Consider the following 144,179-nt stretch of genomic DNA (forward strand, 5'->3'; position numbering starts at 1 on the left):
CTTCCCTTCTTACACCAGTTCAGCATTACAAAGTAACATTTCCCTTATTGATTTTGGGGCGCTTTTTTCATCTTCTGCTTTTAGAAGACTGTAAAAGCAAAAGGTAAAAGGTAGAATGTGGTGTAGATTCAGAGCTAAGGTCAGGCTAATGCCAAGGTACTATGATTATTAAAAGCTTACAGCCATAAACTTTGCACCGTCTTCCCATTATTCTCTGTGTATAAATGTCTGTGTATAAACCATAGCATCGCTGACGTATTTATGCATAAATGACCAGATTAAATCAGCCTTGCAGCATACAGTGAAAACAGCTCGGTTTAACAACATGATTTCCACAACACGTACCGAGCCGGAATAGTGCTTACCACGGCCATGCTTGATGAAATGTTGATGATGTCTACATGGAGGTAACCCCCTCCTCCTCTTCTGCATGTTTAGCGGAAATGAACACTTTTGGATCTCGGGGTTAAACTCAAATGAGTAACGCGAGCAGAATCTTGTCTGTGGGTTGGGTGTGAACACAGCATTAGAAGCTTACCAGACCTCTGAAGCTCACTCCCAGCTCTGCTTGAGACTACTTCAGCTGCTACTATATGAAAAACCTGAAATCTAAGGTCATACCAACATTTTCTCAGCTCTTCAAAGGCAGAAACGAATATCGAGAATAATAATAGCAGTATTATAATAAGCTATCTAATATCCCACAGGATGCAAAGTGTCTTCTCCAAGTCTCTGCCTCCTGAGAACTGAGAAATGGAGACACAAACTGTCACAGTCTGAATGTTTAAAGGATAATTGTGTAAGAGGTTGGAGCTTCCAGAGTCTGTTCCCATCCTCATGGAGAAAAAGTTCAATTTCAATCCCTTTCAGTCGCTATGTTGTAGAGAAAAGATGATTAGTGTAATGTACGTTGAATCCAACCTCCCTTTTAGTGGGGTTTGGTATTTATCTGAGGTTGTACAGTAATAATCTTAACCTTTTATGGATTAGGTCCCTATTTATTGTCATATAACACCCAATAACTAAGAAATGAATAAATGAATAAACCTAAATCTATCAATTCAATGAGCTTAATGGTGTTTTTTTTCAGAGGTGGAATCACTCACATCCTTTACTTAAAGGTGCTAATGTCAAAATACAGAGCATGTTATTGAGGGATTACATCCATACAGCTCTCAACATGGCCACCGCCGAGGCTTCTTTATAAACAGTTAGGTAGTCACATGGTCAAACGTACCACAAGACTAATTAGAGGGGTCATGACATGATAAATAAGTGGGAAAAAGAGAAGGAAAAACAACACTGAGTAGTTTTTTGTTCTTTGTTTCTAATTTTCATTATTATGTTAAATATTGATTACTTTCACTTCTTTAGGCCTCAATGAATTATTAAAATATAATGTGAGAAGTTTAGATGGGAAATATTGCTTCTTTGGTGGAACTGGTTTAATCTTTAAAAGTTGTTTTGTATTTTTTAAGCGCATCATATGTTTTATGTATAATCCTGATATGAAAAATCACCTGTGGTGCAGTAAAAACTAGAATATTTCTCTCTGAATCATTACAGTATTTGAGTAAATGTGGGCTACTTATTGTGTCACTGCATTTCAACCATTAAAAACACTTATTTAAACAACTTTACCCCAAAATATGTTATATTTTCAGTCTCACTTTTTGTGACATAAACAAGGCATACATGTTGAGGATGACGTAGGGAGTTTTATAGAGCTTTAAAAGATGAAGGAAGCACTAGGTTTGTCCCATCGTGATTTATTATTGTCATTGCTCACCTCCAATGTTCTTTCACTTAACAGAACACAACAGAACAACACTGAAGTCCTCTGGGATTGCTCTGCATTAGAATTCATTAATGACGTCACTGGCTTCTTTTGTTTTCTTGTTTATTGTTGATTTACACTAGATGGCAGCTTTACACTATCCAAGAACCTTGATATCTGTTCATTAGCCATGTGTGTTTACACCTCTTTGGTCCTATTCCCAACAGACTGCACGTTGAGCGGACCAGACGGACCCTGATGAGCCTAATGGACACGCTGGCTGTTGGATGAAAGCCAGGCCTGTAGGCCTCCAGCCCGGTTTGTTCTGTAGCATAAATCCCACTTTATGAACCGGAACATTGAAAGTGTATGTGGTCAAACTACAATTGTATTGTTAAAAATAAGGCTTGCTACATCAGAGATGCTGAATGTTGAAACTCGTGCACTGTTTCCAATGAAGCAGAGTGCCACATCGATCTCTGCTGCAGAGGATTATCCAGTCGTCCAGGTGATGGAGAGCCAAAAGCCCCATTCAGGGTTCATCATCCTCCCGTCATCGCCGCTCGTTGACTCCACTGTGTCTGATGCCTCTGCCGCTTTAGGGACACAGCTGCTGACTTTAGAAACAAGGACACACTCACTCCTGTCCTCGGCCCACAAAGAGACTTTTTGTTTCTCCACTTCGGAGGGGAGCGTCTCAGCGGGACAGCCGGCGGCGGCATCGGTATCATTCTGAGCAGACGTGGATCTTGTCATCTTCTTGTCATGGGCAGCAATGTCTCGGGTCTACCGACGCTACAAACAGGACACCAGCAGGGTTTTCACAGACTCCGGAACTCTCAGAAAGGTCAGTGAACGCCACAAACACAGCAAACAGCTCAACCACTGACACCTTAACGCACCGCGTGGAGCCTAATTATGAACGTATGTAGTTAAAAACGAGTAGTTATGTGTGATATAGAATACCGAAGTTAAATACGGCATGCAGAGGACTAAGCTTCATGTGGAACGGAGCTGAAGTCCTGTGTTGTCCACTTTGTGCTGCTGCTGGCGCTCCGGTATCAGATGTGTGGGGGTGCTGATGAACAGCTCCCGGCTCCGGCTGCAGGATGCAGGAGGATGCAGGAGGCTACAGGCTGCAGGAGGCTGCAGGAGGCTACAGGCTGCAGGAGGCTGCAGGCTGAAGGTGGCTGCAGGAGGCTACAGGCTGCAGGCTGTAGGAGGCTGCAGGAGGCTGCAGGCTGCAGGAGGCTGCAGGCGGCTGCAGGCTGCAGGCGGCTGCAGGAGGCGGGCCTGTTGCTGATGAGTGAGGTGTGAAAGATATTCTCAGATTCGAGCTTCCTAGATCCATAACTCGTATAAACTGCTACAACAGGAGCAGTGCCTCTGTGCAGCCGTAATAAATAGACAACAGGCTACAACCTCATTTTGATCCAAACCAGCCCTCTTCATGGGTCAAACAAACACAGGACTTTGGTCCAGGAGACCACTGTTCCTGTCTTTTTCTAATCATATTGCGAAGTTGACATTTTGTCATCTTAGTTGAGTCATTAGTTTTGTTAGTGTTGTTAGTCAGACACGTGAGTCGCTTCTTGGCTAGTAAGTCAAGTTAACGTCAACTACGCTCCTGTCCTTTACCCAACTAATGGTATTGTTGCCTAAACCTCACTTCCTGTGAATACAGAAGTTTAGGGGGTACCTAGTGCTTCGGTCTCTCTATTTGACGAGTGAGAATGTGTTTTTTTTTTTATGCACTGATCAATTTGAAGATTTTACTTTTTGCCTCCAAACCGGTCAGAGTGGTGGAAAAATGAGGTAAATATTTTACTACCTTGTCTTTGTGGTGTCTGTAGATTCCTCGTTAATTCATCAAAAGTTAACATTAGATAAAGCCTCATTTGTATACTCAAACATAATATTTTCAGAAAACCAAGTACAAATAAATAATAAAGGAGGAAATGATCCAGAGCTCCACTGCACAATACGGTTACAATGCAGTATTCATTGAAGTTGATAAGCTATCGTCAAATGTGTGAATAATAAAGTGAACGATGGCTGAATTCCATTTAGGTGCTTCAGTTCCAGGGTGCTGGTATTGTGCACACTGGTTCATTGTCACTCTTTTACTGGGACAATTGTATAGACAATCAAATAACCAAAAACGTCATGGTGAACTTGGGGCCCCTTGGGATCTGTGGCCTTGGGTAGCTCCAGCCTTACCCCATACTATCCAAACCCTGGTTAGGTTTAGGCCAAAAAAGTACTTGGTGAGGTGTAGGGAAAGATGGTGGTTGGGGATAAAATAAGGATGTTTGTTATGTTGCTGCTGTGAGTAAAATATATACTGAACAAAACTATGGTGAAGTAGATCAACAATGACTTGGTTTGACATGGGACACAAACCTTGTCTCCTGGGTGAAAGTCTTGTGTTTGTTTGACCAGTTTTGTTCATGTGACCAGGATATGGGAGGGGGGGTTTCCAGCACTTCTTGGTTGCTGTGGAATCGAGCAAGATTTTAAGTATTAAAAAATGGAAGCATTGTCAAGCCAATGTGTTTTTCATTTGCAGGTTGTAAGATGATGTCTTCATTGCCTTTAGCCATGGTATGTGAATGTAACTTCAAATGCATTTGTTAGCTGGGATTCATACATACTAAAAATGCATCTGTTCAAAGAGAAGAAAAAATAAAGTTAATAATAATAATATTGGATTGTCCTTGTATAGAGCGTTTCTAGTCTTCCGACCACTCAAAGCGCTTTGACATTACTAATCATTCACCCATTCACACCCATTCATACCCATTCATACCCATTCATACACTGATGACAGGGGCTACCATGCAAGGTGCCACCTGCCCATCGGGGTCTCTCTAATCATTCACACCATTCATCACACACCGATGGCACAGCCTTCGGGAGCAACTCTGGGTTAAGTGTCTTGCCCAAGGACACATCGACATGGACTGCCGGAGCCAGGGATCGAACCGCCGATCCTCTGATTGGAGGACGATCCTGCTCTCCACTGAGCCACAGCCGCCCATGTTATGCAGGTGTTTATAAGCACAAAGCCAAGCTAAAGTAACTAAATCCATCTGAGTACTTTAATCAAAAGTTTATCAATAAAATGTGCTTCGTACAGCCAAACATATTCTCACATACCTACTCTAAAGCTCTTTCCAGGACCTTCTGGGCTTAGTCTCAAGTGTAATACAATCCTGTGAAGTATAAAAAAGTTCACCTCCACATCCACCCATGCTGGACCTGCTGTTACATCTGGATTACATGGGGCGAAATGAGCTGAGGGGAAGAGTTTAAGAAGGAGCTGTCATTGGGATAATCACCACAAGCACACAGTTTGACCTCTCACATCCTCTTCCTCTATCTCCAGCACACTCTCTGAGAGCAGGAACACAGCGCAGAACAAGTGAGTCAGGCAAAGAGAGGCAAGGCGGTGCATGAGAGAAGAGGGGCCATTATTCAGCAAGGTTCCCTTGACAACCACCCATAACATGTGCAACAGTTCCCATGGTGATGGTTTCCAGAGTGCGTTATCAGCGGGAGATGATGGCTGATTGGGATGAGCACCAAACGACGTCACTGGCAGCCGTTCAGTAATGAAAGGACGGGATGTGTTTGTGCTGCTCTGCATCCTGTTTACGAGGCTGGACGGTGGGCCGTGATTGGCTGGTTGTGGAACAGAGATCTGTTGATCAATGCTCAGCCGAGGAGATGATGAATGCACTCAGTCACATATGCAGTTTATGAGAGCCAAACAGGCACACACATCCCTCCGACTCAGGTCTCAAAAGCACACTCAGTTCTTTGTGCAGACATTCATTTGTTTACAGCTGGATAAACGACCTACTCTTTATTCTGCTGACTCAGCTTTGTGGTGATGACTTCACATCATTCCCGTCATGCAAGGACACACTGACTGTCTGGTCTAGCTCGCATTGGGATTCGATCAGCCAGATCTCATAACGAGGTGGCCTGGCTCGCATTATGGTCAGATCTCAGCGAGACAATTTATCAGCCGTAGATCTCCATCATCTTCCTCCCACACAGGAGTTAACCTCTCTAGAGGAGAGCAAAGAGAAGAGAGGAGGAGAACCAGGCTGGCCTGTAATTAACATAATGACGGGGGTCTTTTTTTGTGAAGTATTTATAGGAACACGTGTTTATCAGCGGAGATGTTTTAGCGGCCATTCTTTAGTTAAACGAGTCTACCAATAATAAGCAGCATAAATAACAGAGGAATTTTATTTTGAAGCATTTGTAGGAAATTATTTGTTTGTAAACCGTTTAACAGCAGCACCTTCGCCCATGAAATATATCCGATCACTTTCTGATCAGGCAGGTCGCATGTGTTAATGCTGGACACACAGCTGTGTAACCGAGGCCTAATATGCTTCAAATAACCCTAAGTCCAGCAGGTCATGTGACTGAGAGATGGTGGGACAGCATTTACACAAGAGTGATCCTTTAGGGGTTCTGCAGCACCAAATGCTCTGGAACATGGTGTTCAGTCAAAGACGCTGACACATCATCATGTCTGACAGCAAGACACGCAGGAAGTTCACAGTAGGTGATACAGACAGACAAGAAACACTGAGACCAAACATATGTAGCTGAAGAAGACATGTAGTGTGTGTGTGTGTGTGTGTGTGTGTGTGTGTGTGTGTGTGTGTGTGTGTGTGTGTGTGTGTGTGTGTGTGTGTGTGTGTGTGTGTGTGTGTGTGTGTGTCTCCCTGGAATAACAGAGTGATTGCTAGACAAAGAGAGACATGGGGAATGCAAATGTCGCCTAACAGCAGACAAGTTGTAGAGAAATGCCTCATGGGTAACAACAGTTTAGTTCCAGACCATTTCTCCATCTTTGTTGAGATGCACACCACCTGAATGAGAAAGCCCTGCCTGACTTACGTAATACATGTGTAATACCTGCAAACTGAGTAAGCTGATTCAATTATCACTGTTAAATAGTTTTTTATGAATAGAATATAGTTCATTTTTTGAACATTATCCAACCAGGAAGATGAGCCTTGACCGTGAGAGAAAGAAAGAGAGACGGAGAGAGAAAGAGAGAGAGTTCTTCACTTTTAATGCTTTGGAATGACATGGTAACACCAGGAGGTCAAAGTTGTGCGGTTTCTTTTCAACCTGATCATCTCACAGCACCTATGACGGGACAGGGAATGCGTTTGTGGAAAGTGTTTTATAGGTTGGCAGGGTTTGCTTCCATTGAGTTGTGACACAGTCCATTTAGACGGAGACAGGAGTGCAGCGTGAAAAAGCTCGTCTGAGCTGTACATCATCGCCTTTTCATTAGAGCACACTGACCCTGCAGCATGGTTCATTCTTAAATGATACTACTGCGAGGGCACCACAAGGGCATGCTGTTACCTCACACACACACACACACACACACACACACACACACACACACACACACACACATATACGTATCCAAACAGATGAGCTGACTAGTTCGGATACTGTACAGTAACATAGTAGAGACCACTGGAGGATAATCCTTCAAACCAAAGATTTGTCCTTTTATTTATAGAGCCCAAAATCACAAATGAAAACAGTTGACAGTCTGTACAGTAAACCTCACCCTCTATTCTACTTCTACGACCCAACGTCCCGTCTGCCAAACGTCTGTGACAAACGCTCACATGCACTGTCTTCAACCTATTTTGGCTCATCACGACTCCCAGTTTCCACATTGTCCTCAATTATTAGTGACAGGGCAGATGGGGACTATTTTGTCTAATACAATAAATCAGATGTAAGCCTTACATCCAGCTTAAAGCTACAATAAACAATATTTCCATTCGAGGTGACCCAATAATCCACTTTGTGGCGATTCAATCTAAGGAGCCCCATTTTACTTCCAATCTCGGAATTAAATTGTTGCATTGTCAAAAATAAATGTTGCTATGAAAAAAGGTCATTCCATTCTAGCTTTATGGAGGGGTGAATGTCTGATTTCCAATAGAATTGTTTGGATTCTCCCAATAAATCATGATATAAAGCACTTCTATGGGAAACTGCTCAGAAACCCCCATGTTGTCAACATACCTAGAGGGCCATAAATCTTCTGAACGCCCTCAGTCTGTAGGTCATCCTAGAGGTCCCAACAGGTCATTAATAATGAGGTCAATGGTCTCACTATGTAAAGATGCTACTATGAGGACTAACATCATCACACATGAATACAGTTCATCAGATCCACAATAATAATAATAATAATAATAACTTTATTTATATAGCACCTTTTAAAAACAAGGTTTACAAAGTGCTTCGACAGACAAGCCAGCAAAACAGTGCATAAGAAACAAAATGAAATAACAAGTGACAATCAAATAAACAAACAAATAAAATAAATAAAATAAATAAAATAAATAAAATAAATAAAATAAATAAAATAAATAAAATAAATAAAATAAATAAAATAAATAAAATAAATAAAAAAATAAATAAAATAAAATAAATAAAATAATGAAATAAATAAAATCAAGTGATAATGGTAAAATATAGTAAACAAATATTAGATAAAATACCAAGACCAAATGAAAATGAACCGATAAAACGACGACATCACATAAAAGCCAATCTGTAAAAATGTGTTTTAAGAAGAGATTTAAAAGAGATTACTGATTCTGAAGCCTTATCTCCTCCGGCAGGTCGTTCCAAAGCCGAGGGGTCCTTATGGCAAAAGCACGGTCGCCTTTGGTTTTCAGTCTTGACTTTGGAACAGCCAGAAGGGCCCCACCTGAGGATCTAAGGCTGCGAGGGGCTCATACGGGTCAACATTTCTCCTATGTATGTCGGGGCCAGACCCAGACGTGCTTTAAAAGTGATCAGCAAAATCTTAAAATCAATTCTAAAACGAACAGGGAGCCAGTGAAGAGAAGCCAGGATTGGGGTGATGTGATGTCGTCTGTTACAATAGTCTCAGCCCTCCAGTCTAACACAATGAATCTAATTCCAGACTGTTAGGGACCCAGTATGCAGAAATATTCAAATACACAAGTTCAGAATAGGTGATAATAACACATTTATACTGCATGCAAAAACCTGCATGGGATCACCATAAAGTGGGCATGTATATAGAGAGGAGACTTGTTGCTACCCAACGACGGTGGCTCAGTGGTAGAGCAGGGTGGTCCTCCACTCAGAGGATCGGCGGTACGATAGACCATGTCGATGTATGATAAATGATTAGTTAGAGTCCTGATGGGCAGGCAGCATCTTTGAGTGATAGAAAGACTAGAAAAGAGATAAACAAGTACAGTACAGTTAGCATTTTATTCATCAAAATATAGCCTAGCTTTGGAATGTTATTCAAGCCGCTTCCCGCCAAGCTAGCATGGCTAACATGATTTTACATGGCAAACATTGAAGAATTAAATGTTCAGACAAAGGCTGTGATTTATGTAGAAAATAAAATATCATCCATAGCAAGTGTTGTTTTTAAGGTTTTTGGGTGTTATTAACGAAATTGAAATTGCATAGTTTTATGGCAAAAACTTTAAAACATTCTTGGGGGAGGAAACCAGCCCCCCACCCAAAATGTATCCCGGTTCCTTGCCTGGGATGTTTGCAGGTGTTGATTGGAAAGGCTGATTTCTGTGTTTATCTCTCATTGACTGTTTTTCATTCTGTCCGTGGATCGCTACAGGGAAAAGGAATTAAGGCCCAAGGTTCCATTTACTGCCAAAAGCAAGCAGGCTAACCATGTTCTGTCTGTCTGTTGATCTCTGCTCTGTTTCAGTACTCTGGACAGCACCGCACCTACACACACACACACACACACACACACACACACACACACACACACACACACACACACACACACACACACAATAAACAGTGTGTATCGAATGCTAATATGTTGAAATCTGGTCTGCAATACTTATTTCAACGTTTCCTCATACAACGGTTAGTGTGATACCTTTTATATCTTTTATTTAGTTGTTTTCTGAATGTCCAGCATAGTGACTGTATATAGGAAGACAACGCAGTCATCATGACATCATCCATTGGTTTGTGGACCACTGTTGAAACCTCAAGTAGGGCATTATGGTCATGGCCATCTTATTTTCTGCAACGAGAATAACAGAAGTGGGGCCATCTTCTCATTGACTTCTCTACATCTGTCACTCCCTGATGGCCATTGGACAGAATGCCGGTTCAAGGCACTTCTGCATTGTCTTCATTTTTCAGAAGTGGAAGTTCACACCTGGTCCAGCAACACGAGGGAACAGCGCGCCTGTGAAGGCCCTTGCAGTGTTGAGGCAACAAAATCTACGTGGTTAGGTTTATGAGAAGAGGGTGGTGTACTGATTTTACATGACAAATAAGTCAACGGGGACTTCTGGGTTTCACTTTGGACACAAACAGCTGCCTCTTGGGTGAAAATCTGGTGTTTTCAGACCCATTCTCAATTTGTGGACCACTTGAATTCATACTCTAAGTGGTCATTAAATTAAATAACTATGTATTTGTGTTGTAATTGGAGAACTATTAAACATATTTCAAGCACTGTACAACAAAGTGGAGTCATAACTACAAAAGAGACCAATATACCCCAGGAAAAATATTCAGAAAACATCTCTGCTTGACCTGCTTATGCAACGTGGCAGCGACAGTACAGCTGTCTGCCCGGGGTGTTCTCCAACATCCTTAACACCTGCCTAAAGAAGAAACACACATACTGAGAGGTGATACAGGCACACTGTCACTCCTAGGAGGATCCAAGCTCCTCAGGCACTGTAATGCAGCACTGAAATGAGCTCATCAGGTTAGACCATGTGTCATGCTTATATAAGACAATGCAAAGGCAAGGAGATAACACAAGACAGTGTACAGTGTAGTTCATGCATTTTGAGATTGCTTAAGAGTGCTTTGGTGATGAACAACCTGGTATATCCTGGTATATTCATGTCATGTTTTGTCTGATATTTAAGGAAATTGATAAAATTGACAATTGTTATTCCTAGAAGTGTGAAACTGTGGCAAATATATTGATGTCATAGCTTTATAGTCACTTTAGTTTCATGCTTTGATGACAATAGTTGTCTTCCTGCCCTTAGGCTATGGTAACTGGGACAGAATAATGACACTTGGCCAATCACAAGCCATGCAACTGTTATCCATGAGTACAAATTTATTGACTTGCCCCTTTTATAGATGGTAATACTGCCTGTTTGTATGCAACTCAGCCGCTCCGCAGACTTTACGAGGGAAGATGAGGAATAATTCATTTCTGCATGTGCTTTTTATACTCGCAGTGAGTTCTGTAAAAACTGGGTGAATCATGGAACCCTCAGAAGAGATGCATGGTGTTAAATACAGGGTAAGGATTCATAGCAGTCTTTAGAATGGTTTCAAACAACTGCTTGTCATTCTATGAGTGTTTTTAAAATAACACAATGAAGGTTAATTGCATAGTCACAGGGGTTGTGCTTTACATTCAGATGGTTCTATTGTGACATGGTTTTCCAGGGACATATTTTTAGAATTCTGGGCTTCAGGTGCAATGGTGATGTGGGAATGTAGCCATGTGTGTGTATGTGTATGTGTATGTTTATGTATGTATGCATGTCTGTCTGTCTGTCTGTCTGTATGTATGTCTGTCTGTATGTACCAAAAAGATCATCTTCATGAACTAAATATTAATTTTTTGCGTCAAACCACGTTATTGGTTTGTGAAACAGAATTATTTGAAGCATGTTTTTGTTTTCAACAGAGTGTCTCTGGTAATAGCTTAATTCAAATCAAACTGTGTTACTGATCTAGGATGAAATGGATAAAACATAAAGACATCTTGTGGTGAGCGTTGTGATCAGAAAAGGAACTGACTTGAAGAGGCCTGCAGTACCTCGTCCTAATGTGACCTAATACTTAAAATGTCAAAACAAATGTGTTGCTTCTCTTTCCGACCAGACCACCAAACAAATAGCTTTTGTATATTGCACCAGATCAAAAGAAACATATCAAACCACACAAAAGGTTGATTGCACTATTAAAAAAGAAAGGAGTTGGACTGAAAGTAAATGTTGGCAAAATGACGAGTCGGTCAGGAAGTGAAGGACTCCTTTGCGTTTTGTTGCATGCTAGCATTGAGACCACAAGACAGGAAGGTGATTCTTTTTAGATTAAAAAGGATGAATAACAGCTCATTTCACATTCATATTCTATGCATGAATGAATTTGAAATTAATTGTTGCATGATGGAAAACAGTTGAATCTTACTTTAGCGTGATCATTTTGAATAGGAAAATACTTTTGAAACATCTCCATAGCACGGCTACTCAATTTTATTCACAGAGGTCCTGTTACTGGAATCTACTCACAGCACAACTCCAGACCTCCTCATTTCTGTTTTCTAAAATCAAGTACTTGTTGCAAAATTTCTGTGTTTCAAGATCCCAGAAATTACTGGATAGACCCAAATGCAAGAACACATTTCGTCTATAAAATAAAGTATATGGTTATGTGTTCACAACAAAAGCAGTATTGCAACATGGGTTCGGCTGGATTGGCTACTGTAGCTTTAAAGGTGCTGACAGCTGGGCCTGAAGCTAGCAGCTAATGATGCTAAAAGTGCAAACGGCCAAAGCGCTGACAGAGCTAACAGTGTTTACCTGAGGGGGAAGCGGAGGGGTGCGACGCTTTCACAACCTCAGGTATCAGCTGAACCAGCCAATGAGAGCAGAGCAGAGCGGCGGCCGTGAGCTAGCAGTGGGGCACGCTCACATCTCTTCATGTTGCTAGGATAGCAACTTTCTTTAAATGTGCTTATAGTGTGTGTTTTTTAAAGTGTTTAGTTCGCTCAGTTTAAACTACTGGATTTTAGAAAGCCCATGTTCCACGTTTTGCTGCCACAGATGAAACATATTCCTAACAAAGCTTTAAGGCCTTTTCAAGGGAAAACTTGTATGAATCAGTTGCTTATCTTCAAAAAGTCTGCCCAAAAACAATACAATGTTATCGTATTGGGAATGAAGGCCAAAAGCATGAATACAAAACTCAAGTTGTAATAAACTTGAATTATCATAAAATGTCATTGCACTCAGCTAATAATAACAAGATATTTGGGTGGTTGAGGCGACTGTTATTCCTCCTCCATCTCTGCTTGTAAAACTCTGCTGAGACACACTGCTCATATCACAGAATGGTTCCAGGAAAACACATCTGTCACTGTGCATAAAAGCAGGTAATGTTCCCTTTTTATAGGGTAAGTCAGCACATTTGTGCTGGGACAACATTTACAAGGCTTATGATCATAAAAGTGCCTTATTTGTAACCTGGTCGCCATACAGATCCCAGATAGGCATCTAAATCAAGGGGCTAAAGCAGCTATAAATCATTGAAGCAATACAATGCGTAGTGTTGTTGTTGGTGTGTGTTAATCTGTCCTTCATGCTGACAGAAGGGTTTCTTTATTCCACTGATGATGACATAATAAATAAGTACTCATATGATTTTTCTCTCACCACCTCTGTCACTCAAAAAGCACAGTTAGCCAGTTAAAGCCACACAGGCACTGCTTTCACATGATTTCATACAGACACTCGTAGAGGGGTCCACCCTCCGGCCTGCTGCTCTGCAGAGCTCAGCACTGTTTCTGATGGGATAATCTCTGTGCTGTGCTCCGGCCCATGTGAGGAAGGGATTACATATTTATTTGGGGAGTTATCATCCGGCCTTTACCATCTGTCACCAGTAGAGTGGCCATGGGACATTTACAAGGGTATTATGGTGGAGTGGTAGGATGAGAGGGACTGGGTGAGTGAGTGTGAGTAAGAGAGAGAGAGAGAGAGAGAGAGAAAGTGAGGAGCGAGAGCTACTGATGGTAGACACCTGACCTGACAGAAATACATGAAATGACCACGACATCTTAAACAGGCCCTATTATGCTATTTTCTGGGTGCATATTTTTATCTCCAGTTACAGTTACAACATGTTTACATGCGTTAATGCCCATAATCCTCCTTGTTTTTCTCATCCTGGCTGTCCTGCAGCATGTCTTCTCACCATCTCTCTGAAATGCTCCGTTGTAGCTCCTCCCTCCAGAAAGCAAAGTCTGCTCTGATTGGTCAGCTAGCCCGCTCTGTTGTCATTGGTCAATGTTTCACATTTCAAAAAACTCTTCCTCCAGAGCTTCAGCTCCGTCTCTCTTTTGTTGTTTGAGGGCCAAACTAGCCGGAAGGAGTTTTACGTCACTTCTGTAACATTATGACCTCATAAAGTTACATTGTGACCTCATAAAGTTACATTGTGACCTCATAAAGTTACAGAAGTGAAGGAGAGAATTCAATGGAGCCGTTTCAGGAGCTCAGGAGCTTCTGAGGGGGAGGGTAACTCCTTTTAGGGGTGGACTTCAGGTTTTACACTCTACAAACCTTTGACATGTACAAAAATATATATAACACACTAAAGAAGAGGGAAAAAGTGGAAAAGCATAATAGGGCCCCTTTAACATAACATGGTGGTGGCCCGTATTGTGTTAAGGCCTTCACACAGTGGGCACGTCAACATATTTTTGAGAACTGTTGACACAGGACTCCACCAATCACTAATGAGGAGAGGCAGACATGCTCTGTCTTCTGCCTTCCGGTTGGATGTGTGAGTCACGTACGATCTCACATGAAAAAAAGACGTGGAAGAGAAGATTATACAGAATGTCTGAACAATATTCATGTGCTGTATCATCTCTAGGAAATGAAAAGAATCCTCAGCAGGGTTAATGCTGTCATTAAACATTCATCAGCAAAAGATTTGCTGATGTATATGATGATTTTGTGTTTGTTAATAAGTAAGTTTAGGCACCAAACTGGTTCCCTTACAACCCTTAAGCTCGAAACTGGTGGTTTATGTTGTAAATTTAAACAGAACAACAACAACAAAAAACCTTCAAAACTACTTAATTAGGTTTAGGCAACAAAATGACTTGGTTTGATAAAAAAATCATGGCTTGGCCTTAAATTCCTATTAAATTGATTAAAAACAAAAAGAGCAACCAAAGTTCTTTTTTAGGTCAACATAAGAACTCTGTTCACACGGGACATGGACAGCAGTGTCATGGGAGCGTGTGTTCTTTACCCATCAGCCCTCCAACCACCCACATATGTGGACATCCACAAGCCTGGAAATGACTAAAAGCCTCGACCCAAAGCTCATCCATCGCTCAAAGATGCAACTTTGTTTCTTTTGGATAAAGCTGCAGGAAAACAGTAGGAAAGAAGATAATATCATGTGTCTGATGAAATACCACGAGGCTGATAGAACAGCACAAACAGCGCTTGTTATTGCTGTCGGTATTTATTTGATTATGTTGAAATAACCTCATGAAATATGATTGTAAACATCCAATCCTCCTCCTGATTGTCTTTTGCATACTGCTCTTCCCCATCATTAAAAAGTGGCCTTGCCTCAACTAGTGACCTTTTCTGGATGAGAACAGTATGTATGATCAATTATTCTGAGTGAATAGCTTCATGTGTCATTTATTTATTTATTAGCACTTTAACTTGCCAAATGATTGTACTGTTGATTCTGTTTAGCACGCCATCCTGTTTATTACATAAGATCCCTCAGGATGCATCACTCAGAAACACAATGTCTCCTTTCATTGCTACACTGATAATGGTGTAACACAATGACATTATTTCTCTGCAGCCAAAGTGATATTACACGGCGGATGGCTGCGCATTTTTAAGATGAATAAGGCTCATTCGAGTTTCTAAGACGGAGGCCTCAATTTGCAATAGTCTTAAACTACACGCCAAAAATGACAGTTTGATTTTTCAACTCCCCCCTCCACTTTGTGCAGAGTTGTTCACTTGTCCTTGACTCCCCCTGAAGATGTTAAGGTTTTATCATTGTTTCTTGAACTTGAAATGGGTGAGCGCCCTATTTTATATCAGATCTCCTCTGACTGTGTGCCCCATGAAGTTACATTAAAGGCAACTGTTGCTGCATTCAAATCAAATGACAAAATACATTGTTTGTCCATGCCCTCTAGAACAACACATGAAAGTGGTTTCTGATCCATCACCACTATCAGCAGGATGACATTGATTGTCAGTGCCTTCTAGAACTGTGACAAATCACCGCTGGAGAACTGAATCCATTTTACCATGTTACAACGACACGGATAAGGTTCTATTACCATCTCTCTCTTTTGTTGTTTGAGGGAGGGCCAAATTAGCCTCACTTCTGTGACATTATGACCTCATAAAGTTACAGAAGTGAAGGAGAGAATTCAATGGAGCCGTTTCAGGAGCTTCTGAGGGGGAGGGTAACTCCTTTTAGGGGTGGACTTCAGGTTTTACACTCTACGGACCTTTGACATGTACAAAAATATATATAACACACTAAAGAAGAGGGAAAAAGTGGAAAAGCATAATAGGGCCACTTTAAAAGCAGCTCGTCGGTAGAACAGCCTCAGTGCTCCATCTGTGTTGACAAAGGATGCGTTCAGGTCAACGTTGTGAAACGGTCACAGTTTTAAACACGTAGTTCATGTTGTTAATTGAAACAAAAGTACTTGGTTATGGGTTATAAGTGTGTTTGTTGCCTTATTATATTTAAGTTCAGTACATTACTGCGTGTGATGCATTTGAACACATACATCACGTCAGTAAAATATGCTACTTAGCTACATAAGTTAAATAAGGGTGAAAGTCTGTGTCCGTCCGACCCCTCCATCCATCCCAACCTCCTCCATGTGCAGACAGTATTGCTCTTTTATCTATACGTCACCTGACTTCCTCCTTCGCTCCTGTGATTAATACTTCGGCCACTAGAGGTTAGCGCCTCACAATGTTGATCCTCCCTGTGGGGATCCAGCCAACCAATAGATGATAACAGCCTAGAATTGGCTAAACCAAGTGAAGTGTGCACACAGTGACTGGAGACTTGACTTTGGACTCGTCTTCCTTTTGTAATATCTATTGTAATTATTTTTCCTATTCTGGACCATTATTGCATTAAAACTGATAAACAGGTGTACCAATTGTAAAAAAAAAAATTGAAACAGGTTACTATAGTCCCTTTCCATCGATGTTCCCCAAGCCTGTATAAATACATTAGAGGAGAGTTCCTAGAAAACATGTGTTACATTGAGCCCACTGTAGCACATCGAACAACCTGCTCCTCATGACTTCCTTCTTGCACCCTAAGCTACCAGATCTCAGCTGAATCCTGTGACTCCTCTTTCCTTTTCAGTCTTCCGTCTTTCTCTCAGGCTCAGAGCACAGCATGAGATATCTTCATGTGTTTCTCTTGCTGGAAGAGAAACTAATTCTCAGAATGGAGCCGTGGGAACAAGAGGAAACGATGCTCTTAAAACAATCTTCTTATCTCTGTTATGGTCCCAAATGAGACGAGAAACAGATTAGCCCACGGTAATATATTTGGTGGCCTCTCCAGTGTATAATTAAAAAGGCCATTGTTTTAGTGAGTGTATACAGTATATAAAGCAGTGATTGAGGTGATGTTCATTCTGAGGCGTGCCAGCTCTGTGGGGCAATCACAACAGTGTCCTTTCTTTAGATCTAGCTCAGCTCAGCAGCTCCTCGAGGATCTAAACGCAGCCTTAAACCTAGACAGAAGACTAGCCCCTGTTGTAAATGAGAGTAAAGATAAAGAGACAGCCACATTAATGGATAAAAGAAGGGGCTGGTAATCTGTCTCAGCATCTTGAGGTATCCTTTTAGCCAAACGTGACATGAGCCAGTGGGTGTCATGAAAGATACAGCCAGCTGATTCACAGAGGGCACGCTTCAGAAACCACTAAAGCAGCAGGGCCCCTGATTGATGGCGCCAAAAGTCCATGCAAACGCATTCATATGTTTCAGCAAGCAGCAGCTGTCCAATATTAATCTAATGTAATGAGCAATAAAGACTCCATCATGATCGGAATTGCAATTTAAAAGTCTCAGTGATCTGCTCTGAGAGGAATTACAACCAGATGTACTCCTGCCATGAGAGTGAGAGCTACAGGAAACATTGAGTTTCCTTTTTTTGCTTTTGGACTTATTTGGTTTTAGCCCCGGTGCAGCTCAATAGAAGACAATGTCCCCCTTTAACTCCGGAATGAACACATTCCGTCCCAGGCAACCAGCTGAGACTTTACATGTTGGCTTTAGTACAAATTAAAGGGGCCCTATTATGCTTTTCCACTTTCTCCCTCTTCTTTAGTGTGTTATAGATATTTTCACAACAGAGCGGGCTATCCGACCAATCAGAGCAGACTTTGCTTTCTGGAGGGAGGAGCTACAACGGAGCATTTCAGAGAGAGGGTGAGAAGAGGTGCTGCAGGACAGCCAGGATGAGAATTATTATTATATGATTATGAGCATTAACGCATGAAAACATGTTGTAACTGTTACTTGAGATAAAAATATGCACCCAGAAAATAGCATTATAGGGCCTGTTTAAACGAGCGAGAAACAGCGTTGATCAGTGTGCGAGGTACTAATAGGAGGATCTGGGATGGAGCCACGCTAGCCGTTTCCCCTCTTTACAGCTTTATGCTAAGCTAAGCTAACTGACCACTGGCAGCACAGCTTCATATTTACTGTACAGACATGAGAGTAATGTCCTCCTTCTAATCTTACTCTCAGCAACAGAGTGAAAAGTGTGTTTTATTCCTCTGACTTTAAAGCTGGAGTAGGCAACTTTGAAGACACCGGTAAGAGTTCACTAGATTTTGAAAGCATCAAACTGAAAAATGCCCCGCCCCTCCCTTCAGGCCTCCCACTAAAGACTCCCCCCTTAAAGAAAGAGCTCTGCCTGACTCTCTCTCTCTCTCTGCTGGAAGACGAGTCCCACAGAGAGCGTGGTGGAGGGCGGCGTATGGTAGGAGTCCAGACAGAGGGGTAAAAAACATCAGAATGAAAACCGCTTTAAACATAAGTTAATGAAGGCTACGTTAAAGATATCAATGGAATAAAAATATAAAACATAAATAACGACCTCAGACTGACTATGAAAACGGTAGAAGCTACAATTTACCCATGTCCCCTTAACGTCGCGTAATCAGGCTACTGCTGTAACAGTCTTTAGCAACAACAGTCGGCTTCTGTTTCAAACTCAAAGAACACATTTATTCATTTGAGAGCACTCACATAAGAACGTAGCACCATCAAAGTGCTAAATATATGTTGAATTCATTGTGCTTGTGTTGCTATATAATGCTAAACATGTTATATCATGCATTTCAATTATGTAGCATATTAACCCCGGTTCATTGAATGTCATTTGCTGTAGTAAAGACTATTATCTGTTATTGATTGTTACGTCAAAATTCATTAGAACCTGCTATAAACAATCCTCCTCACGATTCTCTGCTCCGCTGCTGATAACATTCACGTGGAAGTGAAAAGTCATTTTGTTTGTTTACCAAAAATCAAGTTGTGCATCTAGGGAGGCCACAAAAATGCAGTCTGCCTGGAGGGGCTGCTGCTATTGATTATTTTAGTAATTATACCCATTATTCCAGGGGGGGTCATAAAGGGAGTCAGAACTAAGAGTCATTGTGTAATACTATTAAAAGCTCCTCTCTCCTCAGCACCACAACTCCATCTTCTTATTGTGTTCACGCAGTTTACCCAGGAGAGCTTCCTGAACCGGGCACAGTTCACGGCCAGATTACTGCTGAAAGAAAGTGCTGTTCCTTCTTTGTTGGGCCGACCTGGCTTCACAACTTGTAAATTTGTTTTGTTATTTTTAGATTTGTTATGTTTTAAGCAAGCAAGCTAGCTACCACCGTGGGTTCAAGTGCAGAGCTCAGTGTTGTAGATAAGCTTTAACTCACACAGTGCTCGGCTAATTACTAAACAGAATATAAAAGTCATCAATATGAGACAATTCTAGAGCTGAATCACAGCGACCTCAGTTACCCCAACAATCTCCACTATAGCCAGGTTCCAGAGTTTAGAATGCCATACGGACCCTCCACAAACCTGAGGTACACTGAAGGATGAACACCTGAGAAGCAAAGGTATGTAAAACACTCATTAAATATGTTTTTTTTTATATTACAAGAACTGCAAACATTGTGTGTGTGACAATTAAAAGTTGGTTTTCCCTTTCATGGGAATGTTGTGCAGGGTATACACTTTATAATGTATTCTGTAACATTGTATAACAAAGTGACTGATAACTGACTAAATGTAACGAAAAAATCAACTTCTATGTCAGTCATTAAATTTTCTTTTTCTATTATTGTAAATTGTACTTAGTGCCTATGTGTAACAATGAAATGACAGCTGTCCACAAGGTTGTGTTGAAAAGTCCAAGAAAGGTGAATGCGTAGCAAAGCCAGTCAAAACAGACACTACATACAGTAAGATGTAAAATATTATATATTGTTATGACAAAGAATGTACAAGGAAGGCTGATTCAGAAAAGTAATTTATGTATCGAATATTCAAATTCAATATTTTTACAGATGATGTGGATGACCTGATGCTGCTGGTCTTTGAGGATGTGTTTGAGGACAGACTTCATATCCATCCATCCAACATACTGAGCAGCTGATCAGATAACTGCTGGCGTCTCCAGAGTCCCTCACATGACAGGATGACAACCCTGACATGTCGTCCTCAGTAGTCCTCATCACCATGGTAACGCCTGCATGGAGAGGATCAGACCTATTACTGTCGCAGAGGAGACCTGTATCCTCTGTTAATCTATGTAGATTCAAAAACTTATTTTCTTTTGTTTACATTTAATAAAAATAAAATCATTTTTGATGAAAAATGAGAAGTCTCCTTTCTTCATTAGTTATTTGGGTCCTGTTGTATAATGAAACCTTGTTGTTCAGATTTAGTTTATAATATCTTTCCGCATTACATAAAATATCGTCTAACACTTTTTCTGTTCTTCTCCTCGGACTTCCATAGTCAGCTCTGAGTGCTGTGGATGTTCTGAAGGGTGAGGGATTCAAACAGGCCTGGACGATGAACTGTGCATGTAGGAGGAGTAGGAGGACTGGAACCTGGTCAATCATCTCACAACCTAATAAGGACAATAAGAAATACTGTTTTGTAATAAAGCAAATAATGAGCCAGGAGGCAACATCACTGCATGGGACAAATATTGATCAAGAAAGCAACGTGTTTCAAGGTCAACTTTGACTTCAAATGAAAATGTTGTTTTCACAGGAGATGATATACACTGGAACCTTTTTACATATTGTGGATTACAAACATAATTGCAGCCTGGAGGTGAGAATAGAATGCAGATACATGTATGCAGAGGTGTTACCGTTAAGATGACATCTAAGATATTAGATAGTACTAGCATTTTTATGACTTCTTTGTTACTGTATACAACAAAGAAATCCGTCATCGCAAAATCTGCTGTACTCTCATTAACATTGCTAAAGTCATGAATCAAAACACATTTAGTTTTAAACAGGGAACATATGTAAGCAGCTATATTTTAATCAGGGAAACGTGTTTGTATTTCCCTACACAGGCAACATGAGTGTAGCTCTTAGCTACTTAGATAAAGAGGGACTTGTGTTTTTACACCACTGCATGAACCCCACCCTAATGTCAGGTGTGTACTACTGTTGGTGTTTCCAGGTAGTTAGCTATGTGGCGCAGTAATTGATTATCTGTTAGATACCTGTCGCCTGTCTTTGCATGTCTGGGCATTCTGACGCAGTTTCTACAATCACCTAAATGAGAAAATAAAAAGATACTTCTCAGTCAGTCAACAGATATATACAGTTGTCACCACGAAGTAGAAAATGACACAGTTATAGTGTTACATCTGAAATATAAGACGGCTACTACATTAGTATGTAGCCGTCTTATATTTTCGAAGGTGGTTCGGCTTGTTCCTGACTTTCAATATCTGACTCGGACTAAATCTGGGAGGCTTTCGGCTGAGCCAGCACCACTGTGACCGTAGCTGCAGCGAGCTGTGTTTTCAGTTGACCAATCACAATAGAGTGGGCTAGCTGACCAATCAAAGCAGACTGGGCTTTTTGGAGGGAGGGTAGATGCACAAACAGGCTGAGTGTGAAAAGAGGTGCAGCACAGCTAGGATGGGGGAAAAAGGTGTTTTTGGAACATTGTAGCATGCACACATGTTCTATTAGTAACCCTAAATACAAGTATGCACCATAAAAGGAGTAAAATAGGTCCTCTTTAATCCACTTCATGTCTCAGTCACATGTAAGAAAACACCAAACATTCCATCATAATGGACGTTAACAAGGAACATGGCCACTGTTAGTTCTCACAGCTGTCTATTTCATCTCTGCTGTCAAGATTTAAAATTATTTTTACTAAAATAACAAAAAGTCTTTTTGGTTGACCTCTCGTTGTGTTGCCGCTATTCGCAGCTAAATTGCAGATGTTAGCATGCTAACACCTAGACTAAGGTGGTTAACATGGGTAACATTATGCATAGGCTTACTGGACAGTGTCATTCTGAGATGTTTGATGATTCAGATGTTAGCATTTAGCTGAACCACTATGTGTATTGCTGCTCTTCTAGTGTGTGATTCTGTAGACTCTTAGTCTTGTTTAGCTAATGATATAAAGAAAATATATTATACACCAGGCAACAGAGCATATCAAAATGTTTAATTCTGCTCCTTTCATATCCATCCGTGTTACCAGGGTCACTGAAGCCCATCACTCCTCACCAGCACATTTTGCGGGAGCATATCAGGCGTTGAAACTTTATTTTCCGTTCCTGAGCAGCCGAGACAATGAGGTATTTCTTTGCAACAATCCAGCCCTGGGCTGAGCTGGTCTGAGAGATATTAAAGCAGAGTGACAGATCTAATTATCACCTCCCCACTTGGTCTGCTCCAACTCTGATGAAAAGTACTACATTACACCAGACATCCTTTGCCCTCAAACTAACTTTCACCTTTGCTAATAACTAAGAGTGTAGTTATTTGGAATACCTGCTGAGGGCATGTCTCAGAATAGACAGAAAGGGATTTGCAATAAGGCTGGATTCATGAAAGGAGGAGACCATCATTATTCCAAAGCTTGCTGCAGTATCTCTCACCTTGCCCCCCCCCTCTTTTTCCATGTTTCTCATTTTCTCGTCTTTGGACAATGATCCAAAGTCACTTTTTCAAAATGTAGAGGGTTTTAGATCCCTGCAGTTTCTTTTCCTCTCCTCCCATCTTGTCCTGTTTCTGGGTAGTATGAAGTTCTCATATACTGTTACTCACATGGCCTTGTGATGGGAGAGAGGCTATGCTGGACGGTGGGTTTAGATGAATACACGCACCAATCAGCACTCTCAGACAATACCAAATGAAGAACACCCACTCTGCTGACCTCCTCAACACCCGTTATCCACTGCCAGATTCCCTTTAACTTCCATACAAATCACTTAGAAAAGGGTGCAGGCCCCGATGTTATGTCGCTCTGTAGATGGGTATAGGCCTAGCCCAGGTGGCTTTTTTCTCATTGCATGGTTATTGTTCAGAGGTGATGAGGGTTGGTTAATCATCAGCCACCATGTCAGATCTGTGGACACTTGATATGTAATGGCTGCACTCAGTTTCAAGACACTGAAACAGTTTCATTTCTATGCAGAGACAGACGAATGTCAAAGATACAGCTTTCTCACAGCTAAGATGGTGACAAACTCATCTTCTGCCCAATATTTACTGTGTATCAACGGAAGACGGATACCTGTGGGTGTGAGAACATCACATGCCACTAACTATTCACATAGACGATGATTTGCATTATTTAAAGATTTAGCAATTCAAGTCAAAGAGTAGAACTGAGTAAACACAACTTGCCATCAGCTGTTGGTACTTGAAACTAAGAAGATGATAATAAACCCATGTTTATGATCCCATACAATGAGAATATTCACCTTTTTGTTGTCCTTGGTCACTCTCTTTTTCCTAAATTTGCTTTCATAGTTATCGTTTTACCTTTAACCCAAAGAAGTAGATTAACGTGAATCAGAGTCAACTTTATTGAATTTGCATACTGCATTTTTGAATGGGTCTCAATGCTCATTCATAATATCTTCTTCTGCTTTTTGCACTGTGTGATAGAATAATATACACACAAAGAAATCATCAAAATCAAAACAAATAATATAAACAACAACAATGCATCTGTGTAAAATAATAGTGTCCATGAGAAATATGGGAAAAGCGCATTATATTGCCAGTATTGTAAAAACGACATCGCCAGACTATATAAACAAAATAAAGATGAAACTAACAGCAGCTATTTTTTATTTTTTATTTCAGAATGAGCGATTGGCAGAGAAAGTTAGGAGGTACAAAAAGTTAGTCAGTCAATTTCAAGTACAGCCACAAAGCATCCGTAACTAAACTTTAATGACTGCAAACGCTAACTTAACAACTATATAAGACAGGAAAAAACAAGACGCCTACGCTTCTGAAATTGTTCCTGTGGACCATGGATGGACTGGCTATTGTGAAGTTTGTCAATTCTCCTGAACGGCCAATCCATTCCAGGTGGAAGCAATCGGTGGTCATAGAGCTTTTTATGCTTTTTGGGCTTATTTTAAAATTTCTGAAAACAGCCGTTACTGTATGTTCCTCTAACGTGGTATGGGCCAGCCTGACCCTTGCAGGCGCCATCACAGAGCGGAAAGCTAACTGTCAGACTGGGCCAATCTAATACCATCAATATTGAGGGGGGATACAACAGGCCCCTACTAATATGGATTGATCCTATTTTGTTGACAACTGATTGACTCCATAGTTTTTTGTTATGAATGTGACAATCTGTGACTAGTTTTCGTCCTCACCTGGTTGTGTCTAGATGGTAACCCCAAAATTTGTAAAGATCTTGCGGGATGCTTAAGGTTTGGCATTAACCTCTAATGGTTGAGTTAAGACATTAACCTCTAATGGTTGAGGTTAGACATTAACCTCTAATGGTTGAGTTAAGACATTAACCTCTAATGGTTGAGTTAGACATTAACCTCTAATGGTTGAGTTAAGACATTAACCTCTAATGGTTGAGTTAAGACATTAACCTCTAATGGTTGAGGTTAGACATTAACCTCTAATGGTTGAGTTAAGACATTAACCTCTAATGGTTGAGTTAAGACATTAACCTCTAATGGTTGAGTTAAGACATTAACCTCTAATGGTTGAGTTAAGACATTAACCTCTAATGGTTGAGTTAAGACATTAACCTCTAATGGTTGAGTTAAGACATTAACCTCTAATGGTTGAGGTTAGACATTAACCTCTAATGGTTGAGTTAAGACATTAACCTCTAATGGTTGAGTTAAGACATTAACCTCTAATGGTTGAGGTTAGACATTAACCTCTAATGGTTGAGGTTAGACATTAACCTCTAATTGTTCACAGAATCTTACATCAAAAATTCATAAAAGTGATTTCTAATATTTCACCTAAGGTTTAGGTTTGATTAGGTTTAGGCAACTAAAACTACCATGTAATGTTGGGGAAGGATGATGTTGGTGATGGTTAACAGAGGTTAAGAGTAAAGGTCCATGTTGGCTTCCATTCACCCTGAACTCTCCAGGTTTGCAGGACTGCAACAATATGACAGCATTTACAGTCTCTGTGTCCAACCACATATCTGCAACCTTTTTCTTTAAAACTCTCACTGAGTAAGTTATGTAATGTAATTTTATGTAGAGACTCTCAGACAGTCACCTCGGTCATGTTGCAGAGAGGACTGCGGTCCAACAGAGGCTTTCATGTTTAAAGGTTAAGGGCGACAGAGTGATGGCTGCATTATTCAAACAGGAAGTAAAAGGCACAGGACAAAGGAAGGATGTTCTAGCAAAGCAATCATGTACAGCACCAACGTCAAGCCAGGCAAGGAAGTGCACTTCACTTCAAGCCTTTCCTCTACCTTGTATCTGCAAGGTTACATGAAATGGCTACGTCAAAAAACCCGGTCGGATGTTTCTTCCTGAAACGTGTCTGGCCAGCGTCCAGTCACAGCTCTTCTTACTTGCGTGACAAAGAGCTGCTATGCCTTGGTGCAATGTTGTCATCCCTGAGGAGACCTTTAAGACTCAGCTGACTCGTTGGTGTTACTTTTAGTAAGTGAGTTAGTCCAGACCAAGACATCATCTCTATACTATAAATCTTTCTATGCTGTTAACTAATTATTCTTAGTCTTTCTTATCAAAATGAAAAGGAATGGTTGTTTATCTAGCTAATAAAAACTGAAGAATTAAATCAGGAAATTCATTTCAAGTTCATTTGTTCGGGATGTCTTGAAAGTATTCTTGCATTGGCTTTAAGGTGCAACATCCGAGTTAGGAGCATTTATATTGTCAACATGTCAACAGCAAGCTGGCGGCTCACAGCTAACTGTGCTAAAGGTGCTAACAGTGCTAACGAGTGTATACAACTGCTAACAGAGCAGTGTTTGCTTGAGGGGGGACCCGAGGGGTCTGGACGGCGTTATCAGCCGTAACCGCTGTATGAGAGCTGAGTAAAGCTAACCAGCGGGCGCGCTCACATGCACTAAAAGACTTGTACTTATAGCTTTTCTAGTCTTCCAACCACTCAAAGCTTTTACACTATGTGTCTTCTATCACCCATTAGCATTAATTCACACAACGATGGCACATCCTTCGGGAGCAAATTGGGGTTAAGTGTCTTGCCCGAGGACACGTGGACATGGAGTAGAGGAGCCGGGGATCAAACCGCCGATCTTTTGATTGAGGGTTGAACTCAATCAGAAGCCACTGTCGAGATGCTTCATTCTCTGCTCAGGTAGACATTACTCCTCTGTCTTTACATAGACACTATATTGATTTTCGGAATGTAAAATACAACTCCTTTAAGTCAACTAGGCTTCTTGTATCCAGATTTTTACAATTGTAAGCAGAGTTAATACATGAAACCAAATGTGGTCAGCTCCTTATTTTGCTATGAGCACTTCCCACCAACTGTCTTCACCTCCTGTGCACACCATGTGTGTTTCTACAGCGTCTCATGATCAAACCGAGCCTCGGCGTTGTGGTCCTGATTTAATTTTGATCAACATTCCAGGCAAGGCTAGAGTATTTATTATGGTTACATGTTCATAATCATTAATAAATATTAGGGAAATAAATATTATGGGTTTAAGTGTCTTGCCCAAGGGCACACTGACATGGACTAGCGGATCCTGGGTCCGATGATTGAAGGAGGAGCCTGCTCCTGCTCTACTGGATAATACTTTAAACATAAACAAGAATGTACAGAAAAATGCAGCCAGCCCTAAATGACTCCTGATGAACAATCCGAATATTCTCCTTTTCCCAATAGATGTTTTTCCATATTTAATTTCTAAGAAATGTTACGAATATTGCTAATAATTTGAGGTAATTGACGTGATCCAAAATGTGACTGAAATGGTGTACAATCATTAAGTATATTTATTCTAACCTGAATGGCAGGATGGTTTTCAAACGGAACTATGTGGGAATGGCATCATTGGAAACTGTTTGGAAAGACTTGGGAGATGATTGGATGAACCATCTGTCAATTAATCTCTTACCAAAGCGGGTCGGTAGAAGAGTGAAAACGTCTTTTCCATGTAGAAAAGCCTTCAGTGTTCTTTGGTCATCTTTCAATGAAGTAATCATTCTTCTGTGATCTCCAGGAATCCAGCTGCCATGTCACGTTTACGTTATAACTGTACTACAATACAATTCTTAATATTACATGAATTATTCTACATTTATCTGACAGCTGTAGTTATTAGTTACATTTAAGAATGACCCTGTATGTATAAAAACATATGATAACTTCAGAAATGTGATGAATTCACTTTAATTGAATGTACCTAATAGCACATAAAGGAGTTACAATTAAAATGAGCTCCACAGTCAACAGCTACAAATGGAAACTGCTGCGTTAATCAGTAATGAAAACACTTTTAATATTTGAAGTACATTTTGCTGTTGATACTTTTGTAAGAATATTTTACTGGCATGTTTTATGGTGCTTATTTTGCTTAAAGGGGCAATGAGTAAGATCTGGCCAGAATTTTTAGTCTAAAACATACATACACCATACATAGACGTCAAAGACGTATTGTGTTGCAGAGATAGCTACTGAATAAGCACGCTAACCAGCTAGCTAGGAGAGGAGATAGTGAGTCAGTGTAGCATCCAGTCTGTCCTCAGTGCAACATGAGAGGAAGCAGAGCGACCTTAGGGGCTAGTTAATCACGTTAAAGGTTCAGGGTCCGTGTACGTTTTAATCGTTTGTTTATTGGATTAAATCTAAAGTGGCAGAAACTAGAAACGATTCTTTCGTTCCGTCCTCCCCACGGGAGACAGACCTTCAGTCAGCAGCTCGAATTCGGCCAGCAGTGGAAGCTCCAGGAGGAGCTCCAGGAAGGCAACAAGAAGAACTGTGTGAGGTCTGCTGTTTAAAGAGGAAGGACACAAAGCAAAAACAAAAAAAGTACATAATAATAATATAATATATATATACTGTATATAAGTAATAGTGATAAGTAGTAAGAACTTTAATATCTTGTACCTAATATTTCAAAACTTCCTTCATAACATTGACATTTGAATTCTATAAAGATTTGGGGCCTATTAGTATCACATCATTTGTATAATTAGATCACAGTGGTGGCTGTGTGATGTTTGCAACTTACGTTTGTTCAAATGTTTTCAAACTGTTTACAAGTCGGAAGTGATTCAAAAAACGATAAATGTAATCATTTCCAAAATATACAGCATGTTTTTTAACGTCCAAAAGAATACTGTTTGGTCTCCTGCATGCATCAGGCACCTTAACGAGGAGGTGTTGCAGCAATACAACATAAATGATGTCTATATTAACACAAAAACACAAAATCTGTATATTCATCATATCATATATTCACTCATCTGAAATAGCTTCTCAAGCAGTATGTTGCAGTGTGACAAGTCAGAGTCATGCATTGCTGTGCTACTTGTACTTTTATGTACACTGTGGGTGATTAAGAATTCAAAGTAAGCCTTCATTTGGCTTTGCATGATGTTTTTATATCCATGCTATTTTTTATTTGCTCCCAAGTCCATTTTACACCGTTGGCATTGAAGCTGAAAGAATAAGGCTGAAATGATCAAACAGGCCATCATTTACCCAAGGGGATGAATAGAGTATTATTTTATTCCAGCCTTTTCATTTCTATGATAATATATCCAAGGAACAAATTATTTAAGTGGAATACACAGATGTTATTAAATCAGATCTACTCATGCTCTGCATGGGGCAGTAATATTATCAGTCTATTGGTTTATTATTCATTTATTTACAGTTGCTGCAGCTGTGTTGCTTTTACCTGGATTATGTGTTTAACTTCTTTGACTTTGACCAATAATATAGTTTGCTGACAGTAGAATTGTCCCTGATTGTGATTGGTCACAAGCTGCAAACTGCGCCCCTTTTATGTGAACGCCCTTCACAGCCTGGTTGATTTACTGGATAACCAGCGTCGACCGCCTGGTGTGGTTGTTGTTGTTGTTGGGGTTAGTTTAGCCTGATAACCAAAGAGACCCGGGTTATGTTGGACTCTCCGCGTAGTACAGGCCTCTTACATTGGCTCCATCACAATAACATGAAACATGGATGGCTGGAAAAAAAGATCAGAAAAGGACTTTCAGCCAGTATTCTTTTGTTCATGTATTCATATATGTCATTTATCTCACTCAGCCCGTCCTTCACAGGGCCACAGTGCCCAAAGCAAACACAGAGGTGTCTGAGACTGAGGGAGGTCACCATGGATATGTGATGACAGCTCAAGCCAGAGGCCTGACTCCTGAGGGGTCACCCAGTCTGTCATCCAGGGGCCTGAGGCACATTAGGAAGTATGGAAGGTGAAAGAGTGAGTGCTGAGAGCAAAGAATGTGACCACTGAGGATCTGATCCTATAACCCTCCTTTATGTTTTAAACAACAAAGTCTCATGTAGAATACATAACACAGATCAATACACAGACCAATCACCACCCAGAGACTCTGTGGAGCAGTGACAGCAGCAGTGACAGGGTTAAAGGCTCAGCCAGCCTCCACCTTTATGTAAATACAGAGAGAGAGAGGGGGGGAGAGGGAGAGGGGGAGAGAGACATAGAGAGAGAGCGGGGAGAGAGAGACATAGAGAGAGAGGGGGAGAGACATAGAGAGAGAGAGAGAGACATAGAGAGAGAGGGGGAGAGAGAGAGAGAGACATAGAGAGAGAGAGAGACATAGAGATAGAGACATAGAGATAGAGACATAGAGATAGAGACATAGAGATAGAGACATAGAGAGAGAGAGAGAGAGACATAGAGATAGAGAGAGAGAGAGGGAGGGAGAGAGAGAGACATAGAGATAGAGAGATACATAGAGAGAGAGAGAATAGAGAGAGACATAGAGAGAGAGAGAGGGAGAGAGGGAGAGACATAGAGAGAGAGGGGGGGAGAGTGAGGGAGGGAGAGAGAGACATAGAGATAGAGAGAGACATAGAGATAGAGGGAGAGAGGGAGAGAGAGAGGGAGGGAGAGACAGAGAGATAGAGAGACATATATATATAGAGAGAGAGACATAGAGATAGAGAGAGACATAGAGATAGAGAGAGAGAGAGAGGGAGAGGAGAGGGAGAGGGAGGGAGAGAGGAGAGGGGAGAGGGAGGGAGGGAGAGAGAGAGAGGAGAGAGGAGAGAGGAGGGAGGGAGAGGGAGGAGAGAGAGAGGGAGGGGAGGAGAGAGGGAGAGAGAGAGAGAGAGAGAGAGAGAGAGAGGAGAGGGAGGCGGGTTGAGCTCAGTGAATGGGGGTGTGTTGTCGCTCACAGACAGAGGAGCGGGTCTGTGTCTCTGTGTGTCCGTGTCTCCGTGTCTGTTCTTGGGGACGACAGGCTGCCTGCATGTCTCCGCCGGGCCGTGCAGAGGGAGCATCAGAGTAGTCCGGTGAGCGAGAGGACTCCGCGGGGACAGAGCCAGAGAGCCATGGGGGGCCAGATCACCAGGAATGCCTTCTACGGTAAGAAACCCCGTCTCTGGGGCTCAATGTTCGGGACAACGATGGAGTAGCTGCACGGTCCTCCGGTCTCCGGTCTCCGGTCCTCCGGTGTCACCGTCAGCTCAGATGCTCTGCAGCCTGTTCTATGGTCCCAGTGACGTCACTCCTCATTAGAATAAAGGATCGACACGCAGCTGTGTTCACCTTGATTACCTCCTCCTCCTCCTCCGCTATGAAGGAGACCTGTCTCCCTTTACTGTTGTGAAGCGTCCAGATGTTGAGGGGGGTTGGGGGGTTTCCCTGCTCAGTGCGTGCTGTGGTTTCCCCTGGTTAATAGAGAGTGCAGCTGTGCTTCAGGAGATCCATATATTGATTTCCTATCACATGACCCTGTAACACAAAGGTCCAAGCAGTATCATCATAGACGGCTATGAGCAAACATATAGAATATAATACTTGGTATTTTGTCTTCAAGTATGGTATTGCTTTTAAAGTGACACATGGACCTCGTGGTTCTGCAGTTCTATGGGTGGATACAAGCGTCTCTAGGCCTCCAGGTGTGTTAGAGGGCCTCCAGGTGTGTTAGGGGGTCTCCATGTGTGTTAGGGGGTCTCCATGTGTGTTAGAGGGTCTCCAGGTGTGTTAGGGGGTCTCCAGGTGTGTCAGAGGGCCTCCAGGTGTGTTAGGGGGCCTCCAGGTGTGTTAGGGGGTCTCCATGTGTGTTAGCGGGTCTCCAGGTGTGTCAGAGGGCCTCCAGGTGTGTCAGAGGCCTCCAGGGGCTTTGTGTCTTTACTGTCAGTAAACAGTGGATGAGAGTCAGCAGAGCAGCGGCTGTGTTGGCTCATGGGCTTCAGGCCTTGTGTGTTTAGTTTGATGCTCCCAGTGGTGACCAACGGCAGACAAACAACATCATGAGGTTCTTTACTCCATCACCATACAGAGGGTAAACAGAGCCAATAGTATACATCTGAAGGCCCTCTGTTGTATAACATGTTGAACCTAATGTGTGGACATATATGTGAACCTGTTGGAGTTAATCCTGGTCCTGCAGCTTTTAGTTTGGACCACCTGGTGGTTCTAATTAAAGCCTCAGGATTGATCCAATTAGCTAAAGACTGAGAGACTAAGACAGCAGCCTCTTCTCTTCAGGACCAAGGTCAAACACCTGATGAACCTTCAGATACAATAACACCAGTTCAACTCTGAGATGATTCTCTATTGTGGTATCATTTAAGAGTAACCATTGTGTATTCTGCATTAAAGAACTCTACATATACAATCCAGTCAGTAGAAAAAAGGTTATGGTTTGTGTTAAAATAGTAATGTAACAACAAAATGTAACAACGTTACTACTGTAAATAAATAACAACTGCCCTTAACGGACTTTCTTACATAACATTACAGGACACGCCTAACAACTTTCTGCAAACAATTATTATTTCACGTAACTCTCAATAACAGTCGCTCCAAATACTACTTCATGAATAAACATCCACATTCAATGTTCCCGGAGTTTGCAGAAATCTACCATGCCAACATTGTTCTTATGTTGGCATGGTAGATTTGTGTGCAGACTGCCAGTGTTTCTGCCGAGCATAATATTGTGAATTGTCCAGTTTATCGGTGTATGCTAATATCAATGACAATGAAAACAAAAATCTGAGCTAATTTAAATGTACAGCTAGTCTGCGATGCTGGTGGTTCGGCACGTCTAGGTCCTCACGCTCGCCTGTCGCCCAACTCACAGGGTACCTGGGTCGTTGCTACGAGCCATACGGTCCTCGTATGACCAAAGTGAGAGCTGAGTCCGGATACTCGGCACAAAGTCAAACACGTTTCCAGTGCGTGTTGGCCTCCGCCAGGTTGTCCTTGTCACTAGTTCTGCTTGAGATTTTCATGGACAGGATTTCAAGGCACAGCCGGCGGGAGGAGAGTCTCCGGTTTGGGGACTTCAGAGTTGCATACTCGTGCATACTCTTTGCAGATGATGTGGTTCTGTTGGCTACTTTAAAACACGACTTTCAGCGCGCACTGGGGCGGTTTGCAGCCGAGTGTGAAGTAGTCATTGATGAGAGTCAGTACCTCCAAGTCTGAAGCCATGGTTCTCTGCCGGAAAACGATGGATTGAACCCTCTGGGTTGGGAGGGAGTCACTGCCCCGAGCGAGGAAGTTCAAGTATCTGGGGATCTTGTTCACGAGTGAGGGTAAAATAGAGAGTGAGATGGACAGGCGTTGAAGCAGACCGTTGTGGTGAAGAGAGTGATTTAATAGTCCACCTACGTATCGACCCTCACCTATGGTCATGAGCTTTGGGTAGTGACCCTCACCTATGGTCATGAGCTTTGGGTAGTGACCCTCACCTATGGTCATGAGCTTTGGGTAGTGACTGAAAGAATGAGATCACGGATACAAGCGGCCGTAATGAGCTTCCTTCGGAGGGTGGCTGGTTTCAGCCTCAGAGATAGCACAATAAAACTTAACATTTACACAGCATGCTTTTTGCACTTATGTTTGTAGTGCAATCAAAACATTTCAACAGATGAATAAAGACTTTTTTTACATTTAAAATGACAAAAAATAATAAATAACAAAAATGTATGGACATAAAAGTGTTTAAATACATAAAAGATCATTTGAAATGAAAATATCAAGTTTGAAGTTGATCTGCATTCGTTCCTTAACAAGATGTATCCCAACTCCACAAACCGTGATCTCTTTTATGTAATCTACTCCAATAGAACGGCTAAGTGGGAGGGGCCAAGGGAAGTTAGCCATGAGTGACAACATGAGTGTTACTGGCTCTATTAAGAGTCAACAAGAGCTCTGATTGGTGGAGGATGGCTCCATCACATCAGGCTAACCCGTTCAGCCACATCAGTGAGGGTGTGGTGTGTTGGTTGAAACCATTATTTACTCAAGCAACACTTTCAGAAATACAGCTTTAAATTATTTGAAAATACTAGTTTTGATCGATCAACATAATAAAATTAAGTTGATTTTACTTGCATATAGATTTTTTTTACATACACAAAATGTAGTAGTTCATTTTTAGGTGGATGAAGATATTTTTATCAGTGAAGAAATAAACTTCTCCGCAGGCTGTTTCCTTGCCACACACTTCTGATGAATGGGTTGAATTCAATTTACCTTATAATGAAATAAAAAATCAGCTTTAGTTGTAACTGAAACGGACTGCCGTTCCTTTGACAGGTTTGGTGATTGTTTTTTTACTTTGGTGGTCTATGTTTTATTTGCACATTTTTTTATAAAAGTAAAGGCCAGACTGAGAAAAAGTAAATGCGACTTTAAATACATTTGTCTGTGCATGAGGTAGAAACCCACTAGGGGCTTCTCTAAAAATATGATGTAAAATACAGTTTCAATTAATATGCATATCTTTCACATGCCTAATCTATCATATTTGCAAGTAAGGTTGCCATAAATATCAACAAAAGGGGTTGAAAGCAAACTCATATTGACATCAAGCACTTTTGAGTCCCATGTTTCATAAATGTATTAAGGTGAAACTTCCCGTTCCATAATTATTATTATTTTGTCAGCTCATGTACTTTCTTCTTATCAACATTTCTTGGACGCCGTCCTCTGTCCTCATTCTGTCCCCATTCTGTCCCCAGTGTCTCTTCAACAGTCCTGTTTAATCAGTTACATTGTTCACACACAAGTCATATGCATCTCTTACAATTCATCCTATCCACATTGATTAGTTGGCACTTGAGTTCTTTATACTCGCTCCACTCGATGTCAATTGGATTTCAGTATCCAGATACAAAGCAGAGACTGCAGAGCTGAAGAGATGCTATATAACAAAGTAACGTTTCTTAACGTCCTCCAATCAGATCAGATCACAGTGATGTCATGGGATATGTCTCCAGTAATAAAGGCAGTGGATATTTACTACAGCATGAAGAACAACAGCTACAACTTTCTTCCTCCTTTCTCTTTTTTCTCTGTCTTTGTCTTTATGTCAATAAGAGCAGGAGGAAAGAAGACACAGCGTTAATCCGTCCTGAACGGTTGCTATGGAGTGACAGAAACATTTGTCTCAGGGTCAGGTGCTGTTGTTTAGAGAGTGTCAGTGTCTCCCATATGATATGAACTTCCTCCTCCTCTCAATTATTTGAATATTAATCACGATCACGACATTGATGTTTAAATTGTGTGCTCCGCTCATAATAAACTCCGCCGCATATGAAACCAAGCGCTCCTTCAGCCAGCAGCCAGCGATCCAGAGGCTTTGGCTTCACTTTTGGGGAGCGGCCATGCTGCTGTGTGTTTGCCGCCTGCTGCTGCAGCCTGTGAGAAATGTAACGGCAGCAGTCCAGAGTAGAAGAGTGATGCACTGTATATTACTCTTTAAACTGAAATGATTAAATAACAAATAGAAAGACAAACAACAATAGAACAACAGAATCATTCAAAATGATTTCCTTTAAACAGGCCCTATTATGCTATTTTCTGAGTGCATATTTTTATCTCCAGTTACAGTTACAACATGTTTACATGCGTTAATGCCCATAATCCTCCTTGTTTTTCTCATCCTGGCTGTCCTGCAGCACCTCTTCTCACCATCTCTCTGAAATGCTCCGTTGTAGCTCCTCCCTCCAGAAAGCAAAGTCTGCTCTGATTGGTCAGCTAGCCCGCTCTGTTGTGATTGGTCAACGTTTCACATTTAAAAAAACTCTTCCTCTGGAGCTTCAGCTCCGTCTCTCTTTTGTTGTTTGAGGGCCAAACTAGCCGGAAGGAGTTTCACGTCACTGAGGGGGAGGGTAACTCCTTTTAGGCGTGGACTTCAGGTTTTACACTCTACGCACCTTTTATATGTAAATATATACATAACACACAAAAGGAGAGGGAGAAAGTGGAAAAGCATAATAGGGCCACTTTAATTAAACCCAAAGACGTGTTGCAACACTATGCCGTCATTTAAGCCTAGAACGGAGAAACGTGTCATAGAGGTGGTGCGTAATGCACAGAGACATCGGCCTCAAAATGCCAGTGTTTAGAGGGAGAGGGCCAAGAAACGACCTTTAGGTACGTCCACACACACACACACACACACACACACACACACACACACACACACACACACACACACACACACACACACACACAGGGATGAGGCGAGGAGAAGCTGAGCACAGACAGGGGCGTGTCTGCTCGCTAAGGTTTGGACATTAACAGGAATGTAGCACAGAAAGCAGTGCTCTGTGTGTATAAACGTGAAAGTACAAAAAACACATGTCGACACTAAAACCAATGCATAATCTGAATTAAGATCAAAATAATGGTGATTATCCTTTTGGCCATAAATGGTGCAGATCCAGTCAACACACATAGGGTAGACCAACCCTAACCTTCCTTTGTCCAGCAAGCATGCTAGCTCGTGTGTGTGTGTGTGTGTGTGTGTGTGTGTGTGTGTGTGTGTGTGTGTGTGTGTGTGTGTGTGTGTGTGTGTGTGTGTGTTTTGTGTGCGTCTGCAGCTTTCATCCTCATCCTCATGACAGGTCAGTTTCAAGGCGGGGCCCACACCATGACTTCCAGCCATTACTGAATAGCATCTTGCCTGTTTTCCGTCGATGCACACTGCATATCATTAGCCTCTCCAGCAGCATGCTCTCTTTCACCACCAGAGAAGCATCATTGGATTTCATTGTGCTCCACTGTTTGTGGCCTTTGGATGTTATTACTTATTGATTACGTTGTGTAATCCTACTCCTGAAGAGAATGCGGTAACAGCGGGAAGACTAGTGGGTGATGTCAGCCAGAATTCATCATCTCTGCTGTCTCACCTTTCACTGGCGGGTCAATGTGCTGTGAAATATTGATGGAGTGTCCCGACAGTAGGATAAGCACAGGGCAGGAAACTAGAGATATTCCTTTAGTTAGTTTCTACTGCTCATAACCATATCCCATGATATGTTTTATGCATTTATTACGTTTTATGTTCGTTCTGCTTTCTTTGTTTTAGCCAGCTACAAAACAAATTTCCCTGAAAGGACCTCAAAGTTAGCTGAGGTTAAGTTAAACTTGAGGAAAATTACAAGCCAGATAGCAGAGCAAACATCAGAAAACTATCCATCTCACGGAAGACCGGGAAAAGCAGCAAATTCTCACATTTGACAACAATCAATATCACAACAAAACTTGTATTAAATGCAGTTTAAAAGTAATTTTTTCATGAGCTTTTTAAGGAATATAGTTCTTGAAACTTATTTGATGTATAGTACAGCCAAGCATCGAACCTTCAGGCCTATTTGGGTCCCATCCAGACTTCCTGTGTTTGCAGGTTTCCTAGAAGCTGGTCCCATCTTTCACTCTTTCCCTTTCCTCTCCTCTCTCCCTGCCTCCTCTTTTCATTCTCCTTATCTGCCCCTCTGGGTTATCCTATCCTCTTCCATCCCAATATTCCATCCATGTCCCCTCTCTGTGACTGGACGTTATAGATTCATCATGTTTCCATGGTGCTAAAATGATCATTAATGGTCATATATGGTGGCGACCTGGATCAATGCTATGTGCAAATACTAGAGCACGTTTATCTCACTATGTTCTCCACATGCTATTACAACGTCTCTTCACTGATGCAGTGAGTTTGCTATGTTCCACAAGTAAATAAATAAACCACATAAGTATTCTTACTTATGTGTACAGATTGTAAAGCCCTCTGAGGCAAATTTGTAATTTGTGATTCTGGGCTATACGAAATAAACTGAATTGAATTGAATTGAATTACACCTATTGTTCTTATTAAACAGAAAAATACAACTATACACCTTCTGAATTCAGGTTTCTCCCCTTCATTGAACTAAGAGGGGCGTATTAGCCTTGTTAACTCATAACTGGACATAGAAACTAAATAAAAACACTAACTAAATGGTTCGTCTTTCCACTGTTCCAAGAAACACCAACTGTTGAAATTAATCCCGACTTCACTGAGATGGAATGAAACTATACCGGCTCCACACGTTGTTTTTTTCCCAGTGTCTCTCTTTGTCATTGCTGGGCTGCTGGGCTGCTGAGCTGCGTCTCTCACTTGTTCTTTGGAAGCATTCCATTACAGTAGCAAAAAAAGGACCAAAATCCCCCCAAAAAAACAACCAGCAGTCAGCCAACTACCAAAAGCCAATATATTCGTCCAATAGCCAAACGCAGTCTGGTATTCTCATAGTCCCATAGATCTATTCTCTCTGTCAAGACATAACATTTTTGTCTGCGCCTCAGCAACAGACCTGATGTACGTATGTAAGAGCAAAGCTGATGTGTGTTTGGCTTCAACATTGAATCATTTGGGTGGAACAGACATTTGTGAAATCGTGAAAATTTCTTTGAAAACCCAATCGGCTACTGGACAACAGATCAAATTTGCATCATGAAGACAAAGTGAGGATGAACGAACAAAGACGCTAAATACATGTCAGCCTTATTTTCACAATGTAAGCTATCATAAGGCAAGAAAGTAGTCCCTCCATAGCAGCAAATGGAATGTTAATAGTTTTAAATTACAGGATCACCTGAGGCTCCTCGGACCGGTGTCATAATGGAAACCCCCCATCAAGCTACATTACCATGGGCACGAATCCTCTATCAATGCATCATCAACACTGAACCAATAGATTTGTCATGATGTTGCCTAGCAGCACGTCGAGTCCTTTGGTTTCCACCAACAAAATGAGTGATGAGCCCGTAATGAGTTCCTGGTACCTGTCCCCGGGCAGAATAGCAGCTACAGTTACCGTCATTGGGCCATGCAGCCTATTGGGTTACACACTCTGGGCCTGAGGCGTCCGTCACACATGTATGAATGGAGATCAGGAAGAACAGGAAATGTTCTACCCTGTTAACTACAGACATATCTATAAGCTGCATGAAGCCACCCTGATCTGTATTCTGAAGCATCTAAGCCTAAATGATAATGTGTGTGATTAATGGCATCTATTATTGTGTGATTCATTTCACAGTTGCTGTGACATCAGGCTGGAAAGCCGTTTTTGTCATGAGTCAGTGGGATTGAATACATCATCCAGACACTTCTATGTAAACATCATTAAGATGCTGTTTGTCATTGGCCTCCAGGCTCGTTGGGGCGTTGTAAATGTCAGCAGATCTACGGAGAGAGCAACATCAAACAAAGAACTTAAGAGGAGCATTTTACACTGGTAATCTTTGTGAAAGACAACATTAAAAAAAAAATCATATTTAACATTATGAGATGGTAATGATTACAATTATTCCAGGAGAACTACATTAGTGTTAAAGCCATACAGTCAATAATGCAACTATGTTTTATTGACAGATGGTTTTAGTGATGGATCCTAATGCCCATCAGTACGTTATTCATTTGAATCATTTGTTATTTTATGTAACACCCAACAGTAGCCTGCATGCTTGCTTATTCCTAAAATAGCCTAAAGGTGTGTGTGTGTGTGTGTGTGTGTGTGTGTGTGTGTGTGTGTGTGTGTGTGTGTGTGTGTGTGTGTGTGTGTGTGTGTGTGTGTGTGTGTGTGTGTGTGTGTGTGTGTGTGTGTGTGTGTGTTTTTCTCCTAGTCTCCTATGAAGAGTGTTAACTGGACTGTACATAGCAACAAGTAGAGGGAGTGGGTTGCTATGTGGGCTACCTGTGCTTCATAACCACTGCTGCTGCTGTGACTGAATGCTATAGACTCATCATGTATATATATGTATATATATATGATGTTGATCTAGATCAATGGTACCTGCAAATATTAGTCAATAGAGCAGTTTTGGATCACAGATAATTGTTTGTGGTTAATTCACTATGTTTTACATGTATGTGAATCAGATGCCTCCTTATTTTACCGTATCCTCATAGAGTGGTTCGTATGATGTCTTAAGGAAAATATATATATTTTTTTCTCCTACAAATGTCCAGCTCCATGAGCGACTAGTGAGCCTGCACAAGCCCCTGCAATGCAGAACATGTTGCTTAGGCAGCAGAACTACCTGGTTATGTTTGGGAAAAGGTCATGGTTCAGGTTCAAATCCGAATGTTTGTTATGTAACTTATGACGTTAGCTAAGCCTGTTTGTTAGGTGACTTACTCTTAGAGTGGTTAGCTTAGTGCGGAACTTTTGTAACAAAATAAAGTGAAATAAGTCAACGTTTACTTCCCGCCCTGTGTTAGTTTGACCCGTCAATCCACCTCCAACCTTGACGCACATCCTGGCTCACAATTCAGTGGGTTATTAACAAATTAGAGTGCATTACTTTTTGTAGGTATGAGTATGAACAGTGACTGAGGACAGCCTGGCTATTTAGTACACTTTTCAACTCACCACACCCTGCAAAACATACAGTGCATTTAATCACACAACGCTTAGTAATAATAATAATAATTAAGCCTTTATTTGTCCCACAATGGGGAAATTATTTCTCTGCATTTAACCCATCCCGGAGGAGCAGTGGGCTGCAATGAAGCACCCGGGGAGCAACTTGGGGTTAGGTGTCTTGCTCAAGGACACCTCGGCATGTTGCCGGTAGAGGGGTTTGGGTTACGGGACAAGCGCTCTACCTCATGTGCCACAGCCGTACACGTTCAAAAAAATATCATACACTGATGATTCGAAAACAATATTCGACCTAATTCCATATGATACAGCTTAACTGTAACCTTATGTGACCGTTTCTTTTGCGAGAATAGCTGTTGCAGTTGTTCCCTGAACCAGGCAGTAAATATTTGAATAGTTCCCTCCCACTTATAAAATCCTATTTGGATGGTAAGCCACTTAGGTGATGGTTAATGAGTAACTAGTACACATCTCTAGGTAAACAAACACACCGCTCACCTCTGAAATGGTAGATTAGTTTACTGCTCTACGGAGATGTTGATTGGCGTATGACAGGTATTAGCTGCACACAAGCCTGTAAAGGGTTTTCAGTAGTGGGATAAAGACCTCTACTCTCTGGAGCAGAGGAATACAAGCTTTTTACCCGATTCCTCCATAATAACACATTCTTGACCTTTTAGCAAATGGCTCCTGTGAGGCTGTTTAAACTGCTTTTTCACAGATAACACATGCATCAATCTGTGTGCACAAACAGAGTTTTTTAAGAGGCAGCTTGATTGATGTTAACAGGAGCCATTTCCAAGCTGTTTACATCAAGGGGTCACATATCAGGCTGTGTGGACATCGAGCATATACTCTAGGATTTGTGTTGCTGATCTAATTGGAGGACTGAGACCAGCCGGTAGGATCGAGGCTGCTTTGGTCTGTCTAATAACATGGGATTTAAGTGTACACACTGAATCTTTAACAGTTCAACTGCCACGTGGAATAAATAGTTTCCTCGTCAATAAAAAGACAATTTTGAACAAATGTTTTTCTACTCAGTAAAACAAAAAGCTTAAGTCATTTTTTTCTGTTCCATCCTTTTATGCTATCAGACAGACGGTTAAACACCTGATGGGGTGCTGGTGGTGGTGGTGAAGACAAAATACTAAACAGGAAGTCTGGTGTGAAGGCGCATCAGTTTATACTCCCCTAAAGAATGTGGAAAGTTATCCTACAGCAATTATCTTCTCCCCCCTCAACATGTTTAAGCTCAACAGTATAGTCAGCACAGTGCTACAAGCTACAAGGTGTTCTACCTGGCACATTCACTATCAAGGCAGCTTCAGCCTGATATGAATATCTCCCTTTCACTCAATAGTTTGAAGAGTAGGACCACTGAACAAGTGTGGCATTTGACAACTTCTGTGTTCATTTTACCAGCTGTTTAATGAAGCTCGAAATAAGATAAAAAGAATTTCAGGGAGTGCAGTTAGTGGCAGTATGGGCTCCATTATAGGGTAGCTCTGATGGCTTGACTGAGCAGCAGAGGGGCGGGGCTTAGCAAAGGGTCAGCTGAATAGGCCTGTGCTAAATGCCCCAAATGTTCACTAGTGTGTTGCCAACTTTGCTGGGTTTTTTTTGCTGAAAACATCTCAATGGAGCAACTGGAAATTAGGTTGGGAGTGTTGAGAGTGAACCATTAAGGTTGTTTTTACTGCAAGTGTAATTTAGTTCAAAAATAGAAAGCACACACTTCCTCCTGCGTACATGTTAACTTAAATAGTAGGAAGGGTCAAAATGTCACAGAGCAGTTAAAGACACTTAAATCCCATTTAATCCGGTGCTCAGCAGTCGACCCATTTGTTACAGGGCAGTAATCAGTACATCCTCCTGTTGACCTGCAAAGGCAAATACCTGCAAAGCTGTTGTGTCTTTTAAGGCTGTGTTGTTCGTGAAGATGTTTGGGAAAAGGATGGAGAGACCTTTCAGAATGGTAGAAATCAAGTAGGATATTATCTTTGCTCTGTGAACTGATATTCCCCTTTTGTTTGAATGGACTCCCAGAAACCACACTCAAGCTTAGTTGCAAAAAGCCACAATCTGAGACAATACATATCATGTTGTTGTATCTGAGTAAACAAAAGGCATCTATAGTATCCTCGCTGATAGCTAGTGAAAGAGTGCCCTGATCAAGCATTTAGATACATGGGGTTGCTAAGGAACATGATTTACACATAGCCTGTCCCCTCTACAGCAGCTGCACCTCTTTAGAGCCCAGTAATGCATTCAGCTCAATCTGCCCAGGACCATGTGCACCACATTCAACAACTACTCTCCTGTGGCTCTGCCTAAGACAAAAGGCCTCGACAGCGCTCGTAGTTTGAAGCCAGATTGAACGATAGACAAGTACGGAGGGAAAAACTGGAATGGGCATTACTAGATGAAAACAGATGAGAGGGAGCGGACGGAGACAAAAGAAAGAGACACAAGAGAGAGACATAAAGCTGCATGGCCTTATCAGGACTCCACAGGACATCTGCTGCTGCCATTGTGTTAGCTTTCATCTGTTTGCTGGTCAGACAGTCCTCTCTAAAACACTGTAATACTGTTAGAGACAGAAATATGTATTGATGGTGTTCATTTGCTTATAATATCCCCTCCGGCGGCAGACGTGACAGGAGGCATTATGGGTTCAGGTTGTCCGTCCGTCCCTTCTAGTGAACGCTTTATCTCAGGAACACCTGGAAGGAATTTCTTCAAGTCTGGGCCAAACGCCCAACTGGACTCAGGGATGAAAAGATCAGATTTGGGTGGTCAAAGGTCACTCTGACCTCGCAAAACACATTTCTGGCCATAACTCAAGCATTCAAATGATAATTATGACACAAATTTCACACAAATGTCTGATAGGATAAAATGATGAAGTGATGACAGTATGGACAGACATGGACGTGAACTACAACTTGACTGGTTGGCAGAGGCATACAAATGTTAGGCGGTTATTCTAGTTCTAGGTGCTGAAAGTGTCCAGCAGAGCTGACTGGAGTTTGATTGGAGAAACAAATCAAGTAACTGATACGTCAGGGTAAACATCGGGTTTTGCTGATGTTTCAGTTCCTCTGATTTGAAGAGCTGGGGTTTGTTTCTAGCCAGTACATCACACAGGGAGAAATCAATCAAAGAAGAGACAGACGTTCCAGCCTCTCCTCTGACAGTAGCTTGAATGGTCCATAATACAACACAGCATGGAAATACTCTGTATCTCAACCTGCATGACATGTTGATCACTTACTGATGTAAGACCAGAGTAGACCACAAAGTTGAGAGAAATTGAATTAAATTAAACCACTTTACCTCAAAATACTGGAATGTTCAAACTGAAATACTGTAACTTCTGGAAATCATTTAACATCCTAGAATGATGATGGATAGCAAAGGCTTCAGCTTGCTTTAAGAAAACTCATTCATCCATTTCAATCTGGCAGTTATCCACTCTGGAAAATCGGTGCTACTGATCCAGTGCCTGTTGGTTCTAGGAGCTCCTCAAGTGTTCATTCCCCTTCAGGCACTCTCACCCAGACTCCATTCAGACACATTTATTGCATCATCTGGAAGCTTCAATTATCAAGTCAGTCGAGCATTCCTCTGCAAGTTGGAATGCAAATTGAAATCATTTGTTTGGTGCTTTCATTTATACAAGAATAAAGTCTTAATCTCAGTTTCAATTTACCCAAACAATGGATCTTGTTAATAATATGTATGTGGTATGTAATAAGTCAACCTATTGCCCCTCTGTGTCTGATATGACGCACAGAGAAGCACCGGCCTTTCATCTAACTCCAATGTAGACCCATCCACGTCCGTATTAGACGCTCACAGCATCGGACGCAGTATAAAGAGCAGTTGAAGTGTGTTTAAGGCGGAGCTCAAGGTGGATGGTTGGATCAAACAAAGAGACAGGTGCCCAACTGAAGGGCTTATAATGGACATAGACCATCATATCACATTGAAAAGGGCCCTTTGTCTGGGAACAGTTCCGTATGTGAATAACTGAGCAGCATAATTACTTGGACATGGGTTGCACTGTAGACCTGCACGGAGATTTGCTTTTCACCCCGCAGGACCCTGCATGTGATTATGGCTGATTAGCTTATTGCTCCATGCTCACAAATAATCAACAAAGAACCCAAATACAAGAACTCAGGAATCTTAGATTATGTGGTAATATCTGATGTTATTTTCTTTCATGTAAAGCTTTTCAAACATCAGACACTGATTACAGTGACCAAACCTAACCTGCTGCTCCTTATTAGGACAGTAAAGCTCACCTGTTTCTCCTTTTGTCTTTGCCTGGTTCAGACTCCCTGGGGGGCCCGTTCCCGTCCACGTCACACCGATGCCACCACAAACCCAAGAGGTGCCTGCCTATCCAGTGCGGCAGCGTTGGCGGGCCCCTTCCCATCAGCCCACTGCTCTTTCATCCGAACGCAAAGGGATCTCAAATCATCATGGACCTTACCCAGAAGACAGTCAAGAGGCAGGCCAGTTTCTGCAATGCCATCACTTTCAGCAACAGGCCCATGGCGCTGTATGAGCAAGTCCGCCTCAAGGTATTCTATGTCAGAGTGGAGCACTTGAGCTCCTAAAAGTCAGAGAGCTTTAAACCTGTCAAAATGATTGTACCGTTAGGTTTACACTTAATAGGTGGAGTTCCTCAGTGAAGATTCAACTACACAGTGATTGCATTGAAATGGAAACCATGTGGAGTCCAATATTATGTAGAAGTTTAGAGTTGGTGGTGATTCACAGCCTTATGTCAAATGGCAGTCTCTACGAAATCATTTTCCAAATAATACCAATAAAGCCACATCTGGTTCTCTTCTCCCTAGATTACTAAAAAGCAGTGTTGCTGGAGCGGGGCTCTACGTCTGGGCTTCACCGCCAAAGACCCCTCCAGGATAAACCCAGACAACCTGCCCAAGTACGCCTGCCCCGACCTGGTGTCCCAGAGCGGCTTCTGGGCCAAGGCCCTGCCTGAGGAGTTTGCCAACGAGGGCAACATCATTTCCTTTTGGGTTGACAAGAAGGGCAGAGTCTTCTACCGCATCAACGAGTCCAGTCCCATGCTGTTCTTCAGTGGAGTCCGCACCGCCGAGCCCCTCTGGGCCCTCATCGATGTTTACGGTCTGACCCGTGGAGTGCAGCTGCTAGGTAAGATGGTTGAAGAAGCATAAGATGCAGAGTTGAATAACCAAACAGGAAACAGGGGCAACAAAAAAGTTTACCAGAATAGCAAATAGCAGGGTATATAGAAGAATATGATAAGGTCATGGTCCAGACTATTTCTTGGCAGCCACATTCTTTTTACTTTGGGGAGTTTTTTTTAACACAATGTGACTATTTTTTTCAGATACCATTGTAATTTATGATCATAGTGGTCTTAGATAATGTATTACCAGTTGCTACTGTTAATAGCTGGTGGGTAACACATATTAAACCCCTCACAAAGCAACTACATGTTGTAATCACTTACTGACACTTATTGATAAGAACTGCAAATTCATGGGTTCAATAAATTTGGTTGACCATCAGAGTGCTCAGTTTCCTGAGAAGACAGTATAACAGAAGTAGACGTCATAATCACACAGCTAAGCATTGTGCAAGAACGAACTTAGAGGGCCAGCTGACTAGTTGCCCCAGATGTAGATCCATATCAGCCATAATGGCCGTCAGAGACAAGCGTTTGAATTGATCCATGTAAATAAAGTTCAAGGAGACTCAACCAGCTTGCGCCGATATTTTTTTGAAATTATTTGATTTCACTTTATTCTCTTTTTCCAAAATGTGTCTCTCATCCCAAGAATGAATCTGTTTCACATGAATACAAAAGTACAAAACCTTTAACATTTAACCATTAACATAACCATACTACAAGAATATAGTGTATAAAGTGGATGCAGTGCAATGTATCACTACCTTCCACATACAGTGTTCCACCCAGTTACATCTTACACTGCAGCTGGATTCTCCCAGTACCACGGATCACCCCAAAAATCCATCTGGTCAAGCTTCAAGCATTGCGTTTGTGTCGGGACCAATCAGCATCCTGTGAGGAGCTGCTGGTAGCTAGGGGCGTGGCTTAGGTGTGTGTGAGACGACATGTAGAAGTGGATGTTCTTAACATGACGGCTCCTGAAGAGGTTAGTGTAGATGCTGCAGTTTCATCAGGTCTACACAACTGGAGGTTTTCTGACACTGACCCTCACCCTAACCAATACACTGATGGCAGGGGCCACATTAGGAATATCAAGCTGGGCGATTGAACCACCCATCCTCTTATTGAAGGACGTCTCGCTCCACCACTGAGACACAGTCACCCTACAAAGTGCCCGCCCTTTTCCAACAGTTTCCAAAGACGGCTTACCAGATGGTTCTGTGGAACAAACCATCTCCTTTAGGTGTACTGAAGTCTAGAGATGAGCTGTGGACCTTGTTCTCAATCAAACATTTATTGTTAAGCCCCTTTCAAAGCATCTGTGATTAGGATCATTTCTTGTTGTCACTGCCATCACTCTTTTTTTCTTTTTGCAGTTTTTAAAAGCCATGTGGTGTGTATTTCTGCAGATGACAAATACACTCTCCTTTCTAGAGGTTACCCTTCCTGTTTTTGTGTACAGTAAACCCTTCCATGAAGCACTGGAATACCACTGAACAAAGGCTATCTATATCTGGCCAATATTTGCCCCCCATGTTTGCACAAAAGCAGCAAGGTTATCAAGCTATGCTGGGTGGCTTAACATGCATAGCCCAGGATAGGATGGCCCAGGCTTTGATGTGAGAGAATGTAGACACACATGTCTTTTCCCTGGAGATTCAGTGCTGTCATCCCTCTGCTTTTGTGAAAATAGACTAGGGGTCACGTGGCTCATAGATATGGTAATGTGTCTGCTGGGTTGATTGGTATCTTAATGGTGGTTGCGACAGATGTTAAGTGTCTTTAAAGTATGGAGGAGCCTTATTCTGTATTTGCCCCTCTGTGTTGGTGTTGGTTCAAAGTCATGATGCTGTTTGTAAGTCGATCCTAATAGATTACTGTTAGCAGATGGATATCAGATATTGGGACATACAGAAAATGTCTCTAATATCAAGAAGCGGAGACCCAATATTCAGGCTTACCCCCCCTTAAGGTTTGCTCTGATTGAAGTCTCTGTACCTCCTGGTTCTAAGAGATGTCTGACCTCTTTGAAACTGGCTTCTCCTGAGCCCTACTTAAAGTCCTTCCTACTGTCTCTTTACAGTCAGGCCATATGCAGTGCCGCCTACAGAGCAGCTCAGGTTCTAGAGGGGGCCAATTGACAGACATCTGCCCCCTCAGAAAGGGGCCTGTTCAGAGGGGTGGAACGCTACTGAAGGTTGAGATAGAAATACATCATCCAGACTAGACACGGCCCTTTGTGACGCTGAATGGCCAATTGTGTCAGCTCTGTGCATCACATTTCCGTGTGCAACGCTCCATGAACCTTTCCCCGTCCTCAGATAAGCCCTTGGGCTTCCACATCTGAGGCCTTTCTCCCGCTTTCACTCCTTATTTTATCTGGCATTTGAGGAGCTGTTTTTCCTTTTTCCAGCCTTGGATTCTTAAATAAACCTGCAGCTCTGCAGGCAGCACATATAAAAATAGAAATGGTAAAAACAAAGCATTTTTTCAAATAGTAAATAGAAATCTCAGAACTAAAGGTTTTGTTACAAATGTTTTCACTTCGATTTAGCTCTTTTATCACATTCTCACTTTAAAGATCTCCTACAGCTCTACTTTGCCGATGTGATTTCTTTCTCTTCATATTAGTTTTCATATTAGCAGACAGTGAGATTATTCATTGTGCCACCTTGGAAATACTATAATCCTTGCTACATAAAGCATGAATTGAAAAATTCTATGGTGGATTAAGTTTCTTGCTCAAAGACATTTTGAACAGCTTGTGTATGTATAAGGCTTTCATAATGTAAATTATCGGGGGGGGTCTCTGGTAGTGTCTCTGTTCAGCAGGGATAATACTACACACACAGCCTCCTTCCAGCTGTTGTATTATGTTGCCCATATTAGTTCATGGCTCCTCTGAATCGTCATCTTACTGTCAGAATGGAATTAGAATATGAAATTTAAAAAATCCAAAAAACAAGGCATGTGTGAAACCCTGGCCTGTCCTCCTCCATGAGCGACATCGCAACCTTGAAACAGGTCATTCACAATGAAGAGATCTATTGATTGTTTATTCCTCAAGACAGGTAGTGTGGTGCTGTTTCACAACCGATGATTAGGAGACATCAAGGGAAAATATTTCAGCTTGAGTGGGTTTCTCCAAAAATGTAGATTCCTCTATCGTATTGTTATAAAGCCACCTTGTTGCTTAAAATTCATTAATCAAAGAAAGAAGACTATTTTAGGTATGGTTGGGTGTCCATAGATATAGTCTGAGATGTAAATAGTAAATGGTAAATGGACTTGTATAGCTCTTTTCTAGTCCTATGACCACTCAAAGCACTTTAACACTACATGTCTTCATTCACACCCATTCATACACTGATGGGAGGAGCTACCATGAAAGGTGCCACCTTCTCATCAGGACTATTAACATTCCAACCATGCTCATTATTCTGAGTGATGTGGAAGCTTGCTGGGTTCAACTCACCCTTTACTTACCTGGGCAGGTGGTATGTTCCAGTTAGGTCCAATGACACTCAGTGGAGCAGTGGGAGAGAGGAGGCTGCAGCTTTCTAAACCTCATTTCACACGTTTCATTTTCTCCTTTTGTTTCAGACTACTTTTAGTTCATAAATGCCACTACTCTTTTTTATCCACTGAGTTCTTCCACATCCCTTTGAAAGGTTTCTGGTGACAAACCCCCTCATCTGTCCTTGTACTGTTAATATGGAGATATTGATTATAGTCGCTTTTTAAAAAAAATATCTTAGCACGTGTTTAGAGCAAACGATTTGCATGTGACTTTGTATCTTTTAGATGTATCATCAGTTCAGCATCCTAAGGCAGCTCTGAGGTCAGAGCAGAAGTTAAAGAACGAAGGATGGCCACGGGCGACATTTGGAGCGGCTTTGATGTAGAAAGATAGAAATAGGAGCCGTATCATGTGATAATCCAGCCCAAAGGATTCACCAGGGTGATACATCATACATGGCAGGAACGGGGGGGTTTCGCACCCCTCTGAGCATGATGACAGCAATTTAAGAGGTTCCCCTCCCATCTTCCATCCTGCTAATGAAGCTGAGACAGAAAAAATGACGTGGCATCCAACAAAAATCTGGGCCCTATACATAAGCAGCTTCTGTGGGCCCCACACACAAGACTCAGACTAAAATCTGAACAGAATGTACCAATAAGCCATTGAAAAAACAAGGAAAGCTCTTTAAAGTTAAATTTTCCTTTTCCAGTAGGCCAAAACGTAAACTGCTGTCTACTGGAAGACCTATTCCTAACATACTTTAACAATCCAAACGGGAAAATAAAACCATAGCTTATGTTTTAATTAGACTCTGCCTGCTTTGATCACCACGCTTTTTTTCTAATCTTCATTTCTTGGTTGACTTGGCCTACTTTTTACCCTCTGTAAAGGATAGTGGATCATCTGGCTGGCTTTAAACAGGCCCTATTATGCTATTTTCTGGGTGCATATTTTTATCTCCAGTTACATTACATTACATTACAGTCATTTAGCAGACGCTTTTATCCAAAGCGACTTACAGGAAGTGTAAAAAAAAAACAGTTACAACATGTTTACATGCGTTAATGCTCATAGTCCGCCTTGTTTTTCTCATCCTGGCTGTCCTGCAGCACCTCTTCTCACCCTCTCTCTGAAACGCTCCGTTGTAGCGCTTTCTCCTCCCTCCAGAAAGCAAAGTCTGCTCTGATTGGTCAGCTAGCCCGCTCTGTTGTGATTGGTCAAGGTTTCACATTTAAATAAACTCTTCCTTCTCTCTCTTTTGTTGTTTGAGGGCCAAACTAGCCGGAAGGAGTTTTACGTCACTTCTGTAACATTATGACCTCATACAGTTACAGAAGTAAAGGAGAGAATTCAATGGAGCCGTTTCAGGAGCTTCTGAGGGGGAGGGTAACTCTTTTTAGGGCTGGACTTCAGGTTTTACACTCTACGGACCTTTGACATGTACAGAAATATATATAACACACTTTTCCTGTGCCGATGTGAGGGAAGGACAGAGGATGTCGCATGTGTACAGATTGTAAAGCCCTCTGAGGCAAATTTGTGATTCTGGGCTATACAAAATAAACTGAATTGAATTGAATTGAATTAAAGAAGAGGGAAAAGTGGAAAAGCATAATAGGGCCACTTTAACATTAGCCAACTGTCTTTGGAAGTTTGTTGCAGTTTTCAGTTTATAGGACGGTAGCCCTATCTTATGAATGTTGCCATGAATCCATTCATACCAAACAAGTCATGCTAATGTCTAATGGTTGTATTGGTAATAACGTTTAGTGGTAGAAAAAGGATTTGATTTAACTTTCTTTATGTAAGAAATTATTATTTTTCCCTGTAGAGTAAACCATGAACAGAGGCCAGAATACTTGAACACATCCATGTTTTTATGCTTTATGCCACAGAGAAAAGGTGTCAGGTGCGTTGATGCCTCTGCTTAGGGCCCTGAGGTAGCAGGTGATTGACTGCACCAGACCTTGAACGGGGCAAATACAATAGTGCGGCGGTTTGGCAGAGTAATCTTTGGGGCAGACTGAACTGTCCCAATGGGCTTGACTTCCAACAAGCCAGAAAAGGTTGTTTAATTCACACCCAATGTCCCGGTGCCAAAGGTTAGCGGTCACTCTCATGTGTCCACACACATACACACACATCTTGCACACAGAAGAACTTTACTTGACATCGGGAAAGCGGCTGAGTTACTGAGTAATTCCAGCTGTTGTGAAGCCAGCAAGACTCCCGATTGTATGAGTCAGTCACAGTGGAGCTTTAATCAAGAGGGGCCCAGTGTGGGACTTCCCTGAAGGACGGGAGAATGCAGTCTGATTGCAAAGCCTTGAGGCCACTAACACCTTTCAACCGGGCTCATTCAGAGAATTGTTTTCCATTCTAGCTGTCACCTCAACGAACACAGCAGTTCATTTAGTTCATACAAAATGTAGAGGCTGTTTCTGTGGTCCATCAGAGAAAACTGCATTTACAAGTGTTGAGGAGACGCTAAAGTCCGCTATGTTATGAGAGATTGTCCTCAGGTTATGGATTGAATGACACTGTAGGTCTTCATAGGAGAATGAGGTCCCGTTGCACCATCAGGAAGCAAAAGAGTTTGCTGTCACTCAAAGTGATTGGCAGTTGTAGAAATGGCGATCAATCTCAAATCAACCAGAAAATACGATGCAGGTTTCTTACATGCATAATCTGACACTCAAACATATGGGCTCTTTCTTTGAAGTATCTCTGCATAAATATGCACCACAATCTCCTCCTGTCTTTTACATAGGGGCAACTGTGGCTCAGTGGTAGAGCGGGATTCAATTCACAGATCCAATAGTCCATGTCGATGTGGCCCAGGGCCAGACACTGCATGCATGCCCATTTTATATGGCTCCTATATAATGGGCCTACAGTGTGTGAATGGGTGTGAATATTGGTTGGTGCAATCAGGACACTGATTGTAGCAATGTGTTTTTGTGTAAAGATGACAGATGTGGCCTAGGTAAGAAAAGGAACACGAGTCCTGGTAGCTGAGTTGCTTCAGTGAGAGTAAAACAATGTGTGAAGGCTTGATGGATGAAGGCGCGGCACCCCCCCACCGACTCTTTGTTTACGTGTCAGAAGGGCTAGCTTATCTCTGACAGTGTGTCGGCTCTTCCTGTTTTGAAACTTTCACAACAATTCAGCGTTGGCAAGGCTCAAGTGAAGGGTGCCTCCTTTGATAGAAGTGACATCCCTCTGCTTGTTCTCCTGGAGCTTTTCACCTGGTTTGGTCCAAGTGCAGCTTCTACACAGACAGGTGCTCAGAGGTTTTCCCTTGACGCCTTTTACAGGTGTGAGAAATGCTGATGAAGATCGATTTGTGCAGGTGTCGATTAAAATGCATAAACCGCTGAACGTGTTGAAGCGTGGAGCCAACACATCCTATACTAATACTCATACTGTTATATATGTGGAGCTTCTACAGTCCCTTTAGCAAACCCTCGCAGACTTTATTATTATCCCAACACATTGTCACACCAACGACTAACGACACTATGACTCACGTGACTTGTTGATGTGAGCTGATGTGACCCCATACTTTTGGCTTCACAATGGAAACTAACCTTGGTCTCCAGAACCAAAGTCCTGTTTTGTTTGTCCCATCCAGCTCCCGGTCATGCCCTCTCCATGTGGACTATCTCGCTCTTAAAGCTAAGCAATGCTGCATGTGGATGAGTTGCATTCCAATGAGGTGGAGCACTGACAAAGAGTGAGAGCGGGTTGATTAGCATGACTAGCATCTCAATCAAAACCAGCTGTAGAGCATTAGCGTATTAACTTAATAATGACATATGATATTTGTGTCTTAAGGTAGGACTCTAGTGTACTTTCAGAGGCTTTAGATGGCTCAGTTTTTAAACTAGAAACCTAAACTAGAACCTACAGTAAGGCATCTATTGGTCCCAACCATGCCATTCTAGCTTATCTGGAAGGGCCCTGAATAAAGTTCAAAAGCTACATTTTGGTGATTTATGGAGGGTTCCCTTGACCTTTCGGCTCAGGATGTGTAAATGAAACAAGTCTCCTCTCTATATACATGCCCACTTTATAGTGATTACATGCAGTTTTTTGCATGCAGTATAAATGTCCAAGTATCACCTATTCTGAAATAGTGTATTTGAATATTTCTGCATACTGGGTCCCTAACAGTCTGGAATTAGATTAATTGTGTTAGACTGGAGGGCTGAGACTATTGTGGATCTGATGAACTGTATTCATGTGTGATGATGTTAGTCCTCATAGTAGCATCTTTACATAGTGAGACCATTGACCTCATTATTAATGACCTGTTGGGACCTCTAGGATGACCTAAAGACTGAGGGCGTTCAGAAGATTTATGGCAACTCAAGATGTGTGCCTTCATTTTGGATTTGAGTGCTCAAAAGATTTGTGCTTTGTCTGGTAGTGGCGCTTCACATTTCCGCTTTTAATAATCGCCATGGTCTCTGAACAAAGGAGACATACTGGTTTAGAACTGGCCATGGGCAGAAGGAACATATAACAGTCTGTACATTCTTGTTTAAAGGCTCTGGTCTTCCGTCTTTTTGGAGCACCCTGTGTGAAATAACTTCTCACATACTTCTCTGAATATTCGGTCCCTCGCCTCGTCTGTCCCCTGTGTAAATCTCACTTAAGCCATTTTGTTTATTGGAATTGCATACATGACATGTTAACAACACATGCAACTGGACAAAGATTCCTGGACAGCTGCACGAGTGCCGTAAAGGCGAGAAAAGCTGCGCCTGTTAAAATAAAAGCGCTCTGTCAAAATGTAATAATTCTCAATTACTACGTCCCATGTCATTTGAAACTGTTTTTTAATAAGCCCACGGCTACACAGAGACTAATTAGCATTAAACACTGACTGCATATCTAAAGTCCCTGTTCAGAGAAACAAACACTTTATTCTACATTTGTAGAATTAAGAAAAAGTAACAGGTTTTCTTCGGATGCAATACAAGAACTTGTGAAATAGTTGTGGTTTTTTTCCTCCTGGTCACTGGCTGTTCCTTGGCTCTCTCCACTACGCTCTGGCTCCACTCCGAGGACTCCAGGAACATGAAGTCATCTGGAATGACAAGTCCATTAGGAACGTTTGTTGTGTTATCCAGCCAGAGAGAGGGAAGGACCGGGGTTTCCTTACTTCTGGGAGAAACCCATCGCTTTCAGTGAAATGATTTGATTATTGCGCACACTTGACTGGCACTGGTGTTTGACTTGGCAGGACTCAGCCTCCAAGTTAATAGCAGCACTTATGTACAAGTCCTGATGCTTCACACAGACCCTCCAACAAAAACACACAAAGCAGAAAAGATGGTGTAAATCTGCCTCTTCTGTACTCATTTAGGAAATGTAGCTTAGGGTTTTTAAAGACCTCTCGGCATCAAACAAAGCAAATTTAGCAACATTGTGTTTCTTGGCTTCAGTTTGCTTCATGTCATTTATGATGCATGTTGGTCAGAGAGCTCTTAAGGCCAAGAAGAATAAACTGAATCTGTTTGATTTGGCATTTAGATTTTGAAGTTACTGTTTTTCAGCTAGATTCTCCAGGTCACTAAATACCTCTTTGAAGACGAGGTATCAGAAGTCATTTAGGGCGGCTGAGGCTCATGGGGTAGAATGTTCGTCCTGTAACCACAAGCCATTCCTGGCTTCTACAGTTCACATGTCAAAGTGTCCTTGAGCAAGACACTGTACCCCAAGCTCCCTGGGCGTTTCTCAGCAGCACACTGCCCCTTAGGATGGGGTAAATGCAGAGGCCACATTTCATATGTATATATGTTGGTACAATGACAATTAACTTAGTAGAATAATTGCACTTTGAACTTAATTCAACAGATCACTTTTTAATGGGGTAAACTAGAGGTAACTGTGGACTTCCTGTTTTTCCTCATGTCTGTGTGTCTTACCAATAGTTCAAAGTGTGACATTCAGGGAAGAGCCTTTGAAGCAGCGCTGGGAGAGTCATCTCCATATGTACTGTTCGCTGCCTGAGAAAGAGGAACATCAGGGTTCACATGCTGTATGAGTGTTGCTTTCTGACACCATTCAAAAACAAGGCAGCCATGTTACTCATGTGCTGTGATTATGCTCCTATTATTATAGGCCCCCACCCCCTTGGTTCAGACAGCGAAGCCTCGGTGTTAGTATTTAATGAGTAAACGTGCAACCCAAGTGCTATCCTCTTCCTTTGTGCCATCAATGGAGCCTTCATTTCCCCAGGAGAACGTAGCCGTGTCAGGCTTATAGGGAACTAATGTAAATGGTGATGGTGTCGCTATTCTATAGACATTACACTGTGCAATCAACATGAAATGTTAAAGCAAACACTTGTCTATTGACCCGTTACGTGCTGAATTGTGGGAACACTGCAACATGAATGAAAACAAGCCCAATGGAGCAGGAACCTGAGCAAGCAGAAAATCATACAGGATTCAAACTGAGGTCAGCCAAAGATGACAAGGCTAAAAAGTGAAACTGTCACAGGCCAACTGCTTGGTCAGCTCTGACTTCCTGATTGTTTTTACCTCGTAATAAAGATATTTAGATTAGAGTTGCAAGATGAATTGATTATTCGATATTGGACCTCCTATTTGATAGTCAATGAATCGTTTGTCATTTTTTTTAATCAAAAACTCCCAAAAGTGTCTGTTTCTCAAATATATTATAGGGGGAAAAGGCTCTCTGGCTTGTTTATATATCTTTAAACCAATCACAATCATCTTGAAATACAGGATTAATGTCTTCATCCGGTGAGCCGCACACACAGCCAATGGATCCATTGTGAATAGAAACCATGTGAATGAGTGCGGCTTGAGGAGCTGAACCAGTTTTCTATAAATGCGAATGATAGCAGAGGGTTGGACATGCATGTGTGATAAATAATGAACCTCATATCAGCCTTCCTGCATGAGCACAGGAATAAAAGAGGGGGCTTAAATATAAGAACCTTATGATGGAGGTTATTAACGCTGAGGGCCTGGCATGCTGATTGGCAGAGAAGGGGGTGGGGGGGCACCACATGCTGGATACTGCCGATGACCTTAGGGACAGAGCTTTTGTGACTTACTGGGCATTTTGCCTGGCTCTTTGTTATGGCCATGTGTCGCCCCGGGAGCCTGCTGCTCTTTCCAAAAGCCCCGGGTTCAAAGCTGCCGGCCCGATCGGGACGAGGGATTGGGCCAACGCCAGGGAATAAAGAACATCCCAAACATCTCGCACAAAGACCACTCTGACTCCATCTCTCTTTGCTACCAGCTCTCTCTCTCTCTCTCTCTCTTTTAGCTGTTTTATATCTCGGCCTCTCACTCACTTGGTCGGCCTCTGAGCTATGCCTCTTTGGTCTCCCTGACTCCATGCACTGTTCATAGCAGTACCAGCTGATCCTCGTGTCCTGTTGTCTTTTCCTAAGCACCAAGCTCTCCTCTCCCTTTTTATTTTCTCTTCCAATCCAGCTCTCTTTCCCTTCACCTTTGCCGACATCAGATGAAACCCTCCAGAGCCTATGGATAAAGATAAGCCCTGTGTGATAGATTGTGTGCGTGAGGCAGAGTAAATCCTCCCCCCACCCCCCTGCTCCGACACTGGCTCAAACCCTTTGCACGTTCCTTCTGCTCAGGCTAGCAAAGCCACTAAGCCAGGCTCTGCCACTATCCACCTCCCCATGCACAGCATTAGCTAGCCTGCTTTGTGGCTATTCCCTAAACAAAAACATTTACAGCAGGAGCCAATGCCTGAGGGCCAAGATAGACACTCTGCCAACCCACCCCCACCCCCCGTCCATGTATTTACGATGGATTAGTCCAACAGGTGCTTAATTATTCAAATCAAAACACGCTCCGAGGGGAGGAAAAAAAGAAATCCAAAAAGTCCAGTGAAAGAGCTGACCAGTACCTCTCATGCTGCCCTGCTTCAACCAAGGAACCGTTCAGCCCAACAGGTGCCACATTTGGTTAGAAATTCAATCAAAATTGAAAGAATCAGGTGATGACCCCCCCCCCACCCACCCACCCACCCTGGGCTCACAATGTCAGCAGCTGCATCTTCCATGGCCCCATTAAAATGTCATCCTACATAAGACACACACACGATGTGTTTAATGCTGCTTTCAAAGTGTAAGATTCTGGCCTGGGCCAATGGGAGAGAGCATCTGTGAGTGGCGGCTTTGAAAGGGACCAATAGGACAAAAGGATTGTATCAGCTAAAAACGCAGGTGCACCATGGTTAGCGAGCAGCAGCTGGTGAGCTCACAATCACACACACACACACACACACACACACACACACACACACACACACACACACACACACACACACACACACACACACACACACACACACACACAAACACACACACACAGGGTGAATGTTCTACAGTGCCTTCATTCATCTTTGTGTCCTGGAGGCTAACAACACATACAGTGCCTCCATCTCACCAGCCTTTGATGAAGAAAGTAGCAAAAGAAGAACACATGGCACACAAGCCAATAAGGCTTTGAAATGACTACTCTTTGAAAAGTGAGCAGGGATAGGATGTAAAAAGGAACATAAGGAGAAGCTTCTTTGAAAACAGCTGATGAAGAGATTTCTTTTGAAGGAATCAATTCACTGTTTGTGTTCACACATTCTGCACTGGACTTAAGAGTCAGAGTGACTCGCACAGAGAGAGCGCTGATTTACGCCTGTTTGGAAGATTTCACCGACTCCTTTCAACATAAATCCAGCATTGTCACCTCCCCTTCCTGGCCTAACCTCTCCGCTCTGTTCTCCCTCCCATCCGCTGTTATCCCCCGAGACATCACATCAGCCTCTCAGCTGCACCGGTCCTCCAGCGTGTCCCAGAGGTCTCACAACAAAGTCTGTCCATTCCTAATCCAATTTGGAATGGAATGATGGGCAGCAGAGAAATCCGGCTCCGGAAAGCACACACACATTCAGTTTTGTTTGGTGATGTAATTCAAATCCCCCAATAAGTCGGCATCCCAATCAGTTTGTGGCTGAGCAGTTAGCATGCCTGCTCCTCTCTGTATGGCCAAAGGAGTGGCCTTCCCAGAGCCACATTAAGCTCGGTCTACTTCATTAAAGGCCTCCCTTCAGCTCTGTCTGAGGAAATGGTATAAGATGAGGAAAGTGAATACAACCTAACAGCCAAACATCGTCAGGCTTTCCCGTTAGAGGATTGATAGCAGAGAAAATGGTAGATGAAATCCCAGCTGGTTCCTATAGTCACCTATTAGCCTCTGAGACGCACAGCTAACTGCTGCACGCTCCTGAGCGCTGAGGTGTTTAATGGTTGATTAGCAGGCTGTGGTAGGCCGCCCTGTGTGCCAAAGGCTCTGTCCGCTCCATTTTATACCTTTCTGAAATATCAATTAGCACGATAACAGGGCCTTAAGTTCCATTAAACATGAATCACAAGGCGTGGTGCTCTGGGTTAGCAGCTAACATTAATTGACGGCTGACATGACTCCATATTAGCTTTACAGTGTTCAAGGACTCATCCGACAGCATCACAGTGATGATGCAGAAAATCAGTCATGACACTGGAAGGAGATCAAACAGTGAGGGGATCGCTGTCATCTCCAGTTGAACACATTCGCACCATGATGCTTGATGTAAGCCACTGTCTTTGTTGGTTAGGGGCCGTCTACTCTAACTCAGAGAAGTGGTTTTAGTTAAGATGTGGAGTTCTGGAATGACTGTAGGGGTATTAAAACGGAATACTCCTTTGGTGCCGTTTTGAAGTGTGTAATTAATCCAAAAGTAACAGAATGATCTAGTGCAATGCTATTTCATTTAGATTTAGATGCATAAAATGTCCAGTGTGTAATATAAAATTCATAACCCTGTTTTCATGAGTGTATAATCACCTGAAACTAAGAATAATTGTGTTTTGATTGGATTAGAATGATCCTTTCATTTCTACATAGGGAGCAGGTCCTCTTCACAGACTCCACCCTGTTACACCTCCATGTTTCTACAGCTGTAGAAACACTGGCTCTTGAAAGAACCTTCCACATTTTTCTCACCTTACCTGAAGGCCACCGTAGTTCTATACACGTAGACTGCAGAGTGCAAACCGTGGTATCAGCCACCGTCCGACTTGAGCATAGGAGTATACAGCTGGTTGCAATCTGAAACCTCACCTGCCTCAGAAAGTGACTCGGGCTTTTCTTCACCATACTGTTGCAGGTTAAAGCTGAACCAAAATATGGCACTCTTGGCAAAGTGAATCATAGTATTGAAGCTACATTAATAATGTTTTTCAAGCTTAACTCGGAGTGAAAATACTCAGATTTGGTTCAACTAACTCTGATCAGCTGTTTCTTTCCATTTCCAGGTGATTGGATTCAGAGTTCAGGGCTCAGAGTTTGTGAAACAGGGCCCACACTGTTCCTGTTTCAGTCGGTGTAATGTCTGTCACAAAGCTATCTCCCTTCGGCTTGAGTCCCTTTCAGTTGTGTTAATCTTTTTATATGGATTCATTCTAAATTTACTAATGGGCTAAAACATAAATGAATAGACTACATGCATATGACTGTTGCTGGTCAGTCTCCTCTTTTCAGGACCTTCATTGTCAAGTAAGCTAGCATTAACAATGGCAGATTGAGCTCATTTACAAAAGTTTGCATGTTGACTGACTAAATGTCTGACAGGTTCGTCCATATCAAGTCCTTCTTGCTTCAATGCTTTGAATGCCAAGGTTACTGTCATTGTTCATTGTTGTTCTCAGGTGGGACTTTTATCAGTTTTAGGGCAGAGAAACTTCTCCCTCATAAGGAATTGTGGTTAGGGTTAGACTGAAGAACATCTTTCATGAAACCCATCTTTGAAAGGTTCTCCAGAGAACCTACAAACTAAAGAGGTATAGATGGCTTCATGACTCCATCTTTTTTATTGACTTGATGGACCTAATGTTTCAGGTCTTACAAATTGGAATTATAGGTTTCTGCAAAGACAAACCATTTTGCTATTTTCCAGTTCTTGGAGAAGTGCCTCTGTAACCCCCTAGACAATGCAGTCTAATATGGGGTAGAAGATGCTTGACCAAAGCCATGGTTATCAACTGGTTCATTTCTACATTCTCCCCGTGGAGATGTGTTTAGGGACCCATGCAGGTGAAAGTTAGTGCTCTGTTGTCTCTTTTGCGTTCACATGCATCGCTTTCTCAGCAAGTACCCTCACTCTCAGCCAGGTCCAGAGATGGCGATTGCAACATGTCTGACAAGAACTTTGTGTTTGTGAATATCGAAAAGACTACCAAAAGTCTGATGAATGTCGGATTAATCCATCTAGACCCTTCGCATTGATAACACGTATGACCTCAGGAAGCCTGTCAATGAAGCTACGACAGGATGACTGCCAAACACCTGAGGTGTGACACTGATGTATAAGTGTCCCGGGCGTCCCTTGTACATATGAGCTGGACCAGAGATAAGACTTAAACAGTGAGCCCTTCAATGCACACAAAAAGCCATCCTTTGCCTCTTCCCTGATTCGTGCAGAGACACCTGAGTGCTTAACGCTCCTTACAGATGATTCATCGAAGCCGTGCCCCACCAGATGGCTTTGTTTTCCAGGCCTTAGCAATGATCATGTTGGTCAGGCCTGCTGCATCAATTCAGGTACACTGAAGACCTGGCTTTCTTTCTCTTCCTTGATTAAATGGCTGTGTGCCCTGCCTGGCCAAACAATCAAGAATTTCATTCTGCCTGTGGACCTGCCATTGCCACTTGTATTCATGTGTTTCTATTGAGGCTCTGTTTTGCTATTTCCTGCTAAATAGCTATGAATTTGTCTTTGTTAAGTATGGTTGGGCGATATTGAAATTTTCCTTATGGGAATATTACATTGAGAAAAAACAATATACTAAATCATCGCCCCAAAAAATACACAGAGATATACATATGTATGGACGTTAAACCTATATTCTACAATGCCCATCATACACTGTGGCCACTGTATAGGCAGGTAGCTCTTTTTCACACAGAGATCAATACATCAGATGAATCAAATGGAAGTAACAGCCCTCATACTGTCTCACCACTGAGATATTTTCATTGCCTTTGCAAAAGCTTGAGGGTTGACTGCTCACCCTGGAGTTCTGGTCCGGCTGCTCTTTGTGGATGGAGTCGGTGGCCAACTCAAAGTTCACCAGATCGAAGCATTTAACTTTAAATATGGCCCTCAAAATGTAGGGTGAATATTCTTGCATTTTTTTCATATCTGCATATCTATCGCAGAAAAAAGATATTGCAGTGTTTTTTTTGCAGTTATTGAAATGTGAAAGTTGTTAAAATCAAACAATAATCGTGATACATTTTTGTCCATAATCGTGCAGCCCTACCCACGGCCCTGGTCAGTGACACTGAGAGGTTTATCTGGAGTCAGGCTCTCAGGTCCTGGTCAGATAGAGTGGCCCAGAGCTGATCAGGACTCTAGAGACTCTCCAGAGACAGTGGGTGGCTGTCTTTCATCACCCCCCCCCCCCGGGTCTCAATTTCTCCCCCTTGTCTCCGCTTTGACTTATGAGGGTCTCTCAGTATCTTTATGACCTCCTGGGTCAGGAGAGGTCATCGTCTCTCTCTGCTCCATCTCTTGTTCCCTCAGTCTGTCAGTCCTACAAATACACATGTGCAAACATCACATGCAAACCTGGACGGCCCACCCAGTCTCAGAGTGAGCGGGGGTCTCTGTCAGGACGGCAGGCTAATTTTACCCCGGCCACCCGGCCCGGAGGGTGGACAGAGAGGGAGAGCACATTTAGAGGTGTTATTTTGAGCGCCGTGTCGAGGCGTAGGATGAGACTGTAAGCAACCCGAGGGCAGCTTATCACTGGAGCCATTGTGTGTGTGTTTGTGTGCATGTAACTAGCACTCTTACTATTAAAAGCATGTATTGGATGACATTAATTGCTCGTTGTAGAGTGATACTGTACTATGGATTGCAAGGAATGCGACCAACACAAACCCACACACACTCACACACACACACACATGTGCATGCACATCCACTCATTTATTTCATTTTGTTTCAGGAAGGTAATTTGTCCCTTGCTAACTGACACCATACGGCCTTTTCAGCCGTATGGTGTCAGCTACAGTAGATAATTCAGCTGTGTGCGGGTTCTTTATCTTTGCACACGCTTCCTGACACAAAGACTAATTAGAACTAGCCTACGTTGCACGTCTCTGTTTTTTTTTATAATGATCTTGTTGTCAGACGAGCTGCAGATTCAGCTCCTTTAAGAATTGTTTGCTCACAATTCAGGGATTCAGCTGACTGAAAGCACACTGCCACAGGTCTCAGGCAAATTGTTACTCAAAGCAAAACACAGTAAGACCACTATTTATCACTGTTCTCTCTCCGTCTCCATCTCTTTCCAGACAGTGAGATTGTTCCTCCTGACTGCCTACGCCCACGCTCCTTCACCACAGTGCGCTCCTCCTCTCTCCGCCGTGAAGCTGACGACTCCCGTCTGTCGGTCAGCCTGTGCGACCTCAACCTGCAGCAGGAGGACGGAAGCAACGGCCACAATCACTCCCACGGCCACACCCTCCACCTGGCCTCTGCCTCCTCTTCCTCCGCCTGCCCCATACCCCAGAACTCCCTCAACTCCCAGCAGTCCTCTCTGCTGCCAGCCGCCCTGGAGAGCGACCTCCACTTCCACCAGCTGCGAGGCGCTCACATTAAGACGCTGGACGAGCAGACGGTGGCGCGATCCGAGCACGCACGAGAGGAACGCACTCTGGTCTTCACCAACCGGCCGCTGCGCACTGGAGAGACTGTCTTCATCAAAGTCACCAAGTCCAGCCCGTCACGCTCTGGCTCTTTGTCCTACGGCGTGACGTCCTGCGACCCAGCGGTGCTGCGCCCCAGCGACTTGCCCTACAATCCAGAGGCTCTGGTGGACAGGAAGGAGTTTTGGGCGGTGTGTCGGGTGCCGACGCCTCTCCAGAGCAGTGACATTCTGGGGTTCTTGGTCAACCAGGAGGGGGAGGTCATCCTCAGCCACAACGGGACCAATGTGGGCATGCAGGTGTGTGTGGACAACTCCCGCCCACTCTGGATGTTCTTTGGTCTCCATGGGGCTGTGACTCAGCTGAGGATTCTGGGTAAGTGAGCACCACATGAAGCGCCACATTAGATACTAGGGAGCTCGACAAGAATATTATGAAGAGCATTTGAAAAAGGACTAACGGAGGTACAGGAGTGATTTAGTAATGCACTGAAATCCATTCAGGAGAGGCTGATATGTTAAAGTTAAAACAAATAGTTTTGGTTTTAAACCACATTTACGTGACGTCTTTTTTCATCAATGATATTGCATATTTAATAACCTAACCTTTAGTGTTTAATTGTTGACGGTGCCGTCTTAGTCATGGAAAGATAGGTTGTTGACGAACATAATTCATCAAAGTTTCTGTTGATAAAATGAAACACTGATTCTTCACTCCCATAAAGAAACCAATAGCTTCTGTCCGTCAGACTTTTATAACTCCGTGCACCCGGTTAGTCAGGCTTTTCGTTTGAGCTCGACAAACAAATTGGCTCGGCTCATAGAACAGGTTTGCAGATACATCGGTGACGAGAAATTGAAGAAAAGAAAGGCCAAACCAGTTTAAAGGACATTTAGAAAGAGCTTCACTATAACATGGTTTGTCCAGCAGTGAGCACTGATGAGATCATTTTTACGTTGAAAAATTTCCTGTCACCTGGTCGCAGTGATAAAAAAAAAATTTGGTTAGTTAATTCTATGGACTGAAAAATCTGGTATCTGATAGATTTGCACTTCGCAAGCAAACATACCCCGATGACATCATCTGGGTTATTTTCACACAGTCACAGAAGACATTTTACTGTTTTTTAACTGTTTTCACAGGCTAGATTGTATTCTTTGTGAAGAGCTCACTGATCTTCATGTTGTAAGTAATCAAAGTGTCTCTTTACACTTTCTAGCACGAGTGTTCACCATAAATCAACCAAAGAATTGAACATGACTCGCTTTTGTAAACATCCGTCAAAAAAATGCAGTTAAATGAAATACATGCAGGTATTCCAGGCTGTGAATAGAGAACTCTGTCATTCTGCTTTTTGCTGTCAACACAGACGCAAACACAACTACACTGTTGGACATGGAGACCCTGTCTCCTATAAAATGATGAACAAAACTGTATTCTCAATTATTCGAGGGAAACACATTTTCTCTTGGATGACAGTCGCAGTTTTAAACACATGATTAATGTTGTAAATTGCAACAAAACAAAAAGGCAACAAAATGTATGCAGGTTTAGTAAAACATCATGGTTTGGGTTAAAACAATAATGTTTGTTAGCTTATTTAAAGGAGCAGTGTGTAGGATTCAGTGCCATCTACTGGTGAGGTTGCAGATTGCATCCAGTTGAACACCCCTCCCTCCCCAGGCATGACGGGAGCTAAAGTGGCCTTCACATAACATCAAAACGTGTAAGGCTCTCTCTAGAGTCAGTGTTTGGTTTGTCCCTTCTGGGCTACTGTAGGAACAAGGTGGAACAACTTAAAGCTCATGAACACTCTGAAGTCAGAGGAACCACCGACTGTCATTCTAGTTTTCTTCTAAGTTGCTTCTAAATACTTTCCAGTGTCGGTTTGTTTGTGCCCACCACAGACCTGAAGGTTTTTTAATCCATACTTGCTGATTTAAGGTTAAGTTAACCTGCTGCTGGCATCCATCTTCTCTGCTCCAGCAGGAGGTGTGATATCTAGTGTAGTTGTGTCTTGCAAAAATCTCTCAACATAAATGACAAAATCATTTTTAATATCACATTTTTACATCCTTATCACACACTGCTTGTAAACTATTCTATTTTCAGTACATTGAGTTGTAATTTCCTTCTGATTTGAAACAAAACAAATTATTTTATCATTTTGAAAGTTCACACCATTTAACCCTCACCCTACATATTTAACATACATAGGATGATTAACATGGAAGGACAACAAAAGGAAAAAAATGAAGGTTGGGGTACTGGCAAGAACTTCAATCTACTTTTACCCCTGCATGGTTATGATGATTAAATTAACTTTCTGTTAATGGATCCCCCTAATACCTACACACATGATCCTTTTAAGTTATGGACATAAATGAAAATAGGTCAACAAGAGAAAATACATTTCCCTTGAAAAAAAATCAACAATTAATTTCTTGTTGTATGTGAGCGTAACTTTTAGGAGACCAGGCTGGATATGGATATGTGGAGGCAAGTGTATAATATATAATATAAATGATAATATAGTAAAACACAGGTGTAATTATACAAAATGTGTCTTCAAAGGAGAATAATTGACAGGTACTGTGCATTAATACTACACACTTTCAAATGTCTTCATATCTGCTTACAACTACATGATAGTTAAAACCATTCATGAAATCTTGTTTACTGCTTATAAAAGCGACATTTGTGTTAAAGTAAAGTGTTGCTGAGCAGTTAAAAGATAAAAGATAAAAAGTAGATCAGATGGGAAAGTTTGAACGTTATTTTATGCTCCTCCTGTGAGTGTCTTAAAGGGAGTAATGAGCACGCTTTTGTTCTTTGACCACATGCTTTATCTTGTGAATAATCCCACTTGAAAGAGTCATTTATGGTGGAAAAAGCCATCCTTTCAGCCCAGCGATGTGTCCCGGGTCAGGAACCTACAGATCAGGATATCGATCTTCATTTGGCCGGGCACACCACTGCTGACACCTCTGAGTTATCTGCTGAATTCATTTACTTCCTGGGGTGGAGAGCTAGTTGTGCTAAGTGTTGATCGCTCTGACAGTATGCCAATGGAGGAAACCAACTACGTCTCCTGTGTGGAAATAACAGTCTTGGTCATGACCGGCACCGAGGGGTCACAATATTTACAGACAGGAATCCTCTACACACATTCAAAGGATCAGAGAGAAAAGGATGCTCTGTCACGACACGGGAAGATGAGAGACAGGAAGTGCGAACAGAGGTGGAGAGAGGCTGTGAGGGAGGGTGTGTGTGTGTGTGTGGTGGTGGGGGGGGCAGTGACCTGCACACAGCAGGGACGACAAGATGTCTCAGCGGGTGGACACTTTGCCTGTCAATGGTGTGCCAAGCATATTGCCTTCAACCGAGATGTGTGTGAGCGTGTGTGTGTGTGTGTGTGTGTGTGGTGGGGGGGGGGGGGGGATGCAACATGCTGTGAATGACATTCTGAATGAATTATTCCCACATCTGCCAAGGAAAGTCAGCAAAATCCTATTTAAGCTAAACTGCCGCACAAATGTACACACGCATGGATACAAGACATTCCTAAAATGATCATTTTGAACAACAAGCTATTTTTGTATATATTCACCCAGTAATACAAAGCGTTGACAGTAACAAGGCACACGTGTAATGCAACGTGGCCCGTTCAGCTGTGGATGCTGTCTTCCATTAATGCAGCTTTAAAGAGGCACAAAACTGCACCGGCCTCTGAAAGGTGTCTGACGTGTTTGTCCGTAGAGGAAGAGGCATCTATAAATACATCCTGTGATTCTTCAGTGATAGCAGCGCTAAAGGAAGCAGAGGTTAAAAGAGGTTAGAGAGGAAAAACATTCGCTTTACCTAGGAATGCAAGAGAGACAGACGCTGGAGACATTCTCAAAGCTTTCTCTTAACAAAAGTCTTGACTCATAATGTTATAGCGTTTAAAGTCTACAGTAGGGATGTCACGAGAACCAATTCTTTGGTACCAAGTCCATGCCAAGATTCTGAAAACGTCACTGTGATCCTTGTTCTAGGAGGGCCAGGGCTCCAGACTAACAGCGCCCTGTTAATGTCCCAGATAATGCTTTATTGTGTTGAAATCTGCAGAGAGCTAGCTAAAGTTAGCTGTTAGCAGTTAGCTGTGAGCAGCCGGTGGGCAGCACAGTCCTGCTTAGCTAAATAACTGAGCTAGCGGATGACGCTCGGAGGTTAAGCTTTATCCAGTAAAAATCATTATAGAGTGAAGCTGCATTATAATCTCATCATGATGCGTTCAAATGTTCACAAAACGGTATGCTGTAGTGTTTGTTGAAGTACATGAGATTTATTGTTTTTGCTTTTTACTGTGGTATCAAGAATCGTGTAACCTCACAGGTGTTGGTATGCTCGACTACATTTCTGGTATGGTGACATTCAGTCTTTTGGGGATTTTATGAGATAGATAAAAGAGAAAATTACACTTTGATAATGTCACCATCAATCTTTTTTATCAGTGCCCTTTATGTTCAGTTCAATGTTCAATTAGTTCGATAAACAATGCTGGAAATAATTTCCTTTCTTTCTTTTAGTTCAACTTTGCACGTTACACACTGTGTCCACTATGGGCTAATGTTGCTAATGTCTGTTAGCTTGACCCACTTAACAACAACCAACGGCAAAGTGACTGTGACAACCAGGTCAATACAAATGACAGTGACTTCAATATACAGTAGCTGTGATGTGTAGAGGGATCAGTGTGAAACGCTGTCCTCCCGCCCTTTTCTAAAGCTTCACCTCATTTCACACGCTTCATTTTCTCCTTTTGTTTCAATCCACTTTTAGTTCATGAATGCCACTACTCCTGTTTATCCACTGAGTTCTCAACATCATCCTTAGAAAGGTTTCTGGTGACAAACCCCCTCATCTGTCCTTTATATGAGGATGCATCTCTACAATCAGTAATGCAGTTTGTATGTGTTTCATCTTATCTTTACCTTCAAGAGCAAACCTTATGTCTAGATCCTGCGTTATCTCACAGAGAGATCACCTGCTTCACTGTCAAATTACATTTTGGCTTTGCAACTGTGCATAACAGACCGCCTGTTTTTTCTGTGTACGTTTCTTCCAACATCACTAAAGCCAGAGAGCCTTGGCAGCACGACAACACAGGAAAAGCAGAACAATGAAACTGGTCGGAGGCACATCTTCTTATCAGAGCAGATCTCAGAATTCCCCCTGAGGTGTGAATCATCTTTACTTTCCAGCTGCTTTGAATTAGGAAGGGGCTCTTATCTGGATCTTGCAGCTCTAGATATATTGCTTAATGTTGACTGGAGAGCAATGTAGCTTTCACTGAAGCTGAATGAGAGCCATGCCTTGTAGTTGGAGTGAGGGATGTTGAACTTGACAGCTTGGCTCTCCCAGTGGGCCTCTGCTTTCAGGATGGCAAGATAAAGCAGTCATCACAGAGGCCTCTCCCTTCTAACAAAGCATGAAGTAATGGACCTTTCTAATAGGAACATACTCATACAGATGCATCAGGCTAGCTAGGGTCAGCCAAGAGTGCTCGGACAGGGTAATGATGGTGGAGGAAATCAATAGTGCAGTAGTAATGGTTGTGGAAGTCATACTTACTTTATCATTGTGAATACAAATTCTGGCTTTCTGTTTTAAATCTATTTGAAGGTTGTTCAATAAACGCGTCTCAGTATAATGAAATGTATATATTAGGACACATGCATAGTGTGTATCTCTGTGCCTCATAAACCTTTTGCTCGAACCAAAGAACAAAATCAGCTCAGTGCTATATTGTCAGAATTTAAGCTCTGAAAATGCTCTGTAAAAAGCCCATAAGATGCACATTCTCAGCTTCAGCTGTACTAACACTAACCCTTACCCGCTGACTTCAGCTGGATATATAGAGTGCTAAAATGCAATTCTATATGTGGGGGCTTTAGTCTGAATCTGTGTTTTCTGAAATATCCATGCAAAGACATGTCACCTATAGTTTCACCCTCTGGGATACACCAGCTCATTGACTGCATGCCACACAGTATTTCTCTCTATGTACAAATATCCTGTATGAATGTGATTATGCCAGGGAAAGCGACAGAAAGACTGGCTGACGGTTGAACTTTGAAAGAGAGACATTGGAGGGACATTGTGCCTCGTGGTGTGGAAGTGGGACACCCATGCAGTGACCCACATGTATTATATAGATTCCATTAAAAGGTCAGGCGTTCATGCTCAAGTGAAACGTCTCACCACCCACATCCTCGTACACTGCAGCTGCCTCGCTCCTCTCTCCTGCTCTTCTCAACTTCTGTCATCTTTGCTGGAGTCTTGTCTTCTCTTTCAAATGAACAGGTTTTATCATCTTGGTCATTTTGACGCTTCCCACCTCTTCCTTTCTAGCCCTCAGTTATCATACACGTACCCCTGCAGGCATACATACTGGCATTCACACAGGCTCATGTACATGGTCATCTGTAATAAAGTGTAACCTGATCATATAGCACTTTGTGCTACTCCAATAAATACTTCCTGTTCAAAGTCATTGGTTTATTGCATGTGTTTCTGGTAGATGTCTAAAATAAGATTATAACTTTTTGTTCTCTGATATAAAATAGGTCAGTAAATACCCCTCTGGTGAATTAAAAAGTTTTCTATGTCTTAAAAAAAAGAGACGGTCTTGCTGGGTGATCGGCCGTGGTCGGTGATCGTCTCAAGGTCTGCTCCCCACGAATGAATCCAATCCCAGCGCTTCATTCTCCGATGTCAATAAGCGTGTTCTGTCTTAAGCCATAAGTGCTACAGCGGTCAAAACGAAAAGACAATCAATGAAGACAAAATTGAGGTGAAATTCATGGAAGCTACCTGACGCTGCATCTACATGTATCGCTGTTGACATTAAAAATAAATATTGACTGAACAAACTGCAAAACAAGGATTTTAGTGACTCATTCAATTTGTCACCTAAAAAGTGAGGGGTGTGTATGTCAGTTCAATTTCAGAGACGTCTTTCTGGGCCTACTCCATGCACTCCTACATGTACACAAGCATTCATACAAGAGTATAGAAGCAAACACACTCTCCCACTGCACCCATTAAAGTGAGTTACAGCTCAGGGAGGTAGACCGCGTCCTCCCTCCAAACAGCTCCTTTGTCTCTGAAGATAATATCTCCTCCACAGACATGAGAGACTATTAACATTTTGTGCAGCCGGCTAAACCATGACCTTAAACTGCTTCTCTCAGAGCTGCTGTCCTCTATTCCGATCTGAACACATGCACACAAACAAAGCTGAGCCACATTTGTCCCGATACTTCAAAGAAGAGCCACCCATTGTGAGACGCTTTGAGGATATAGCATCACCAATTTAGACGTTTGCAAGGGTCCTTCCACTCTTCTCCTTTCGTTCCTTCTGGTGCATCTTAAACAGGCCCTATTATGCTATTTTCCGGGTGCATATTTTTATCTCCAGTTACAGTTACAACATGTAACATGCATTAATGCCCATAATCCTCCTTGTTTTTCTCATCCTGGCTGTCCTGCAGCACCTCTTCTCACCCTCTCTCTGAAACGCTCCGTTGTAGCACTTGCTCCTCCCTCCAGAAAGCAAAGTCTGCTCTGATTGGTCAGCTAGCCCGCTCTGTTGTGATTGGTCAACGTTATATATTATATTTCAAAAAACTCTTCCTCCAGAGCTTCAGCTCCGTCTCTCTCTTTTGTTGTTTGAGGGCCAAACTAGTCGGAAGGAGTTTTACGTCACTTCTGTAACATTATGACCTCATAAAGTTACAGAAGTGAAGGAGAGAATTCAATGGAGCCGTTTCAGGAGCTCAGGAGCTTCTGAGGGGGAGGGTAACTCCTTTTAGGGCTGGACTTCAGGTTTTACACTCTACGGACCTTTTACATGTACAAATATATATATAACACACTAAAGAAGAGGGAGAAAGTGGAAAAGCATAATAGGGCCCCTTTAAGTCTGCACATTTAACCCCTTCCCTCCCCTCAGGTTGCATTTTAAAAATTGACCCAAATTAGTGGCTCACACAAGCCTGAAGGCTGTCCTGGGTGATCATACTACACACATATGTACACTAAGCCCCCAGCCCTGCACCGCCCTCCTCTGCACCCCGCATCGCCATCCACCTCCCTCATCACATACTCTGCATACCTCCCATAGATGCTAAATATGGAAGCATTGCTGAAGTAGTTAGCAGCAGAGATGTGGCCTCAGACAGGCAGCTGTTCGCACATGTTGGTTTGATCTAGCGGTGGGATCAGGGATGGGCAGCACAGATTCTGCCTCAGCTGCCCTGGATGGGAGGTGCTCGCCTGCCTGGGGGATTAACAGAGAGAGATGGACGGAGAGAGGGAGGGAGGGAGGGGAGAGAGGGGAGAGTTCCAGTGGGGGAACCGCTCGTGCTACAGGGCTGCAGGGTGATCAGGCTCAAGTAACCCGCTCAAAGGTGAAACATGAGTAGTGCAGAAGCACCTTGTAGAGTGGCACAGTGATTTACTGATCAACACTCACAGTGTGCCGCTTTCATTCGGAGCCTTTCTTCACATTTATAGTTCACACGTTGTACATGTTAGTGCTGGGCTTTTCTGTAGCTGCTTGGATCTCCTTTTGTAGTGGAACTTTAACGCCTCAGTATGCTGAAATACCAGCAACAACAAACCCCATTTCTGCTGGTTGAAGGCTGTCTCAGAAACAATCTGACAATCATGCCAACTCGATCTCCTCGTAAACCGCTCTGTATGATATTTTACAAAAATATATTTTGTTATTTTTTGGGCATTTTCCTATGACTGTCCAGCAACACAAATGATCGGTGCTCCTGCAGTGTTTAAGCAACAAAACTACTTGGTGAGTAGATTGACTTCTGGTTTCACACATGAACTGTGGTCTCCTGTGTGAAAGTCTGGGGAATTTAGACCTCATCCACACCCGGCAGCAACCTCCAGTTCTGCCGAGTGAAGCCAATGCAGAAGAGTCTTAAAGCTGCATTCTCTCTCCTGTCCACCAGGGGGCGACTCCTCTGGTTGTATAGAAGTCTATGAGAAAATGACTCTACTTCTCTCTTGATTTATTCCCTCAGTAAACATTGTAAACATGAGTTTATGGTCTCAATCTCTAGTTTCAAGTCTTCTTCAATACAGCATGATGTTCATTTAGTAAATGATGCTCCATTTAGAGTCAAACAGACCATAAAGCAGGGGATGCTTTAGGGCGGGGCTACACACTGATTGACAGGTCGCCACCCTATCAGTCTCTATATCAATCCTCCGCATTCATAATAAAGTCACTTCCTGTTCACTGTTTGAAAAAGTCAAGATGGCCACGGCCATAATCCAAGATGGCCACGGCAAATTCGACGAACTCGAGGCTTCATAACGGCAGTCCACAAACCAATGGGTGACTTCACTATGACCACGCCCACTTCTTATATACAGTCTATGAGCCATACGCAGACTTTATCAGCTGTCCTTGCTCACAATTACATGGATTACTTATGGACACTTAAGAAACAAGGGATAATTAGCATCACTAGGGTGTCTTTAACAGATAACGTGGTTTAGATGATCTGGCTAAACTTGTCTTCAACCTGTGTGCTTTTTTGACCTTTTGAGATTTTCCAAGATCTCTACAATTACTTTGTCGAGTAGAGTGTTAATATAACTGAAACATCCAGTGACTGGAGCATCGTCACACTCAAGCTGTAACACACGAGATTCAACATGAGTGCAGTTTGGTCTTGACAAGTAACTGGTGTAGTTTGAAGTAACACTAAAAACAACCCTTCAGGTCGTTTGTACAAGCAGCTTATAATGATCCGTATTTACGTTTAGCACAGGAGGAAGTCAGGTGACGTAGTATAAAGATGGACAAAGTCTGTGTATGGAGGAGGTCCTGGTGGAGGGACAGGTCTAAAAACATGGACTTTCACCAAGGAGACCGCAGGTCATGTCCCTTGGTGAGAAGAGTGTGAGTAATGCAAGTTCACCTACATAAAGTACGTAACATTCATCGCGTTCGTAACTTTCGTAAGCATTCCATCAATGGTGTCTCCTTTGCTTATACTTGTGGCTTGTCTTGTGTCTATTCATAGGCTGTGGGTAGAGCAAAGCATTCACTACGGCGCTCCAGAGGACCTGTTACATCACGTTACACACTTCACATACAGCACTGGTCATACACACATACACACATACACACCTTGTGGTGCCGGGAGCACCAGGGCAACCCCCGGTATGCAAACAAAGATATTGTGACATGCCACACCAAACAGCTGCTGATATAGAGTCATGAGCAGCAGTGACTCGATGACACGCCAACTGTGACAAAAACACTGCTGCTCTTTATGAGCTATTACATTACATGATCAATTTTCTCTAAATTCCAGTGACCCATTATTGTTTGGCCCTGTAGAGAAGCGGCCTCTGGCCCCGGGCATCAGTTGTATTGATCGACTGCTGGTGCAGATGGCAGCAGAGAGATGCGGTCTCCTCGGACATCCGTCATTATGTAACTGGTTGGTGTTGATGGTGACTCTGTGGAGGAGGACATTCACACATGAAATGCTCCTCAGCACCTTCACCACAGTGGAGTGGTGCTCTTTGAAACAAAGCATGGTTAAATATCCAATGAGTGCACAGCAGCTGACTTCTGATGCAGTTGTTAGTGTTCTTTTTTTGACAGCAAGCTTCAGGGAAGGTAATTAAAGTAATTAAAGTAATCTGCAGTTACGCTGAGACGCAGCAAAGCGTTTGATGGGAATTCTTAGTTGGTGATTACATGCTTGCTCTGCCAGACAGCTCATTCTTAATTTGTTGGTGGTCTACCTGTGATGTAAACTATTGATTTATTATTTCAGATGACAGATTAGTGACATCAGGCCTTGTCCTCAGGAAACACCGACTGGTGTAGCTAGCATAGCTTCCCTTATGAGCAACATTAGCATTCAACTTGAGATGTGTTCCTGACCACCTTACAAATATGTAGTCCAACATTTCCTCACGTTCAGCTCTTTGGTCTCCAACAGCTGAGAGATGAAGATTTGTATCTGCTAAACCAACTCTGCTCTTCATTTGCTAGCTGCTAACTGTGTGTGCCTGTTGTCTGGTGCTATGGTGGCATGCACTGGGTTGATCAGAGCCTTTCACTATCCTAACTGTCCGTGGTGTCTGGAAACAAAACCAACCAGACAGAAAATGAGTTTACAACCAAAATGAGAACCATCGAGCGACCCCTTTCACAGAGTCCAGTCCTTTCATCCATTCTTAACATGTAAATATTGATCTGTGCAGCTTCACAGTCGTACGGAGCCGGCAACAGCCTGACAGGTCTTTCTAGGCATCACAGGCATTTCAACATATGTTGCCTAAACTTATTCTTGGAATTCCCATTTGTTTCCCCGACCGCCATGTCGAGGTAGAATGCGGAACGAATGGCGGACAGATTATAAATACACTCTCTAAAAAAAGAAAGGAGTGATGAATATGTGCACAATAATAACAGGACTGCTCTCTAAATTGGAGTGCTCTCTGTTCTTTCATGACTTCATATGTAACGCCTGGATAATGATAAAAGGAGGTCACGCTCTGGTTCATTGTTTGTCATTTTGTGGACAAAAAAAGAAACAAAAGAAAAACAATAAAAAGAGAAGACCTGTTAGCTGTTATGTCATATGTCACTTTATTTATAAAAAGTCACCATTAACCTGCTTAGAGAGCCCTTCTTATCTGGCCTACAGTGTCCCACAGCTCTCTCAGACCTCATTTCCTTCTCTGTCTATTTTTTGTTTTTACATCCTGTCACCATGTTGGTCAGCCTGCATTCGGATTATCTTCTGATTATTACAATATTCTACCAGTCTACAGTTATAGATCTTATTAGAAGTAATTGGAGTTCTGATAAAACCTGTCCTCCCCTCCCTAAATCTGCTCCGGCCAGGTTCCACTCACCTCGGGGATCCGCGGGCCTCGTCCAACCCCAGCTCGCCCTCCTCCTCTCCACACACTCCCAGCGCTCTGGGCAGTGGCAGCTCTGATCCGGTGCTGAACGGAGGCCTGTGCTCTGCCGCGTACTGCAGCTCAGCAGGGGGTAGGTACACCCAGAAATGAGGAGATACTGCTGCAGAAGCTGAGCATCAATCACCCCACAGGGGACGTAGTGGAAACCATTAAGGGACGGCGAGCAGATGTCATCCTGCAGTAGTTAGGAACAATAGCCAGCACTTGATGGTCCCACTGGTGCTGCAGCTGCAGCTGGATGTAGGGACATGTTTGGTCACATATCACTGTTATGTAAATGGATCTGATGCAATGCGTTTTTTACCATAGTGCCAGACTAACCTGATAAATACGTCCTACACATGGTTGATTTTCATTGAGTTTCACTTCATTCATTCAGCTGGATGTTCTATTCTCATAGGCTGATTGCTTGTTGGAAATAGGGAGGTCTTTTGGATCTTAAATATTTGCATTTAATAGTTCTTATAGTCATATGTCCGTATGAGACGCACTAACTCTAAAACAAAGGCGTCAGTATTAGAAGCTCAGAGCAACTGACGCAGATTAAAGACAGAGAAAGATCAATGTGGGTCGCTGAGAGATGAGGCTGGACGGACCGTCACCCAGGAGACTGCTCATGTTCCATGTGACACCAAGGGTTAGGGTTAGGGAGTCAGTTTGTGTGTAACAAACAGACTCTTTTTACGTAACAAACTGACTTATTTGAAGCATAACCACAAAAGAGCGTCACAGTTTGGAGCGTAGGGCTACAGACCGAGCGTCCGTATTGGTTGAGTTGGGAGAGAGAGGTATGTTGGGTAAGTTGATTGTTTTTTTACAATCGGAGAAACACAATTTAAGATTATTTTTGAATGTTTCTCTGTACTCGTGACAGATTTACTCTTTTAATAAAAACACACTGAGATAGCCACCATTTCTTACATATGCATCTAGCTGTGTGAAAACAAAAGTATATCCCATCAAGTTTTACTTCATTTGGCTACCTTACTTTTCCAATCTGTCCTCATTCAAGATTTAATTTCAATTTCTCCATAGGAACAACTCCAAATTCACCAGTCAGCCTCCCCAAGTCACCGACGTTCCCATCAGGCCGCGGGCCGTGGTCCGACGAGTGCTCCATCTGTTACGAGAACGCCGTGGACACGGTCATCTACGCCTGTGGACACATGTGTCTGTGCTACACCTGTGGCCTCAAACTCAAGAAGATGTCCAACGCCTGCTGTCCCATCTGCAGACGGCAGATCAAAGATATCATCAAGACCTACCGCAGCACGTAGGAGGACGGACGGACGGACGGCCTCCCTCAGAACAATCAGGGAAAGATGTGTCTATGTTCAGGGAATATGAACTCTGGTCATTTAAATTCGGTATATTCACAGAATTGTTTTGTTTGCTGCGTGACCTTTTCCAAAGTCGGTACCGCTTTGCTGGAAAGGTCTCTTGTCTCTGCAGAGGTGGAATATGAAGAGGACGGAGGTTCCACTGAGAACCTTCTTCTAACCAGAAGTGTTTGCTCTCTCCTGGGATCTTGGAAGACTGAACGAGAGGGAAAAAACTGGAACAATTCCAACAATCTTTTATCTGTTGAGCTTGTAAGTTTGAGGGACTCTCACCCCATTTGCACCGAAGCAAAGAGTCACTTTGGGGCTGAATGTCTTGAGAAGCGTTCTCTCTGAGGATGAAGCTCTGACTCAGTTCTGACTGGTGATCTCCTCAGTACGTCACAACTTGTGTCTGTGTGTTACTGAGCATTCAGTCGGGAGACAAACGAGGGAGTGATAGCTCTCTGTTACTGTCGTGGTGGTCGTCAGTGAGTGATGTGCGTAGAGAAGGAAGGCGGCGCTGAGTATATTAAGTAGGATCGTAACACCTCTTGTACTCGTATAATCTAATGTACCTTTTTTGGTAGTTCTATTGCAAATGTCGGTGGTAGCTATATCGTTGTGCTAGCTAGCAGCTTGCTCTGCAATGTGGTATGTTGCACTGAAATCAGCATTGTCCTCTCAGAACAACCCGTTAATAGACGGAGAGGATAAAGACATTCATCGGTTCAAACTATCTACAAACCTTTGTCCAGCTGACTCAGCAGCTCTGAATCTGTGAAAGGAAACAGGAAGTGATTTGGATTCTCCTCAGGGCCAACAATCATTTACTATTCCCCCAAACTATACCTACATCATGCCTAACACACTGTGAGCGCTCATGACGAATGGACAGGTGCTCTGAAATAGTTCCCATGACAACGCAGAGTCAAAGAACCGTTGCCATGGCGTCAGAAGCCACCAGATACAACACACAGCCTCCTGCCTTAACCCAGAGGAGGTTCATGCATCATGTATGTGGTTTGTGCCGTTTTCTAAAACCCTTGACACATTACCAAATAATGCTGTTGTGTGGCACAAAATGTTCACTCAGAGGAGAAACAAAGCACACACATCTAGAAATTATTTTTGTAACATAAATTCTCAACATTTCCAAGATTTAACTAAAATGTTTGATAACCTTTGTGACAGGCCTTTCACCAGCAGCAAAAATCCGTCCATATTTTCAATATTTGTATGATTCTTATACCCTAATTCCACTTTAAAATGTCTTGATACATCCCTCAGAGATTTCACATCCATAGACAGCAACTCAGCAGTGAGCCATAGCTGAGAGCAGGACACGGAGCTGAGAGGCTGTTTGTCTTTTTTAATGACGCCCTTGTTCATGGTGTAGATAATCAACAGACGGGCTCAAACCTTCGCTGCTACGCTGTTAGCCAGCTGTCCTTTGTGGGCTAATGCTGACAGGGATGTTCCACACATCCCTCCTCCCACAATACACTTTGATTACGCTACTGCTTGAAGTGGTTATTCACATTTGAATGTTAACTTATGTATTTAGAGAGATTAATGATTTGACTAAGTGTGCTTGATTTTATACAAAAAAAAAAGAAAAAAAAAAGGGTTCATCTGTTTTTATCAAGTTTCCTCATAATCTTGATTCTAATATTTGTTTTCCTGTTTTTCCAATGTTGTTTTTTAATAGTGAGAATATAGAACTTCTTGTACCTTACAGCAATAAGAGATATTGCAGTACACAATCAAAACCTCATTGCTTTGGGGTGCAAGATATAAACTGTTGGTTTTATTACCATCCTTGAATTTGGTAAGCTCTTTTTTGTAATGTATCTTGTTGTGTATTAGCCCGTGTTAGGGAGCCCTACTGCCCATTCTGTAAGTATATCTCTGCTCTCTACTGAGTGTGGAAGCCATCTCTGAATGGTAGAGATTAATGTCACTTTATAAAGCTACTGATTGTAATCTTGTTCATGTTTAGGCCAGCGTTGCTCTCTGAGACTCAACCACGGCAAGTTTTCTTTTGACACTCTGACAAAATTGAATCATTGATTATTTCATTCGATTGTTACATTGCGTAAATGTAAGTCCTTTGGTGCAAACCCTGTTTTCAGTTTGGGTTTTTAAAAATGTACATCTATTCATTTTTGGACCACATAGATTGATAAACACACACTAAGCCAAAAACCATTTGGCTGAAGATTTTCCTCAGTAAATGATTCTATATACATACCTCTAACTGAAGGTATTTTTAGTTTGCATCCAGAATGCTTCACAGGCTCCTTGAATGTCACTGATCTTATCATGTACTATTTATTTGTCCATCACTGATGTCTGGACTAATTCCTCCAATCTTGCTTTTCCTGAGTGTTTGCTTTCTCTCCGTGTCCGGCCAATCACAGGGCAGCACGTTTAGAGGTCCTCTCTGTAGATCTTAGTACTTTTTGTCATGCATGAGTAATCTGTTCACTCTGCATCAACATGGGGACCAACAGTAGACAAGCTTCCCAGTGTTACGCTGTCAGTGTTGGTGTGGACTGGAACCAGTGGCTAAAATGATACATATACACACACACACACACACACACACAGACCCAGGCAGAAGTATTTTCTTTTTCTTTTGAAACATCACGTGTACGTGTTCAGTCGGATGACTGTGGTGAATAAACTTTCCAGATGTGTTTGAGCTGTGTTGTACTAGTGTTTCACTTGGTTTGCTCATAAGGGATACAACGCTGACATAGATACATGTATAATATTCCCTGCGAGGGGATTCATCTTTTCTCCAGACACAACAATGACAATTAGCCAATCACCTTCAAGTTGTCATGACTACATGCTAGCTAACCGGCGTTTATTGTATTTACACAAGCTCAGATATATTTGCTAACTTAATCAGATGGATCAGATGTACAAAGTAAGCCGCTAACGCAGTGTTACCATGGAAACATTGACATATCATCACTATATGAATAAGATGTTCTGGAGAACATGGTACCAAACAGCTGAGCAACATTAGCATTCATTTGAAGTGGTGTGTCTGGCCACCATAGTCTTTGATCATTAGCTGCTAAATGCTCCTCTTTGTTCACGCTGTTAGCTAGAAGCTAACAACGACCAATCACCACTCAACATCTACACCGTTCCATGACCACTGAGCAGACTCCTCCTGCTGATGGCGACGGTGTGAGACGCTCCAGAGGCCGGCACACGGCAGGAAGTGGACTTTGAGCAAAGACTGATTGACAGGTCGGCAGTGAGCTGTGTGGGCTGACGTGAGTTCCTTTGATAGGAGTAGTATTGGCTGTGTGAGTCTTTCTATTTGTCTCTTATCTCACGTAGAACATGACACTGTGTTAGCATTAGCATTTGCTTCAAACAGTCGCTACATTGCCTCCACTTCACATTATGTTCCACGGTGGGTCCTCTTGCTGATGTATAGTGTACCGTATGCACCTGACCTTTGACACCAACACCTAAAGAATGCCAAATGTGAGTTGGCCTAAAACAGATGTAGCCAGCCGTGCTCTTTGAGGTCTGTGTGAAACACAATGCTGGCCCTCTGTTACACCACAGCTGCTGGGGGGTCATGGTGACAGGTAGGGGATTAGGACCTCAGTGGAAATACCTGCACCTTACACTGTAGATGAGCTCCTACCAGAATGACTGCACTATTAACCCGTCAAGCACCTGACCAGATGTCTCCTCAGAGCTCCTCCACTCGGGACATCTCCATGTGAAAGAAGAGACTGAGGGAGATGAATACAATGAGTGATGATGTCATGGAAAGAATAATCCAGACTAGAAGTTACTGTTCATCTGAGTTGTCATTCTTCAGTGTTCTCAACCAATCTTATTGGTTATGCTGTATGAAAAGGACCAATCCTAATAGAATTTCATAATGTGCAGTTCTACTCATACGTAGATCTGTCTGTGCTCTCACTCTGGTGCTGTGTGGACGACGGCTGCAGCTAGACTGCTTCAAGACAGCCATCTAGTGGACAGACGTCGGTCACCGCATGAAGGCTTCCATCACAGAGAGGTTACTCTGGATAAAATGTGACTACCTGTTTGACAAAAAATATGAATTCAAGGTCCAATGAGCAATTTTTCGGGAGCTTTCACCAGCATCTCAAGGTCTTCTTCAGTGGTAGATAAGACTTTCTTTAAACTAAGAAATAGGTTTCAGTCTCCACACTGAGCCAGCTGCTGCTTTGTGAAACTAACTCCATCCTATGTCTAAAAAAGGCTAACTAATGAGACAAGTGTTTGTCTTTACCACTAATGATAGCTCAGCCATTTTTAAAGGTCCAATATTTACAGAATACAACTGATTGAAGCTGCACTAATCAATATTTTCACATTAACAAAGGGTAAATGACAATGTTAAATGTGTGAGGTGTCACTTGTGGTTCCAAACCGACAGAAAACCATCACCTTCTACAGAGCCTGTCAGCATCTTTAGATTCTCATCATGGTCTACAAGGCTCTGATAAACTCAGGGACCACGACCCGCCCATCACCAACAGACAGAGCTAACAGCTAGCTGGTGAACATAGCAGAGCGTTTAGCAGCTAAACACACAGATGTGTGGAGAGAAAAAACTGAGCTAACTAGCTAGTGGAGTGAATATTGGACTTTCTTCCTCAACTCCTACTCTGCTGGCGTCTGTACAGTTTATATATAGTCACAACATCTTTATATAATGATAATGTATCACTGGGAGCATCTGAGCTAAGCTTTATGCTCCACATTACACAAATGAAAGAGTTTAAAGACACTCAGAATGGTTGTGTTTTGGAGAGCTTACAATGAGGCCTTCATGTCTACATGGGGAGCAGGTCCTCTCAGCAGTGAGCTCCTCAGTCTCACACCTGTAGGCCTTTTGCTTTCAGAGGTGCTTCTTTAGGACAGAGGTGTTGGCATATATTTCATGTAACTTTGGACACAAATGAGGAATCTCTCCACACACGTTGGGATACAGGAGAGACAAAAACCCTCGTCTCTCGTCTTTAGTGGGAAGCTGGGGCTCCCAGAGCTCGTTCGTCTTCATTCGTCGCTCTCAGCCGCCCAGCACTTTCCTCCCATAACTCATATCTCGCTATATATAACCAGCTGCGTTGTTCTGCTCGTCCACATCTAAACTCACTTAATCTGGCCGGCACAATAAGGCGAATAAAGATAAATGTCTCAATCTGTAATATTACTGTCACAAACCATCTATCATGACGAGCAGAGAGCCGGTCGGCTGCTCTTTATCTGCAGCAGCACATGTGACTGGAAGTGTGAGACAAACGAGAAGGAGCCGGTCTAAAACAACAGAGATAATACATTTAATATTGTTTCTCTTTTGGGAAATGCGAGATACAATGTAAACATGTACAAGATACAAAATGAAACAGTAGATAAGAAAAGGCCCTGTTTTCAAAAGGAATGCTCCTATGCAGGGTGTCCTAGTGCACCAGTGAGCACTATGATGGTGCTTTGGACAGACAGGTGTGTGTCCCTGTCACCATGGATGACTCCTCATTGGATGATGAAGCTGCTCACTCTAATCTTGGCATATCTTTTGAAAACAGGGAGCTTGAAGAGAGAGTTAAACACAATGTGCATAACAACAATGGAAATAAAAGGAAGAAAAGAACAGAGAGCACCTCCTTTGGTCCGACTCCAGGCCTCTACCTGTTATTGTGTGACTTTGAGTGGTCGACATGCTGCTAACGACAGTTTGAGATCAAGAGCATGACGGCGTTGGGTTTCCAGAGATTCTTTGTTTTTGGCACACTGCTCTCCACTGCAGGGCGCTGACAAACTCTGTTCTATAAATGCAACATCCGGGCTCAAACAGGTTGCACCTTCTCATAAATCTACCTCAGCTGTACCTGGACATCCTTCACTGTGGACAGCTCGTCGCCAAGGCAGAACGGCGGCCCCAGAGGCCCCCATGCCGAACGCAGCAGCTGCAGTGTTCTTCATTAGGACGCTGTTAGCGCTGGAGTGTCGTCTGACTGGCAAAGGTTAATTAAGACACACTGCTGAGCTAATTAGAAACGGGGATTGAAACAGAGACAAAGAAAGGTGCCACAGAGACACAGCTGCGTTCCTCGTTCCTCGACACAGCCTGTTTTCTCCCGCTGATCCGCTGGCGCCTCAAACAACTGGGACTCTGAGAAGAAGTTTTCAGAATGACATAAATTATCAGCGCTCTCTTATTCACAGCCAGGCTTGGGCCTGCAGCGCCGCTTACTCCTTTCTTTCTTCACTCACACTCGAACAAAAACTTCCTATTAATTAAAAAACCTACAAGTTCATCTCCCTAAATACCTCCACCCTGCTCCCACACACGTACGGAAACGTTTTCATCAAACCTACCAACAACAGCCTTCATAAACTCTACTTTTGGATTTCTTTCTATCATGAATAAAAGCTTGTTTCATTAGATGTGAGCAAACGCTTCAAATCCTCTTTCACTTTTACAACATTTCTCAGCAACAAAAAACACTGAGGAATAAAACTAAAAAGGAGACATTGAATCCAACATGTGAAGCCATTTCTGTCTTATTCCCCCAAAAACAACCTTATAACAGCATGCTGAAGCACTCAGCCTCAGGGCTGCAGAAGATCTGAAGACACTGACAGTAGCAGACTTTGGATCAGTTTTAAAAGTTATTCCATAGAAGGACTGACACTGCGACGGAGAGAAGCGGCTGTAGTGTGAACTCACTCGTCTCTCACCGGCTTCCAGAAGCATCAATTAAATCCTTGTTTGGAGTAATGAGATCCGGCTCAGGTTGGGAAGCGGAGAGCTCATTAGGTTTGAGGTTTGTTGAAGTGCTTGGATAAAATGGGGAACCTGTTGGAAGCCCCCCCCCCCCGCCTCTCCTCCTATCAAAGCCAGCTCCTCTCACCTCACTCTCACCTTGTCTCCTAGAATCCACTACCTGATCCATCTTGTGTCTCCCTGCATCCTGCTCTCCCAAATCTCCACCTTGACCTCCAAATTCTCTTCTCCTGAGTTCTCCTGCAACTAATCCATCTCCTCATGCTAACACACACACACACACACACACACACACACACACACACACACACACGACCCGTCCTAGAGATCTCAATCTTTTCAGTGGGAATAGACTGCTCATCTGTGTCGAGGAAGGAGAGAGAAGGAAGAGAGAGGGGTTTGGGATTACAGGGTTTAAGGTGCTTCACGCCTGAGAGCTGACGCCCTTCTGCTGAAATAAAAAGAGAGCGAGGGATGACTCAGGGTGTGGGCGAAGCGGAGCTGTCTCGCCCTGCTGGCCTCCGAGAACATGTCGAGAAACTCATATGCTTCCTCTGGCCCGAATGACTCCTGATGAATGCAAAATATGTTCGCACCACCAATCCACTCCTAGTCTGTCGGTGGACGCCACAGCTTCCAGAGCGCCGCAGCCGAAGATGCAGACTGTCACCTGAAGGAACAGTTTGACATTTTTGTGAAATACACTTCTTCACTTTCATGCAGAGAGATAGATGAGAAGATTGATGGCACTCTAATGTCTCATATCTCTAGAGCCAGGAGAGAGTTAGCTTAGCTTCACAAACAGAGCCAAACAGCTAGCCTGGTTCTGTGCAGAGCATGTCAAAGGAGCATTCTGCTCAGTGAAGGTCAAAGGTCACAGGGAGTGACAACAGACAAACACTGTCATCGATCTTCTCATCCAACTCTCAGAGAGAGAACAAATCAAGGCATTTCTCCGACTATTCCTTTAAGTTTAAAGTCCGGTTAATTGAATGATAAAAAAAAAAAGAATTGTGATGAAAGAAGCAGTATTGTGATCTATGAAAGGCTGGGGGTGTGTCCTCTGAAGGCCCTGGGCTGATACATGTGAACATTCAGACTCTGTACTATGTGCGGCCATGATTTCAGCCTCCGAACCCCAATCCACTTCTATATACTTCAGTCTGTTCACACTTTAGCCGGACTTTAACTACAAACTCTCCAGACAAAGGATTTATGGACTCAAGCCTCATTGGCCTGTACAAACAGGAAGTCGTTAGCACATGGACATGTTCACCGGTCACACATGGATAAGGCAAAGAGAAAACTAAAGGTTTTTCTATTTTTTGGCGTACATCCTGGAAGCTGATGGATTGAGCTGAAATGGCCTGAAGGGGCGTCCATCTCCCGCTCTCTTGTTTACTTTCCCGTCCTCGGTTCCAAATGTCACCTTTCGCCGCGCTGATGGCTGAGGAGAACGTCTGACTCGGTTGGGCAGAGGTGGGCAAATGTCAAGAGGCATCTGTAGGTGCAGAGAGGACACACTCCAGAGAGCAAAGAAAACTGAAGAAAACAACAAGAACACAAAAACAGGATCTATCAAAAGTCCATTCAGGCACGAACGTGACAGCTCAGAGCAGGGCCACTGAGGCCCCTGATGATGGGCCCTTGACTCTCCGTCTGTGAAGAAGACCCCTGATGGCTGTAATGTCAGTGCCATGCCGTTCACTAGTCACATGTCCACCGCTGATCGGGGCCGGAGGAGCGCAGAGAAAAAGTCTGTCCCGTCAGGAGACAAAGAGACGTCACACACTGCTTTGGTCCAAAAGTCCTCGATGCCCTCAGGGCCTTCACATCTGCCCTTTCAGATCCACCCAACATGATTCACTGAAATGATGGTGAAAGTTCACGACTGGCAGTTTGACTGGGAACATCTACTCCTGTGACATTATTCCTCCTGTAGCATGATGTGTTTCTGATCTATTGCACATTTCCTCACGGTTACATTTCAGAATTTAGGGGGCAAAAAAAGAACATTCAAGAATAGAAAGTTGAAAGCATGAGTAAAGATAGATGCTACACAGCTAAATGTAAGCCTCTCACAGAACATTCCCTTACTATTTCAGTAAATTCAGATCAACCAAAAGAAGCATATGCAATAATAATAATATGTGCTGAGGCGAAATGTACAAAGTGATTGAACACATTTACATAATGCCTTCGTCTGGATGGGCCACGTTCCATTCTTAATCTTAGTATTCATCCTTCTGTGGATAGATTTAGATTTTCCATATACTACAATGAGTGCAAAAATCTCACACAATCGACTAAATTATGATATTTTCGATGTTTTTGTTGACTGACAGGTTTTGCATGCCAAGGTGCCAATATGTGTAACAATGAAAATCTGTGTAATTTCTTTACATTCATATTTTGAGTGGGGGGAAAAAGGTAGTTGTCAAACCTTGATATAATATAAAAGTATTGATAATAAATAAAATCAGGCATTATGTAAAGCACAATAAAGATGAAGGAAGTGCCCTTGATTTGCTAAAGTTGCAGAACACAGCATGGAGGAAAAAATAGAAACCCTTTTTTATAAAATAAAACCTATAATAATTATTGCCCAATACAAAAAATATTTTAGCTGCTCTGAGATTCAAAAAAAATAAAATAGAATACATTCTGTACAGTTTTTGGTCACTGACCAGCAGTGCGTTTGATTCTTACACTGAGGCAGGACGGCTGGTAGGCCTTGAGGAGGGGATAACATCCTGTTGTAGGACCTCTGAGCTCCCACTAGAGGTCACTACTTCTCCAGTTCTAGTCAAACTTTGGTGTGGTCACTGTCATGGACAGAGCTCCACCTCTCATTTGAGATAATGGAAAAAAAGAATAGAGAGATTAAATAATTACAAAAATGTATTCAATAAATAAAATGCTGAGTATTTACTGCATCTTTACATTAATGCACCATAAATCAGGTTTAAGGTGCACTAAACCACAAAACAGAACCACTTCGTTCCTCATTATTGTCACTGTGTGATCACAGAGTAACACATTGACAAACAAAAATATGGTTTTGCTAAAATAGATAACTGCGATCTAGCAGGTACTGTACTTTGTTTAATACTGTGATACTGTCCAGCAGAAACAAGATGAAACGTTAGTGTTCAGCCTCACACAGAGAGCTCACACCGCTCATTAGAAAATGGATTTCAGCAGTCTTGAACATTAGCCATTTGAATTTTGAAAGTTACATTTTAGCTCAGAATGTCAAATTCTCATATTTCAGTTCTGCATTTGCGGAGAAGTATTAAATAAAACAGCCAATGAAAGAACATTTCCTCTTTGGTTTGATCACATTTTGGGATAAATTCGAATCAAATATGTCCCTGGAATTCAATTATTTCACCCAATCTCTGTAACAGCGATAAAACAAAATACATACAAAATGAAATGTTGCTGGAACTAAAATCACTGAAGTAAACCAAAGCTTTGTCTTTTTTATTTTCTTATTAGCCAAGATTAACCCGATATGAGGAGTTTTTGTTTTTGGGATAAACTTACAAGTTGTTCTTTGTTTTTCCAGAAAACTAAAAGATCTGACTGTTATTTTTTTTTAAATATACATTTCTTATTCCAGATAGTTATATCTGGGATTGAAAGCATGAATATCCCCAAACAATTCTTGGGCTGTGGGATCTAAGACAAAGCAATGCCAATTTATGAAAGCTGAGAACCTCCTGTGTCTTTGCCAGTGTCAAATGGTACTCGACATGAGGCAGGAGCTTTAACTTTTCCAATTCTAGGCTCCGGGTGGAAAACAGATGTCACAAGAAAGCAGAAATAATTCTCTAAGAATTGCATTAACACAATACATTATAACATGAACAATGAAACGAAATAAAAAATACAGATAATGAAATTAAAATGATGTTTTAGTTTGCTTGATGATTTTCAGCCTAAAAGGAATAAATTCTAACTTAAATCTCTGTTTTTTATTCTTAAATCTGTGTTGGACCAATTACAGCCCTCTGGATCGAAACGTTGCACTCTGGGCACTCAAAAGTGGAGCTCTTGATTGGCTATTGAAATACTCCTGGTGGTATTCATAGGCCTATGGCACTCGAAAAGATTTGGTTGATTGAACGTTTTGCCATCCACCATTAAGACCTCCATTCAGGTCATCAAATACAAAAGGCACTTATCGGCCATCAGCGTCAGTGATGGGCAGGAATGAGCATAACCATTTTGCTGCTCAACTTCTGGATTACATGTTTCCAGCCTCTTTAAGAGGCTATCACTCCCATTCATACACTGGTCCATCTCAAAGAAACCATCCTCTTCAAGTTCCCTCACACACAGATGACCAATCCCACATTCCTGTCTCTTGTTGCCGGCCAAATGACTTCAAACCTTTACACTCGTCCTTGTATACATTTTAGTAAACCAGCACTAAAAGTGTCCTTCCTAATCAGATGAAAATATCTTTCTTTTTACACACAGTCGTCAATGTACATTTTCAAGGACATATTGCTTACATGAGAGTGCGGGTAACATTCTTAAGGAGTGATGCCACCAACGTCCTTGAAGACATCAAAAGGGGGAGGGGCAGGGGAAGGATGTGGGTGGGGTTTATTTCTTCCGCTCCAGGTAGTTGGAGGGAACCCAGCCCTTGCGGGGTAGCAGGCTGTCCTGCACCTGGCAGTACCACCATCCATTGGGGTTTCTTTCCAATACCTCCAGACAGGTGCCCTCAGTGAAACCCATTGTTTCCTCATCGCCACGATAGTCAGCGATGGACACGTACACATCCCTGCCAAGGTTATTGTGGATCAGTTGGCTCTTCTCTATGGGCTTGGGTCGAACCGTTGACACAGGGATGCCGTTGCGTTGGTTAACTCTGCTAAGGGCGTCCTGGACATTGCTTGTGCTGAATGCGCTCCCAGAGGACCCCAGGCCGGAGCGCTCGGCGGGCCTCGTCTGACTTTCAACAACCACGTGTGGACGCACGGTGCTGAAGGAGGCATTCCGGCGGACACCGAGGGTGGCAGAACCGGAGCCATAGTGATCGCTTCTGCCAAGGGAGTCATTCCGCCTCAGAGACCCGGTCATGTAGTGGGCATCCTTGGCTGGCTGTGTTGTGGTCACAAACACAGACTGAGGCCTCACTGCCACCTGGCGTACCCCGTTCCTCATCCGAACACCTCCATTAACTATCCCGGACGGCTTTGAGAAGCCACCAGGAGGCTTAGACGGAATTGGCGGAGAATCTCTTCTCAGGCCTTGATGCGGCTGGCTCAGACCCTGAATATTGATGTTGTTGAGGGCCAAAACGTGCTGCTCGTTTTTCTCCAGGCTGTTGGACTTACTCCCACCACTCCCATGTCTATTTAGGTCCAACCCAGCTACATCAACCACTTGTCTGACAGGTTCCAGGTAGTACGAGGGAGCCCAGCCCTCCTCGGATCCCCAACGAATGTACCACCAACCGCTCTCCTGCTTCTCCAGAACCTCAACCTCCACCCCTGCTGGAAAGCTGATCTCAGAGTCCTGGACCTTCTTGTAGACATCCAGGGAACGGTAGAGATTGGGACCTTCCACGTCTGAGTCACCACGGCTCCCTTTGGAGTAGACAGAAGAGAGATCTGAGGTACTGCGTGAACACATCGAGTCCTCTGATGAGATGACAGAGGCTGTCTCAGAGTCGTCCCCACGAGTAGGTTTGAGGCCATGAGGCCGAAACTGACTTGTGGGCCTCAGCTGCCGCCTCAAAGAGCCGATGTCCATCCTCTCAGGACTCTGGGGCTCTGACTTGGTCAGTAGTGGTTTAGGTCTGACAGAAGGCTTGGGCCTGGTGGAGGGGCTCTGACCTATTCTCTGCTCCACATCCCGGCTGAAGGCAGAGCCTTTCTTGGGGCCTCTGCTCAATTCATCTGATGAAGAGCCGGGGCTGTTGTCCTGCGACCTGAACCTGATATCTATGTGTCGGCCCAGGGTCTGGCTTCTCCGGTTCATCTCTGGCGTCACGGTTTTCATGGGTCTACCAGCGAAAGGCGAGGATCCGGATGGTTTGCGTGGAACTGTGGAGGAATGGTAGCTCCTTGGAGAATTTGGCTCACTGGAGCCTTTGACTAAAGTTCTTTCAACACCACTGCTTGGCCTGAAGCCGTCGTTCTCATAGATACACTCCTCTTTCGCAACCTCCTCTGCAGACCTGAAGGAAGCTTTGCGATGAGTGAACACAGGGGACGCCTTGCAGACAGGAGGAGAGGCCTTACAGGAAGGAGGAGAGGCCTTGCAGACAGGAGGAGAGGCCTTGCAGGAAGGAGGAGAGGCCTTACAGGAAGGAGGAGAGGCCTTACAGGAAGGAGGAGAGGCCTTACAGGAAGGAGGGGAGCTGCGGTACTTGTCGCTGGCCACACTGCTGATCTTCACATCCAGGGCACGCTCATCCTTTAGAGAATCTGCGTCCGATTCACCTTCGCAACCAATTGCAGGAACATCATATTCAGGTTCCTCATACACAGGCCTGCTCGGCGGCTCTAAGGCTTTAGAGGCAGAGTTAGTTGGAGGAGGAGCCTCCTCAGAGTCTTGTTTTTTAACAGGAGGAGCTGGGGGCGGGACTTTGGGCCGTGTCAGGGTGCTGGTCCGACGGCTGAGATTGGGCTTCTTGCGCTTGTCGATGTAGGAACAGGGGGCCCAGCCCTCCATCTCGCCAATCTGCACATACCACCAGCCTCCAGGGTTCTTCTCTATCACCTACACAACATGACATGGAAGATAGATGTTATCTAAAAAAGGGTTTTTCTTTCTTTAGGATTTGTCACACATGCTGATCAGTTCAATGGTTCAGGGCTAGGTGATCAGATGATCCAGGACATGCTGTTATTACATCTGCTATTACCGTCATCTGGCCCAGACATTAATGACAAATGTTAAAAACCGTCTAGAATTGCTAGCTCAACATGTTATTTTTATCTCTACCTCGCTCTACGCAAAGCGAATTCTGCCTACATCATCACGTTTAAATACAGATCTCAAGGTCGCATCTCTACTGCCTGAGCTTTGCTGTCTCTCTGGGGAGCAGTAGACATACATAATCAATGAGCCCTGACTGTCTAATCTCAGTGTCAACAATGTAGATCTGGTCTCTTACATCAGCCTTTTGTCCTCCACGGAAACTGATGCCATCAGAGATGGAGGACTGGAAATCTGCTATGGTGTAATACTCTGCTTCCACAGCAGGGGGCTCTGGAGGCTTGGGTAACTGGAATCCCTGTACAGCAAAGAGGTTGAGATGTGAGCAGCTGACATCATATCTAGACATCATTATATCCTATCTGACACCCTCTATCATTTTGGAATATGTTATATGTTACTAGGATTCAAGGATCATTTATTGTCATTTTGCAACTCAGGGATGCATAACGAAATTCAATTTTTGCTCAACAAACCATATCAAAAACAGCAGTACATTCCTCTGGTGCATTTTTTAAATTTGCACCATAAGAAATGCAAACGGCAGCAACAAAAACAATTCTCTGGGCAGATAATTGGCCGATATCTTTACTCACATTTGAACATGAGAAAAAAAACATTGTCCATCAACTTGGAATGTGTTTGAGCACCAAGGCATTTATGTCTGCTTATGATAATAACATTCACATATACTAGTATGTGTGGTATTAACGTGTGGGCAGTGGTAGATTCAGATGATCACAGACAATCTGAAATGATGATATGTTGTTACTGGGCTTTAATGGTTGCTATGCCAACTCTTAAATCATCTTTGTTTTTTGTTATTCTTATTTAATGTATTTATACTGCACTAAACTCAAACGTTTCATCTAGAGACTATGCTTGTAAATGTGCTAGGACTCTTCAATGTGATCAAGGGTAGTTCTGTGATGCTGACATGTTTCTGTTGAACATACAGTCACATCAAACATCTCCTCTTAACTATTGTTAGACAGCAGTAGTTGTGGAGTGCCTTACCAAGTTGGTTTCTCTTCGTGGAGGAGGTTTCTGTCTCAGATTTGGAGACCCTGATCAACAAAGAAACATCTAATTAAAACATATTAGCAATGAACGTAACTCACATCCAACGGTCAGGAACTATGGAGTTGTGTTGGTGCCTCATTCCTGTTTCCCTAACCCCCATAGACAGAAATACCAATGCAGAGGTCTCACTCATGCTACTCAGAGACCCGGGGTTAAGCCAGGGACCTAAAGTTCTCTTTCATAGCCGTCCTTTGGGTGTCTCAATATAGGATTTCCAGTAGTTTATGGATGAAGAAAGCCCATGTAGTGCTGTTAGTATAATCCGTTAAAGCATTCAAAGAATGGTGGGCCGCTCCAGAGCAGCAGGAAACTCTTTGATACGGCTTTGGTTAAATACATAGATTTATGAACCTTTATTTAATTCTGGTAGTAAGTCAGTCTGTACTTTATTGCAGCTTAGCTATCTTGGTAGGTTTCTTCATAACATCTGGGTTACCTTGATGGTGGCTACACAGACATGGCTTTATAATCATGTATTTACTGTAGTATTTTAAAATTGAGATTAGTATTTATTCTGGGTGAAGAGGGTTATCATTGTACATTTTAGAAAACACACAAAGGCATATATTTGGCACAAAATATGTGAATGATGTTTGCTCTAATGAAACATTTCATTGTGTGATAATGATTTCTCTAGAATATATCGTTCATGTACTTGGAACACACATGCTCAGGATGCCAGAAGGAACAGGTGAGTGAAATGGAAATCCACACACCAACCCCAAAACTCCCATGTTAAATAGCCTCACAGATCAGTGTGACACAGTATTAGGTTACACCACCATCACCGTGTATCTTACCTACAGCATCAAAGCCTACACAAAAGGAAAAGGACACGTCTTAATGTCTCATACAAAGGCTTCAAATGCTCCACCTCCATAGCTGCAAAGCATTTACCGCTAACTGTCTCCTGACTCACCACAAACACTCACCAATTTCCACTCTGTGCGGAGCCACTCTGGCTACAGCTGGGGACCCTGGCTCGCCCCTCCCTTTACTCTCATTCAGGGCAGCACTACTCGCTGCTATTCCCAGACACGGGCTGTTGGTGTCACGGCCCGCGCTCAGCCTCCTGCCGGTCTCGGCGTTGATCTCAGAGTTGTAGGGCATGGGCAGGCTGATCTCGCTCTTGGAGAAGTGGCGCTCCGGCGTGGTGCTCCCCTCTGCGTCGGTCTGGATGTCCTTCTCGCTGACCGACTTCTTTTGCAACAGGTTGCTGATCTCCATGATGTTGCCGATGATCTCCACGGGGCCTGTCAGGGTCTTCTTGCGGGGGGAGAAGTCTTCTTTCACCTTTTTCAAGTAGGAGGCCGGGGCCCAGCCCTCTTTCCCTAAGTATCTGTGGGTACACACAGAAAGACTGCTGAGCCATAGTATATCTTGATGAATGTATCCCTGTGTAGTGTCAATCATAGGACGTCACTTCATGGAGTTTGAAAGGTGTGGCCATTTACCAGGCATTATGGGAAATGTAGCATCTAGAGTTTTGGGAGCTTGACCCATAGGAGGAATAGAAATATCTGGATATCTTAGTATGACCTCTCCTTTTATGATCTGCCTTTTGTAAGGTGCACTACTAAATCACCAGAGCGCCCCTTTAACAAGTGCACTGATATGATTCATTCATTCATTCATCGTCCGTAACCGCTTATCCAGTTAAGGGTAGCGGGGGTGCTGGAGCCGATCCCAGCTGTCAATGGGCGAAGGCAGGGTTCAACCTGGACAGGTGCCAGCCTATCACAGGCATTGATATTAGTTTGATCATAATCTTACCTAAAAGGGTTAGGGACGTTTCCTGTCATGTCACTATGTAATAAAATTCAGCAAATAAGATCCTGTTTGTTGAAAAACAGACACCATTTTAATTGTAGTGACGTGGAGGTATCCCAAGGCAATCCAACAGGCTCAATAATCTATGCAAAGAAGCACTGCCTCCCCACGTTTACACATTCATATCTAGAGTGCTCTACCAAACCATAAGCAATGTTTCCTAATGCAACTCTGCGTTGCCTCTAGGTGGGCCGTTTCTGCACACAACAGATGTTATTGTTTCTGCTTCCACAAGGAGTCCCCAGAAGAGAGAAAGGCCCATGCTCAGACTTCCCTGGAGAAAGAAGACCCACAGGGAGCAGCGTGGCTCTGGATTACATCTGGAGTCTCACTTCCTGTTGGACAACGTGCTCTTTAACGAGGAGTGTCAATTCAAGTCAATCTTACTTCTCCAGCCATGAATGTCACAAATCACTTATTTTCCCTCCGTTCAGATGAGGACAGCTGATTGGACACATACGAGCCATATGCACAAGCACTGTCAGCAGGGCTCTGTGTGTATGAGCATGCATGCACGTGTATGTCACATGCCACGAGGCAGCATGTGATAGTCATCAACTGTGCAATGATGCCCCCCCCCCCCCCCCCCCGCCCCAACAACTGGCAGGAAGTACACACTGGCTGGGTAAACAGCACACACACACACACATTGCAGGGCAGCAGAAATGCAGCAGCGCCGTATGTGACTCTCAGTATCATCATGCTGCCTCCTCTGGATCACCAACAACGTGACACACAGCAGATCCTCTCACTGAGCTGCTGTGTGTGGACGAGCTGAGCACCATCATCAGCGTTTACTCACCTGATGTACCACCAGCCCTCCAAGTTCTTCTGGATGACCTCCACGGTGACCCCTTTCTCAAAAGTCACTTCATCCTTCCCTTGGCTGGTGTGTGGCTGTATGGTCAAGTATTTCTCCTCTGGAGGGAGAACACAGAGAGGAGCAGAGTGAGTGACCTGTTATCATGAAGCACTCTCACATGGAGGGGTTAGACCACTCTATAGTTTACATCTTTCCAGAGGCCTTATGAGGGGAAGAATGGCGAGTGTGACCTACTTAAAGTGCTCTGACTATTTCCATACCCACACAAACACATTAATAACAACCGGCTCCCTCTACTGGTCAAAGCTCTCCCTGTTGTTGTTTGTTTGTTATCCATGCAAGGCCTCTTTCAAGATATTTGGACCCTGATCCAGAGTTCATCTCATTGCAGAGGGAGATTCCTCTTGGAGCAGCCCCGTACATCAGGGCCTCCCTAGACCAGATAAGATCTCTCTTCTCAGATCCCTGTCTGGATGCCACTCCTCTCTCACGCTCTGCCCGTTCTTCTAAGACCCTGAAGCAGTAGAAGCTTCGGGGCAAATATAGACAACAATGCAAAAAGATGGGAGCAGAGCAGGAGAACGAAGATTGGCGGATAGATCGGACCAAGCTTCCCAGCAGTGGAGGATGATCAGGGTCACATACAGGTGTGGTATGAAGAGGAAGAAAAATCTTCTACGTAGGGGATCTATCAGCAGCAATGGAATATAATATCCACAGTGATGTTTTCATTGGTCTAAACATGAAACTAAGATCTTTGTTTTCCTTAGCTCAGAATGAGCCCTTCATATCTACATTAGGAGCAGGAGGCGGAGCTTGCCATGTTGCACTGCCATGTTTCTCCAGTAGCCCAGGGCAGACAAACCAAACACTGGCTCTAGAGAGAGACTTTCACGTTTTCACACTACCTGAAGGCCGTCCGCTTGTGAAAGTCAGCTCCAGAAAGAAACCAACATTGTGTCTGAAGTCAGTGATGGAAGCAGCTAACGAAGAAGCATTCTCGCTCTCTCTCTTCTCTCCTGAGGGTTGCACATGCTCAGTACTGATCGGGCAAGTGCTGGCATAAAAAGTCCTATTTATTCACCTTATGTATTTGATCATGTTTAACCTGAGCCTGGACTTAGCAGTGTAGCTGTTCAAAATAATTTAGTAATAATACTTTTTTTGTTTTTGTTTTTAATGCACTGGTATCAGATTGGTACTCGGCATTGGTATTTGTATCACGAATTAAAATATGATCGTAACGTCTCCAGCTACACCCAGACCACTAGATCCAACCAAATCCTACACACTGTCCCTTTAAGTGGCAGACAATATGACAGGATGAAGGGAGGAAGACATGGCTGGAGGAAGGGATCCTAACATGTTAATACAGATGAGTTAGCCTTCAGATGGCTGGAGGTAACAATACTGTTCAAGAACATATGAAGGTCCAGGACGATATCTATGAGGCACGTATGCTCATTCATGTGAACGCGTGCATTCTTTAGGTTTGTCGGTCCAAACGGCAGGGATTCAAGTTCCTCTGCTGCCTGTCATCACAGAGCAGCTGAGGCAGCATCAGCTAGCAAAGACTGTGTGTGTGTGTGTGTGTGTGTGTGTGTGTGTGTGTGTGTGTGTGTGTGTGTGTGTGTGTGTGTGTGTGTGTGTGTGTGTAGGGGTCGGGGCGAGTTCATGGAGATGGACAGGGAATAACAAATAGGATGGCGTACAGAGGTAAATGTGTGTGTTGATGTACTACTAATAAACTCTTTGGCTCTGTGTCAGTCTGGTTTATCCTGCAGTCCCCTTTGAATTCTGAGGACCAGAGTCAAAGATGAAAGATTCAATGACTCACCTCTGTGTGTGCATGAGATGTACACCTGCTTCAATGTCCATCTGTGTGTGTGTGTGTGTGTGTGTGTGTGTGTGTGTGTGTGTGTGTGTGTGTGTGTGTGTGTGTGTGTGTGTGTGTGTTGTGTGTGTGTGAGTCTCACTGCAGGAACAGAACAGTAAGTTGAGGGGTCCGTCAGTGGGATTCTATAAATCTGATTAGGGACCTGTTCTGAGAAAGCACCGACCGCTGCCGTAGGTCAGAGGGAGGCGTGTGAGACGCCACTCCTGCCAAGATCCCAAACGAGGTCACTCCGCTGTCGGTAGCCAATCAACAACCCCCAGAGAGGTCAGCACACGGACGTGGCTTTGTGTCAGAGTCAAGAAGACGTGCTGAAATTCAATTTGAGACCCGAGCGCGCCCTTATTTTATGGTCAAGATCTCGGGATCGCGTCCCCCTCTTCTTTATGAAGCGTAACGTTAAAGTCCGTGTCAGCGCAGTGTACGCCTGCTCTCCATTAGCTGATTACATCCTGCGAGAGCATAAATCCTACGTGAGCGCTCTTTGTTTTTGTCCTTTGCCAGTGCTACTAAATCAAAGAGTATCTCAAGTGTCTGCGCAGAGCTGTAAAACCTCACTCACGTTGTTTCTCTCGAGCTCAGCAATGCATTATCAGGCAGGGACAGTAGTGTCTCCATTCACAAAACAAACAAGGGGCCAAAGAGTGGGGGGGGATTAGAACGGGACAAAGGGGCAGAGACTGAAATTAAGCTGCTGGAACTTTCAGGATGTAAAACATGGAATCTTTTGGTGTTCTTGACTTTCTGGTACTCATGTTATCCTCAATAACAAACCCAAGCTTTTTGGTTTGCCAAGCGCTTAAACCCTAACTCGACCACTACTGTACCTGCACATTGTGGTAATTGATCTAGGGCTCATGGGGCACAGCCGAGCCGAGAACAGAGACAGACAGCATACAGTAGCTGGACAGCACGTCAGCAGACAATAATACAGTCAGACAGGGAAGGTGGTGAATGGAGAAGTTGGTAAATCCACAAAAACTACGTTTAACATGTCTCCAGTTCTCCAGAAACTGCTTTGGGTGGTGGAAAAAGAATGAGTGGCCCAGCAGCAGCCAGAAACACTCGCTGCCCTCTGAACTTTGACCTCATAGACAATGGCAACGCTTACACACTAAATATTCTGGGTTTTCCCTAATGTATTCCTACTCTGCTGTTAACATGGCTAATGAAAACCTATATTTCTCTGATATTCCTGTTTACATGCAGACCAGCATACTCTGATACATAACTATGGAGGACCGTTGGAGCGTGGACACAGCCCCCCTCTCCTAACCCTCTCCTAACCCTCTCCTAACCCTAACCCTCTCTTAACCCTCTCCTAACCTCTCCTAACCCTAACCCTCTCCTAACCCTCTCCTAACCCTAACCCTCTCTTAACCCTCTCTTAACCCTCCCTAACCCTAACCCTCTCCTAACCCTCTCCTAACCCTCTCCTAACCCTAACCCTCTCTTAACCCTCTCCTAACCCTCTCTTAACCCTCTCCTAACCCTAACCCCCCTCTCCTCCAACCTGAATAATATCGGCAAATCAATCATTTCTTAATTGGAAAATGCTCTCTTCAGAATAACCCTTAGTCCTTGGACCAGTCCTCATTCTTGTGTCTCCTTTTCTCCAGTTCCTTTTATCTGATTGTTGATTGGAGGATTATTCGGCTCCTAATGAAGAGCTGAGAGCAGCTTGGTGTGTTTCTCCTGTTGGCCAATCAGGATGTGACGATGCTCTTTTATTTAGGACTTTAAAGAGATGGAGAACTGCACCCTCAGGAGGGTTTATTGGTTCACTTTCATTGAAACCCGCTGATTTCCTTATTATTGAAGAGGCATTTGTTATTAAGGAGGCTGTTTTTCATTGTGATGATGTGTTTCTCCAGCTAAATACTTCTATGGTATGTGGTGGTGAACTGGTTCTCAGGGTTCGTCCTGATCATCTGAACCAATAAATCAACCAATTAATCCTAATCACGGAGCAGTGTTTTAAATCCTTGATCTAAGCTTTTCTACTGCAGCATCCCTCTAAAACAAAAGGTTGAACTCCAGTACCTTGGTTGTCAATCCAGCCAATGTTTAATCTTTGAATGTGTTTCTTATGCCATACAGCTGCTTCTGATTTCAGATCATGTGAGTTCTTCAACTAAAAACATTTGTTGAAACTGTTAACTACATCAAACTTTGGCCAAGAGGTTTAACGATTGGACCACTATGAAAAAATGTAGCTTTTTGGTGGCCAGTAATAACATTAGCAATGCAAAGTCATGCTAACAGGCATAGTGATCAACTGTCAGCATTGCAAGTTAGTTGTGCCCTGAATGCCTCACGGGTCTGCATGTTTGCTCTGACACTCCAAAGATGTATGAAACTTTGACATGATGGCAGAGAGGACCTCTTTCTATGCAGCTCCAACAGATTCACCAGCTAGGGAGGCCCAGGGACAGCAACAAAGACGGAAGCAAAGATGTCTTGAAACTACATGTTGGCACCAAGATATCCAGCTATGCATGGTCAAAACACCATTACATCGTAAAAAACAATATTAGTATAGACTCAGGTCTCTCTTTCAGCATTAAAGCAGTAATGACTCAGTAAAACGGCGGCTGTGGCGTAGTGGAGAGCAAGGTAGTTCTCCAATCAGAGGGTCGGTGGTTCGATACCCGGCTTCAGCAGTCGATGTGTCCTTGGGCAAGACACTTAACCCCAAGTTGCTCCCGAAGGCTTGCCATCGGTGTGGACTGGATGATGAATGTTAGTTAGAGTCTGATGGTGGCACCTTGATGGTAGCCTGTCATCAGTGTGTGAATGGGTGAATGATATGTAATATACTACTGATTGTAAGTCGCTTTGGATAAAAGCGTCTGCTAAATGACTGTAATGTAATGTAATGTAAAACCACAGATAAAATGTCAAATGCTCAAATTAAAAGCAAACCAGAACATGTTCATGTTTGTTCCTTTTTTTAAAGAGATAAAAGCAAAATGCTAAAGTCATTAATGGCATTTAAATCCTAAGGGAGCTTGCTTAAATTAAGCAACACTGTTATACTATCATTTATGTTCACATGGCTCAGTGGTCGTCAAGGTCGCCGAACAGCTTTAATTATCCAAATCTGTTAAACGCAGTCCAATTGTTTTGCTGCTCTGTGTGAGCTGAAGAGTGCTGCTCCAGGTAGAAGCCTTAAGGCTCTTGTTGTTGTTGGCTGGTCAGGATGTAAATGAGGTTGTTTACCATGAGGCCACTAAATATGTGAGGACAGGGGACCGGGGCCATGGAGGGTCCTGTAGGTTTGTCTGTGGGGACGGTGTGTACGGTATGTGTGGGGGAGTGAGTTCTAGAAAGGAGGTTTGCTCCATGGTATAACCTTCAAACCCGCGAATTAAAGCAAACTAAACTTGAAAGGATATGGCGTTCCACCAATGTGGATGAAGCGCGGTTAGTCTGGCGAGACAGTCTTAAAATATATAAGAAGGCACTCCGTAATGCTAGAGCAGCCTATTACTCAGCATTAATAGATTTAAATAAGAACAACCCTAGGGTTCTCTTCAGCACTGTAGCCAGGCTGACAGAGAGTCACAGCTCTGTTGAGCCGTGTATTCCTATAAACCTCAGTAGTAGTGACTTCATGAACTTCTTTAATGATAAGATTCTAACTATTAGAGAAAAAAATTATAATCTACTGCCCTCAACCAGTACCGATCGATCCACAGCTGTAGAACCTGAAATATATTCAGATGGCTTTTCTCCCATCGACCTTCAACAATTGACTTTAACTATTTCTAAGTCTAAACCTTCCACCTGTCTCTTAGACCCGATTCCGACTAGGCTGCTTAAGGAAGTTTTACCTTTAATTAGCAATTCTTTATTAGAAATGATCAATCTGTCTTTACTGACGGGCCATGTACCACAGGCCTTCAAACTAGCTGTAATTAAACCTCTTCTTAAGAAACCTACTCTTGATCCAGAGGTGTTGGCTAACTATAGACCTATATCTAACCTTAGACCTATATCTAACTATAGACTATATCTAACTATAGACTATATCTAACTATAGACCTATATCTAACTATAGACTATATCTAACTATAGACCTATATCTAACTATAGACCTATATCTAACCTTCCGTTCCTCTCTAAGATCCTTGAGAAAGCAGTAGCAAATCAGCTGTGACTTTCTGCATGACAATAGTTTATTTGAGGATTTTCAGTCAGGATTTAGAGTGAATCATAGCACAGAGACGGCACTGGTGAAAATGTCCAATTTTTCACTTACGTAACATTTCGAAAATCAGGCAAATCCTGTCTCAAAGCGATGCAGAAAAATTAGTTCATGCATTTGTTACCTCTAGACTAGATTACTGTAACTCCTTATTATCAGGCTGCTCTAATAGGTCTCTTAGATCTTTACAGTTGATCCAGAATGCTGCAGCACGTGTTCTAACAAAAACTAAGAAAAGAGAACATATTACTCCAGTATTAGCTTCTCTGCACCAGCTCCCTGTTAAATCAAGAATAGAACTTAAAATTATTTTACTTACCTACAAAGCTCTAACTGGCCAGGCACCGTCTTATCTTAAGGAACTTATAGTTCCATATTACCCAACTAGAGAGCTGCGCTCAATCAATGCAGGGTTACTTGTGGTTCCTAGAGTATATAAAAGTAGGATGGGAGCCAGAGCCTTCAGTTATCAGGCTCCTCTTCTGTGGAACCAGGTTCCAGTTTCAGTCCGGGGGGCAGACACACTCACCACTTTCAAGAGCAGGCTTAAGACCTTCCTTTTTGATAGCGCTTATAGTTAGGGCTGGTTCAGGTTCGCCTTGGTCCAGCCCCTAGATATGCTGCTATATGCCTAGACAGCCGGGACTACCTAGGATACGCTGAGCTCCTCTCTCCTCTTCCTCCATCTTTATGTATTAATCTCCTATTTATGCACATTACTGATTTTGCTTCTTCCCCGGACTCTTTGTGCTTTCTCGCCTCGCAGGTTCCCAGGAATCGGGGTTATATTTGGACTGTCATTGTGCTCCTGCTTTGGCCCTGCTGACACCCACTGCTACTACCATTATTATTATTAGTCACATTACTATTACTATTACCTGTACCATTAAGCATTTTAGCTTTACTTCCACCCTGAAGCCCTTTTTGCTTTCTCGCGTCGCAGGTTTCCATGAATCGTTGTGGTACCTGGACCATAGTCGTGCCTCCTGCCGTGACCCGGCTGACATCCACTGCTACTTCCATTATTATTATTAGTCACATTACTATTACTATTCCCTATATCTTTATTTTAATTCTACTCTAGTCATTGTAATTTGTGATTTTGGGCTATACAAAATAAACTGAATTGAATTGAATTGAATAGACACGAGATCATAATCTCCACCAGGCGTAAATCTATGGGGGGATCATGCGTTTGGTCGTGTGTGTGATGCTTGCGTGTATTAGTCTGTCTGTACACGGCTAATCTCGTATACTAACAGACCCATCAGCCTGAAGTTATCGTGAGTATTTAGGGCCTTTTTTTCTGAGACCAGTGTATTTTTTTAATTATTTGCAATGGGGGCGCTGCATAGTTACGCTGTGCAACAAAGGCTAGCAGAATGCAAGTCTATTCTACAGTGAGAGATCAGGTTTGGGTTTTTTTCTGCGGAGAGATGAAAAAATGTCCAATGCTGCTCTGGTCACCGTCACTTTTAGCCCAGCCCTCCAATCACAGTGGAGGAGTGGCACCTTATCACAAAGACATGATCAAATTGTCTTATTGTGTGTGTTATGCTGTTGTTGTGACTTTGAACTTCATGGTGTCCTCATGTCTGGAGCACTGGACCAAAAGATTTCCCCTGCGTGGGACAATAAAGTTGATCTTAATCTGAAACAAACAACGGTACTCATCAAGCTGTTTCCTCACCAACAAACTCTCGGTCTCAGCTAAAGAAACGCTGGGCCTCCAAAGAGCTCCAGGGTGGGCGTTATCAGAAAAGAGCCTGATGGTATCAGCTGGGAAAATAAACTCTTTAGTGGACACGGCCTATGTGATTGACTGTTTACTACCATGATTGACTGCTGACTCCTCCGTCCTCTTAACCAGCCGGTAGGGGCCGAAGTGATCAACAGCTGCTTCATCTCCAGCAGTCAGCCAGGCTAAAACCAGCCTTACTAGTCTGCAGCATCTACAGATGAACTCCATACCTGATTGGTTTTGATCCACTAAAGTTAGGCTCAATGTGAGATGAATACAGTCCTGTTTTTTGTTATCTTCACCGCCATCTTGAGGGACAACTTAGTGAGACTCTGCTCTGTTTGGAGGTTAGAGCGAAACACACCAGGACAAGATCTGCACTCTACTGAGGACTCTTTTCTAGTTGTGTCTAGTTGCCATCACAATATCCACGTTTCATCATCTACAAAGAACAGGCTTACTAAGTAGCTAAAGTTGGCTCACATAATGATATCTGCGGCCGTTCTGTTCACTGAAACTGACCTTTTGTTTTTTGAAACACATGATCTTCCCTAAAAAGAACCAACATACTAAAACCACAAATAAATATGTGAGTTTTCATCTTTGAATGCATCAGTGGTATATGTGTACATGCTAACAATTATGTACTGTATGTGTATGCGTCCATATGCATGAGCTGGGTTGCTACCCTTTGTGGAAAGAGAAAATAACTCAGCATCTGAATCCTTGTGGGTACATGTAGGTTACAGGTGGGTTTGTATTTATGTGTGCATACACTGAAACTGTGTGTGTGTGTGTGTGTGTGTGTGTGTGTGTGTGTGTGTGTGTGTGTGTGTGTGTGTGTGTGTGTGTGTGTGTGTGTGTGTTGTGCCCCCGCTGTCTCCATGTTCACCTCTGCTCTGCTGGCGGTTGACTATACCCCCCAGGGTCCAGCGGCGGTCCAGCCTCTTCAGATGTGCCTTCCGTCTCTTAGTAACTGATGATGATGAGGAGCAACCAAAAGGAGCAGAAACAAACAAATGTGGAGTTTAGTGTTAGAAGCAGAGATTAACAAAGTGAACAAAAGGCATAAAAAGCTGTTGTTAGCATCAGGGAACGTCAAATAAAACACTGCAGTATGTCAAGAATGAAGCCAGGAGATCTTATTTGGCAATGACGAGCAGCGTTTGTACGTGTTTTTTGATTAAGAATGTGTTAAATGCAAAGTTAATTGTTGTTCTATTAAAATATTTTTGTCTATTTTGTTGTTTATATGCAATTTCCACCTGGTCTTGGCCCAGGTCGTCAACTACCATCTTTGTCCAAGTCCCTGTTGTCTGATACTAACAAACCGACGCACCACAACCTCCAACGTAAACCCATCTGTAACAGCATCAGGTGATGAAGGATGGATGGCTCAAACAAACACAGGACTTTCACCAAGGAGACCGCTGTGAGGCCAAGACAATGTAACTTTTTAACGTTGACTAACTTACTTATGTAACTTGTACTTATGAGTGTACAGCTGTAACTACAGTGTAGGCGACCGTATAAGACGAGTTGGGAATGAGAGACAGGTTGGAATTTCCACTACATACACAGTATGGATTGTTTAGAGTCAAAATCCAAAAGGCATCTGAAGGATTGAACTTTATTAATTTAGTATTAATGATAACCACCACGTGATATACTGTATAGTAGTAATATATATGTTGTGTATATACATTTATTAAGATGTGATGCTTGATTCTATTTTTTCAAACCTCTGACTGGTCCAACAGACAACAATTCTCGAAGAGGCAGACCATTAAATTAGTGAAATAAAATGACCCCCAAAAAAAACCCAATGGACTCAGCAAATCGCAGATAGCCGATATATTCGTCCAGCCGCTATACACTGTCAACCTTCATCTCATCAAAGCCTTTCTGTCTGTAATTGAGTCCTAAAACCTTCTATAATTAAAACAATCAACTAGGAAGAAGAAAAGGATGTATTGATTTAAACTGACGAGGTCTACATACAGATTCCAGCTGCTGTGTGCTGAACTCTGGACCTCTTTCACTCCTTATTGTTTATAGTCTCAGTCATAACATGATGAGTCATTTTCCTATCTTATTGCATTGCCTGAGGCCACATGGAGAGCAAACACATTAATGAGGGGAAGGATGGATGGAAACAGCACTTGTCTAATCTAATTCCTTCTCTTCTTGTCTCTCCATCGTTCCCTCTGCCCTCCCTCCCTTTGTGTGCTTCCTCTCCTTTTGGCTTCCTGTCTGCCTTGCGTCCATCCCACTGGGCTCCACCCTACTCCTGTTGACCTCCTAATTGAAACATCAGCTAGGGAAGGCACAAAGGGAAATGTTATTTGGAGGTAATTTCAACGTGGGCCTGTCGGTTCCTCTCCAGCGAGCTGAGCTGTCAGTGGAATTAGTTTACAGAGCACGCAGAGATAATGAGATGAACAGGACGATAGGGAGCGGCAGGGGGAGATCAGGAATCAGAAGTGACGATGTGTGCAAACACTAAGACATCAGGCCTAATGGGAAAATGGGGGCCACTAACAGAGGCTGGGGGGTGGAGGGGAATGGGGGGGTGTGTACTTGTGTGTCTTGGTGAGCTCAGGCACTTCCTGCATACATTCACTTGAATCATTGGTTAACGTGTGTGTGAGACGACTGTCTGATCAAACGCACAGGTTCAAAGCATCATTCTGGTTGAGGCGGATCGGCCATGCTGCCCATCACTAATGAGCTGAACGTACTCAGTAAGCAAAATGCTGACCAGGTACAACTCATGGTTCTCATTGATGTGTTTTCAAGCACCCTAGTCACACTTGATCCAACAATCTTTTTACTTAAATTAGTGCTTTTATAACTGACAGAAACAATGGGCAAAGATACAAAAATAAGACCCAAGTTGTAATAAAGCACAATTCATGTAATGTGAAGGGATGAATGAAATGTAATTGTTTAATAAACTATAGGACATCAAATGAAATCTAAACACATTTGATGGAAACAAAATCAGATAAAAAAAACATTCAATCACAAAAAATATCAAACCTACACTCCATGATTTTGTATTTTCAGGATACGTGATTGATATGAGATTGATACGGGATGGATACAGGATGGATAGAGGATTGGTAGAGGATTGATACAGGATTGATAAGGGATTGATAAAGGATCGATAAGGGAATGATAGGGGATTGATACAGGAGTGAAACAGGAGTGAAACAGGATTGATAAGGGATTGATAAAGGATCGATAAGGGAATGATAGGGGATTGAAACAGGATTGAAACAGGATTGAAACAGGCACTGACGACATCTATTGAGTGTGTTGTAGGGGAGAAAAACATCCAGGAAAGGAATGAGAAGAGCAAACAGTGACTGTGGCAGCTGTGCAGGAGCTGTCATCATCCTGGCAGAGTGTGTGTTAGAGTGTGTATCTTGCAGAATGTGCACAGCTCAGTGAAGCATGGAGGCTTGCATGTCTTAACGAGAGATGAAAATGTCTGTTAGATCATCCAGTGGGACTCTACAGCATAATAACCTATCGCACCATTCCTATTTCATTCCCCCACTACTGCAGAAATACAGTGTGTGTTGTGTGTATTTCTAAGCATACTTGTGTGCTTGCACGTTATTTATCTTGGATTCCATGGGTCTAGAGGCAGAATGGGGCTTATGACACAGTGATGAAATGCCCCGTCCCAGTGTTTCGACTAAACATTAGGGAGGAAAGGTCGCAACAATATGAGGCTCCTGCAAGAGTTGCAGCCTCTCGGGGGAGTTAGAGGAATTTTCTGTGGTGCCAGAATATTGCAAACCCTTTGGCTGCAGTCTGCTACCACTTCACCATGGAGCTGCTGTGGTCTTCAAGGTTCCTAATGTGTGACTGGAAGTGTGTTTGTGAGTATGTGAGTACTGTATGTGTGTTAAGTGCTGACTTCTGTGTGCTGCCTCCAGTCTTAGATTGAGATGTAAAAACCATTATGGATAAATCCTGGCTTGTTCCACGCAGACTATTCTAGAACGAGTGGATCGTGTTTGTGCGTGCCTTTGTGCTAACCTTCTCCAGTCCTAGAAGTGCCAAGATCCAAATCATCTCTGGTAACATTCTGGGAGTCCAGGTACGTGGCCGGCACCCAGCCCTGCTCCTCTGCTGTGCTGACGAACCACCAACCTAGAGAGATAAAGAGAGAGAGAGGGAGGAGAGAGGGACAGATTAGTCCTGCTGATGATAGTAAGGCCTGAAGAATGGCAGCAACGTGATGTTTACACCAAACGATGGAAACTACACGTCCTTGTTGCTCTCTTCAACGTAGCTAGAGTTGTATTGATACCAGTATCATCCTTCAGATCATTTACGCTACACAGGAACAACAACAACACGTGTCACTCTTTACCCAATCTGTACATCCGGATGATCGCTACTGAGCATGTGCAGCTCTCAACAGAGCTACTTCCATCATCAGCTCCAGCTGAACTATTGCTAATGGAAGAAGCTAACGAGTGAGACATCTCACGTCTTTCTCATCTCTAGCCAGAGCTAACAAAATGTTTATCCCACCAGTAAAACATTGATGTGTACAGGATGAAAGGATTTACTTTCCAGGGTTGGCACTCGATCACATCTTTACAGGGTTAGTGGTATACAGCTGTTGAATTATAATAATGAATATCTTTTATTATATATTTATAAAAGCTAATGATTAGATGGCATCATGTTTACCATGTTGACATTCCACCCAGAACACCATTGGTACCCATCTACCAAGCATCAGTGATATTGGTGAGAAGAGCAGCCTAAAGAGCTAAAGGATATTAAAAGACAAAACCAGCCAGCCGAACCAGCAGACTTCAGAACAGCTTCTATCCTCTGGCTGTGAGACTCCTTAACTCATCCTCCAACCTCCATATTAAGTATAGTTTCTGTTGTTGTTGTTTGTTTTCTTTCCTATGTAACAGATTGTGACTACAATCTAACTCTCTTTGTGGAACCCTGTCGTACAAAGAAAAAAAAACAACTTATTACTTTAACTTTTGTTTCACCAAAGTTTTTTTCTGTAGTTTATACTGTGGGGAACATGAATACCTGCACCAAATTCCATGGGGTCCATATTTAACTAGAGAAATTATACATTTGATGCGCTGGTAGTGCTTCATAGATGAAAAGTCAGGGTCTAGAAAGTCTCATTTTGTTTAAGGATAAGACCTAAAAACACGTAATTAGAAACTTGACACACTCAAAGGTCCCATGATGTCTCTGAAGCTACGATGCCTCTGTGTTTCTCTTGTACCAGACCAGAGGTGTAGTTCACTCATTGGTTTCACACCTGTTTCCTTGTGGCTCGCTAGCGAATACTTTGCAGCCCACGGCCCGGGATCAAAGTCGCAGAGAAGACGTCATAGATGAGGACTGCTGACTCATGAGACTTTTGTGGTCACGTCTGTTATTCTGAGTTCACGTGACACAATTATTAAATATATGGGCAGCAAGCAAAAACTAAAAGAACCAGGAGGCAGGTCGTTTACACTTGGGATCAGATCAATGGTGCTGAATAAGTGGATTTAGATTTAGTGAAATCAACCAACCAACTAAATGGTGGATGAGAGACTGAGGACAGAGCAGATGGAAATATGGTTCTCTTTTGTTTTCTGCTCTGTATGCTGACTCAGTTCTGTGTATGTGTGTGTGGTTGGAGGAGCTCAGCCCGACACAGAGAGCAGAGGAGATGCTGCAGCGTGATAATAAGTGACACCAAAACATTAAAAATACCAATTAAAGCAGCAGTAACGTTGGGTTTATCAACACTCTCCTCTTTAATAAATTAGCACTGAGACCTCTTTAACACAGAGTTTCAGTCCCCATCCCTACCTTCAGGGAACGTAAAAAGGTGACAGTCTCTCTCTAGAGCCAGTGTCTGGTTTGTCCATTCTAGGCTTCTGTAGACACATGGTGTCCTCTCCGTGAAGAGGACCCACTCTAGATGTAGATATAAATGCTCTTTTCTAAGCTAAAAAACAATATGATTCTTAGTTTCAGATCATTATATACAATTAAAAAAATTGTTATGAATGATATATTCCATTTCTACCAATGAATCCCCCTAAATGTTACACAGTATGGGGAGAAGGGACTTTTTTTATTGCAGTCAGTCCAACTTCCGGCAGAAACCATTGTATGACATATTCTTCTAGAACAGTACAGTACAGTAGCGTCCAGGCTGTTATGACAGCCGGCTACTTTTTACCATGAAAGTGTGACTATCTTCTTATTTAGGGCACAGGAAGTAGTTCAATGCCTTGCTTGTGGGCACTTCTAACAGTAGTTGTTGTGTACAGTGTGTAGTGTACAAAACGTAAAATGAGTCCAACATTAGGTCATCACTGCTCCCATGTATTTACAGACATCTGGATCCCTCTCTGGTGTGGTTGGAGAAGCCTGGGTGAATCAACCCATCACGCCCTTTTTTATGACTTGGTAAGACACCAATAACATTAACACGTATGATGAATGATGTGGACCATGTGCCTGTCAAACAGCTGTATCAAAGGGAAAGTAACAGTAATGGTAACAAGGGGAGGTGTGTTTCTACTGTAGGAAACACAGTGTGAGCGACTATACACCTAGCATCTAATCAGATAACTGCATGGCTATGTCATAAATTAATACTCAGAAGGGCAATAATTGAAACTATTGAATGCTGTTAAAGAGCCATAGTATTAGCATTGGATCTTTTATCCAGTTTGAGTAGTGCAGTGATCAACAGCGGCTCAGATCACTAAAAAAGTAGTGCTAAGAACTTGTATGCATATGGCTCCGTGTTCTTTGTACAATTACAGTTTTTCTATAGTTATATATTACAAAAATTGCATTATATCACAATAAATTGAAAGAGCTGCGATGATCACCAGATTCTTGCCAATTCACAGCACTTCTCTCTGTTATTCAGTGATAACTGTACAGCTTGTTTTCTATTACTACTATTATGTCACATAGTTAGAGCTGCTCATATTGATCACTTTGATTATAGCCTTTACCATTTCCTTGCTATTATATTCATAATTACTATTGGAACAATCCAAAGGTATTCAATATCCAATGAAACAAGAAAAAATAGGAAATCTTTTCTTTTTTTGTTGTACATTTTGCTTGATAAATTACTTAATTATACAAGTGATCATCACATTTTTGGCTGATGCATTTGATGTCTGTCCACTTAATACCCTGTTGCTGAGCCTTTTACAGTTAGTTTGAAGGTCATGTCACTATATTTTGGAGCGTTTGCAGCTAAATCAGCAGCACAACTCCTAGAGTTGAGGTGGAGTAGTGCCAGACTGCAACAACAACAGCCGCTACACTACACTATCATGTACTACTGGGTTGAGACAGACAGACCTCAGTGGAGGAGCCTGCTCAGCCTGCTGCTGGTGGCCTCATCCGTCTCTTCCAACACACACAGAATCATACTGAAGCTCTCTCTCGTGTCTCACAGTCTGAGGGCCTTCAGACACATGGGGTCATGCAGAGTATGTGCAGTGTAGCTTCCTCACAGGCCCACTAGTTTTCTGTGGATGCTCCGTGTCGCCTGTCCTCTGACGTTTCAGTGGGCAGCTCAGCGTGGGTCACCTTGGATCAGTCAGAATCAATTTAGGACCCGGTTTGGCCTTGGCTTGAGGAGGTGGTGGTTTCATATGAAATGTACCTGGCATCATGGCAGTATTACTATGCTACTTCAATCTTACACCATGGTGCCCAGTGTTCTAGTGAATAGAGCTCAGCACAGTGTTAGGTTTAGTAAACTCAGGAGGGGCTTTCCTATTGGAGTGGCTGTGACCAGGCTTTTTAAATAATGAATTGAACTCTGCCTTACTGTTGTAGCTGTTTATATGTGGACTGTGGATGCAGCTGTGGGTGCTTCAGTAGAGAGTTTGTGTTTTGCTGCAGAGGGAAAGGTCTGCTTAGCAGTTAGGAAAGCTTGCTCCATGTGAATCACATTAGGGCTTTCATAAACAGCTAAAGAAGAATTGGAGCCACCTGTATGAGGAGAGCAGTAGTTCTTCCTCTCTTTAGCCACTCCTGGTAGAAAAACAGCTCGGATGATCTCCAGCACTGAAACAGCTCTGAGTTAGTAAGATGATGTACGCTCATAGTAGAGTGAGTTTTGAGGAGAATGCTCGTGTGGCCCCAGTTAACAGCTCTGATTGTTTGGAGGCGACATGATCAGACTCCAGGAATGATGTGATTTCATCCATTAAATCACAGCTGCAGCACTGTTCACAATAAAGACTGGAGAAACGTTCGATTGATGCCAGAGTGATGAAGGTTGCTGAAGTCCAAATGTTGGTGATGAAACTCAAGCATGGTTTCTCCAGACTGCTAAATAATAAGAAGTGAGTGCATCTTCAAAGGTGAACTCGACTGAAGAATAACAGAAGTCTCTTTAGCTGTACTGCTGATCAAAGCTGTCATCAGAATCAAGGATTATTCATTGTACCTGCTGTCAAACCTAGCTACAGTGGAATATTATGGGATAGACGTTTATTATTGAAGAGTTAGGCGAAAAGATTGACCCCCCCATCATGTCTGTGTGATTATCTTGTATCTGGAGCCAGCAGGCAGTTAGCTGTTAACAGCTAGCGTGGCTCTGTCCATGTACTGTAATAGATAAGCCATTCCAGCCCCTTATTATTATTATTATTATTATTATTATGGATATCTCTTTGTGTCACTCTATTAATCAAAAAAGTACTGTCAACAGTCATACAAAATGTTGTATAAATCAGGCTATGAATGATATATGAACAAACCCCTCTGTAAAAACCTTCAGAATATAGAGAGGAATGAAACTGGAGAGTTTGGTGGATGTCAGTTCTACTGAAGTGGAGAATTATGGCTCAGAGACTGAGAAAAAACTCATGAAGAGAAAACTGCCTTAAAAGATATGGATTGTAAAAGGACACATTTTGAAAACATGAACTAAAAGTGATCAGTTGATTACTTAAATGTAAAGACTTATTTAGCATATTAAAAGTATATTAAAAATATGTATGTTTAAATATGCATGTGAAGCACTATCCAATGGTAACTGCTGGGGAATCAGGAAGCAACACAGCCAGTGTCTGGCCTCTGCTCGGCTCTATAATCCCAGGTTTGTCAGAGTTCAAACGAGTTGAGCAGAGATGGTATGACCAGTTGTGTAAATCAGCAGGCTGGTAGACTTCTCCCAGCAAAACGAAACACCCAAAGACCAGAATCAGTGAAGCAGCCCGTCTATCTGACCAGTGTGCACACATGGCTGTGCATTGGAAAACGTCCTCACTGGGCCCAGTTACTGGACCTATAAATCCAGCTCGGGAGAGAGTGGGCTCAGTAAAAGCAGATAAATGAGGAGCAGAAACAGTGCTGGACCCCCTCACATACTCACATGCACTCTCCTCTCACAGAGGGTGGAACAGAATGGAGAAGCAGATGTGTGCATAAGATACTGAAAGAGAAAGATAGAAAAGCAGCCACTCTCTGACTGTAAAGTCCAGTTGGCAGCGTGGCAGACCTGGACCCTGAGAGAAGTGGGCCGACCCTCATGTGTGGAAGCCTGTAGTCTGATTACAGTTTTACAGAAATCTGTCCCGTAGGAGGAGATCTGGGCCAAAGATTGGCAGCCAGATGGAGAAAATTACTCAGAGTCAATTAAACCAAAGCATACCTTGGCTCAGCATAAACTGAGCGGTGGGGTTCAGAGAGGGGGGGTGGGCGGCGCAAAGTACTGAGAGGCTAATATGCTCAGTTAAATCAAAAATGGACACTAACCCATTGGTTCATTTTCATCCCCCTAGTGGCTATGTCTGATACAAGCACTTCCTTTGAAGCATACTGACCCCTTAGGGCAGAATCCTTGACTGATACGAGAAAACAACCTCCTCAGTCTGTTCAATAACAGCTCTGCAGGACTCTGGACGAAGAACACAGGACCAATCAACTAAAACATTGACCCTGGCTCAACATTGCAACATCATCCAATTCAAGCAGATCCAAGTACACGTTCCTAGCTGATTACTTTGTAGTAGATCTACTGGTAACCCTGTCAAACTCTTCCTCGTAGTGTTAAACACTTCCAAGTAGGGTTAAGGTATCTGATGACCTTTCAAACTCATGGATCCACTTCTCAAATCTGCCTTTATGGATCTTCATTAAGTTCAGAGCAACACGCCCAAACCTGCGAAGCTCTTTGTGTTTCTTTGATGAATTCACCCAGAGGATAATCTCTGAAGACAGCAGACATGGGACAAGATTTTGGTATCAGAAGCGTTCTGGTTTCAGTTAGTAGTCCAAATAGTATTGACCAATCATGTTTAAGCAGGCTTTGTTTTCATGCAGGTAAAAAGCATGGAGAGCACAGGAGTCAAACACAGGTTAATGTCTGACGATCTTGAAATGAGCCTGGCTAATCGACTACTAGTGAAACAATCCAGTCGTACACGTCCTCTCTGAACTCAGCCCATTGGTTCAGAGGTTGCCCAGAGGAGGAATCATACTGGTTCTGGTGACATTGGGACTTTTTAAACACCAACACAGGAATAAAGTTTCAGCTTGTACACATTCATGGTTCCCAGAGAGTCGACCCTTTCCGTTTTCGACCCTGCACGAGTTTTCCTCCGGCACAACTCCCAGGAAAGATGTTATCTCTTCATCTGACAGTCACATTAATCTGAACTGCGATGAATACGTTCATAATATCCTTCATCATATCCCTTTTCCTCCAGGGCATGACTAATAACTGTACATGTACGTGTACAAGGTCTGCAGTGGAAAAACAAGTCACTCTGGCTGCAGCCAGTTGGTGGGGGGGAGTGAAGAACAGGACAAATAAAAGGTGTTCAGCTAATGAAGTGCACACTGTACAGCCATCTGTATACAGCAGAACACAAGATGGACAGGTTGATATAATTCTGGCTGGGTCCACTCTGTGTGTGTGTGTGTGTGTGTGTGTGTGTGTGTGTGTGTGTGTGTGTGTGTGTGTGTGTGTGTGTGTGTGTGTGTGTGTGTGTGTGTGTGTCACCTGAAGCTGAGCTATAATGTGTGGTGTTGTATAGGGTGAGGACATGAGTGCTCATTTCCTGATAAACTGATTCAGACGCTCCTGCTAGCTTGTCTGACATAACAGACCCGACTGTTTTGCAGGATTTCAGAGTTGCTCAACAGCTGATGACTAATATTCAGAAAGGTTATGCAGCAACTCCTGCTGTCTCCCACAGTCACACACACAAACACACGCAGCACAAAATATGAATATGTAAGGCAGTAGAGGAGCTGTAATTGGATTTCTAGCTACACCATGTCTTGGCAGGAATTAATTGGCTGCTTCTCCCTCGGAGGGGAAGTGGAGGTCACGGTGAATCGAGCAGAAACAGCGACTTAGCAGAGCATGATATCACTGACCGAGAGAGTGAAATAGTGAGGGGGAGACGTAGATTAAAAGAGGGGTATGGGGAAAGTAAGGAGACAAAAGAGGGAGAGCCAGCAGATGTTTGGCTGGAGCTTCAAAGCGTAGTATTTCTCACTAATTCCACGTCCAAAAATAACTCTTTCTCGCTTTCCTCTTGGTTTCTCCTCTTAGGACCTTCAGGAGGGGGCACCACATCGCTTTGACAATGTTAGAAATGAGACATTCAGGAGGAACCCACAAGGTTACTGTCATTTGTGCGTCTCCTCCCAGCTGCTAATTAGGAACAGATCCTCTGGATCGACACGCAGAGCTGCTTTTCACGGCCGACGTATTGAGCTGCCGTCTTATCTTTGTGCAGAGTAAGCAGAAGAAGGACACGGCTCCAACAGCAGCACAACGGTTGATGCTGTCTGAACCCAGCTGACACATGAGCACAGTATTCCCTATAAAATGCACCAGTTCAATCCTGAATGCGTCACTGAATTGGAAAATAAATATCTGGGGAGTACACAAACTAAATGTTTGCTTACATACAAAATGATTGTGATTTTTGTCTACTAGACCACGGGGAAAAGTTCAATCATACACTTCAAGGGACTTTTACTTTGAAATATTGCTAAATTGAAATAGTAAAAATGTTTGACTTTCAGCAGATACGTAGTCAGAGATGTCCTGAAGTCAAATATAAGAGTCATTGCCGGGAATTATTTTTAAATTGTTTCCCAGCAATCTGAAGAGCAATGAATAATATACATATTGTATTGAATTATAATTAACAATGCATTATTGTGTTCATCCCTTTAATGTTGCAGCTGGTTAAAGTGGAGCTAATGTTTGTATTTCCATATACTGTCTAAAAGCATAATCCATAAAAATACATAATTTATTGTTTCCTTAATATAGTATTTTGTATTAATAATCTAAATCTGCAAAGTAAAGTCTAACAAAACACATTGTTAGTATTCTCTCTTTAATTTATAAGGGACACAAGTAACATGTTTAAACTTCTGATGATTATAATCTCATTCATCTTATTTCCATATATGTATTTTGTTTATACCAATTGGTAACACTTTATTTTGAAAACCGGACTAGTCACCCATGTATACTTCTGCTAACTTTACTCAGTCCATCAATAGCTCTCCCTGTCAGCTCCGTTCTCTTTATACATCCGTTTGAATGCATTTGATGACCAACGAAATGAATACATAGTGAATCACAGAAGTACTCTAATACTATATAAAACTATAGTATAGTCAAATTCTCCAGGACTCCCATGATTCCTCCTGTGTTGAATGTTCAAACTGCTTCACATGTCACTATGAGAAGTTTGAACAAACTGCTACAAATAGGAATCCACTCTAACTGCCCTTCACCGTGAAGAAGAAAGCTGCAAACTGTTTCAGCAGCCTCTCAAACACATGGGGGGACTGTTTCATATTCATTTCAGGGTGGAATACCGCCTTAAGACCCTTCAAAGCTGGTCTTCACTTAACAATAGGATATATATGAGGGGGCACCCAACCCCTGCCCTGCTGTTTCTTCCTAGAAAGTCAGGACCACCACATTGTGTCAATAAAGACCAATGTGGTGGTCTTTATTGACACACTAAGATGGAAGCATTACATCCCAGTTTGAAGCTCATGTTACCTGCTTGCAGTGTTCATAAAACACGGCGGTCTTGTTACTGAGCCAGACTTGTAACAAGTGAGAGGGGACTAGTGGTGACTTCACATCTCGCTCAGTGGGGTCAAACTAAGCTGCCTTCAGCCTTCACATGCTGTGTATATGTGTGTGTGTGTGTGTGTGTGTGTGTGTGTGTGTGTGTGTGTGTGTGTGTGTGTGTGTGTGTGTGTGTGTGTGTGTGTGTGTGTGTGTGTGTGTGCTAGCATGTGCATCCACACAAACACTCACACACACACATAGTACACACACGCTCATTAAAGAGGACATGCAGAGCGTCCAGCAGCCTGTCTGGACACGGCGCTCTGCTAGCATTACTGAAACAGGCTGTCTTTAAGCGGGGCCCCTGAAGGAGGCTCTCTGGTCAGCCTGAAGCAGACTCCTCTGAGCCTCGGCCCGGCCCACATGTACTGAGCTCAACTCTGAGAATGAAGTGAAGCGGTTGAGATCTGTGTTCTTGCCTCGGGGTGAAGCTAGCTAACGCGGCTAAGCTAGAGCAGTGTGAGAATGATACTAGAGACGTACCACCCTGACTGATGCTAGCTGTCTGTTTTATAGCCTGGAGGTGATGCTAACGCTAACGCCTGCCTTCTCCGATCCAGAACGTCTTTAAACTAGCCCTCACTACACCTGGATTAATCACTAGCCCTCACTACACCTGGATTAATCACTAGCCCTCACTACACCTGGATTAATCACTAGCCCTCACTACACCTGGATTAATCACTAGCCCTCACTACACCTGGATTAATCACTAGCCCTCATTACACCTGGATTAATCACTAGCCCTCACTACACCTGGATTAATCACTAGCCCTCACTGGATTACCTGGATTAATCACTAGCCCCCACTACACCTGGATTAATCACTAGCCCCCACTACACCTGGATTAATCACTAGCCCCCACTACACCTGGATTAATCACTAGCCCTCACTACACCTGGATTAATCACTAGCCCCAAATCAATGCTACATTCAGTTTTCCAGCCATTACACAAGCTATTGTCTCATAGCCTTAAGGTAAAGCTTGTAGGGCAAATGACCTAATGCAAGTTGAGGTTCTGGTACTAAATTCTAGCTCGAAGCTTTTTGGGTTCTGAAACTGATCCGCGGGGGGGAACAGTCTTGAGCCAGACCAAGCAAAGCACTGAGGACAAACCATTGGAAAGGCATGTTGGGTCAGACTGCCAGCCTCACCACATCCCCTGGGCTCTTTGAAAGGTGCCAGAACTCCTGGCATTGATTCTCCCTCTATCAGCATCGTACCTGCTGACAAGCCGTACCACATAACTCAGAGATGTCTTTTATGTTTCCATGTGGACCATTGCTATTTCTGACAGAAGTCCACAAAATCATAACGGGTCCATTTTCAAAAATAGAGGATTAGTGTTATCTGTCGACACAACAGGAGGTCGTACTCTATGTGAGGTGCAGAGTCAAGTCCAGAGAGAGGAAAGCCAACCTGTCTAATCTCTTTAAATCAGCTGTGACAAAGTGGCCCTGAAACTTGGCAGCAAGGAGGGCCAAGATATTTGGGCAAATGGCTTCTCCGGCTGGCGTTGTGGCTTGGGTGGGACAGTCACCCAAAGGATCCTGTTTGCAGTTTAGCATCAATGTCCTCCTGGCAGATCCATTAGTCTCAGCTGATGAAACAAAGAAAAAAAGGGTCTTTTCCCCCACATATCCCTCCATCACTGTGGCCACAGAGTGGAAAACTAGTCACTTAAACTTACAATCCATTCTCTGAGATGATATCAGAAACTCAGGATGAAAACGTCTGTAGAAGCAATGCTCATGAGGCCATGTGTTGTAAGCAACATCAAGCATTTGTTTGGCCGTTTAGGCCTTTGCAGACAATAGACAGTAACAAGATAATTAAGTGAGAAACAAGGTTTTGGAGCCACAATGCGCCAAGGCTACAAAATTGAATATGCATATATTTGGTACTTAAAAAGGCTGTCCCTACACACCCACTTTTCTTACAAGATAAGTGAAGCCTGACAGTAAGAGAACAAACTTATGAACAAACTCGATTTTCTCTCCAAGTAGGCAGGGATAGTGTACGGAGAGTTTTTGTAGAGGACACTGTCCATCTGTCCGTTGTTCCACCATTAAGGTCCAGGCTGAAATATGTCAACTACTTGATAGATTGCAATGTCATTTAATATCACTATCAGTGATCACCAGAGAAGATGAGGCCTCATGACTTTGGTGATCTAACGACTTTTCCTCTGGCGCCACACAAGTTAGACTTTGACAGGGTTGACTGACATTAAGTGAAAAACACACAAACGGCTCATCATTTAACCAGATTTCACCATGATGATAGCTCTTCACACTGACTTTACAGTTAAAACAGCTGGGTCTGGACGTCCAAGGTCAATAACTTCTCACAGGGGCAAAACAACAACATCCGACCCAGGAGTTGAACCCAGGTCAAGCCTGCAGACACTTAAACACTGGTTGAACTATTCTGTGTTAGAATGAAGAACTGCATATTAATGTGTGATACCATCTTTGCTCAATGTGTGGAGAAAAATATCTGCATTAGAGCGGATTAAAAGACCTCCCGGTACCACTCTGACACGGACTGACTAGAATGTTAAAGAAAATAAGCTCCAATTAACAGCCAGTCAGTGTCAAAAGAAATAAGCAGAGCAAGAGGCTGCAGTAAAGCCTTGGAAGCAGGAGGGGGTTGTGGGATATTATACGAGCTCTCAGATGTGTTTGTCTTGGAATGGCCTCAGAGTGATGTCATCATCCTCATCATCAGCATGGCTGTTGCTCCACTTCTGTGGCCCAGTAAATGACGACAGCACACATATCCACCTCTTGAGCAAACGTTGCTCTGAGTTCACAAGTTGCTCGTTTTGCTGTAAGGGCTTCGATTCCTGTTGAATGGAGCTTTCAGACGGGTCTGGTGAGCAGATGCTGTCAGGCCAGAGATTCAGAAATGGGATCACAGTGTGGCTACAGCAGGAATATGAATATTCATTAAACAAAACATGCAATGATGTGCACACTCAAAGTTGCATGAGAAAAGTCAATTTCCCATCCAGCCAAGAGTTAACGGGAACACTTGACATTTCAAAACCTCACAAACAAAGCTGAGAGGAGAGGCGGAAATGAAGACATCCACGGCCTCCAAGTCAATGCTCAGAAGACATGGACTTCCTTGAGTGCATGTTTGACCGAAAGCCACATCACAAAATAAATCGTTTCCCATGAAACTCCTTTACGCAAATTAAACAATTATCGTCGTTTGTGCTGACAGGGGACAAATTGTGTATGATTCACATAGCATTTGGAGACTTTCCAGGGAGAAGCAAATGACAAGCTGGTTCACAACTGACTCATTAAGGCGCATAATCTTTCAAAGATGACAAGCCAAGATATCTCACGGAAAACGAATTCACCCACGTAATAAGTGTGTAGATAAGAGCGTGTAGAGAGAAGGACGGGGACGCAGAGCAAAGCTTTCTGCTGAGCTCTCTGGAGTTGTGCAAGCTCCGTGGCTGCTTGCACAGAAAATCATTTCCAGCTCTGGGATTGCTAAACAGAATATTCACAGGGGAGGCAAGGTAGAAAGGGACATGGAGCATATCTTGGTGATGTAAATACTATTCAGTCGATCGGCCATAACACTGCCTTTCCTCCACACAGCGACTGCTGCCAGCCAAACAGCACCTCCAGGTGGTGCTGAGCCCAGCTAGGACTTCAGGACATGGGGAGAAGAGGGGAGAGACTGAGGGAAAGCAGAGGAGCGGGGGGGGAGGCTAGAGTGGGGGACTCTTGCGACAAAGGGGTTAGAAAAAGAGGGAGTAAAGTCAAGAGAAGGAAGACAGAGAGGTGCTGAGTGAGCTCTGATGTGGACTCAGACAAACAGGAAGAAACAGGACGGGTGTGAGGCAGCTCTAAGAACGAGCCACCTCTTTACGCTACAATCACCAATCATCTGCTATGGATCTATGTGACATGCTTGGCTCATAATCAAAACAAGAATCCACTCACCACTTTCGCTCTTCTCGATCACGTCCACCGTCTCCCCGGCCTTGAGGCTGATCTCCGAGTTCTCCTGCCTCTCGTAATTGGCCACGGCCACGTACTGCTCCAGCACCATCGGCTCCGAGCTGTCCATCCCTGAGGGGAAGAAACAGGCCGTCAGCCACCTGCCCGCCGTGGCCCCCCGCGACCTCCCCCCGCAACCAGCTAAACCACTGCCGCTGTTCACCCGGTACGCCGCCATAGGCCAACCCCCGCTCCCTGCCGTCGTACCTCCCTGACCAATCAGAAAGCGAGCTCAGGACTTGGCTGCATAGTCCCAAACGTCTGGCCACATAGCTGAGTCGACCCTCGGCCCAGAGCAACGGACTGAGGAGCATCGGAAGGAATCAAAACAAAAGGAGGGAACGGGAAGAAAACGTTTGACGGGGCTGACTCTCACACCCAAAGTGATCCATGACAGATCCGAACCTTTAAGATCCAAGAAGAAGGAAACCGAGGAGTAAAAAGAGACGAGGAGAAGTGGAGGAACTGCTAATGCTTGAGGGGAAGACCGGGGAGCGAATGACTGGAAGAAGTTTCCCTGTGGAAAATCAGCAGTGCGGTTGGGAGGAAAGGCCTCCCCTCCACTGCCTTCGGGAGCCAGCCGTTGGACGGCAAGTCGGGAGGGGGGGACACACCAATCATGTAGTCGGCACTGCTGGCCTTAAATAGAAACATATGAGTGGACTAGAGAGAGAGAGAGGGAAGCAGGGAAGGAGGCTGGGTCCATGTTTATGTGAAACAAAAGAAGAAAGCATTCGGTTGGGGTTAGGCCACTCTGTTTTCTCTCTGATGTTTAACCTTTTCACTGCCGCCAGAGTTCATATCTGCTCTGATCCTATGGGCTTGTTTGGCCACAGAGAGATTGTGTGTACGATTTAAAACGCTGAGTTTGAATGATTCACTGAAACCGATCATGAGCTTTAGAGGTCGGCCGATAGTGGATTTTTACAAGCCGATATAATAACGATAGTTTGGAGAAGGAAAAGCCCTGATACCCACCCAAAAAACAAAAAATGAATCTGAATGAGTCTTTGACTCTTTTACAGACTGAACAAACAGGATTACTGTAGAACTGATCATCGAGTAACACATAAATAAATACCTCTGGATTCATGAACATCAAACTCAAAGTGGTAAGAGTAAGGATGGGTCATGATTTTTAAAATTCATAATAGTCATTCAATGATAAAAAAAATCAGTTGTTACTGCGACTATCTTCTCGTCTTAAATATATATATACTCATTTTACCCGCTGTATATATATATATATATATATATATATATATATATATAGTGGGGCAAAAAGTATTTAGTCAGCCACCAATTGTGCAAGTTCTCCCACTTAAAAAGATGAGAGAGGCCTGTAATTTTCATCATAGGTATACCTAAACTATGAGAGACAAAATGAGAAAAAAAAAATCACATTGTATTTGCAAATTATGGTGGAAAATAAGTATTTGGTCAATAACAAAAGTTCATCTCAATACTTTGTTATATACCCTTTGTTGGCAATGACAGAGGTCAAACGTTTTCTGTAAGTCTTCACAAGCTTTTCACACACTGTTGCTGGTATTTTGGCCCATTCCTCCATGCAGATCTCCTCTAGAGTAGTGATGTTTTGGGGCTGTCGCTGGGCAACACGGACTTTCAACTCCCTCCACAGATTTTCTATGGGGTTGAGATCTGGAGACTGGCTAGGCCACCCCAGGACCTTGAAATGCTTCTTACGAAGCCACTCCTTCGTTGCCCGGGCGGTGTGTTTGGGATCATTGTCATGCTGAAAGACCCAGCCACGTTTCATCTTCAATGCCCTTGCTGATGGAAGGAGGTTTTCACTCAAAATCTCACGATACATGGCCCCATTTATTCTTTCCTTTTCACGGATCAGTCGTCCTGGTCCCCTTGCAGAAAAACAGCCCCAAAGCATGATGTTTCCACCCCCATGCTTCACAGTAGGTATGGTGTTCTTTGGATGCAACTCGGCATTCTTTCTCCTCCAAACACGACGAGTTGAGTTTTTACCAAAAAGTTCTATTTTGGTTTCATCTGACCATATGACATTCTCCCAATCCTCTTCTGGATCATCCAAATGCTCTCTAGCAAACTTCAGACGGGCCTGGACATGTACTGGCTTAAGCAGGGGGACACGTCTGGCACTGCAGGATTTGAGTCCCTGGCGGTGTAGTGTGTTACTGATGGTAGCCTTTGTTACTTTGGTCCCAGCTCTCTGCAGGTCATTCACTAGGTCCCCCCGTGTGGTTCTGGGATTTTTGTTCACCGTTCTTGTGATCATTTTGGCCCCACGGGGTGAGATCTTGCGTGGAGCCCCAGATCGAGGGAGATTATCAGTGGTCTTGTATGTCTTCCATTTTCTAATAATTGCTCCCACAGTTGATTTCTTCACACCAAGCTGCTTACCTATTGCAGATTCAGTCTTCCCAGCCTGGTGCAGGTCTACAATTTTGTTTCTGGTGTCCTTTGACAGCTCTTTGGTCTTGGCCATAGTGGAGTTTGGAGTGTGACTGTTTGAGGTTGTGGTGTCTTTTATACTGATAACAAGTTCAAACAGGTGCCATTAATACAGGTAACGAGTGGAGGACAGAGGAGCCTCTTAAAGAAGAAGTTACAGGTCTGTGAGAGCCAGAAATCTTGTTTGTAGGTGACCAAATACTTATTTTACCGAGGAATTTACCAATTAATTCATTAAAAATCCTACAATGTGATTTCCTGGATTCTTTCTCTCATAGTTGAAGTGTACCTATGATGGAAATTACAGGTGTCTCTCATCTTTTTAAGTGGGAGAACTTGCACAATTGGTGGCTGACTAAATACTTTTTTGCCCCACTGTATATATATACACAGCGGGTAAAATAAGTATTGAACACGTCACCATTTTTCTCAGTAAATATATTTCTAAAGGTGCTATTGACATGAAATTTTCACCAGATGTCGGTAACAACCCAAGTAATCCATACATACAAAGAAACACGAAACAAATAAGTTCAGAAATTAAGTTATGTGTAATAAAATGGAATGACACAGGGAAAAAGTAAGACTTGAAGCAACTGACATAAAAGCCCCTCTCTCGCTCAGTAATGAAAATGTTGAATCTCGTTCGTTTTCTCACAAACAGACTCCACGTTAAGGTTACCAGGTGTGGTACCATCATTCTGCACCAAAGACAGCAGTTCTGCGTAGATGGATAAACTACAGTTCATTAAGAATTCATGAATTTTCCCTTGTTGGCTTCATGACAACAACACTGCTGATGAGCATTTATCAACAGCATCACAGGTGACCTGCAGCAAACACCTCAGTCCTCCATCTGCAGCAGGTCAGCAAGAAGCAGAAGGGAACTAAGTTTGGATCAGATGGACAGGGGAGGGACCAGCAGAGACGGTCCAAACAGAGCATGTGCAGCGGACTGATGAGGCTGATTAGCTTGTTAGCACCTAGCTAGCTGCTCACCCCTATCTGACATAAACTGATAGATCTTGGAAGAGGAGATATGGAAGATGCTTCACGTAATGTAATTAAAAGATAATTTACATCATCAAACGTGAAGAAAGCGTCATGTCAGCACCAGCAATGACTCCATACAGAAACCAAATGGAGTCTCTGATGAACAAAGACATGAGCGCTGGCTGATTGACAAGTAGCATTCTTCGTCAGCAAATCTCTCCATCTTCACAATTACAACTGCATGTGAGACGGAGAATTCTCTGCTGTCAGCCTCTTTGTCATTTTATTAATAGGATAGGACCTTGAACATGATTGTATTGGATCGGATGGGTACACTGCAAACGTTAGATGCCACTGTCCTCTAAGATCTAAGGGCAGAAGATCCTGATGAAGTCCAGCTCATAGGACTGATTACATCTTACATCATATCTTCACAGTGGCCTGGTAACATGTGTACGAGTGCAGTGCATAAAATTAGGCTGAAGCTTTTGTGCAGTGCTTCAAACACAATCGAGCATCTCTCCATGTTGTTAGTCCAATAAACAGGCAGGAAACACCAGGGAATGCTCATAAGCTTCCTGACCCCACTGGCTGAGGCTGGCCGTTCATTTCTGTCTGTCTGTCTTCAGCATTCTCCTCGGAGGACAAATAAAGAAAAGCAGCATATTGTGGAGAATGTCAGCAGCAGAAGAGGAGGGCGCAATCAAAGTCAGCCTGAGGTAATAAAGCAGCACAGATCCAGCTATTTAAACGCTTTATGCTGTTATAATGGCAGACACGCCTTGTTGAGAAACACCATGAATCCTAAAGACGTGTTACATTCTGTGTTCATACGTTTATTGCACCAGATTTCTTTTTGAAATCAGGGGAGCGGTCTTCCACGTTGTGTGTTCCTAACTCGTACTGACTCTGAAAGCTCTAAAGGAATGTCTTTCTCCAACAATGCCTCCATTACAGTTACATGTCTTAACATTGGTTAAATGCTCAGCAGATGGGCAAATCTGTGATTGAATTTGTGTGAAACTGTTTGTTTATATAAGCAGGGAAATAAAAGTGATTTTCCAGGATATTTATTTGCAATAGTGACAATTATGATTCCACCTCTTTCCTCTCAACTCATCATTCCTGAACGCCAATGAGGTCACAGTGCAGGCAGTGATCTGCAGCCATGTTGCAGACAAATGTAAAGAACCAGACTTGACACCTCATTTCAGTCTGAGGCTCGCTGCCACATGCAGACCTAAGGCCTGTGTTCTGTGCCCAGCTGTTGTTGGCTGAGCAGGCCTGCAGAGATTGATGGATAGACTGCAGACAGAGAGGCTGGATTTGAGCTGATGGGATGAAGGAAAGGATGTTGACGGTGCATGCAAAGCAGATGCTGATGGAAAGCTGAAGAGTGAAAAGAAATAAACTGAAAGAAAGCAGAACCCATGCAGCTGGTATGTGTCATGCATATTCAACATGTTAGACACACAAGGCTACCTGAGGCCTCTTTCCTCGGACTGTCTGTAAAGCCGTACATCCATACTGCAGACAAAGAGAAGGAAGGAGAGAAGCAGAGAAATTATTCAGTTGGACAGCATGCAGAAGCAACAGTATGGTAAAGCACACCTTTATTACATCACAAAATATGAAGAGGCAGAGAAGAACTGGGGATGATGCAGAAAGTCCAGGCCTTTGTTTTTTGAGCTCCATGCTGAAGAGAGTAAAGTGCATCTCAGGATAAGTGAGCAAAGTTTTTGGTACAGTTATATTAAAGACACTCCAGACTCAACCCCCCCCCCCCCCCCTACTTTAGACTGTGGAAGCTGGCTCCACCCTCCCCATGATCCCCCTCTCTCCATCTCTTCATATCGTTCTCCATTCCTTCCTTCCCTCTATCTGGACCTCCAGGAATGTCTGAGATGGGCGTCAGCCACTTCTAAAGTTGTTCCTGACTTCCCAACCCCCCTCTCCAAAAAAAACATCTCAGCCCCCCCAACCAGGAAATGAAACGCCATGCATCAGAGAAGACAAGGACAGAGGGGGTGGTCACCAGCAGATAGAGCTACCATGGTATATCTCAGGAAGGCCATGATTTCCAGTTCAATATTTTAGCGTCTGGCTGTCATCTTGACCTGGAAGTGAGCCAGCACTGCAACAAACCGCATGACCCAGTAATACCTCAGGCTTTTTGAACTATGCACCAACTATGGAATTCACCACCCGAGGCTGGAAGACAACTGAAAACGGTTTTCTTCAGCATTGACGTTAACCAGCTGTCAGGCCTCCTTGTAAATAAAGCTGCTTCTTCTCTTTTTTGTTCTTCTGAGAACACAAAGGAACGATCTTTACACATTCTCGCTGCAAACTCTTTAAACACCAACGGTTGGTCGGTGGCCACGTCTTTCTGTATTTAACAGGTCGCCTTTACAATACTACGAGAAATGTTAACCATCACATACTGTACAGTGTGCCTGTATTTCGTCGTATAATAATGACGTACTTTACTTGTTTGAAATCAACCAATCTTGATGCAAGAGCTTGTTATGAGAATCTTTGCAGAACTTTTGTTTCATGTATGGAGATGAGAGAAAATCTCTCACCCTACAGGGTTTTTTTTCCAACACAAGAGGACTAGGATGGATATAGACACCTTTTAAAGCTGCAGTGAGAAGCATTAAACTGAAACGAGATGAAAAGAGGGTCCACAATAAAACTCCACTAATTTGGGTTTATCTACTGCTTTTTCCGTCCCCTCCTCACCCCTCCTCACCCCAGACAACCCTTCATCCCACTGTATATAAACTACATGAACATGTATAACATCTATGTCTTTCAAGGAATAGAAACGTAAGCAATAGGATTGAACGTATTGAACGTTGGCATGGAATGCTTGGTCAGATTCTTTAATTGGTTGGTGGATAAATGCAGCCGGCAATGGGTTCAAACGCTGTGAGACGACAGACGTAAGGGGTCTCAACAAAAAATAAATCTTCCTATTTCTCTTCAGCTCATTACTTGTGGTCAACCATGGCCCACTTCAACAGGGACATCTCTACTCAGTCTATGTAGATGAGCTTTATGTTAAAGTACCATGGAGTGTGAAAATATAGACGTAGTCCAACAGAGATGGTTGAAGCAAATGGAAAGTGTTTCTGAAGGATATGGCCTTTAACAAGTGCATCTCTTTGTATCACTCTATGAAAACACCCAAAACCCATGAGAACTGTTTAAAATGTAACCATCTGAAAATGGTTTGCTTTCCTATCAAATCAGCTCATCTTGAGAAGAGTTCGAAGTTTGTGTACTTCAGGATCCTGGCGAGTGCTACCCTGCCTGCCGACGGCTCCTCTGCGTCGCCTCACCAGAGATAATAAAAGCCAAATCCCAACCCGCTACCCTCCAGAGCCTCAGGAGCTTTGCTGGATTGATGTTGGCCCCAGAGGGAGGGACACGGCTGGTCCCAGGTCAGCCAGGGTCAAACCCCGCTCACTAACGCCTAGCGTGATTACTACCCACCGGGCTACTCTCAGTCCAGCACTCAACATCTGATTGAGATTACCTCCACTCTGGGCCCTCCATGCTGACCCCCTCCCCTCACACGGCTGCTTCATTCCTCTCAGGTTCGGGTGATGACGCCACAGACCAGTAGAGCCAGCAGTGTTTTTTCTGTCCCTTTGCTGTTGTGGGTAATATTCCTAGAATTCTGACCCCAAACGTCTCCATTACTCTGCAATTAAGGGTCTATGGACAGTGAAAAATGGCATGTCTGCAGTCTGTCTTTCTAGGTTTGGATTGGAGGGGCCTATTAACCTTCTACCTGCTTTTTCTGTCCAGTAGGAAGTTTAAGTATTTCAAGTGTATATATTCCTTATTTTAAGGGAAAAAATACTTTGTAAACAAAGACCCAACTACTTATCTTATCAACAAGAACATAAACAAGAGGTCATGGTGCTACTTTGAGCTCAATGCTAATGTTAGCATGCTAACCTATTTATCAGGGATATTGTTTAGAGCTAGACCAGTAAATCTGCCAGGCCACTAACTCCCAAATAATGGCATCAGTATTGGCCTCAAGAACCCGTTCCGTTAGGGCTATAACCATGTTCACCATCTTAGTGTTAGCACACTGAAATACAATGTAGCATCAGTAGAAATGGCAAACGTTTTCCAGTTAATTGGTCATAAACCAAAACATCGGAAAAATTGCGGTTTTCACCTGATCATGGCACAAGAACATTCTGAACCTTATGAGTAGGTAACAAAGTCAGTTATCTTCAAAGAAGCAGACTGAAGATCCAACCTCATGCTGGCTCTCCCTGCATGTCCTCCACATGGTCACAGCTTCAATGAGAATCACTTGTCACCTGACACCACGACAAAGGCAAACAATAACTAACAGCTAACCAGAATTGATTGGACACTTGTGAAAAAGCACAGCAGAGGAGAGTGACACCACCGCTCACAATGTCAAACCACAGGCAGAAGATAACAGGTATTGATGCAGAACAACATAAACTGTGACGAATGACATTGTGTTCCAAACAGAACGGTGGCTGACAGGTCCTCTGCTCTAGCTAAATAGAGCGGTGGAGGGAACAACGCTGACGGGCCCCATGCTCTAGCTAAACAGAGTCAACATAGTATAACATCGTATATGGAGGAGCTCCTGATGGGACACATTAACAGATATGTAGAAACATAATGATAGTTGTCATGGCTGAAGAGACAAAATAACTCCACTAAAGAAACATTTTGGTAACAGCACTCATTCTCTTTCTTTCTGACGGTTAGATCTGTATCAATGCCATGTGTGTCCATAAAGTATCGAGCTGCAGCCAGGAGGTGATTAGCCTCTTTAGCATAAAGACTGGTAACCTCATTCAAGACGACACTACAATCACACAATGTAGTCTAATGTAATCTCTACATAGGTTTGAGGTGTAAAAATAGACAATGACTGGCTTGATGTTACTTCAGGTTGTACCAGAGGTCACTGGAGGTCAGTGGAACGACAAAAACGGACTGCGACGGCGATCGAATTTGAAATTTGAAGCTATGTCTGATCAATTCAGTGTGTTCTATGCAGCCCTCCGGCAGTATCTAAGGGATTCGAAAATAAAACCTATAACTGAGAAGGTTGGGCGAAAGAAAATAACCCTGGTGGCTTCTAACAACGTCTTAAAAGGTAAAAGTTATGCAGGTTATATATAAATATATATATAACCTGGCTAACTTTACCACATATGTTTAAATTGGCATCTACATTTTAGTTCAGGAGATCGCGGTGATCCATGTCAGGATTTAGGAATGCCGATGACCGTAAAACAACTCAGAAGAAGAACTCCTTCAAATGTTCACACATGCGTGGTACAAATCGGGCAGGAATAAGTACGCACATGCGCAGAACGGATCGGGTACTGACAAGGACCACAGAGTGATTCATTGCAGGACTGTCACACAGTTCCAAAAAATCAATTTTAAGAGTTGTTCACAATGAAGGAGGTCACATTACTCAAAAAATGTATGAATGAGGTACAAAAATCAAGGGGCTCCATCATATGAACTAGCTTTGCATTACTGTACCAACACTCAGTCCCCCAAACAAGCTAGTGAAACATCAAGACATCAAGACAAGGTCTTTAAGGGAATCACATTCTCCAACAACCACAAGCTAGTTCTTGCTTTTCTCTTCAATAGTTCACTAGAGGTATGACTTATGTTTCCTCTGGTAGTCTAGCAGGCCGTAAACACACAGGGTTCCAAGAGGCATATATTAGCGGCTCACATGCCCCGTGCTTTTGTTAAGCAGCTATACTGAAGCTAATGCCTGCTAAGAGCCATACAGTTGCTAAGATGGCCAATGAATAGATGAACAGGGGTAATGTGCTACTGAATCCACATGTTGGACACTCAGTGGAACCGGTTCAGGTTCATAGCTGGATGTTTTTACTCTGTACTCATCCAATGGCATCCAATGGAGATATTTCAGCTTTTGTTGACCTTTTAAGTCCCAGGAATTAGACCAACATATCAGGGTTGGACAAAGCCCCTAACAAGCACAGACCTTCAAAGGTATCCCTGTGAAATCATTCTTTCTTACTCTATTGAATCAATAAGAATACTAAACATGTAGCCGGGCCGGGGAGATATGGAGAAAATCAGATCTCACAATATTTAATAAAATACCTCTACATTGCAGTGATATTGTAGGGTTGACAATAGTTGCCTTTAAAGAATATTTACACACTGAGATTTTTTATAAATAATTATGAGTAATGCGGGTAAAGTTAAATAACAGACAGTGTGGTAAGTTCAGAAAATCCCTCTACTGTAATGCAGCCTTTAAAAAACAAGGAGCAGACAACACCATATGACGATATCTAAAATCTAAGAGAAGTCATAACACTCACATCTCCTAATTGATAAAATATTGATAAATTGCCTAGCCCTACAAAAAGCTTCATCAATACCTTCACTAGAGAAGAATGCTTTCTCCTCACAAACACACGTTAATGACTACAACTGGCTTCCTGAAACCCAGAGCTGCAGCCAGAAGGAGAGCAGGCTTGACAGCTCTTTGAACCAACCCCAAAACCCAGACGACGGCAAGCCGGCGTGCTGCAGCGGGACAAGTAAACACAGCACACACTGACATCACATGGATAGCAGACATACGTCATGCAGCATCACATCCCCCTCACATCTCCAGCTTCTGTTCACAGCAACAGGTTGAGAGAGAGGAAACTACAGTGAAGGAAAACAGGTGACTTACCCGACTTGCGCTTGGAGCCATAGTCCCTGAGGGAGAAGCAACACAGGAGGGACATGGTTAGTGACAGCCGACGGCGATCGGTCAACAACAAAGCTCTCCTGAACCACGGCACTCACACAACAACACATGCAGGCAATCGGCTTTGGCTCACTAACAAATGCTTGTGTTAGAGAGAGAGCGAGAGAGGGAGAGAGAGAGAGGGGGGGGGGGAGTGAAGGATGGAGAGAGAGGGAGGAACGACTTTGGCCAGCTGCCTGTACTTCCAGCAACAGACACAAATTAGTCATGTGACTCCATAGCGGCACCACCATCCTCTTCCTACACTCCTCCTCCTCCTCTCCCTCCATCCCTCCCTCCCTCCCCTCCCTCCCCTGTCAGACAAGAAGATGGGGGGGGGCTTAGTTTAAGATGCCTTGCTTAATGGATTCTAATGGGATTAGGCCACAAGGCTCAGCTACAGGGGGGGGGGTACAGAGCTGTGTGTGAGCTGAGGGAGTCGGAGTCTGGCCTTCAGTAGTGACTGTGCAGCGTGGAAAGATCAGGTGAAGACCAACAAAGCTATTTATAGAAACGGAGACCATTCGTTCTGTTAACTGCCCCCCCTTCCTCCCTTCCTCCCTTCCTCCCCCGTCCTCTTTCTCTTGTGCTGCTCAGGACCAAAGTGTGCTTCCCAAGGCCTGATCCAAAGCCTCATCTAACCTCAAAAAGTACATCCTGCTGCAGTATTGAGACAACGACACTGACGCATGATGCAGTAGTGAGGCTGAATCCCCCCCCTCCCCCTCACAGACGCAGGCATATCATAGCAGACAGCGACAACGAGGGATATCGAGACAACACCACTCCGGTTTCAAGAGGAGAACCATGTCAGCTGTGTGTTCATCCCTCAGGATGACGGAGGGGTGTGTGAGGTAAGTCGGTGTTTGTTCACATGTTGGTGTGAAAATGTCTTGTTGATGGTAAATGGTAAATGGACAGTACTTTTACATTACATATCATTCACCCATTCACACCCATTCATACACTGATGACAGGGCTACCATGCAAGGTGCCACCTGCACATCAGGACTCTAAGTCCAACTAACATTCATACACATACATACACCGAGCAATTTGAGGTGTCTTGCCCAAGGACACATCGACATGGACTGCCGGAGCCAGGGATCGAACCGCCGATCCTCTGATTGGAGGACGACCCTGCTCTCCATCTCATGGTGGATGTTCCTCTATGATTCAGTATCGGCCTCCCAGCTCCGACGCTGTTGACTGGGACATGTGACCCCGCTGACCCCTGTGAAGCGGTCTGGGCTGGTGTCATGCAGAGCAAAATGAAAGTGCAGTGCCAGGAGAGCAGCTTGGGGAGCAGCCACTGCACGAGGTCGATGAAAACCTCCTCTGGGCTCTCACTGCGACCACATTCAAGCTAATGAAGAGACACGGAGCAGTCGCCTGGACATGAATACGCACAGATCCACGGTGCTCTACAGGCAGACAGCACACATGTTCCATCTGGGTGGACAGCTCTGCTCTCCTCTCTCCCTTCATCAGTAACTGATGTGTCTGTCTCTGTGTGAGCGGACGCAGACGAAGAATGAAGCCTTTATACGGACATCTCCAGCACCACCACTGCAACCAGAATATGCTTCATTGTGACCAGAGTGGGACGGGGAGAGAGAGCGGGACTTGACCCCTCGTCTCATCCCGTCCATCTCACACAGGCCTGACACACGGCCTGTGATACATGGGGGAAGGGACAATATTCTACTCTTGTACTACATATAATATTTCAATGAGCTGTGCATGAGTATCAGTGGAGAGTATGCTGGGGACAGACCCAGCCTCAGAGTTGGCCGGGTATCTGCCAGGATGTTTGCCCTTTTAGCTCCAGGCTCGCCGCAGTGGCACTGGAGATGCTGGTATCCTCTGTTCGGTTTAGGGAACGTTAACTGCTGTGTTCACATTTCCACATGCTCAGTACCCTTTTCCTGCCTCAATCAAACGCATTGTCATCATTTTTGGTGAGCTAAAATGAGTTACTACCTTCAATTTCTCTCATCATAAGACAAATACTTATTTTAAGAAACTGGAAGTCAGAGTAGATACCTCAGCCAGAGGCGTACCCTAACAGGAAAACCTCCGATAGTCATTCATTTCATTCCCCAACATGAAATACCACTTGTTCTGCTCCACCCTTGTAGGAATTAACAGGGAAGCAGGGATTCAGGTCATCTGTTGAAGGGGCCAAAGGAAACAGCCTTTACAGCAAACAGCTGACTCAGCAGCGAGCACGGTTTGACCTCTTCTACACCTTCTTTCCAGGAACAGTTAACTAATAGGTTGGATAGTGATGGAATCATTTAACATTCTATTCATTCTTCTCTCTATTTACTATGTTCTTTTTGTTTTTTCAGAGGTTCATTAATGGTCCAAGTGACCCAGTGTGTAAAAGGATTGCCCCCTCCATCAGCCAAGCTAGTTTCTGTATGCATGCCAGCTGGGTTAATTGAACAAGCTAACAGTAAATGATCCACGCAGCAGCCTGACAGTACCTAGGTGTAGGAGTGGGACCTGGAAATGAGTGGTTGTAACTTATCTCAGAGGTGAGGACAGGGGCCAATGAATGAGCTTGGTTCGCTGGAGAACAGCAGCATGACAAGTACTTTGCTATAGCTAACTCCCAGAGAGCCTGTGAAGCTACTCATGCTGTGCATGCTTTAAAAAGCCTAATACAAGCGTGGAGCTCTGTAAACCGTCTAATCAGCACAGAGACAGCTCTATCCATCTGTACATTCTACACACATCTCTGTGAGTGAAGGCCGTGCTGCTCTGGAATCTCTGGGGTTAATTGTTCTTGATCAGATGATCACCTGATCAGATGATCAGATGACCACATGCAGTCCCAGAAGATAGCTGTTTGTTCATGCTGACGTACTGACTGCTGATTGGATCGATAGCATGAGTTCTACAGCTCAAAGTAAAGGTTGGCCTGCATCACGTGTGGGTGGCTGTTAGCATTAAGCATTCACAGAGGGCTTCAGAACAACATGCCAGCATGACATCCAAGCATTAGCCCACTGACACAGCTCAACACACGGGCCGCGTTAGCCGTGCTAGCAACCAGCAGCTAACTGCAGAGGCAACTCATTAGCACAAAGATTAGCCTAGTTTTAATCTTTACATCTGTAACACAGTGCAAAGAGAGATCTTTAGCTTGTTAGCTTAGCCACTGACACTTAAAGTGGCCCTATTATGCTTTTCCTCCTTTTCCCTCTTCTTTAGTGTGTTATATATATTGTTGTACATATAAAAGGTGCGTAGAGTGTAAAACCTGAAGTCCACCCCTAAAAGGAGTTACCCTCCCCCTCAGAAGCTCCTGAGCTCCTGAAACGGCTCCATTGAATTCTCTCCTTCACTTCTGTAACTTTATGAGGTCACAATGTTACAGAAGTGATGTAAAACTCTGGCTAGTTTGGCCCTCAAACAACAAAAGAGAGAGACGGAGCTGAAGCTCACATCCACCATGGTGTAGTGGTTATGACAACAGTCTTTCACCCTGGTGGCCTGGGTTTGAATCCCGCTGTGGCCTGTTATTCAATTGACTCTGGAGGAAGAGTTTTTTGAAATGTGAAACCTTGACCAATCACAAGAGCAGGCTAGCTGACCAATCAGAGCAGACTTTGCTTTCTGGAGGGAGGAGCTACAACAGAGCGTTTCAGAGAGATGGTGAGAAGAGGTGCTGCAGGACAGCCAGGATGAGAAAAACAAGGAGGATTATGGGCATTAACGCATGTAAACATGTTGTAACTGTAACTGGAGATAAAAATATGCACCCGGAAAATAGCATAATAGGGCCTGTTTAATATTACATAGGGATATGCCAGTGGGGCTGCAGCTGGCTATTTTTGGCTTTATTTTTAGAGGTATGGTTTTGGAGGCATCTGCAAAACATTAGGGCACAAGGGAGGGGTGGGGTGGCTGAGGGCAAGATGTAGAGAGAGGGTGGGAGGATGAGGAGGAGGCAGAGCACAAACACATGGTCCAGACTCTATCCAGTGACCGGAGTCCCTGAGGCTGAAATCAATCCTCCCTCCAGGGCTGAGCAACCAGCTCCGGCTGCCAGCCCTTTTCCTCCGTCTCCTTGAGGAATGGAGAGGAGGAAGCGAGGAGTGAAAGGCGACGTGAAGAAAACATCCTGCAGTGCTGGAGAAAAAGGCTGTTTTATGTGGCTACGTGGAATGTCAAGGCCATTTTTTGCAGCCAGTAGAGAAGAAGGAGACCAAAGTTTTACAGCCAATGAGTATACGTCTCTTGAAGTACACCTGTTTTCCTTTGTCCCAGGATGGATTATAACATGCATGGATGTGGATGTTGACTTTTAATGCACAAACGTGTACAATTGAAAGCAGCTGTTATTTTGACAGCAGAGCAGTTTAGTCACAAACTAAAGTATGCACTAATCAACCAAAGGGTGTCTCTGTTTGTGAGTGTGTCTAAATCTGTCAGACACAGGAAAGAAAGGTACGTCCCCATCCAGAACATCCACAGATGGCCCGGTTGCAGACATTCAAACACATTTGGTCACACTGTTCATCACATACTGACATTTGGTCACGGTGCATTCACTGACTACGGCTCCATGGCGCAGGTCACTTCCGGGAGGCGGGCCATGTGGGGTCAGGGTCAGGCAGGTCAGCTGACTACACACTTGTGGCTAAAGGAAACACTAGTAAGCATGCTCAATGGGCCCAGTGATGAGGAAGATCCAGGTATGTTCCTACTCAGTCAAACTGTTTTCTCTTAGGAAAGAACGCTGAACTCAGTTCTCTTTAGAGATCCATGTCGGGTGGGTGTCCTTCTCATATCTCCTGAGGACCCAAGGATGTGCAGTGTCTAACTTGGTGCAATTTGCATCAGTGGGGGCGAAGCTCCTGGGCGGCGTGTACTGAGTCCAGCATGTTGTCTTTGCAGGCTGCTGCTCATTTTACAAACCAACTCTTCTTCACGTTCTGGACTCAACGAGGGATGAGTGGGTCTTAAGAATGCTGCGAGCAGCACTTCTGGGGGCCAAGCTATCGGCAGACCCGGTATGCACCCCCAACAACCAAGTCCCAGCAGACTTAAGACTCTGTGGTTTTAATACCAAGTAACCTCACTGTAGGAGCCAAAAGAGGGAATACGAGAGATGCCTTTGGGCTTTAGTTGGTATTTCTGCTCCGTGTGGTCAATCATGGCATCAAATAGTTGATTAATTTGGCACCGTTGATGGCGTCAGCCCTTTGTTATAGTTGCTGCGCACAAGGCGTGCAGCGTAAAGGACGCCAAGAATTGAAATAGTTTTTTAACGGGTTTATATAGGTTAATTAAGTTATTGTTCATTCAAGCGAAAGGTTTATGATATACTGTTTTTCTTTGCTTTGGGTTGCCGCGGTATATCCTTTTATTTTGTTGTTGTAGCGTAGTTTAACACACAAACACACACACACATTAACACCCACGCACATACGTTGCCCTTCCATTCATTCATCCGCTTCATCCACCTGACTACGCCTGGACGACAAACCGTGAGTAACCTAAATGAACATAACTGGCGAAACTCTTCCTTATAGAATATGGCTTATTAGAAACAAGGAAGGAAGCCATAACACTCAACTATTCCCCCATTGGTATCCACAGCTCATAGGAGTGTCCTCTGCACTAGGATTATGTTGGTCCTTAAGGGCCAACAACATGAGGTCGTTATCTGTGTTAAGCCTAAATCACTAGTTCTGATTAAATAGGGGCTCCCACAGTTCAGTTTCTATCTTTAGACTGCAATTCATATACTGCATAGTTCAAGGCTGTAAAGCTTCATAAACAACGTTGACATTCAAATTCTAAATCAACGTTTGAATGCTGCTCAGCTTTATTCATTGTGTATTTCTGCACAGTTGCAGATAAATGTAAAAAAAACAAGTATTATTACAAGAAGATGTGTTTTCATAAACTAGATCCTTTTTGTAAACTCATAGTACAGCTCTAAATGGTAGAAGAGGAAGGTACTGGATTTACTCATTAGGTGTATATATGAGAGGGCTAATCAATGTGTTTAGCCACATGGCTGCGAGTTACTGACTCTCAGTGGCCCCCTGCTGGGCTAGCCTGCAACACCAGTAAATAAACACTCCCACAGATTATGGCCTCAGCTTCTCTCTCCCTTGTCCCTGAACTCACCACCACATTATCCCTCAGCGTCACCAGATCCAGACCCCCAGCATCCAACCCCCCCACCTATTCTAAGCCCCTCCAGAGCCCCACATTACCCTCAGCCTCTCCTGTCTTTGAGCCCCCACGGCCGTGACCAGGCTAAAGCTCACTGTGGGCATTAGCACTCCAGATGGGGTTCAAGGAATCAATTAACCTCAACACTCTCCTGTACACACAGTCAACACAAAGAGGCTCATTCATGTTTCAGATATACTAAAGAACTGGCAGCAACTAAATACACACAAGTTAGCGTCCCATGTGAGGAGCATCAAGGACACAGTGTGAGTACTACATATGGTACGTGGATAGGTAGAGCGGTTTTCATGTGCCGTGGATGCGTTCTGTATCGCTCCTGCATGTTGAATATGGACGTCCTGCACAGAGCCTCACACATGGGCACGTGATGAAATGAACGTCTAGTGGACACTTGAGGATGCATGTGGATTCATCAGGCAGGGTTTGAAAGTTGTTGAGAAATTTGTAACCAATGCTTTGCCTGTGGTTGCCATTAGTGGAAACTACTACTGAACTCATAAAAAAGAGGGACAGTAAAAGCAAAACGTGCAGCCCAGTCTCCTCAGAGGTACGTGAGAGGGGATCGGATCTAAGAAAAGACGATGATCGGAGATGAACGACATGCTGATGCTGGTTGAGGGACCCACAATCCAACACTTCAATGCTGAAGGGCCAATGGAACAGTATCGGCACAAAGGTCCTGAAGACCAGAGAACGGATGAACGAGGAACCAGTGGCTTTCATTGTGAGGGACCTGTGGAGAACAGAGAACGGCTGCACTGCTGCTGTTTTATAGACGCCATAACTGATACAATTAAGATTCACAAAACTCAAACAATCTACCTTCCTGCCCCCTGGCTCCACCCACTCCCATGTGACAGTGTTGAGAGCAGGTGTGAGCAGTTACACACCTGGAGCTGATCTCCTCATCATGGGAGATAGAGGACAACCGGAGAGAGACCAGCTCTCGGTCTCTCCCCTTAAGAGTGAAGCTGTTCTGTTCAGTTTGTCAGACTATGACAGAGCTAATGGAAACCCTGTTGACAGTTAGGTTGACTCTCTGCCCAATCCTGTTACACTACATTCTTAGATTTAAACAGAATCTGTCTGTCACCATAACAAGGAGATAGATGATAAGTTACAAATAGGTTGTATGTTCCAGCGAGTAATCTGGATCCTAGAACAACTAACCTCCTGTTCTTCATGACGCTGCTCGATGAAGAAAGGATGAACACTGGTAGTCCATTTGAAAGATTAAAGCCGGACTTTGTAACTTTTGCTGATTATGATTTGCAAAACTGACTCAAAAACAACAGTTCCAAAGTGGTTCTCTATCTAAAGCTTGCAAACATTAGCTAACATTAGCCACCATAATTATTATCTTATCATAAGTCGTCATACCACAGCTAGTAATGCTGTAGCCGCGTGTGAGTACAATGTTTCATTTGTTAGTTATAAGTTATTTCTTCTTTCCAATAAGTTACATTGATCAGTGACAGAGCTGGACACCCGTATGCCCCGATCCTTATCACCCACTTATTACTAATTAGCCCCAAAACACCAAATCTGTCTTCACCCCGTCACCAGGGACAACCCTGCTACTTAGGCCCAAAATGTGACCAATCACAGGAGTTCATGACTTAACCCAGTCATAATCTGATAATCTTGCAGCATCTCTCTCCTCAAGGCACGAGCCAAGGTCGATGCCTATTGTTATTCACGGGCAGGGTTGTGAGGGGGCATGATGAATGATCATAACGTCAGCCATGTCTCACACTGCGCTAGCCTATGGGTGCAGTGGCCAATATTTTCATCAGGGCTGAAATGCAGTATGCGCATATTAATAGAGACATTTGTCAGCGTTATGGTCTGCAGAGGACAGATAATGCTATTTAGGCTGATAGTTATATGATTGCTATAGCAGAGCCCAGACACATGAAACAAATCACAGCACACATCCCATGCTAATGACTCCGTAGAAATGCAAAATTCTGGAAAAAGTGTTAAGCAAGAGAGAAGAAAATATCGTGTCTCAGAAAAAAGGGGAAGGGGAGAGTAGTGTCGAGAGAAATCCACTCAATAGATCTCAAACAGGAAGTGTGGGGGCCAAATGGACAAAAAGAAAGAAAGAAAAAAGACACAGGATACATTCATAGAGGAAGGGAAGCCTCAGGGAGGTCTGTGAGCGGACAACAGATCAGACCAGTGGAGGAACTGGACACAGAGAACTCCATTTACAGCCGTTTGTGTTGTGAAGCACGCCACCATGTGGAGAGTAGAATCAGAGCTAATGTCGCTCCTTGGAAAGCTGTGATTTCTAGCTTCTCTGTCAGTAGGTTGATGCAAAGGCAGTGCATTACGTAGAGCGGCAACCTTCCTGCTTGAAATCCTTCAAAGAATGGATTCACGTTCTAAGAACACTTTGGCATCAGTGACCATGACAAGGACAAAACCAAACCATGTATACATGTAGTCGGACTGCAGCCTCAGAATGGCGAGACCAGAGCTCTGTGAGCAGAGACAATGCCACGGCAAAGAGAGGATGGGGGCGGTCTCTGAGTGGTACCGCTAATGGGGCGCTAATGTGAGCCAATGTGAGCACAGGGGAAGGACGCCCACCTCTTTAACATTCTTTTTTATATAATCTCATCACATAGATTCGTACAAACCGACCAAATCCACTCTGCAGGTTTGGAGCCACTGACCTACAGAGTAAAAGACCCAGACGAGACTTCCACCGGCGGGTTTCATGCGTATGGAAGCACCTAAAATGTCTACAACCGTTCAAATGTGTGCAGACTAGTTCCTGTTTTTGAAACATAAAAAAGTCATGAAGCTCTTATTGAACTTCTGTCCTTTATGTCCAATATCCTAGTTATTGTAGTTTTCTTCTGCAGGACATTTCAAAGCATCAAAAGCCAACAGAAACACCAGAGATCCAGCTGAAGTCCATTCAAAATACACTGAACATCAAGGACGCTCAGCTTGAAGAAAAAAGCAGCAGATTGCACAGGAGTGACATCAGACTGGTTCTGGTTCTTCACTATGCTGCAGTACTCCCCTCCACAGACAGGGGGCGGACACGTCTGTGTGCTATCTGAGCTCTGATTGATGGGATGGATCCTGTGCAGCAGTGTGAGGCATGCGGCTCCTCTCTAATCAGATCTCAGGCACAGAGAGGAGAGGTGCTGGCTGAGGTCAAAGCAAGACTCCTTCACAGAGATGTTATGGAGACAAGAAACCTGCAGCTAAATGTCAACATACTGTATATATTCTTCTGAAGCTCATCAGAGATCTTGGAATGCTCGTTGTACTACCCCCCCACCCACCCTTCATCTCCTTCGCACTATTCCAGGAAGTGATGAAGAGGACACACTTCATCACCCTGGTAGCTGTCCTGGCCCGCTCTATTCATCACACCCGTGTACAGTCTGGCCCTCCCTAAGCTATTACTGTAGCGAGCCCAGCCCAGCCTTGACAACTGCCTGTGAGGAAGTGTGTGTGAGTCAGACACCAGCGCTGGGTGTCTGGGTGAATGAGTGCATCCATGCAGGATGATGCTGAGAGAACAGAACAGACGGGAGGTGCACTGAAATAACCCGACGACGACAACAAAAGCTGCTGCACACAACCAACAAAACGGATTTAGTCGTGGAATGAAGACGTGTCTCCTCTGCTGTCTCTGTTTGGCCGTGAACGCAAACATTTAGAAGATAACAGCGTGGAGTGACCGATCGATTAATGCTCACACCCCGGAGCACATACATGCACACACTCATAAGCTGACCACTCCTCTCTCTCCGACACGCTGAGAGTGTTTAACCCCTTCCACGCTGCTGTACACTGCTCGTGCTGTGCAGTCTCCAGTGAGTGCTATTGATCCTAATAGTTAGGGGAGAGCAGCAGCTTATCCATTAAGGCTGAGTGAGCCTGTCCCCTGTCTCCACCTCAGCAGACAGAGTAAAATGGACGACGACTGGGGGGGGATGAGTGGAGAGGAGAGGAGGAGAACAAGATGGGAAGTGAAGGGAATAAGTTAGGAAGGAGGGTAAAATGCAGGAGGTAATAGGGAGGACAGGAAGTAAGGAAATTCATTTATAAAGCACCTTTCAGGAGCAGAATGTCAAAAAGTGCTTCAAAATGAAAACAATAAGGCAACAGACATGAAATAGGGACTCTAGAAGTGTAAAGACACCATCAAATCATATATACAGTATATATTCATTTTTACTAGATCGTGGTACTAAAAGGTAACGGATGTTGTTTTGATACTACTTGGTACTGAGTTATTTCGGGTATCCAGGCCCAGTACCCCAGTATGTCTGAGTACAACGGAAGCAACCACTCCTTTCTAACCCAAACCCTGATCAGGACTCATTATTGACAGATGATCAATATGAAATATGTCTTGATCAGGACGTTCCTAAAACACTAAATTCTGCATAAAGTTCTGCACATAAAAAGCGAGCAAACAGAGCCGATACCAGATCATTTGGATATAATAAATAAGCTGACAGGACACACACTCAAACATACACAAAGAATACTACAGATTAATATTAGTCTTCAGCATCCTGTTTTCTTCCTCCGCAGAACTTAGGACACACATGTGTACTTGCACTCTAAAATACCCACACTCTACTAACACACACTCTCAATGGCCGATGTAATTCCTGAACAGACTCCCCCATGGTTCATTTTCATTAAGCAGATGCATTGTGGGTAGGGAATGGAAGAAAGCCATCAAATTTAGCCCTCACAAAAATCAAGTCCTCTGGATCATGACGTCTTACTAACCATCAACTGAGCGGTCCTTTCTTGTTTTAGATGGAGAGCCGGCAGTTCGACCCCCTGAGTATTTTCCTCTTTAGTAAACAGAGTGAAGGCCTGCAGGGATCCATAGAAGCCAGAAGAGGTTCTGGTTCCATTTGATCTGTAGCTAACTGGAGAACAGAGAGAACCAGCAGCAGCTGAGAAACTCCCATCAGAGAGGGAGGCCTTGGTCGGTCCACAGGAGACTGTGGTCCACTATTGTAACCCAATTTTGAGGAATTCAGCAAAAGAGAATGTGAATGAAAGTTTGTTTCCACCACTCATCCACTACTGGTTATTCCATTATTAGGAGTTGGTTCTTTGAGGAAAAGCAGTAGGCGGCGACAATTCTCCAGTCCAAAACCATTATACCACTGCAGAAGAAGAGGATGCAACAAGATGACCTCATTAGAAGAGTGGAACCTTAAACGGTGAAAAACAATGTAGAAAAGTGGATGTAAATATGACATTTGTGTTTGTTTCATGTATTAACGTGAGGAAGGTTACATCAGATTTGTGTGACTTAACCAACGCTATTTTTAATCTCTTCAGCGAAGAAGAAGAAGAAGAAGAAGAAGAAGAAGAAGAAGAAGAAGAAGAAGAAGAAGAAGAAGAAGAAGAAGAAGCTTCAGTGGACGTTGAAGTCCAAACTTCATGTAGCCCATCATTGATTCATTATAGATGTTTCAATTGCACTTAATAGAGTACTGCTTTTAATAGATACACAAACTTTTCCAACTCTGCCAAGCATAAAAAACATTTAGCGATCTTTCAAGTGTTTTGACTTTTTGTAAGTGCAAATTGAAAATGTGCATAAAAACAGGTGGATGGAAACACCTTGTGTCAAAAGCTGCACTGACATCCAACAGCACCAAGAGTGATCCTGCATCACCATGGATCAAGACATCAGTTATGACTGTGAGAAGAGTTGCTTTTGTTGAGTGCATCTGATGGAAGAAAGCACTATTTCCAATTATTTATTTATGTTTATATTTGGTTACTTTTTGTAATTGCAGAAAGCACAATCAAGTCACCTAAAGTCCATTGATCTTTATGGAATGTAATAATCAGGCAAAGTAGACAGTCAGGCGTCAACCTCTGGTTCTGCCGGGTGAATTGTCTTAAAGCTGCATTCTCTCTCCTGTCCACCAGGGGCGACTCCTCTGGTTGTATAGAAGTCTATGAGAAAATGACTCTACTTCTCTCTTGATTTATTCCCTCAGTAAACATTGTAAACATGAGTTTATGGTCTCAATCTCTAGTTTCAAGTCTTCTTCATTGTGGCGTATATACGTCACTCCTTCGTATTCCAAATATGGTCACTTGTGTTCATTGGTTGCAAAAAAAGCACTGTAGTGGCCAATTGTCCGAAAAATCCTAAAACAAACTTAAATCAAAGGGCCACTGGCGCACCATGGGTTTGTGGTTTACGCAGGCAAAGAGGTTAATGTCCAAACAGAATTCTGTGTTTCTGATGATTTATTTGGTCAAACAAAGAAGGCAAACAAACAAAAGAACAAAGGGAATCCTGTCACTGACTCTCTGGCTCTGGTAAAAAACTATAGGCCCACCCCGGTGCATGCTGGTCCTATACCTGCCTACTCCTATATGTAACCGCAGGTGCCCACAGCGTTACCCAATTCAAAACAAATGACCAATCCTAAAACTAAGTATACTAAACAACAAAACTATAATTAAACAAAACCAATGACCATCAATAGAAAAGCTATCTTAATAAACCAAACAATATTGCTTATGCATAAAAGAATTAAATACAAACATCAAATAAATAGCTCCTACAAGCACCATGGGAACGACCGTAAACGAAGATGGCGACAGCAAGATCATCAAATTCGAGGCTTCATACCGTCAGTCCACAAACCAATGGGTGACGTCATGATGGCTACGTCCACTTTGTATATGCAGAATATGCAGACAGTCAACAAGATGAGAACACTGAAGCACAGCTGGACTCTTACACTTCTCAGAAGTTTTCCAAAGCTTCCAGGAGAGTTGGATGTTGATCAACTGTTTCCTAATTGATGTTGACTCATTAAAATGCAACCTGTCTCCTACGAAATGACACTCAACCAAACTGTATGGGAAGGTCATTTTTAGACAGGCTGCACAATGCTTTAAATGATGATTACAAATACATACTTAGAGTGTTCAGACTGATCAGAGATTAATAGCAGATTTTGGCAGTCTAACTATTACACTAAGAATGTCTGTCAGTCTGTCTGATCTCCACATGTCTCAAGAACAGCTCATCTGATCTACTTCACAGTTGCTGGGTTGTTGCTGAGGACCCCATGGAGTGCTTGCAACATGTTCTATATGAATAAAAAGGAACACAGCGCTCTGTGCAGCAGCGGGGGCAGAGCTTCAGGGCTCTGCTGTCCAGCATGTCGTCTGCAGCGTCAGGTAGCAGCTCATGACTGCAGCTCACTTTGGCAAATTTCAAATGGACTTGTACTTGTAGAAAGTAAAACTATCAAGTCTTAGCAGTAATAGTGATACTAGTTATTAATCCTGCACAGTAAGTGTCCTGCATTGAAATGTTTCCTTCAAGTAAAGAGTGAGGAGAGACATCATCACCAAGAGTCTGTTCCAGGTGAAGCTTTCCATTCTGATATGACGCTGGATGTTTAAAGAATAATATGAGTTGTTCATAATTCATTTTGTGGATCAAATCTGAATCTGTAACGTAACCAGTAGCATTTCTCTAGTCAGGTAAATGTAGTGATACACTGTTTCCCTCTGCAGTAGAAGTACACACTAAGTAGAATACTGTTGAGTTCCATATTGTTAGTAGTTATTTCAGTGTACTGTGAGTTAAAATAGTAACATAATTCATAATCATTCATATGTACCGTGCTAGGTGTTTGGGGCTCTGTTAGTTGGGGCACCAGGTCCAGGTTTTCTACCTTGTCTACAGTAAAGTCTGCTCCTGCTGATTCCTCCTGAACTGGACTTCTCTGGTGTTTCAGTGGCTTGAGTGTATGACGTTACTACGGTGTGTCATACAGGTGTGCTTCTGAGAGTGGACTGTGTATGAGGCCAAACCTTCTGTTCTGGACAGCCATCATTCAACAGACACTGCTCAAAAAGTACCTCTTCTATTTTCCACCTTTTTCTTTATATGTGTTCCAAATTTCTTTACAGGGGCCCTATTATGCTTTTCCACCTTTTCCCTCTTCTTTAGTGTGTTGTATATATTTTTGTACATGTCAAAGGTCTGTAGAGTGTAAAACTCCTTCCGGCTAGTTTGGCCCTCAAACAACAAAGGAGAGAGACTACCATGGTGTAGTGGTTATGAAAGCAGTTTTTCACCCAGGAGGCCTGGGTTCGAAGCCCATTGAAACCCATTTTCTATTTGTCATGCTCCAGATTAAGAGTTTTTTAAAATGTGAAACGTTGACCAATCACAACAGAGCGGGCTAGCTGACCAATCAGAGCAGACTTTGCTTTCTGGAGGGAGGAGCTACAACGGAGCGTTTCAGAGAGAGGGTGAGAAGAGGTGCTGCAGGACAGCCAGGATGAGAAAAACAAGGAGGATTATGGGCATTAACGCATGTAAACATGTTGTAACTGGAACTGGAGATAAAAATATGCACCCGGAAAATATCATAATAGGGCCTGTTTAAAGTCACACATATGCAACTCCTGTTTAAACGCCTGTTTAGTTCCAGTGGCAGATAAAGAAATATCTAAAACTGGTCCCTGTCTGAGTCACAGATGGGGTGTGGTGAGGGCACAACTCAAGGCAACAAGCTTAAAGCCATTTCTTTATGCATCAACATACATGGAGGAGAGAGAAAGAGGAGAGAATGATGCTCATGGAGAGAGAGAGAAAATAAAGGATGGGAAGAGAAGCATAAGTCAAAGGAGAGGCAGGAGGAGAGACAGAAAGACAAGAAAGATGGAGAGCTGTATGTCAGCGAGGGAACCACAGCTGTTGCTCACACACTGATTGAGTCGGCGTTCGTAACCTTGAACCGTTGCATCAATTTAAACATAGTCAAATTTATGAGACATGTTAGATCGAAAGAATGAGAGGAGAGAGGACGATAGGAGGAGAAAAACACACTGCTACAGGTCACTAAATCCTGCCTGCTTCACCTCTTCCTCTCATCCAACAGTGACACGGGAGGACAAAACTGTAAACTACTGACTGTCAGCAGAGGAGGGGAGGAGCTTATACGGGCAGAAGGAGTTAGAACACAACAAAAAGACAAAGGAAGAGAACTCGGTGCATACAGGAGAACATCACGCGTTGAATAGTGCCATACTGGCATTTGAGGTCTGGAGAGGAGAGTGTGTTCTCTAATTAAAAACTACCCAAAGGGGCTATCTCCTGCTAGGAAACAAGTCAGTCTCCTCCTCCCACTCTCACATCCATCACCCCCCTGACCTTGTTTGAGGTTTTAACGAACTCTGAGAGAAAGAGCTGATCTGGGAATAGACTACA

At 43.3% G+C, this 144,179-nt stretch overlaps 2 protein-coding genes across 5 annotated transcripts in view; one reads left to right on the plus strand and one right to left on the minus strand.

Annotated features, from left to right (window-relative positions):
* Positions 1-2,552: 2,552 nt before the first annotated feature.
* Positions 2,553-75,866, plus strand: LOC129095442 (E3 ubiquitin-protein ligase NEURL1-like). The gene is made up of 10 exons (XM_054603877.1): positions 2,553-2,624; positions 2,843-3,088; positions 28,046-28,174; positions 29,469-29,632; positions 30,647-30,771; positions 44,421-44,671; positions 44,951-45,272; positions 62,212-62,940; positions 74,510-74,659; positions 75,625-75,866. The coding sequence occupies exons 1-10, from the start codon at positions 2,553-2,555 to the stop codon at positions 75,864-75,866; spliced, it is 2,430 nt and encodes an 809-aa protein (XP_054459852.1).
* Positions 75,867-81,254: 5,388 nt separating this feature from the next.
* Positions 81,255-144,179, minus strand: part of sh3pxd2aa (SH3 and PX domains 2Aa) — a 97,653-nt gene continuing 34,728 nt past the window's right edge. Inside the window, exons 6-15 of one of the 4 annotated variants that reach the window (XM_054603844.1) lie at positions 128,639-128,664; positions 118,384-118,512; positions 105,308-105,421; positions 102,147-102,230; positions 93,389-93,506; positions 91,689-92,095; positions 91,557-91,571; positions 90,691-90,740; positions 89,852-89,971; positions 81,255-89,454 (exon numbers count right to left, since the gene is read on the minus strand). In XM_054603844.1, the coding sequence (XP_054459819.1) occupies positions 87,328-89,454; positions 89,852-89,971; positions 90,691-90,740; positions 91,557-91,571; positions 91,689-92,095; positions 93,389-93,506; positions 102,147-102,230; positions 105,308-105,421; positions 118,384-118,512; positions 128,639-128,664 (3,190 nt within the window). In that variant the 3' untranslated portion in view covers positions 81,255-87,327. The remainder of the gene's footprint in view (positions 89,455-89,851; positions 89,972-90,690; positions 90,741-91,556; positions 91,572-91,688; positions 92,096-93,388; positions 93,507-102,146; positions 102,231-105,307; positions 105,422-118,383; positions 118,513-128,638; positions 128,665-144,179) is intronic. The other 3 variants (XM_054603846.1, XM_054603845.1, XM_054603847.1) reach the window with 3 other exon arrangements.

Source organism: Anoplopoma fimbria, chromosome 9 (genome assembly GCF_027596085.1).
Source record: "Anoplopoma fimbria isolate UVic2021 breed Golden Eagle Sablefish chromosome 9, Afim_UVic_2022, whole genome shotgun sequence".
NCBI lineage: Eukaryota > Metazoa > Chordata > Actinopteri > Perciformes > Anoplopomatidae > Anoplopoma > Anoplopoma fimbria.

Coding starts and splice junctions, on each gene's coding strand:
- LOC129095442 (XM_054603877.1), top strand. CDS start 2,553: ATGTCTCGGGTCTACCGACGCTACAAACAGGACACCAGCAGGGTTTTC. Junction 2,625..2,842: donor ACTCCGGAACTCTCAGAAAG/GTCAGTGAACGC, acceptor CTCCGGTATCAG/ATGTGTGGGGGTGCTGATGA. Junction 62,941..74,509: donor GACTCAGCTGAGGATTCTGG/GTAAGTGAGCAC, acceptor TGCTCCGGCCAG/GTTCCACTCACCTCGGGGAT.